Raw genomic sequence first — 144179 nt, 5'->3', positions numbered from 1 at the left:
TACTGATGGCCACTGATGAGGCCGCACTGATATGCTGCACTGATGAGGCTGCACTGATGGGCAGTAATGAGGCTACACTGATGGGCACTTATAGACTGTGGTTGTGGTCTGTGGTTTACAAATGACAGGGCGGGTCATAAACAAGAAGGGGTGTGGCCTTTACAGGAAGAGGTGGGTCATATTTAAATTAGTAAGTGCATAAGTTTAGTCATTCCTAGGACAGCACATAACCTAAATACACCACTGGTCCTCACCCAGCATTCTTCTCTCTCCCCCAGCCAGCTGGAACTTGTAGTCTGCAGTAGTCTGGCTCCAATACAAATCCTGACTCCTCAGGCCACATATCCCATGATCCTTTGCTCTTAGGTGTGGTTTCTGCTTGCTCTGCATTCAGCAGATGATGATACAGTGTCCAGGCTGAGCACTAGAGGGAAAAAGGCTCATTGCAAGTCTATGGGAATGCAAAACTCGCTTGAAGCAGGTGAGAAGGAGGTCAGATTTACCTGGCAATGAATTGTGGAGCATCCCCGAAGCATCTCAAAGTGACGTCAGACTGATGCCATCAGCACACGAGCACAGTCTGTCAACACAGACCCTAGAGCAGTGTTGATACTGGTGCGATACGGGAACCAGCGCGATTCCTGTATGGGTTCCCGCATCACATAGGACTTGCAGGCAGTTCACACTGCTCTCTGCGAACTGCTGCGGGTGTCAATGTAAAGTTATTCAAATAAAATAGCCGCGCTCAAAGAAAAATATAAGTTCCAATTGATCCCCCAGTGAGATGAAATCAAATTGATGTGAAGGTTAAGCCGTCGGTATATCCACCACCAGGAAGGTAGAAAACATGCAGCCTCTTACCAGACGGTCCAGAATAAACAGCATTCAAAGCAAGATGAATCAAGTGAAACGGGCATCAATCACAGATGATCCAATCAGACCAGCAAGCAAGTGCAATCCAACCGGGCACCATGAACATCAATTGCTTTGGTGTAAGAGTCCAATGCAATGGACCCAACAAATAAAATGATCCTCATTGTAAATGAAAAAAACAATAAAAATATCATTGCGCAGACATCCTTTTAAGGCTTTATTAAAACATTTGCAGAAGTCTGCACACAGGGTACTCACATTAATTCCATGGCTAAAAAGCATATAAGTAAAAAGCGGTGTAAGTCTGTTTCCTCCTAAAACATGGCCGACCTCCAGTAGCATGCACAGGAAGGGACCTCCATTTACTTCCTGTGCAGTGCCTATATATATATATATATTCTGATAGGTGCTATGTGGCCATGCCCCCTGATGATGTCAATTGTGACGAAACATGTTGGGAGAAGCCTAACCACATGACACGCATGCTACTGTACTGACTGCCTTTCTCATTTCTTGAGGCCCTAAAATACCAGGACAGTACAAATAACCCCCAAATGATCCCTTTTTGGAAAGCAGGCAGTCCAAGAAGTTTATTAAGAGGCATTGTGAGTTGTAATTTTTTGTAACAATTTTTTGGAAAATGAAGAAATTAAATTAAATTCATTTTTTTTTATTCCATAAAAGCTTTTTTTAAATAAAAAAAAAAAAAGTCACAGGAGTAAAAGGTGAAAGCAAAAGAAAATCATTACGTAGCACGATTATTATCAAGTATATCACAAAAAGAATGAGCAAAGACAGGATTAAAAAAACAGCCAGACTAGTCGAGGTACAATTCTGAGAATGTACATGCAATGGGTAGTTGATCCAGGGAATGTCCGATTGCCTTTTGGGGATCAGGAAGGATTTTTTTACTCCACTGCAGCAGATTGGAGCATGCATTTTTGGGGTTTTTTTTGCCTTCCTTTGGATCAACTCTGGGTATAGGATTGTGTATTTGGAGGATTTCTATTTTTTTAATTTTTTTTTACTAATATTTGAACTAATAGGTTGAACTGTATGGACTGGTATATTTTTTCAACCACACTAACTATGTAACTAGATGGATTTTTGCCTTTTTTCAACCCCACTAAGAAACTATGTAACTAGATGGATTTTTGCCTTTTTCAACCTCACTAACTAAGTAACTATGTAACTAGATGGATTTTTGCCTTTTCTAACCACTCTAACAATGTAACTATACAACACTTTTTGCTTCTGAAAAAGAAGAAGCGGGTGAAGATTGTGTGGTATGTGGATCTGCTTGCCAGGTGCTCACTATAGATATAAATCATAATGTACAGAATGATTATAAAGCGGGTGGAAGGGCTGAGAATCCTATCCTTGCTGCTCTATGATTGATATACACAACATTTGCTATGATAAAGCAGTTTACTACAACATAACCAAAAGCATTTCCTGCAAAAGCAGAAATCTGCCACAAATGGGAAACCTTTACACTTCACAATAGGTCTACTTTAAAAAACAAACAAAAAAAACAATAGGTCTACTTGAAAACTTTACTGGGTTTTTTCTCTCTAATATTACAGTAATTATAACTTGCATACCTTTCTTAAAACCGGGAAAACAAACTTGCTCTATGACCTAGTTTTTTTTTTTTTTTTCAAATTTCTTTATTGAAAACAAAGTACCAAAATTACAGCATCGGCTCAATAGAACATAAGAACAGTAATATATGAGAAAGCGTACAAACAAGAACTGTGCCATCCTGACAGTCAGTGAGTATAGAAACTCCATCGGAAACAAAGGTACTGTAAATGAACAATTAAACTTTTCAGCAAGGTGGGAGCATTCGGCCAACTAGGGGTGCAACAGGAGTAGGAAACAGTGGGCATGCACAGTGCAGCCGAAAGCTCCCAAAGGAGCGTCCTGAAAAGGACGTATCTGATATACAAGGCAATAGGCAGACTGAATAGTCTCAGCATAGAGGCGACCTGAGGGTCAGGTTAGCAGAAAGGAGAACCCGAGCAAGAGGGGGAGAGAAAAAAAGGGGGCGGAGGAGGAGGGAGGGAGAAGAGGAAACAAGGGGAGGCAGAAGAAAAGGTAAATATGGGCAGTAAGGAAGGGCCGGGGCAGGGTCCCCCGGGCAGCCCACCGTGTGGGCACCACTTACTCCCTGACAATGTAGATTAGGCTGCACCTTGCTGGCAAGCATTGGTGCCAGTGAAGTGCAGTCATGGCATCCACTGACTCCATGTCTGCTCTTCCGTATTTCTCAGGGTGGCAGTCAACTCTTCCATCCGGTGGATCTCGTTAATTTTGGAATACCAGAGCTCACGTGATGGCGGCTGGATCTGTCTCCACATAGCTGGGATACAGGCCTTAGCAGCATTGAGCAGCCGGATTGTAAGGGACTTCTTGTACTTACGGATTGGGCTCCTCATGAGGTGGAGTAAGCAGAGCGCAGGATCGTCTCCCACCTCGACCGCAGTAAGTTGTTTAATGACCGAGGCTACATCATTCCAGAAATTTCACAGAGAGGGGCAAGCCCAGAAAATATGGGGCATTGTCCCCCCCTCCGAGCCACATCGCCAACACCTGTCAGGACAGCCAGCATCCATTTTATGCAGCACCACGAGGATTCTATACCACCGGGTGAGAATTTTGTACCCAACCTTTTGGTATTTGCAGTCCATAGAGGATTTATGGGCCAGCGTCAAGATCTTGCCGGATTGCACGGGCGTTAGAGAAATGTCAAGCGTAGGAAGGACAAGTGTTGCCCCTCGGATAAGTCTGAGAGGACAGAGTAAAAAAGAGAGAGGGTGTGCCTGGGGGGATCGCCGTCCTTGCACAAGTTTTCAAATGGGGTTAGGGGGCGCGTGGTGTAGCCCCGCTGCCGGACGGAAAGGAGAAAGTGTCGCAGCTGACAAATACTGAGGGGATCAAGGGAGATTCCGGGCCATGCAGCTATCTCTGTAATGGTAGGCACATCCCCCCGCCGCCAGATGTCTAGAAGGCTGGTTCGGCCCACCTGGGCAAGACTATGAACCCTAGCACTCTTGCAACCCTGAGGAAAGTCCGGGTTGCCTAGTATGGGCGTGAGAGGGGATGGTGCAGGCGCCACCATCGGGTGATGTTGGATTCGCCGGGATTCGCAAAGCGTGGCCCCAATCATGGGGTGAGAGAGGATGGGGTCTGAGGGTTGAAAGGACGACCAAGGAGCAGGAGGCGTAAGCTGTCCTGCTGCATTTACTTCCAAACCGACCCAGCGCTTGGCGGTAGTGTTGCAGTGCCAGTCAAGGACTCTCACGCCCCCCTTTATCTTAGAGAGAGATAGAGTCTGCAGCCAGATCCTAGGGGATCTAGAGGCCCAGATAAAGGATCTGAATAGTGCACGGGTCTGTCGGAAGAAGGAAAGGGTAATAGCGATCGGCAGGGCCTGCAAAACATACAGAAGTCTGGGCAGAACGTTAATTTTGAGCGCGCTGCATCGCTCAAACCAGGTCAGTGTCAAGAATTGCCAGGTACGGAGGTCAGATTTAATAGACCCCAAGAGCGGCAGAAAATTTGTTCAGTACAGGTCAAGTGGGTCAGCCGTAATACATACTCCCAGGTAGGTTAGAGACCCAGCAGCCCAGCGGAACGGAAAGGAGGCCCGTAGAGAACGTTCAACGTGTGTGGGGGAGGAGATGTTAAGTGCCGCCGATTTAGACAAATTGATCTTGTAATTAGAAAGTGCACCATACGTTTGGAGAGCGTGTAGAATGCTGGGGAGAAACATGATCGGGTTCGTGACAAAAAAGATCAGGTCATCCGCGTAGGCAGCCACCTTGTGATGGTCGTCAGCCAACCGTAAGCCCATGATGTCTGGGGACCCGTGAAGCGTACAAAGAAAGGGTTTCAACGTCAAAATAAAGATCAGGGGCGACAACGGACACCCTTGACGGGTATCGTTGGAGATCGGGAAAAAGTCAGACCGCCAGTCGTTAACACGGATGGCTGCCGATTGAGAGGAGTAGAGAGCCAAGATGCATTGCATCATCCGGGGACCCAGGCCAATATGTGACAGGGTGACCCGGATGAAACGCCAGGCCACCTTGTCAAAGGCCTTCTCCGCATCAGTGGACAGTAGCACCATTGGGCAAAGAGATACGCGAGCGGAGTGGACAAAGTCGATGACACGGGTCGTATTGTCCCTGGCCTCCCGAGACGGCACAAAACCAACCTGGTCAAAATGCACCATGTTCGGTATGTGGGATAGGAGTCGGTTCGCGAGGATGTTGGCGAATCATTATGACCTTGTTTACTAGTTGAATATAATTTTTGTATACTGTATATAAATAACGTCATTGCCCTGAAATAAACACATACGGCCAATGCTGTTTGCAGAATCCGCTAACACTTGTGAAATGCCCGTAAGTGTACAGTGCCTTGAAAAAGTATGCATACCCCTTGAAATTGTCCACATTTTGTCATGTTACAACCAAAAATGTAAATGTATTTTATTGGAATTTTATGTGATAGACCAACACAAAGTGGCACATAATTGTGAAGTGGAAGGAAAATGATAAATGGTTTTTACATTTTTTTACAAATAAATATGTGAAAAGTGTGGTATGCATTTGTATTCAGCCCCCCTGAGTCAATACTTTGAAAAACCGCTTTTCGCTGCAATTACAGCTGCAAGTCTTTTTGGGGATGTCTCTACCAGCTTTGCACATCTAGAGAGTGACATTTCTGCCGATTCTTCTTTGTAAAATAGCTCAAGCTCTTTCAGATTGGATGGAGAGCGTCTGTGAACTGCAATTTTCAAGTCTTGCACAGATTCTCAATTGTATTTAGGTCTGGACTTTGGCTGGGCCATTCTAACACATGAATATGCTTTGATCTAAACCATTACATTGTAGCTCTGGCTGTATGTTTAGGATCGTTGTCCTGCTGGAAGGTGATCCTCCGCCCCAGTTATACGTTTTTTGCAGACTCTAACAGGTTTTCATCCAAGATTGCCCCATATTTGGCTCCATCCATCTTCCCATCAAATCTGACCAGCTTCCCTGTCCCTGCTGAAGAAAAGCATCCCCACAGCATGATGCTGACACCACCATGTTTCACGGTGGGGATGGTGTGTTCAGGGTGATGTGCAGTGTTAGCTTTCCACCACACATGGCGTTTTGCTTTTAGTTCAAAAAGTTCAATTTTGGTCTCATCTCACCAGAGCACCTTCTTCCACATAGGTTCCTCCACATAGGTTCTAGCAAACTGCAAACAGGGTTTCTTATGGCTTTCTTTCAACAATGTCTTTCTTCTTGCCACTCTTCCATAAAGACCAGATTTGTGGAGTGCACAACTAATAGTTGTCCTGTGGACAGATTCTCCCACCTGAGCTGTGGATCTCTGCAGCTCCTCCAGAGTTACCATGGGCCTCTTGGCTGCTTCTCTGATTAATGCTCTCCTTGCCCGGCCTGTCAGTTTAGGTGGACGGCCATGTCTTGGTAGGTTTGCAGTTGTGCCATACTCTTTCCTTTTTTGGATTGAACAGTACTTGGTGAGATGTTCAAAGCTTTGGATATTGTTTTATAACCTAACCCTGCTTTTAACTTCTCCTCAACTTTATCCCTGACCTATCTTGTGTGTTCCTTGGCCTTCATGATGCTGTTTGTTCACAAAGGTTCTCTAACAAACCTCTGAAGACTTTACAGAACAGCTGCATTTATACTGAGATTAAATTTCACACAGGTGGACTCTATTTATTAATTAGGTGACTTCTGAAGGAAATTAGTTCCACTAGATGTTAGGTAGGGGTATCAGGTTATAGGGGCTGAATACAAATGCACACCGCACTTTTCAAATATTTATTTGTAAAAAAAAATTGAAAACCATTTTCATTTTCCTTCCACTTCACAATTACAGTATGTGCCACTTTATGTTGGTCTATCACATAAAACCCCAATAAAATACATTTACATTTTTGGTTGTAACATGACAATATGTGGAAAATTTCAAGGGGTGTGAATACTTTTTTAAGGCACTGTAGATGAGGGTTCCATTGTGAGCCATTCTTGATTATCAAAATCCTCCACATTCTTGCCCCTGACACACAAATCCTTTTGTCATGTTTTTAAATGTAGTGAATATACTAGATCACACTCGAAGTGTTAAAGAGGAAGTAAACCCTCCTCTGACACTTTTACCTATAGGTGATCCTATGATAAGGCTTACCTATAGGTACTGTAAATATCTCCTAAACATGTACCGTTTAGGAGATATTTACCTTACATGCAGCCAGTGACGTCACTGGCGCATGCGCTCTGAAGGAACGGCAGCTGGTGCTGATTTTTTCTGCCAGCCGTTCTGCCATTTTTTCTGTTGCCTAGTGTGCATGTACCCTAAAATAAGGATATTCATATTACTTATTTATCTTAAAGAATAACTCCACTTTTGTTGAGAAAAATATATTCCCCTCTGAGTGATCTCTGTACAATACAAGGATTTTAACAAACTTTGTTGCAGATTCCTACCTTTTGTTATTCCGAAGAAATCCCTGTTTGTTCCTCTGTGCTGGGTGGGTCAAATGGGAGTGGTTTCAGAATTATCTATCAGCTGTGGCAGCTGCAGGGCTCTAATGAGGAAATCTGCTGGGCCTGCATCCCTTTAGACGTGTTCCTATTGGGAGTGTCTCACCAAAAATTACATTTTTGTTGCAGGGGATGCCAGAAATCTGACTTGTATCTTAGTGCAGACTGCTGGGAAATCGGTGAGCCAATCACACAAGCAGGAAATTATGTTTCTGGGGGTGTGGTCAGTAGCCATATTGTAAGGTAAAGTGGTTAAATCAGGACAACGGTGTGCAACAAATAATTATTTTTTAGCTCCCTCTTTAGCCGCATACTGTGCAGGTTTCTTAAAAGTAAAGAGAGAAAAAGAGGTCACTTGGCCATTCTTGGTCTTTTTGTCTTGCTCTGCATCGGCCAGTAGGGGGAGTCAGGTGCAGCCAGCACATCACTGCAATAACATTTTTACATAATATAAATTGGTACTAATATTTATAGGTAAAGTTGATCCAGGGAATATCTGATTGCCTCTCGGGGAATCGGGAAGGAATTTTCTCCTGCTGGAGCAAACTGGATCTTGCTTGGCTGGGATTGTTTGCTTTCCTCTGTATTAAATGTGGGTATAAGATTGTGCATATGGGATTGTATGAGTATTTTCTTCCCTTTTATTGGTTAAACTGGATGGACTTGTGTTTTTTTTTCAACCAGACTAACTATTATATACAGTATACAGTGCATCCGGAAAGTATTCAAATCGCTTCACTTTTTTACATTTTGTTACGTTACAGCCTTATTCCAAAATGGATTAACTGCTTGCCAACCGCCTACTGCAGAAATACTGCGGCAGGCTGAATTGGCTGCACGAACCGCCGTACCTGTACGGTAGTACACAGGAATGCTCCCGTGGGGCGCACGCGCGTGCCGCCGGAGGCGCTCTTGCGCCCCCATTAGCCAGCGGGGAAGCTGACTCACGGGGCTGGCGGCCACGATTGCCGCTGGGCACACGCAATCGCTCCCTGTGGAGAGAGAACGACAGTCTGCTGTTGTAAACACGGCAGGCCGTTGTTCTCTCAGGAATCAGCACAGAGTGCCTGCGATCCTCCCATTTTTTATGCATTCCAGATGCTTTCTTCCCTTTTTTTTTTTTGCATTTTTTTAACCACTTCAGCCCCAGAAGGTTTTACCCCCTTAACCACTTCCCGACCACACACCGCCTATTTACTGCGGCAGGATGGCTCTTCTGCGTAAACTGACTTAGGTCTATGTCGGTTGCGCATGGGAAGCTAGCTGGCGGCACGCTCCCGTCCCCACTCGGCAGTGGGGAAGCCGATGCATGGGTCAGGTGGCTCCGATTGCTGCCTGACACCTGGATCGCTCCCCGCTGAGAGAGAAGGACGGTCAGCTGTTGTAAACACAGCTGACCGTTTTTTTCCTGAAATGATCACAGAGTGGCTGTGATCCTTCTATATAGGATCATAGGTCTCTATGGTCATTTCACAAGCCACGCCCCCCCACAGTTAGAATCACTCCCCTAGGCTGACATTTAACCCCTTGTTTACCCATGGGGTTAACCCCGTCACTGCCAGTGTCATTATTACAGTAGCAGTGCATATTTTTAGCACTGATTACTGTAGTAATGTCACTGGTCCCCCAAAAGTGTCAAAAATATCAGTTAGGGGTCCGATCTGTCCGCCGAAATGCCGCAGTCCTGCAAAAAATTGCAGATCGCAACCATTACTAGTAAAAAAAAAAAAACAATAAAAATGACATAAATCTTTTCCGTAGTTAGTAGAAGCGATAACTTTTGCGCAAACCAATCAAAATACACTTATTGTTTTTTTTTTTTTACCAATAATATGTAGCAGAAAACAAATTGACCTAAAATGTTAAAGAAATTGGATTTTTAAATCTTTTTTGGAGAATGTCATATAGCAGAATCTGACAAATATTGTTTTTTTTTTTCAGAATTGTCTGTCTTTTTTTGTTTATAGCGCAAAAAATAAAAATGGCACAGGTGATCAAATACCACCAAAAGAAAGCTCTATTTGTGGGAAAAACGGACATCAATTTTATTTGGGTACAGTGTCGCACGACCGTGCAATTGTCCGTTAAAGTAACGCAGTGCCGAATCACAAAATAGGGCCTGGTCATTAAGGGGGCAAATTCTTCCAGTCTTAAAGTGGTTAATGATCAGGCTATTTTTTGCGATTCGGCACTGTGTTATTTTAACGTAAAATTGTGTGGTCGTGCGATGCTGTACCTAAATAAAATTAATGTCCTTTTTTTCCCCACAAATAGAGCTTTCTTTTGGTGGTATTTGATCACCTCTGCGATTTTTAGATTTTGCACTATAAACAAAAAAATAGAGACAATTTTGAAAAAAAATGCCATATTTTTTACTTTCTGCTATAAAACATTCCCTATAATTTTTTTTTTTAATTAATTTTTTTTTATCAGTTTAGGCCAATTTGTATTCTGCTACCTATTTTTGGTAAAAAAAAATTCCCAAAAAAGCGTATTTTAATTGGTTTGCGCAAAAGTTATGGCATTTACAAACTACGGGATAGATTTTTTTAGACTTTTTATTTATTTATTAGTAATGGCAGCGATCAGCGATTTTTAGCGGGATTGCGACATTGCGGCGGACAGTTCGGACCCTTAACTGACATTTTTGGCACTTTTTGGGGACCAGTGACACTAATACAGTAATCAGTGCTAAATAATATGCACTGTTATTGTATAGATGACACTGGCAGGGAAGGGGTTAATATTGGGGGTGATCAAGGGGGTAAATGTATGCCTTAAGTGCTTACTCACTGTGTGTGTGTGTGTGTGTGTGTGTGTGTGTGTGTGTGTGTGTGTGGGGGGGGGGGGGGGGGTCTGTGACAGGCACAGAGCAATCGCGGTTTCAGCTTAGCTGAAACTGCTGATCTTTCCCTGTCTGTCTGACAGAAGAGCCGCCTGCTTTGTTTACATAAGCATGCGGGTCTTCTCTCGGTTACCCCGATGATCGCGGGAGGGCAGCGGCAATCGCCACCGCTCCTCCCGCGGCCCGCTTCCCGCTGTGTTTAAACACATTGGGAGCACGCACTGGCGGCGCGCATGTGCCGCCGAAACCCCGTGCACAAAGTCACAGCCGAGCCGCCCTGCTGCAGTAAATGTGCTGCGGACGGTCGGCAAGTGGTTAAGCATTTTTGATGCGTTCCTGTGGGTTATTTATGCGTTTTACTGTGTTCCAGTACTGTTCTGTACAGGAAAAATGCAGCATGTTCTACTTTTTTTTTCTGGCACGCACTGAAACTGCAAGCACTGGTCTGAACTATGCCATTGAAAACCATGTAACTTACTTCATATGCGTTTTTGGTTGCAGAAAGAAAGCACAGGATCACATGTGGTGTGAACTAGCCCTAAGATACATATTTGATTTTGGACATCCCCTGCAACAAAAATGTAATTTTGGTGAGATACCCCCAAAGGGAAATCAGATCTAAAGGAATGCAAACCTTGCAACTTGGAGCCCTGCAGGTGCAGAAGCTTATTGATAATTATAAAACCACTCCCTTATACAGTGCATCCGGAAAGTATTCACTTTTTCCACATTTTGTTATGTTACAGTCTTATTCCAAAATGGATTAAATTCCTTATTTTCCTCAAAATTCTACAAACAATACCCCATACTCACAACATGAAAGAAGTTTGTTTGAAATCTTTGAAAATTTAAAAATAGAAAAAAATCACCTGGACATAAGTATTCACATCCTTTGCTCAAACTTAGTTGAAGCTCCTTTGGCACCAATTACAGCCTCAAGTCTTTTTGAGTATAATGCTACAAGCTTGGCACACCTATTTTTTAGCAGTTTCCCCCCTTCTTTTTTCCAGGACCTCTCAAGCTCCATCCATCAGGTTGGATGGGGGGGGGGGGGGGGATCAGTGCACAGATCTCCCCAGAGATGTTCAATTGGGTTCAAGTCTGGGCTCTGGCTGGTCCACTTAAGGACATTCACAGAGTTGTCCCATAGCCAGTCCTTTGTTATCTTTGCTGTGTGCTTAGGGTTGTTGTTCTGTTGAAAGATGAACCTTTGCCCAAGTCTGAGGTCCAAGGCGCTCTGGAGCAGGTTTTCATCATGGATATCTCTGTACATTGCTGCATTTATCTTTCCCTCAATCCTGACTAGTCTCCAAGTTCTTGCCACTGAAAAACATCCCCACAGCATGATGCTGCCACCACCATGATTCACTGTAGGAATGGTATTGGCCAGGTGATGAGCGGTGCCTGGTTTCCTCCAGACATGACACTTGTCATTCAGGCCATAGAGTTCCATCTTTGTTTCATCAGACCAGAGAATTTTGTTTTTCATAGTCTGAGAGACCTTCAGGTGCCTTTTGGCAAACTCCTGGTGGGCTGTCATGTGCCTCTTACTGAGGAGTGGTTTCTGTCTTGCCACTCTACCAAAAAACTCTTTCAAGTGATCCTGACAGAATATTACCACCCGCATGCCCAGAAGCTGTTTAGAAGGGGATGACGCACGCGCCCCGGAACTGACGTCGGGGCCGGTGCAGGCGCAATGATTCCTGGGAGCGATGACGTTCAGCTCCCAGGAATCATTGCAGAGCCAGGAAGTGACGACGGGCCGCGGCCGAGGAAGGAGGAAGAAGGAAGTAAGGTAAGTATATTTTCTTCGCTACGAGGTAAGTAAAAAAAAAAAAAAAATGCGATTAGCCATTTGTTTTTTAGGTGACCCGGAGCGAGAAGATGGAGGTAAGTATAAAATTAGGGTGGAACTCCACTTTAAAAAAAAAAACAATAAAAATTACAGAAATCTTTCCCGTAGTTAGTAAACGCAATAACTTTTGTGCAAAGAAAACAAAATCCGCTTATTGCGATTTTTTTTTTTTACCAAAAATATGTAGCAGAAAACAAATTGGCCTAAAATGTTAAAAAATGATTTTTACATTTTTTTTTGAGAATTTCATATAAAAAAATGTGAAAAATATTGTTTTTCTATTTTTGTTTATAGCGCAAAAAGTAAAAATCGCACAGGTGATCAAATACCACCAAAAGAAAGCTCTGTTTGTGGGAAAAAAAGGACATCAATTTAATTTGGGTACAGCGTCGCACGACCGCGCAATTGTCCGTTAAAGTCACGCATCGCAAAATTGGCCCTGGTCTTTGAGCAGCCAAATCCTCCGGGGCTTAAGTGGTTAAATTGCACACTATCGTGGTGTGAATAGGTCCAAGGCAGACATATCCCCCTGCTGATGTAATCCATAGGTTATAAAAGCTGGTGACTCAGCCAGGCTCCAACTATACCTTTTGGTTGACCTGAACCTCTCAAGAGGAACTGTCTATAGATAACATTATCTTTTTTTTTATTTTTATTTTTTATTTGAGTAATGTAAAAAAAAATTTTTCTATTTATTCTTTTTTAAGCTGGCTGGGTAAAATTTGTTTATCACCATTCTGTTTTTCACACACATATTTCCCCTGCACTTCTTTCTGGTATTGTTGAGGCCCCTCTAACACCAAAACCACAAAGGTTAGCTCTTTCTAGGTCCCTCTACTTTAGGCTTCCCTGGCAACCAATCAGCATCCGCTCTATACAAGTAATCAGCTGGGAGGGACAGTGACGTCCCCAGATTCTGCCTCCTCCTCAACAACATCTGCTTCATTCTCTAACAAACAAGGGACAGCTTTGCAGCAGAAGTGTATGAGTATGGCTATTTAGGTTAGACATTGCCAGTTGCACTTGCACAGTTACTGGCAGCCCTATTTTCTGCTTTTTGTGGTCATACACCAAGCTAATAAGCACCATAGAAAGAGTTTGGGCTGTTTCTTGGATTTCCCCTTTGCTGAAATGCTGACTAATACCTGTAATGTCATACAATAGACATGTGGGTTAAATAACTGTTTTGGGGTATAAACAAACTACAAGTCATAATCATGCTGGCATTACCATAGTGGCTGGAAAAATATATAATGTCCCCAAACTGTTTTCCTTTTACTCCTTATGTTCCTTTATCCAAGACAACTGGTTCTCTTTCGGATTGTTGGAGCTGTATATGGATTATTAGGTAGACATAAATGAGCCATTTATGAAAAAAAAGCTAAGCACACTGGATTGTGCAGGATATCTCTGTAATAAATACACATAAGAAGAGTAAAAATGCACTCTGAAATGTCAATGTGCAATGGGGTGTCAAACTCAATTTTATGGTGGGTTGCACAAGTTTATCGTATAGGGCCGCGGGTATTGCCCTGGGGGACATTTATCAATGCAAAATTCTTTGGGTGCAGTGATTTTAATAAAGCTTGAAGTGAAACAATAAAAATTAAACATTTCTTTAAATATAGTGCCTGGGGGGTCCCCTTAGTCTCCCAGTAAAGTGGCACATCTGTATCATGTGTAGAACCCGCTGCAGCAAAACTGAAATTTATAAAGAAAAAAAAAATGAAATTTAAATTGCCGGCAATACAATACCATTTCTGGCAATACAAAAATGTAAAAAAATGGGTCTGGTATGGATTTTAAGGGGAACCCCATGCCAAATAAAAAAAAATGTCCCCCCCCCCCAAATTAATACCAGACCCTTATCCGAGCACACAACCTGACAGGTCAGGAAAGAGAAGGGGAGGAGTGAGCATCCCCCCTCCTGAATCATACCAGGCCACATGCCCTCAACATGAGGGGGGATGACCCCCCCACCCCAAAGCACCTTTTCTCCATGTTGATGGGGACAAGGGCCTCTTCCCAACAACCCTTGGCTGTGGTTGTGGGGGTCTGCGGGCAGGGGGCTTATCTGAATCTGGAAGCCCTCTTTAATCAGGGGGCCCCCAGATCCCGCCCCCCCCCCTATGTGAATGAGTAGGGGTACAATTTACCCCTACTCATTCACCAAAAAAAGTGTGAAAAATAAATAAAAACAGTACACAGGTTTTTGACAAATATTTTATTAAAAAATTGTAAAAAAACAAAATAAAAAAACAATGTCCTCCGAAGTAGAGCCATTGCCAATCATAATGATGCCACCACCACCGGACCCAATAAAAGAACAAAAAACCTGCTTTGCTGTTAACGAAGGCTAATCGCCTACTGCATTGACCGCTGTTTGACAGTTCTTAAATAGGTAAGGGGCAGGGCCACCTGGTGATGTCACCTGGTAGCCCCACCACTTACCTATATAAGAACTGTCAAACGGTGGAGCCTGCAGTAGGCGGTTAGCCTTCGTTGACCACGAGTGATTTTTTTTTTCTCCAGGTCCAGCAGTGGCGGCATCATGATAGACAATGGATCTACATCGGGGTACATTATTTTTTTATTTTTCTAATTTTTTTTAACCACTTCAGCCCGGAAGGTTTTGCCCCCTTAACGACCATGCCGTTTTTTTTTTTTTTGCGTTTGCGATTCAGGACTGTGTTATGTTAATGGACAATTGCGTGGTCGTGCAATGCTGTACCCAAATAAAATTGATGTCCTTTTTTCCCACAAATAGAGCTTTCTTTTGGTGGTAATTGATCACCTGTGCAATTTTTTTTTTTTTGTACTATAAAGAAAAAAAGAGTGACAATTCTTTAAAAAAAAAAAAAAAAAAAAAAAAAACAATATTTTTCACTTTCTGCTATATAACATTTCCAAATTTTTTTTTAAAAAATCTAATTTTTTCATCATTTTACGCCAATTTGTATTCTGCTACATAATTTTAGTAAAACATTATCCCAATAAGCATATTTTAATTGGTTTGCGCAAAAGTTATCGCATCTACAAACTAGGGGAAAGATTTATGTCATTTTGTTTATTTCTTTATTTTTTTAATTGGAAAGGGTGGCTGTCAGGACTCTGGAGGTGAGCCTGACATGCAGAGGGTAGCCTCTAGCTCACCAAGGGATGGAGCACAGACAAGTCACCCAGGCAGTAGACACAGGCTAACCCGAAGCTGCAGACAAGACAGCAAAGTGTAAATAAACCAGCCACCCTTAACCTTCTTAGCGGTATTCCCGAGTGTGGCTCGGGGTTAAATTTCAGAGCCAAAAGCGGTAACCCAGAGCCACACTCGGGGTACCACTAGAAGCATCGCTGGATCCTGTAAAAGAGGTTACTTACCTTGTCACCGTGATCCAGCGATGTATGCGAGCGGTATGCGGCGGCGGATCTTCCTCCCGATCGTCTCCGTGTCCCGGCTTCCATCTCCTGCGACGTGATGTTCGCAGGGGGGTGGAACCGGCGGCAAATTCAAATGTAAAACACACCAAACACACTGATACCATTCAAGATAAAATAAATTCACATTACATTGCCCCCCAGTGCCCTTTTCTGCAGTTTTACTGTACTTTTTATGTACCGGTGTATATATATATATCTATATATATAGATATATATATATCTATATATATATATATATATATATATATATATATATGTGTGTGTATATATATACATACATACATATATATATATATATATATATATACATACATACATACTTTAGCTTATTTATAGTTTTTTATTATATTAAAATTTATGATTTTGTGTTTCAAACTTTATAATACCCAAGATGTTATAAAGAAGAACGCACAGTAAAAAAAAAAAAAAAGATGTAAATAGTTGGTTTGGGCTGCTCATTCTCAAGAATTACATGCAAAATAATGGTACCGCTTTCAGCACCTAAAATCTGAAAGAATCATACCGCCAGGGAGGTTAAACAGGCCATTTGGGCGCCAAGAGCAAAAAGGTCATTGCCTGCACATGTGCTTGCGCATGCACCTACGTGTCTGGGTCACGTCTGTCGCGCATATGCGTGCGCATTGGAGAACGCCTGTTAGCCATTGAATGCTCAAAGGGGAGGATCGCACCTGCGCACTTCAGTGCGTACAGGGAGCGTTCCTGACAGTGGGATTTGAAATTTATAGCGGTAATGCGACATTGTGGCAGACAGATCGGACCCCTAACTGACATTTTTGACACTTTTGGGGGGACCAGTGACATTACTCCGGTAATTAGTGCTAAAAATATGCTCTGTTTCTGTAATAATGACACTGGCAAACAAGGGGTTAACCCAGGGGTGATCAAAGGGTTAAGTGTGAGCCTAGGGAGTGTTGTATAACTGTATGGGGGAGGGACTGGTGGAATCAACACAGTGACCTGTGATCCTAAATAGGAGGATCACAGGCGCGCTGTTTTCATTCCCGCGAACCGACGTACCTATACACCGGTTCGAGCAGCCGAGCCAGCCTGCCGCAGTATATCTGCGGCAGGCGGTCGGCAATTAGTTAATAAAGAACTTGTCAAAAACCGTCTACTGTTTTTCTTTATTTTTGATACTTTTTTTGGTGAATGAGTAGGGGTACAATGTACCCTTTTCTCATTCACATGGGTGGGGGGCCAGATCTGGGGGTCCCCTTGATAAAGGAGGCTTCCAGATTTTGATAAGCCCCCTGCTGGCAGACCCCCATAACAACCACTCAGGGTTGTCGAAAAGAAGCAAACAGGCGATGTTCGAGCTGGACTTTTTCTCCGCACAAACTGTTCACCCAACTCTAGTTCTTACATAATTCACAGAGAAGATACACTGGCAAAAGACACCAGAGAAACAATAGAAATGACGAACAAGTATTTTACTAGATGTTCTTAAATCCAGACCAGTTCACGCTGGTCTGACATGCGCTCCAACTTCAAAGGCAGAAGTTGAATGACATGTCAAAATCAATGGTTCCCTACGAGAGCCATCCTAACTGGTCTGACTTGTATTGGTTCAACTTTGATAAAGGTTCCTACACTACCTTGGTCTGACTTGGGCATGATTTCAGCCCATTGTTTTGAATATAAGTCACATCCAAGTCGGATCATCATCTTAACTGATCTGACTTGTGGCATGCGACTTGTGCTCTGAGGATCTTAAAGGGCTGGAATGGATTTTGAGGGGAAACCCCACACCATAAAAATTTTTAAAAAACGCCATGGGGTCGCCTCTTAAAATCCATACGTGACCCTTATCCGAGCATGTGTCAGGTCAGGAAAGTGGGGGGATGAGCAAGCACCCCCTCCTGGACCATACCAGACCACATGCCCTCAAAATTGGGGGGGGGGCAGTTCTTTGGAGTAGGGGGGGCTCTCTGCCCCCACCCCAAAGCACCTTGTCCCCATGTTGATGGGGACAAGGGCCTCTTGCAAACAACCCTGAGCGATGGTCATGGGGGGTCTGTGGGCAGGGGGCTTAACTCTTTAACAAGGGGGCCCTCAGATCCCACCCTTCCTATGTAAATGAGTATGGAGTACATTGTACCCCTACCCATTCACCAAAAAAAAAAGAAAAAGTGTAGTGTAGTCCTTTATTAAAAATGAAGAATGTCACTTATTTGAGCTTCAACATGTCTTGTTTCTCCAGATACGCCACCAATGTCTTCTTCCTCTGGTCTTCCCCCTCCGGTAATTTATTTTCCCTCCACCACTATTTGTCTTCTCCCTCTGGTGATGTCTTCTCCCTCCGGTGATGTCTTCTTCTGCTGTCGACCCGCTAAAAATAAAAAAAACGTCCTCCTCCGACGCTGGCTCCCATCGTTGTGTCAGGTCATTTGTCTGTCAGTTCTTATATAGTTATGGGATGTGGCCATCTGGTGAAATCACCCGGAGATCCAGCCCCCTTGTGACATCATAAGTCAGTGACATCAAAAGGGTAGCGTGTCTCCGGGTAACGTCGCCAGATGGTCAAGCCCCAAAGCTTTATAGGAACCAGCAGACAGCGGAGCTGACACAATGGCGGGAGCCAGCATCGGAGGAGGACTGCTTTTAAAAAATTTTAGCAGGTCGGCAGCGGCAGAAGATTTTACTGGAGGGAGATGACTGGAGGAAGAAGACGTTAGCGGAGGGAGAAGACAGAGGAAGAAGACATTGGTGGCAGAACCAGAGAAAGAAGACCCGTTAAAGCTATGACTAGGGACATTCTTCATTTTTATTAAAGGATTTGTCAAAAACTATCTCTTGTTTTTTGTAATACTACACTTCTTTTTTTTTTGGTAAATAGGTAGGGATACCATGTACTTCATACTCATTCACATGGGGGGACGGGATCTAGGGGCCCAATTTTTTAAGGGGGTTCCAGATTCCAATAAGCCCCCTGCCTGTAGACCCTTACAACCACTGCCCAGGGTTGTCAGGAATGTCCCCATCAATATGGGGACATGGTGCTTTGGGGTAGGGCACGAGGGCATGTGGCCTGGTATGGTCCAGGAAAGGGAGCTCGCTCGCCCCCCCTTTCCTGTCCTGCCAGTCTGAATGCTCAGATAAGGGTCTGGTATGGATCTTGAGGGGGACCCCATGACGTTTTTTTTTAAATCATTTTTTGCATTGGGTTTCCCCTCAAAATCCATGGTTAAACAATTGTTTAAAACTTTCTTCCACATTGAATATTCTAAAAGATATCATTTAAAGTGCAAATAAATTTGCAAATTTGTAAACTTCTTCTGTGCAAAAAATGTTGTTCAATATGCAAAGCAAGCAAGTAGCCAGTGAAAGTGCTCTACACTCCAAAGTGCTTGAACTTAGCAGATGGCATGGACCCTATTTCAATACTGCATGTGGGTCTATCAAGCTTATTCTGGTAAGTGAAGAGAGATCACTTCCTGTGGGTCCTTATGAGATCACCACTCACATATAGAAGAGAGAGGATCCAAATAGTGAAATACGTTCCTTTTATTTAAATACGCTTAAAAAAACTAACTTACTGTGCAGTGTTTTCCAGAGATAAATTTGCAATTCCATACAATCTGTGCAATACAAAGAGGGCAATCATTCAGTCCACCTAGTCCTGGAACAAGCGTGGTGTACACACTTCCGCATGTGTTCCACCGCTAACCGGGCATTTTGCCCCTCCCACAGGGCGTTAGCAAAGACCTGGTCTTTGCTAACACTCTGTGGAAGGGGCGAAACGCGTCAACGCAGATTCCGGTTCCTCAGTGACGTCACGTCCGGTTAGTGGTGGGACGCATGCGGAAGTGCGTACACCACGCTTTTTCCTGGACTAGGTGAATTGAACGATTGCCCTCTTTGTATTGCAGATTGTATGGAATTGCGAATTTATCTCTGGAACACTGTAAGTGCATTTTTTAATGCATATTTAACCACTTCTGGACTGGGAGGATTTGCCCTCTTAATGACCAGGCCATTTTTTTGCCATTTGGCACTGCGTTACTTTAACTGACAACTGCGCGGTCGTGCGACGGTGTACCCATATAAAATTACCGTCCTTTTTTCCCACAAACCGGGCTTTCTTTTGGTGGTATTTGATCACCTCTGCGGTTTTTTGATTATGCGTATAAACAAAAAAAGAGCGACAATTTTGAAAAAAAAAAACAAAGTATTTTTCACTTTCTGCTATATAACATTCCCAATAAAGAAAATTAAAAAAAATCAATTTTTTTCATCATTTTTGGCCAATTTGTATTTTGCCACATATTTTTGGTGAAAAGGGGGAAAGATTTATGTAATTTTTATTTATTTTATTTTTTTTACTAGTAATGGTGGCGATTTGTGATTTTTTAGCAGGACTTCGACATTGCGGCGGACAGATCGGACCCTTGACTGACATTTTTGACACTTTTGGGGGGACCAGTGACATTACTACAGTAATCAGTGTTAACAATATGCACTGCTACTTTAATAATAACACTGGCAGGGAAGGGGTTAATACCAGGGGGGATCAAAGGGTTAAATGTGTACCTAGGGGGTGATTCTAACTGTGTGGGGGCCAGACTTGATGGATGGAAACAGGGCTCCTGTGTTCCGAAATAACAGGAGCCCTGTTTCAATCAGTGACAGAGACCCGCTCCCGCGAGCCACCATACAGGTACGGCGGTTTGCGCAGGAGAGCCAGCCTGCCCCAGTATATCTGCGGCCGCTGGTGGTTAAATAAAAATAATGTATTACTCTATTTGGGTCCTTTCTCATCTATATGCGAGTGGTGATCTAAGGACCCACAGGAATGGACCTATCTCAACTTACCAGAATAAACTTGATTGAGCCCTCCTCTGCTAGACAGATATGTGTTTTTTGCCAAACTGTATAGATTTTAGGACTGAATGGAAAGAATTGTGAACATCTTGATGAAAGATTTGTGTTGCCCAGCCTGTGGCTCAGGGGCCGCATGTGGTCCTTTGGCAATTTTTGTGCTGCCCCTACGGACAGTAGTCTGCGTTTTCCTTATGTAGCACTGCCCCCTAGGGAGCTGCTGAGTGTGGATCCCCCTGGGTTACCCATAGCAACAGTCTGTAAAACGTTTCACTTTAAGACTTGGCTCAGATAATAAACAGTCCAGGAGATTTGGTTTTTGTGTTTTATTTTAGAACTGGGATGGGAGAAGGATGAGCGGGATACTCCAACTATTAACTATGCACAATATAGAGGACAACTAGTTGCAGTGTATGCAGCAAGGCCTCTGCTTCACCTTTGCCACAGAAGTGAAGATAGCTGAATATACTCCTATTAAAGTTACTCTTCAGAGTCTCAACTTGGCACCCCTTTTCTCACTTGCTGTGTGTGCTAGCCCCTGTCCACTGACTCTCCTCTGGAGCGGTCCCCTTCCTGGGCAGACCCCTGGCAAGCTTCCCGGTACTCACGGACACTGTTTTTCCCTTGGATACTCTGCCTTCAGCTCCACTGGTCAGCATCCACCGGACTTCCTGGCTCAGCACCACACTCCTAGTCCTCTAGGCCGACTGCCTGTGACCACCTTCCACACTGACAGGAGGAGAGACAGCCGTCACCCTGGGACCTGGCTTCCCGCCCAAAGACGCCCTGTCACATGTGTCCCTGGCTTTTATCACCAATCCCAGGATGCACCAGTCCTGTGCCAACCCTTTATCACCAATCCCAGGATGCACCAGTCCTGTGCAAACCCTGTGTGTCATTGGCTGGGTTTCCTCCACTGTCCAACAGGCTCCCCTATTGGATACAGTGGGGACATTCCCTCAGACCAAATGAATCATACATAGACACATGTCACAGGCAAAACTGATAATCAGGCTCCCCTGCGAAGCAGGCAGAGCAAACAATGCTTTTACCTAGCACCGTCCTAGGAGGGTGCTACACTTACCTAGGTTTTTAGTGTGGCCAGTGAAGGAAAAGTATTCTTTAAACTGGGTTTTAGTAGACAATCTTGCACAGCAATTCTGCAGCCTTTGAGCACCTCTTATAGCATGCCCGTTATCTTTGATTAGCATTTGTTGCATGTCTTCAGTCTCTGACAGCTTTCTATAGCATTAAATTCATTGACTATTATTTGTGATCATTTGCTGATGTTGTTGAGGGCCGTACTTGAGGCCTCTTATTTCAAAAAGGTTTAACACAACTGGTTTAGATTGATGGGCGCTTTCAGAAGAAAGTGTTTAAATACTATTGTCCACCACTTTAAAATATTTTTAAGATAACTCATATTTTTAATTCATATTTTTTACTTAAACAGATATTCAAAGAAATACAAAAAAAGCTGATATATAAAACATGAACACAAGAATATAATCCACACACAGCAATTTAAAACAACTAGCTTTAACAAAGTTAAAAAGTACTTATAAGCACATATAAAGTACAAACATATCAATAAATAACAAAGTTAATAATATAATAATAATAATATAGTAATGATTATGTATTAATAAATACTAAAAATAATAATAAAAAAAATACTTGAACAAGTACCTGCAACTGTAGGTACTGAGTACACAAAAGTTTTGAATAGTTACTTGCTATAAAGACTTAAAATATAGCAATAAATATACAGTTTTTAGGTTTGCTGCATGCAAAAAAATTAAAATAAAAGTATTCCAATAAAATGTTATGCCTTTTGAAAGAAAAGAGGAATTTCTGCAGTCCTTATCCCATCTAGCCATTATACATAATGCAAGTCATTTCTCGCCTTACTGCTAATCGGCCCAAGGTTTAATCCCTACCAAGTATTTTAAAAAATGGTACAAAAGGAACACAAAGTGACCCTTTTCTTTGGGTGAATCTTATATGTCGGTCCTAGGATCCTAAGAACAGTCTGCTTTTTTTTTGTCTGTTAACACCATATGTGTGTGCTTCCTTCTACTGTCCAAAATCTCACTTGACAGCATACAGTATTGAATTAAAGCACTAGACTGTTTGGTGTCTGGGGGTTGATTGGCTGAAGAGTTTTATGGTGCTCACTAAGGGAGAGCAAAATTTAACACTAAGGAAACAAAACTAAACTAAACAGCCCTAAAAACACATCATCTAAAAAAAGGAAAAGAGAGCAGAAATTGTATAGATATTCCATAGAGCACTTCCATCTGCTTTTACAAGGTCTGATCAAGGAGGAATTAATCAGGCAGCTCAGTCAGTATAGTTGTAGTATACAGTAAGTGGTGAAGATAAAAAATAGATTTTCAATTTAGAGCATTAAAATCAAAAAAAAATCTGGAAAGACAGTGACCTGCTCAGCAGATCATCAGTAAAAGGTGTGCAAAGAGCAGAGCAGATGATCAATGGTAGGTGTACAGAGAGCAGGGCAGATGATTAGTAGAAGGTGTACAGAGAGAGGAGCAGATGATCAATGGTAGGTGTACAGAGAGCAGGGCAGATGATTAGTAGAAGGTGTACAGAGAGAGGAGCAGATGATCAATTGAAGGTGTACAGAGAGAGGATCAGATGGTCAATAAAAGGTGTACAGAGAGAGAGGAACAGATAATCAATGGTAGGTGTATGTACAGGGAGCAGAGCAGAAGATCAGTAGTAGGTGTACAGAGAGAGTAGCAGATGATCATTGGTAGGTGTACAGAGAGAGGAGCAGATGATTAATGGTAGAGTACAGATAACAGAACAGATGATCAGTAATAGGTATACAGGGAGTTGAGGAGATGATCAGTAGTAGTAGTAGAAGGAGCAGGGCAGATGATCAGTAATAGGTGTAGAGGGAGTAGGACAGATGATCAGTAATAGGTGTAGAGGGAGTAGGGCAGATGATCAGTAATAGGTGTAGAGGGAGTAGGGCAGATGATCAGTAATAGGTGTAGAGGGAGTAGGGCAGATGATCAGTAATAGGTGTAGAGGGAGTAGGGCAGATGATCAGTAATAGGTGTAGAGGGAGTAGGGCAGATGATCAGTAATAGGTGTAGAGGGAGTAGGGCAGATGACCAATAATAGGTGTACAGGGAGTTTAGGAGATGATCAGTAGTAGGAGTAGAGGGAGCAGGACAGATGATCAGTAACAGGTGTAGAGGGAGTAGGGCAGATGATCAGTAGTGGGTATGCAGAAGATGGAGCAGATGATCAGTAGTAGGTGTACAGTGAGTGGAGTAGATGATCAGTAGTAAGTTTACACGGAGCTGTATACAGTAGTAGGAGTACAGTGAGTGGAGCAGATGATACAGAAGTAGGAGTATAGTGAGTGGAGCAGATGATACAGTAGTAGGAGTACAGTGAGTGGAGAAGAGGATACAGTAGTAGGAGTACAGTGAGTGGAGCAGATGATACAGAAGTAGGAGTATAGTGAGTGGAGTAGATGATACAGTAGTAGGAGTAGAGTGAGTGGAGCAGATGATACAGTAGTAGGAGTATAGTGAGTGGAGTAGATGATACAGAAGTAGGAGTAGAGTAAGTGGAGCAGATGATACAGTAGTAGGAGTATAGTGAGTGGAGCAGATGATACAGAAGTAGGAGTACAGTGAGTGGAGCAGATGATACAGTAGTAGGAGTAGAGTGAGTGGAGCAGATGATACAGAAGTAGGAGTATAGTGAGTGGAGCAGATGATACAGTAGTAGGAGTATAGTGAGTGGAGCAGATGATACAGAAGTAGGAGTACAGTGAGTGGAGCAGATGATACAGTAGTAGGAGTACAGTGAGTGGAGCAGATGATACAGAAGTAGGAGTATAGTGAGTGGAGTAGATGATACAGTAGTAGGAGTAGAGTAAGTGGAGCAGATGATACAGAAGTAGGAGTATAGTGAGTGGAGTAGATGATACAGTAGTAGGAGTAGAGTAAGTGGAGCAGATGATACAGTAGTAGGAGTATAGTGAGTGGAGCAGATGATACAGAAGTAGGAGTACAGTGAGTGGAGCAGATGATACAGTAGTAGGAGTAGAGTAAGTGGAGCAGATGATACAGAAGTAGGAGTATAGTGAGTGGAGTAGATGATACAGTAGTAGGAGTAGAGTAAGTGGAGCAGATGATACAGTAGTAGGAGTATAGTGAGTGGAGTAGATGATACAGTAGTAGGAGTGCAGGGTGTGGAGTAGATGATCAGTAGTAGGTGTACACAGAGCTGTATACAGTAGTAGGAGTACAGTGAGTGGAGCAGATGATCAGTAGTTGGAGTACAGTGAGTGGAGCAGATGATCAGTAGTTGGAGTACAGTGAGTGGAGCAGATGATCAGTAGTAGGAGTACAGTGAGTGGAGTAGATGATCGGTAGTAGGAGTACAGGGAGCAGAGCATATAATCAGTAGTAGGTATATAGGTAATTGACACAGGTACAGCCCACAGTGATTAATTCCTTCTCCAGTGAGTAGGTATAGTCACAGTCTCTCTGCTGTCTGCGTAAAACCATCATCTCTTGCTGGATGGGATAGGAGATCAGATCTGGGACTTCTTTACCTTCTGAGTCTAAACAGGCAAATGTGAGGCAGTCGGCTTCTGATATCACAAATGGGAATCTGTCAGCATCTGTGTTGAGCCTAGATTAAAAAAAAAAAAGATAAGAAAATAAAGGACCACTCCACTCCGTTATATTTTAGTTATAGGTGCTGAACTTCCCTGCAGATTGTCATGAATTTAAGCAACACAGTCTGTAACTGCATAATGAAGTTTCAGCAATATATTGATGGTAATTTCTGTGCTATCTCCTCCTGTAACCATGTTCATGGGTTAGACTGACAGCACTGTGCTAAACAAAAGGGTCCTGGTGCTCCTCCTAAAACCCAGCCTCTCCCTGAGGGAGCAAAGGAAACTTATGTGCTGATAGAAAGTAGAAAATAAAGCACTCCTGAAAGTACAGAAAAATACCTATTGGGCTTCCACAAATGTACTTACAGTAATCCCCCGCTCCATCGCGGTTCAGTTTTTGCGGTCCCGGTAATTTGCGTTTTTTTTTGTAATGTTATTTTACTATATAAATCATTAAAAATGAAATATTTTTGTGTTTTCCATAGCTCTTGCTCTGTCTCTTAGTATCTTTTATGTGTTTAAATGAGTTTCTATTGTTTTAAAAGTGTGTTTAAAGACCTTAAAATGATTCTACACGTACAGTGACAGTAAAATAATCATGCCTACAATGCATTTTAATAGGGTTTTTCTATTTCGCGGAATTTCACTTTTCGCGGCTGGGTCCGGAACGTAACCCCCGCAATGGAGGGGGGTTTACTGTAGATCTAAATTTCCTATTGCAGGCTGACATTACACAGCATTTTTGTGGATTGAGTGGTATCAGCCCTGTCCATTGTCTTTTTCTAAACTTCAGAATCACTCCCACTCTCCACAGCAGATACTAATGGTTCTGCAGTCCAAAATAAGAACTGGGAGGTCGTATTGAGTGTCAGAGTATTTTTTTAATTTCAGTAAAGTCTTGGTTCTGTAGTTTATATTTTTTGTGTTAGGTAGTGTACCCTAACGTATAACGCATCATTTTTCGGGACTGATAGGGCTTTAATTTGATAGCAAATTTGGATTAATCTATTTTTATTTCCTTTATTTATTGGTGATCAATTTTTTGTAATTTATTGCAATAGCCTAAAAATAAATAAAAACATTTTATATATAAAATTGAAGGGATACAAACTGGTAGGGTTTTCAAGGTGCCAAAGGAACAAACAGTACATTTTATGTAAAAACATTCAATCTTATTAATGCAAAGTATTAAAAGAAAGCTTTTACATGTTTTTCATGCAGAAAATCCAGTTTTTACTTGACATGTTTCGCTATAGTTTTTACTTGACATGTTTCGCTATATAAAGATAGCTTCTTCAGGAGATATTTATTTCTGGATGCTGCACATGCAAAATTGGTAGGTCCATAATAAAGACCGTCTTATTTTATTAATAGAGGATATCTCAAGATATTGAATAGATGTGAAATAACAACGGAGATACTCAGGCCTTGTAACAATAGTGCTTTAGGGCAGATATCAGTGTACCACAAGGGCCAATCAAGCTCAGAATTTCAAAACCTATTGCCACCTACAGAAAATCATCAAGCCTTCGGGCTGTGTAGCGTAATTTAGCCTTAGAAGGATGATAGTATCATGAACATTTATTCCACTTGGATAATAAGGGGCCCTAAAGACCTCGACCACCCCTAGAGAGTCTTCAGAGTCTCCTATAAACATGTTTCCTCCTCTTCAGTAGTTTCAACGTTGCAATGGGGTTCTAATGAATGCAGGTTTTGAGTGGAGAAAATTACTTTTTTACATTTTTTCCCAGGTTTTTTTTTTTTAACTCCTGGGTTGTGTTTTGTGTCCAAAGACTTCAAAGAGTCTTGGAAGGAATGAATCCTCCAACCCTAGGCTCAGGTTTTACTGGGGACCAAAAGGCTGTGTAATCAAGGGCCTGACAGTGGTTCAGGGCTCCATTCGGGAGATAGAAGGTCCTCTGCCCAGAGGTTAGTGCTTGGGCCTATGCTGTATGGAGCTGCGAGAGGTATGCAGAGTATGCATGTGAGCAAACTGGTGCTGTGAGGCTGTTTGAAGGAACAGACAGGGGGCTAAGCCTGAAACCAGAGCAGTGGTGCTCCAAGAGTGAGCCAGGATGCTGGAGTAAGCACCTGTATTATTGTATAACATTGGAGGAGAAATGTGGAACACCCCTGTTATGTTAGCCGTTTGATTTACGTTGGAACCTTTGCTTTTCCTTTACATAAAAGTGGGCAATTTATCCCTGAAACAGTATTTCCTGGCTGGGTTGAATTCACTGGAAAGTACTACACCTTGAATGAAACCCACACAAATATCATATAGTGGAGACCAGATCCAGACCCTCATGTAGTGACAGTTGTAATGTCACTATGTTCCTAATGTAAATACAACATGCAAGTGGTTCGTTTACTTTAACTTCTTTAACTGGCTCCTATGGATCAGAAGCTGATTGTTGTGTAGAAGAGGAATTTCACTGCTCATTGTGGTCAGTAAGTATAACAAATTACCGTGTAGTATAGGCCCTTACCCCTGTGAGAGATTAACAAAACAATAGGGATAGAAAAAGATGGGGCTTTGCGGGCCAGTGGGAGTAGAAGGATCAGACAAGGAACCGATTGTAAAACCAAAATTACATTTTATTTGTATAAAGAACAATAAAACCAAGCATGGTCTACCATGCATATGTGATAACAAAAGACTGACATGACATACAGTAATAAAATCAAACAATTAACGTCACTAATAGTAGAGAAACATGTCCCCAAGAGGGATTGTAACCAAAAAGCAGAGCCTGTATAGGGTGGAAAATGGGTCTCAAGCTGGATTCGGTCACGGTAGGTCCCCAGCAAGCCGACGCGTTTCGCTCAAGGCTTCCTCAGGGCCTGAGAGACCATAACAGACCGATGTTTTCCTTCTTGATAGTGACTTGTACTAGGCGACAAAGCTGTAGCGATACTAATGCTGCTTGGAACAATATTACTTCCGTATTTATCGTAACAGACATCAAAAATATATTTCTTGCATAGGATCCAATGTATTCAGTCCCAGATTGTGTCACCAGGGGCAGGGCTTCTATGGCTATCCCCACTGTAGGTTTATGGGGGGTGGGTCCCGACTCACAGGGTGAAGGTCCTCTCCCTGATATATTCGCCCGAATATGACCGAATCCAGCTTGAGACCCATTTTCCACCCTATACAGGCTCTGCTTTTTGGTTACAATCCCTCTTGGGGACATGTTTCTCTACTATTAGTGACGTTAATTGTTTGATTTTATTACTGTATGTCATGTCAGTATTTTGTTATCACATATGCATGGTAGACCATGCTTGGTTTTATTGTTCTTTATACAAATAAAATGTAATTTTGGTTTTACAATCGGTTCCTTGTCTGATCCTTCTACTCCCACTGGCCCGCAAAGCCCCATCTTTTTCTATCCCTATTGTTTTGTGGTCAGTAAGTGCTTCAGGACAACACTATTAGAGACTGCAGGGTATGTGTTCATCTAGAACCCTGGGTCTGCAGCACTCACATATCATGCATAATAATGGCAGAGCAGAGGGGACATCTATGCTGAGAAAGGAGAGCAGTAGACCTCAATGACAGAGAGGTGCATATTTCCTACTGCATGAGACCACTATCTTAAGCCAGTCATACATGGACGGAAATTTGGCTGGTTCAGCACGGACCAACTGAAATTCCATCAATGTATGGGCAGGCTGGTTGTACAGAAGTTGAGTGGTAGATGGACTTCTGTTCAACCAGCCTGTCAATTAGTGCTGCTAGGTATAGCCTGCAGTACTGATCAGTATTCTGACAGAGGGGGGAAGTATCCCTGTGGTCAGAACACAATAGCTCAGGGGAAATGATCCCCCTGTCCTCATAAATTGAATGTGTTAATGGGTGAATCAAGTCCTTTTTTTTGTTTAACTTGGTGGTAAAAAAAAAAAAAAAAAATATTAATGTATGCCTTAGCATGTCTGATGCTTGGCAGCTGACACGTGGGATTGATATGTACTTTTTCTAAGGCCCGATTCACACCATGCCAGCACATGAATCACACAGAAATGCACTGTGAGTTCCTGTGCGATCAGAAGGCATGCAAAATGCATTCCATTTGTGATCTGCAGTGGGTGTCAATAGAAAGGTAATGACACCCCAATCCAGGTTGAAAATGCAGTGCGTTTGCCCGCACTGGATCGCATAGTACTTTTGTACCATGCGATCTGGTTACAGTGCGGTTTAAAAAGTAGTGCATGCACTACTTTTGGTGCAGCGTAGTGCGATTTTAGACCATTCAAGGCCGGTTCTTACTATGCCTACACAGAAATGAGCTGTGCATTCCTGTGCGATTTACATGTGGTTCTATGCAGTGCGATTTTAGCCAATTTGTTTTGAATGGGCTAAAATCATACCACGCTGCACCAAAAGTAGTGCATTCACTACTTTTTAAACTGCACTGTAATCTTTTGTAGCATGCAGTCCAGTGCGGGCAGGTGTGGGAAAATGCAATGCGTTTGCAACCTGCGTTTGGGGTGTCATTAACTTTCTATTGACACCCACTGCAAATCGCAAATTAAGTACATTTTGCATGCAGTCTTAATCGCATAGGAATGCACAGTACATTTCTGTGCGATTCATGTTTGGCATCGTGTGAACCAGCCCTAAAAGAGAAAAAGAAATGTGTCTGGAAATGAATGCAGTTAGCTAAGGTGGGAGGGATGGCAGGGTAATATTAAAAAAAAAAACTTTATTATTTGTATATGTATAGTGTGTATAGGTTTTAAATATGTGTTTTTTTTTTATTGGCTATATTTTAACCCCATAACTCAGTTCTAAGGATTAACTTATGATCCTTTAGTGTGGAGGATGGTGGAGGAATAGTAGTTTTAAAAAAATAATATATGTAAATTAATATTTTAAAATATTAGTCAGGGTGTGTATGTGTTTTACATGTGTTTATTTTTTATTTTTTAACAGCTCTGAGAAACATTCAATATTCCTTTACTGTGGATCATAGGTTTTCACACACAGGATGGCTGCTGTGCAGCTAGTTAAACCTTCCCCACTCTCTAACACGGTGCTAACACGCTGCTAGCTAACACCGCTTATCACGAGCTGGAGTCAACACAACACGGTTTACTAAACAGCCTCACAGCCGGTGTAAAAATTGGCGGTGTTAGATCGTGTTAGGAGAACGGTGCTAATGCAAGAATTAACACCGGTTACTAAACGTACACCTTAATCTCTATTTGTGTTGCTGTCTGTTAAAATATTTTCAACAGGACAGGAAATTAGGGGAATTCTCTATAACGGATAGCATTACAAACCCAACAAGGGTTCTAATTCTTCCCAATCTATACAAAACTAAAGAAATGGTTTGACTGGACACACAATTTAAACCTTTACAGTTTTCTGTGAAATCCTTTACAGGTGTGTTTGCATATTTAAGCAGATATATTGGGTATTAGAATCAGATGTTAATAGAAATGTTTACCTGTATTCCCAGGGTGACAGAGAGCGACTGTTAGTATCCACAACCTCCATCAGACTATCCAGATAATAGCTGTCGATGGCACTGATATCCACAGTAGCGCTGGTTGGGAGACGCCGACTCCTCCTCCCCGCACATCTCTCTCTGGCCTCTGGAGGCAGGATGTCTTCTCTGAGCCCATCTTGAGAATCCATGGGTGACATATACCCCTCTGGGAGGAAGGTTGAAGAGCAGACAGACACCAGGACTGCAACCTATGCAAAAAGATAAAAATTTCCATGACCTAAATAATTCCAGACAAAATGTAAAGCAAAAGAGGGAAAGAATCTAAAAATTTGGCAGACTTATTTTTGAGTGTGTTTGTTGCAAGAACCAAAAAAAAATCACAAAAATGTGACAAAATGACTAAGTAAATATTTATATCACATATGAATAGGAAAAAATGCTAATGCTCAAATAGCTAAAATGATGCATTAAGCTCAACCAACCCCCACAGCAGCCATTCTAAACCAGGTTCTGACATACCCTTCTATTGCTGATTGACCTCCCAAATGATGGTATCTGCATAGATCTATGGCAAACACCCCTTGGTAGAGAAAGTGACATGATACCAATGACCTTATTAGCTGACTGGTAGGGTGGCATTCTGGCCACCACTGTAAAGGGAGCATTCTTCCCACTGACCAGCAATGAAAGGGGCATTCTTCCAATTGGCCATCAATGTAAGGAACCTTCCTTTCACTGACCTCCAATGTAATTCTTCCCACTCACTTCCAAATATGTAAGGGGCATTTTTCTCGCTGATTACCAATTTAAGGGGAGCTTTCTTCCCATTGAATATCAATCACAGGGAATTCATCCCACTAACCACCAATGTAAGGAGCATTCTTACAACTGACTACCAATGTAAGTTGGGAATTTTTCCCAATGACCACCAATGTAGGGGACATTCTTCCCAACGATTACAAAAATTATGAGCATTTTTCCTATTGACCCCCAACAAAATAATTTTAGCAGGGGTTTCCTCACATCTGAACATTTTTTTCAAGGGTTCCTCTTGAGTTAACGGGAAAAGCTACCCTACGCTGTTAAAACAGAACTAAAGTCAGCTCTTAGGAAATAGATTTAGAACATTTTTAGATAGTGGAGACTCTGTATGTAGTACACTCTGTCCTTCTGTCCCTCTACCGTTCGCTCCCCTCACACTTGCTAGCAATTACTGCAGCCGGGTCTTGTGCAAATGTAGCAGCTGCTATTTTTTAAAGAAAATGGGTCAACATCAAAAAGAACATTTTTTTGTTTTGTTACTTTTCTGTTTATGGGTTACATAAAAAAATATTTTTTGCAGAACAATATCACCCAAAGAAAGCCTTGTTGGAGAAAAATCAATAGACTCAGCAGAAATGTAAAAATTGCTCTGGTGAATAGACAGTGCAGAAGTGTGAGAGCCAAACTGGCCAAATGTATTTTTTAAGCCCTTCAATGCCACCCTATTGACTCCAATGCCTATTCTTGAAATGGTGAAAAATTGGCAAAGCAAAGATAAGCACTTTTGCACATACCAATTTGTCCACATGGGCACTGGCCACATTTGCAGAGGTTTTCAGAAAGTAGTAGCACAAACAGACAAAAACATAACTTACTAAGATGAGGACGTAGCCTGTGATCACCATTTTGCTGTTGTTGTAGAGGCTTGTCTATATTTTCAGAGATCTGGAGGTTTTCTTGGTCTTCTCTGCCAGGTATCTTCCCTATATATACCAGATGTACCTCCAGCTGTGATTTCCATCTAATTATAATCAGCGCCCTAAACATTTTGTAAAAGTTCCTGAAGTTTGGCCTCTGAACTGCTCCCATCTTTCTGAACTGTCTAATTGACACTATGTTCTGTTACAAGGTTCTTAGAGATTATCTAACTGCTCTGTGTACTTCCCCAAAGTACCTATATATATTATCTCTTATTTTATCACTCATGAGACTGTGGTGTCTTATCTCTACAATTTACTGATAGTAATGTTTGTTTTTAAAGGAACCCTTTTGTGAGAGACACCAAGAGACTTTTTGTTCTGCAAATGCTGTTCCGCTGCCAAATTAAACTGCGGGCTTCAATATTATGAGTCAATGCCCAGAACAAAACTTTACTAAGCCCCAAATATTAGGAGCCAGATAGCCCCGAGTAAGCTTCGTTCCAGAAACATACATCCCCCTCATTAAAATTCTTCTCCATTATTGGAATGTATCAGTGCAAAAAACCTCTGTGCCTCACTTGTAGTTTCATCCAACATGGACAAAAAGAGTTTTCCGTCAAGGGTAAAATTGACCCAATTAAAGAATTTTACTAATTTTACACTTGTTCTACGGAACATGTGGTTTACTGTCTATCCTGTCCCTGTGGCCTACATTATGTAGACCGCACTATACGGCCGCTAAGACAATGCTTTGGAGAACATTGCCGAGCAATTCAGGCTGGTAAAGACAACCACAGTGTACCTCGACACTTCACAAAACACCACAATAAATCTAGTGCTGGCCTAAAAGTATGGGTCATAGAGTCCATTCCCCCCACCTTTTCTGAAGCAGAGAGGTTCGTGCGTTTATGTCACAGAGAAACCTACTGGATTTATGCCCTTGACGTTTTGTCACCTGGGGGCATAAATGAGGAATTAGAAATAAATACACTATTATAGAATATTATTTTGCACTGGATGTGCGTTTTTTTCCCGAAGAGAGGTTTGTGCGTTTATGTCACAGAGAAAGCTACTGTGGATTTATGCCCTTGATGTTTTGTCACCTGGGGGCATAAATGAGGAACTAGAATTGAATACGCTATTACAGAATATCTTTTTGGGTCTCTTTGAATGTTATTTTGTGCTGGATGTGCGTTTTTTTTTTTATTTTTTTTATTTATTTATTATGTGTATGTATGTGTATGTATATATATGTATGTATATGTATGTGTGTATGTTTTAATATATATATATTTTTATACATTTTTAAAATATTTTTAACATGGTAATGCAGTATTCACATGTGCGATAATTGTGCAATGGTTACCAGCTTTCAGGGTATGCACATGCTGGTATCAATTACCTATCCAATTATCTTCTGCCTGAATGCACCTGTCCCATTTAATAACGATTTCAGTTGCCTATATAAATTTCCTTTTACCTCCAGCCGGTGGAGGTCTGACGAAGGAGCTGAGCTCCGAAACATGTAACCGCCCACCACCCGCTCTATTGGACACCAGCCGCTGCGTCCACACCCTGCCTTCAGGAAATCTCATGCCGACCAGGCTGAGACACAGACGAAAGGACGCATTTACATGAAGCGGATCACCGGATGTCCTCATTGCAACCACTCAGCACAGCGGATAGGAAGACTCCAGACAGATCTTTGCTATGCCCATGTCACATTTACCAAATGTGAGTGCTTTTATACTTTTAACCTAATAAATACTCAGAGCCTACTGCACTTAGAGGCGCCTTGTCTTTTTATCTTTATCACTTTCAGAGCAGCTTCCCCTCTCCAGTGCTGCCGAAGTGCAGTGTCTCACCTAAAGCCTGCTGTATTCCACGGAAGCGCCCATACAACAAACCCTTTTTCTAAAACTTTACTTAGTTTTTTGATCTCACACATGTTTCAGGTCAGTAACTATGGCTGGCCATAAAAGTAAATAAATCTACCAAATTCCTCCACCCATGCTAAAGATCGCAGATGGAAGAATTTCCCACTGCAAAAAGTGTTTTCTGGCAGGCCATTGGATGCGGGTGCTGTCTGAACAACAATTTTCCACCTAAAGTGTTTTCTGGCAGGCCATTGGATGCGGGTGCTGTCTGAACAACAATTTTCCACCTAAAGTGTTTTCTGGCAGGCCATTGGATGCGGGTGCTGTCTGAACAACAATTTTCCACCTAAAGTGTTTTCTGGCAGGCCATTGGATGCGGGTGCTGTCTGAACAACAATTTTCCACCTAAAGTGTTTTCTGGCAGGCCATTGGATGCGGGTGCTGTCTGAACAACAATTTTCTACCTAAAGTGTTTTCTGGCAGGCCATTGGATGCGGGTGCTGTCTGAACAACAATTTTCTACCTAAAGTGTTTTCTGGCAGGCCATTGGATGCGGGTGCTGTTTGAACAACAATGTTCCACCAAAAGTGTTTTCTGGCAGGCCATTGGATGCGGGTGCTGTTTGAACAACAATGTTCCACCAAAAGTGTTTTCTGGCAGGACATTGGATGCGGGTGCTGTTTGGACAACAATTTTCCACCTGGCTCCTTTAACTTTTTTTAGAAGGTTGTCTGGCAGAATGGTGTGGACATGGCCACCCACTGATCACATTTCAGTCAGTTTATCAGGAACTGAATGGAATTGGTTCAGTGTATGACCAGGTTAAAGTTATTAAAACCAACTGGTCCAAAGGGGGTCAAATATGACAGTGCAGCATTTTTCTTAAGCTGGCCATACACTATACAATCTGATGGTACAATCTCTTTTTTAGATCTACCATCACCTTTGCAAAGCAAGGACTTGCTTGAGTTGATACAAATTGAATGGATTGGATAGGTTTCTCCTCATAGTACGTAGTTTTGGCAAATCTAAAGCAGATTCTTGAATACAAATTTGCATGAAATATAGTAAAATGCTATAGTAGCATTCCTAAATTGTGACCAGGGATGACCTTGGGTTTGGTATAAAACAATGTTCGCCTGAACCCACAAGGACGCTGTCAGTGCCAACCCAATCAACTTTGGATGGGACATTCCCTGCATTTACACAATCGGGAAAGGGGGAGGGGGTTATGCTTGTGATTTAATTGACCTTATATGGTCATATTAGGTCAGTGATGCCATGAACATCCCCACCCCTTTGTGTATGTTTGTGCAGCTACGATGTGTGTAATTTCCTGGCCTCAACTGATTATGTCGGCACTGACAAAAAAAAAAAGGTAAATGACAATAACATGGCTGGCTGCTGAATGTCAACAACCGGGCCGCTGATGCTAGTGGGAGTACATCCTAGAGGTGTGCCACTTCACATGCAGGCTGAAGGCAAACCTCAAGCATGTTATTTAAAGGAGTTGTATCTTTTTATTATTGCCCTTCAAGTTTCATTGAAAGACTCGCTCCCCCTGAACAGTATTTTAATTTTTTTTCTTTTGCTTGGTACATGTTTACTTGGCATTGACCAACTATTCATGTCTTTTTCTTTTTTTTTGCCAAAAGCTTGCAAACAAAAAAATGCAAGATTTGGTTGCTATAGACTTTAATGTGGTTAGGGATTTGCAGATTTCATGCCAGGTTCAGCAAATACTCAATGAACCAAACTTTGCTCAGTTTGCTCATCCCTACCACTTCATTTTCATAGTTTTGGAAAATGCAGTTATTCTAATAATTAGAATGGGTTCATTTCTTTAAATCTTTAAATAAAGAATATCACAGGAGTTCCAAAGACTTTTTTGGGCTTTTTAATTATTGGCGGATATTTTTTAGGAGAACTCACTACATACAGCACACCATTTCTGGGCTATCAGGACTTTGCAGATGGAGGAATGTCTTGCAGGTGTTAGACAGTTTGTTGTGTTTAAGAAGGCTCAATATCCATTTCTCTTGTGCCAAGGCATATTTCTTCTGAGCAGAAGGAGCTCTTATTAAAAGTGAGGACTTTGGTCATGAGGGAAGACCAGAAAACGTGCTCCTCAGAGGAAATATGTAAGCAGGCTTAAGCCGTCGGTAGGTGCTGTCCCAGCAGGGAGGGTTGGGGTTAAAGTTCTGCCCGCTCTCCTGATTTTTTGGTGTGTTTTTCTGTCTGGGTCTGGCCGACTTGCCCTGTGTGATATAAATTGGTCCAGTGGTCCAGTTCAGAGACTCTTTTTTTCCCCCAGGGTTCCCCCCAGAGGGGCCCAGGGACTTGACCTTGGTCCCGCATGAAAACTGTGAGAGACCCACATGGGACGAATTCAGTAGAGGAGACATATAGGAGTAGGAGAATGTTGTTTGTTAAGGCCTGAAACAGAGGCTTTAAACTTGGGGTTCATCCTGAAGATTCCAACACTGGGGTATGCCTCCAAAGGACCTGCATGGAAGAGCCTGTAAAGGACTCTGGAAACTGGAATGCAATTCTTTAGGTATGCTGGGGCAGCACGTCAGCCTGTATTTATAGTTAGGAGTAAGGAAGTATCATGTCTTGTCTGTTGGACTGTAAAATGTCTACCTTTGCACCTTTATTAAGTAAAGCATTGAAATTTTGTCCATGGCTGGTTTGAAGTCATTAAAGGAATGTATCGTAAGTAACTGGCACACATACATACAGTTCACAAGTGGGTCTTAAGACATTGGGGTACGAAGATATCAGCATGAAATGGAGTAATGTGAAGACATACAATATCTAACAAAAGTGAGTACACCTCTTACTTTTTTGTAAATATTTTATTATATCTTTTCATGTGACAACACTGAAGAAATGACACTTTGCTACAATGTAAAGTAGTGAGTGTACAGCTTGTATAACATTGTAAATTTGCTGTCTCCTCAAAATTACTCAACGCACAGCCATTAATGTCTAAACCGCTGGCAAAAAAGTGAGTAAACCCCTAAGTGAAAATTTTCCGCCCCAGGTGCCATGTGACTCGTTAGTGTTACAAGGTCTCAGGTGTGAATAGGGAGCAGGTGTGTTAAATTTGGTGTTAACGCTCTGATTCTCTCATACTGGTTGCTGGAAGTTCAAAAACTCTCTGAGGATCTTAAAAAAAGAATGGTTGCTCTACATAAAGATGGCATTGGCTATAAGAAGATTGCCAAGACCCTGAAACCGAGCTGCAGCACGGTGGCTAAGACCATACAGAGGTTTAACAGGACAGATTACACTCAGAACAGACCTTGCCATGGTCGACCAAAGGAGTTGAGTGCACATGCTTAGTGTCATATCAAGAAGTTGTCTTTGGGAAATAGACGTATGAGTGCTGCCAGCATTGCTGCAGAGGTGGAAGGGGTGGGGGGTCTGGCTGTCTGTGCTCAGAGCATATGCCGCACACTGCATCAAATTGGTCTGCATGGCTGTCATCCCAGAAGGAAGCCTCTTCTAAAGCTGATGCACAAGAAAGCCTGCAGTTTGCTGAAGACAAGCAGACTAAGGACATGGATTACTGGAACCATGTCCTGTGGTCTGATAAGGCTAAGACAAACTTATTTGGTTCAGATGGTGTCAAGCGTGTGTGGCAGCAACCAGGTGAGGAGTACAAAGACAAGTCAAGCACGGTGGTGGGAGTGTCACGGTCTGGGGCTGCATGAGTGCTGCCAGCACTAGGGAGCTAAAGTTCATTGAGGGAACCATGAATACCAACATGTACTGTGACATACAGAAGCAGAGCATGATCCCCCCCCTTCAGAGACTGGGCCGCAGGGCAGTATTCCAACATGATAAACGACCCCAAGATGACCACTGCCTTCCTAAAGAAGCTGAGGGTAAAGGTGGTGGACTGGCCAAGCATGTCTCCAGACCTAAACCATATTGAGCATCTGTTGGGCATCCTCAAACCGAAGGTGAAGGAGCGCAAGGTCTCTAACATCAACCACCTCCGTGTGGAAGAGGACTCCAGTTGCAACCTGTGAAGCTCTGGTGAACTCCATGCCCAAGAGGGTTAAGGCAGTGCTGGAAAATAATGGATGGTGGCCACACAAAATATTGACACTTTTGGCCCAATTTGGACAGTTTTACTTAGGGGTGTACTCACTTTTGTTGCCAGCAGTTTAGACATTAATGGCTGTGTGTTGAGTTATTTTGAGGGGGCGGCAAATTTACACTGTTATACAAGCTGTACACTCACTACTTTACATTGTAGCAAAGTGTAATTTCTTTAGTGTTGTCACATGAAAAGATATAATAAAATATTTACAAAAATGTGAGGGGTGTACTTACTTTTGTGGGATACTGTAAGTAGTTGCCAAAAGTAACAGAAGTGTAACTAGCAGCCTGGTGATAGTGTGTACCTGTTATATGTGGCATGACCTTAAGCCGCGAGGGAGATGTTGTCGGCACTCTTTATGCCGTGGTCTGTCTACCATAGCAACGGGAGCGGATTGCACTGCAGAGGTTTCCCATCCTGTACAGAGGTACGAAGCTTCAGGAGCTCAATTGAGTGTTCACTGAGAGGAAAGGTACACCGCTCCAGGTGAGAATAATTCAACTCTCAAACAACCAGGTGCAGGTCCAGTCCGCATCGGGATCCATTCAGTGTAAACGAAAAAGAGGTTTGACCGCACTCCAGTACATGAAGATAAAATAATCCTTAATTGAAATTGTAAGTCGGACAAGACAAGACAATTGAGCCCCAGACAGTTGACATTTTTTATGATTCAAGATCGCTTAATCATAACTGGCCGAGTGCAGTTGAGTGCACATGTGGAGCTGGCGCAGGGTGCATGGCGGGGCCCATTCCGCTACTGGGGTTGTAGTGGGAAACTCTAGACAGGTGGTTGTGGACATTGCTCGGCATGTCCCTTCAAAATGTAAACTGTGGAAGTTGTGCATCGTCACAAGAAACGGAGAGTCCACTGGAGAACATTTCCAGTGCAGTATACATAGTGATCGTTCATCTTAGGTTTCGAGACCTGCCTTAAGGTTGAGTATTCCCTGTCTTGGATCTTAATGTACGCTTGATGCGCAAGTAACTCTGTTGTGCTAATAAGTGCACTTTTGGATATTAATATACTCCAAGCAAAATTAATCCCGTTGTGCTAAAAAGCACAGTTCTCAGCTCCTTTGTATAAAGTAATGGAGCACTGCACTGATATTTTATTAATAGAGCATGCTCAGCAGTACCCAGTAATACAGGCACACAGGCTGTTATCACATTGGATGCTCAATAGAATGTCCTGCCTAAAGCATTGAGCTCAGTTTATTTATGGGACAACTGTAACGCTCCTGCGTTTTTATTATAGGCTGGATTTGCAGCTGCAAAATCTCCACTCAGTAGTCATGTAGAGATGTGTTGAATACCAGATCCAACTCTCCAGGACTCATCACCGTGGGCCTGTCAGCTTCAACATACAGATATATACACACTCAATGAGATGTTCCTGGAGTGATAGGATGTATATGATAGTATGAAGGTGATGTGCTGAAGGGACAGGTGTGAACAGTGACAAGGATGGTAATCACTTGATAGGTTTTGTATAGGAGAGTTCAAGATGGTATTTAGGAATGCAGATAGGTTAGTATCGAGTATGCTAACAGGTGGTGAGGACAGCAGATGACAAATACAGGATAGACTAACCCAGTGCAAGGATAGATAGTAGTAGACAGGAGAGCTAGCAATCTATGCAGCAGTGCAGATGATAGATGGTAGTAGGCTCAAGAGCTAGCAATCTATGTAACAGTGCAGATGATAGGATAGTATGGATAGGTGGTAACAGTCCTTAATGTGCATAGGTAGATAGTGCAATAAGGTTATGGAGTGTTCCCCTGTGGGGTACTTATCACTTGTAATGTTAGTAGTTTAGAGAGGTCCAGTAGATAAGGAATGATCCGGTAGCGAGATACAGGGATCAGTAGCGAGGTTCCGGTCTGCTCCAGGTAAAGGGAATAGCTGGAGGTTCCGATCGAGAGACAGGCTTGAAAGCATGTGGATAACAAGGCAGGTTGAACGAACAATGTGAGTGAGACCGCCGGCGGTTGAAATAGCCGCTTTGCGGCGCTCAGCAGTGACATCATCGTTCTTAAAGGTATATGCGTACCACCTGAAGAGAAAGGTGGGACGCATTACAGAGAAAGTGGTAACAACAAAGGGACAACAGTAGGAAGTGAAGGCCAATCAGTTCCAAATATACAGTCACATGACATAAGTTACATAGAATCAGCCAATGACACACCTTTATGAATTCAAATATACAATAGAGAGGGGGAGTACACGATCATGAACGAGCAGAACAGCGTGCACAGCTATCTGCCATTGGTGTGTGGAAACTCACGTGTAGCGGAATTCACGCCTAACACGACACAATTAAACCAGCGTGTAGAACCGTGAATGCTGCTCTGCTCAAACTCGTGGATGCACTCCCGCCACTACTACTAGCGTGAATCCCACTCAGCAAGACTCAGAGAACAATCCCTAAGAAGATTATACTACTGTTCCCATAGACATGAGGCTATCTGCAGGGAAAGAGCCATGCTTTTTCAATTATGGTGATCAGGCACATTAGAAAGACATGAGCGTGTATCCCTTCATAAAGGCAGATAGATATCAAACAGATGTTGACTTCACAGAGCAAACATATCTCCGCCGAGCGAACATATCAGCACATTATACAGGGGCCCCACGCTGGTGGTCATATCCTTGCTGCTTGATCCTTGAACTCTACACCGCAATACACATAGATCTCTACCGGCAAACAGACCAGCGTATGGCGCATGGAGTGTTTGCCGGCGGAGATGTCTATGTAGAGGGAACGCGTCTACACATCTAAGGGCAGGTTCACTGCCAGTAGTCTTTCCTCAATGCTGGTTCGACCGTACACGCTCTAATGAGCGTATTGCTAGCAAACCAACAACAGGAGCCATAATGACAAGCTAAATAAAACACATCCTGAAAAATATCCACACTAGTCCTAATAAAATTTCCACAACAGTAGTTTACATAGTGATTGTTCATCTTACGTGTAGAGGCTTGCCTTAGGGTTAAGTATTCCCCCATGGAAGCCTCAGCCTTGTCGCAAGGTAACGAGAAAGCAAACAAAGTAAAGTACTCCATGTATGTCTAAAGTGATCTGGTAACAAAGTGCCTAACATACCCCAAAATAACTCACCCCCCGATTATGGGGCCCTTGTTTGGTGCTCATTGAGGAGGGAAACATAGAGGACGTGACTGGCATTCACCCCCTACCCTTACAAGTACTCAGGGTACATGCCTGGACAATCACAGTAGTTATAGGTGAGATAAAGCCTTCTTGCATAGGATTAGAATTTGTCTTTACAGAGGCACCTTACAGGCTTCCAATCACCTCTGTTGGAACGTGCATATAAAGTTCACTTATACTCCAAGAAAGTTATCTCTTAATCCAAAAATAAAAATGCATGTACCCTGAGCTGTATTTACCACAAGGCATTGGTAGGCCTATGTCTGGGGATTTAAGGAAATTACCACCAAGCAACAAAATGTACACACTTGTTCTTGCTATACTTTACTTTTTTTTTTTGGTATGGTCACCTCCGCATATCTGTAGATAAATCCAGCAAAATGAAACTATCATTAACGCCAAACATGCTTTTACCATTGACTAGTTGATCCACTGTGAACCTCAGTTCAGGCAAAATTACAAGCTCATCTGTGAATCTGGGACCTTGAACAAACACGAAGGACAGGAGGTCAGAATATTTTATGACTCACATGTTGTAAAACTATGCGTGTTAGTCCTCACAGGTAAAATACTAGGTCATGTTTGCAAGCATATCAAAAATTTGCACCTGTGTAATTGATATCTGATTTATCACTGTGTGATGTCACTTAATTGCCTGACTCTGATAACACAGATAGTTGCTGTAGTATGTCCAGAAATCTTAACTGCCAAGTTAATTAGTAATGAGGGGATTCCCTAGGAGAAGCCTGTGTATTGAAAAAACAAGTAAGTAGATAAAAGCCCAAAAAAATTGAAAAGCAGGACTTGTGCTATAGAAACTGGATATGAGGTTATGTGTGTTTCTGAATGACCAAGACTAAGTGAGGGATTCTCACTGGGATCAAAAAGTCCCCAACCAGTATCAATGGCTGACAAACTGAATGGGGATAGTAAGAAGATTTGTATGTTTGTGCCTTTGAAAAAGATAAGAGAGCTGTTTGGTAGGTTATAGGACCTAGAGTATTTTTAAAAACATAAATTCAAAATAATGTAATTTTTAATTAAAAAGATAAATCATAACATTTTTCTAAATGTGTTATAAGTGAAAGAAGCCGCGCTATCTAAAATTAAAAAAAATATTGTTGGATAATATTTCTCGAATTGGTTCGCTATGTCTGGCGTTTTAACGTGTGAAATACCCTTGGTATCTTTTATGCAATGGATGGTGTATCTTGCTTGTTTGATTTGGATGCACCTAGCTAAAAATTTCCCGCATTTAACCCCGGATCACATCACTGAAATTTCACAAAAAAGTGTTTCAAAAAGAAAATTCACCAACAGTCACTTGATTTTATTATATGCACGTGGATTTTGCTTGATCATCACTAGTCACTTTATGCTGTTATTTGCACAAGGACTTATTATAATATTTTTTCTACCGATTGAAAAATATCAGAATTTTCACTGTCACGGACTCTAGCAATTATTTGCAATTATTTATTATTAACTCTTCACGCCATTTTATTTATTTGCATTTATATTATATATATGCACTTATAATATTTACAGGATTATATATTCATACCATTGGAAAGATACACTTGTTCATCACATGCGATTATTACTAATATTTAAGAATTTCCTTTCTTTTTATTCTTCTTTTTTATGCTTTAACACAATCTGTGCGATTTTGGATTGGATGTGAATATAGTTTTAAAAAAAAAATTTTATACACCATTTATATATACTAACACAATCTGTGCAATTTTGGATTTGGATTGGATGTGAATACAGTTTTAGGATTTTTTTATATACCATCTTTATCGCATTGTGCGATTATTTGGTTGGATCATATATACTTAGTTTCCTGGATTGGTGATTAACATACAATGTTCGGCGATTTTCGCAAATGTGATCGCATGATGTGATTATTTGGTTGGTTAAATTTCTAGGTAGACTCTAGCAAAAATTGTTTGCATATTGGATTAAAAACTCCCTGATCACCGAGATATCATACCAACCAGACCCTTCCATAGTTTTGCATTTATTCATGCATTTTTTCAGAATTTTAGGCTGCAAAGCACTGTGAGCACTTTAGAAGCTATTTCCCATTAGCGCCGATTCACTCTTTTCTCTCAGTTCATTTGTCAGTATTTGGTGATAATACTAGAATTGGCTGCTGAGGGTTTAGGACCGTGGTCCTCAGTTTTGTGTCTCTTTATATCCATCAGCATGCTTCACATATTTTAGTAATATTTCTTCCCCCTGTCTTTTTTCTCCTGATCTGATACCTTAGTGGCAGCGCATAGATCACCCCCCCCCCTTTTTTTTTAGGTATTATTTTTTATTATTTTGTAAACATTTGGTACAGTGTTATACCATAGTAAAATTGTCCAACCTCTAATCTATTGCATTTGCTATTTTTAAAAATCAGATCTTTAAAAAAAAAAAAAAAAAAAACACCTTGATTTTGCTTTATACGTTGACTCTTTCGCATTTCACTTTTACCAAATTTTGTCCAAATCTCCTTATTATCACCATAAAACATGGAATCTTTCAATTTCGCTCATGCCTACTGGCAAAATGTATAAACAAGCACAATTTGTAATACTAAAGGCTCATTTGCTTCTTTATTGAAAACAGAAGTTTGCATGTTTTAATATTTGTTTTCTAGGCTGGCATGGCCAGTCAGTCTATCCTCAATTTTTGTTCTCTAGTATGTTTCCAAACTGTATTGTCAGTTATGTGCGATATTCTATTAAAGAAATGGAGTCATAATTGAATTAAAATGGACTGGAGTCTATGTACTGCTGTAGAGATGTCTCCTGGCTCAGGGGTACATTTACTATATTGGGCAGTGTCTAGGACAGCTGGTTTAGAAGGAAGGGAGCAATGATAAGCCTCAGAATGAAAGTGATAGAATTATTTATTTCTTTTGTTTCCCTTTTGGCCACTCTTAGACATTCATGGCTATATTCAGCAAGAGAACTATGCGTAAATATATGGGCAAAGGATGTTAAAAGAATTGGAAGATTCACTACAGTTTACGATATGAGGTACAAAAAAGAGGGTTGGCATATATAAAAAAAAAAAAAATTGGTTGATCCACTGTCTAAAACATTCTAGTATATTATCAATAGTTTCCATCCCCATTCTGGGCTACACAAGAGTGTCTGTTTAAATTTAAAACGAAAAATACCTCTGCGCTACCTTTGTAAAAATTGATGCCTACTCTGTGCAAATAAAGTTGATTAATAAATATATGAATAGTTGCTGCAAATACATAATGTGTTCCCACAAATCAATAGATCAAATGTTATAAATGGTGTTGCGCAAGCTCTATTGGTGAAAAAAATGCACCAATACTAATCAAATCTTATCAATCTTAAAAAAAACATCATCATACAAATGAATAAACTCATTAAAGGAGAAAACTATATACTGTATGTGCATAAACTAAGTATAGTCCATAAACAATTATATAAGAAATACACTATCTTACCAAGAGTATTGGGACACCTGCCTTTAAATGCACATGAACCCTAATGACATCCCAGCCTTAGTCTGTAGGGTTCAATACTGAGTTGGCCCACCCTTTGCATCTTTAACAGCTTCAACTCTTCTGGGAAGGCTGTCCACAAGGTTTAGGAGTGTGTCTATTGGAATGTTTGACCATTCTTCCAGCAGCACATTTGTGAGGACAGGCACTGATGTTAGAGAGAAGGCCTGGCTCGCAGTCTGTGCACTAATTCATCCCAAAGGTGTTGAGGTCAGGACTCTGTGCATGCCAGTCAAGTTCCTCCACCCCAAACTTGCTCATCCATGTCTTTATGGACCTTGCTTTGTGCACTTGTGTGCAGTCATGTTGGAACAGGAAAGGGTCATCCCCAAACTGCTCCCACAAAGTTGGGAGCATGAAATTGTCCAAAATGTCTAGGTATGCTGACGCCTCAAGAGTTACCTTCACTGGAACTAAGGGGCCAAGCCCAAACCCTGAAAAACAACCCCATACCATAATCCCCTCTCCACCAAATGATTTGGACCAGTGCATAAAGCAAGGTACATAAAGACATGAATGAGCGAATTTGGGGTGGAGGAACTTGACTGGCCTGCGCAGAGTCCTGACCTCAAACCGATAGAACACCTTTGGGATTAATTAGAGCGCAGACTGTGAGCCAGGCCTTCTCTCCAACATCGGTGCCTGACCTCACAAATGCGCTTCTGGAAGAATGGTCAAACAATCCCATAGACACACTCCTAATCCTTGTGGACAGCCTTCCCAGAAGAGTTGAAGCTGTTATAGCTGCAAAGGGTGGGTCAACTCAGTATTGAACCCTACAGACTAAGACTGGGATGTCTTTAAAGTTCATGTGTGTGTAAAGGCAGGTGTCCCAATACTTTTGGTAATATGGTGTATATAGTGCGTGACTATTCAATCTTCAACAGTGATATATTCAAAAAGTCCACTTTGTTCAAAAGAATAAATCTGTGTGCTATATTTTAAAACCAAATTATGTGCTTTCCCCTCTTTGTGACGCCTCTGTGCTCACAGAACTCTCACCTTAACAGGTAATCAAACAGGCCTTATAATAACAATTTCATTGGTGGTTGGATGTCTCTCAGATCACAGCCTTATCCTGATCTCCCCAGATGTACTTTATCAATCTATGGTGCTGGTCCCTTTAAGGTGCTGACAGTTTTGCCTATTCGCATGTTAGGGTAAAGCAAAGTAACCTCCTATAGTGTAGTAGTTAAAATTCTGACAGTTTATTAAAAGGAATAACTCTTACATCAAGTAAACTTTAAAAATGTGTATCAAATATACTCAGTTTATAGGTCTCCGACGTCACTTACGATCCGGGGCTCCCTATAGATTACGTCACATGACTTCATCAGGGTTAAAATGTAGTATTTGCTAGGCTGTAGTCAGCTTTCTTAGGCTTCTCCTATGGTCTGGTTATTGTTTGTTTCATCCTGCTACTAAGCAAAATCCCTAGCATTAATTTAAGAGGCTGCAATAATCTTCCTGGCCAACCACTAGGAGGTTTTTTTGCCAGGAGTGCAGGCTGGGAGAGGATATAAACATTCAGTAATGACCTTGGGAAGTCATTCTTCCTCTGGCCTCCTAAGTGGCTTGGTTGGATCCTCTCAGGCCTGCTAAACCCTGCTGGGTTCAGGGAATGTTTAGTGAACTGAGCTTTTCTTGGTTCGCCCATCCCTACAACCTCATTCTCCTAGTTCTGGAAAATGCAGGTAATCTTATGAGTAGGAACTGATTAAACCCTAAAAGAAAATAAAAAAAGGATTCTGTTCCTTTAAAGCATGTTATACAGTCCAGTGCTTGTGCTGTGTAATTTGGCCCCCTGTATCACCTGAAATACCTGGCTGATCCTGCCTGGCTATACCCTACCCCCTGTAAACTGACCATATGTCAGGGTCCAGACTGGTAGCAGGAGCGGTGCAGGGAGTGGATCCGCTGTGTCAGTGAGGGATTGGTGTGGACCGTACCGGAGGATCGGTTCTAAGTAGTTACTGGTTTTCACCAGAGCCCGCCGCAAGGCGGGATGGGCTTGCTGCTGCGGTAACTACCAGGTCGTGTCCTCTGGTAGCGGCTCAACCTCAACGACTGCTGATATAGGCGTAGTACAAAAGGGACAGGCAGAGGCGTAGTCAGATGTAGCAAAGGTCAGGGCAGGCAGCACAGGTTCAGAGGCGGTAGTCGTTAGCAAAGGGTTCGGCAACAGGCAAGGGATAACACAAATAACGCTTTCACTAAGGCAACAAGGCAACAAAGATCCGACAAGGGCAGGAAGGGGCAGGTAACTTAAATAAGAAACAGGAAACAGGACACAGGAAACAGGAAGGGAGGTTTGGACCAGGCACCATTACTGGTGCACTGGCCCCTTAAATTTCAAACAGCCAGCGTGTGCGCGCCCTATGGTGCAGGGGCGCGCGCGCCGGGAACCACGTGAGCGGGGAGCGGAGGAGGGAGCCGGAGCGGGCACAGGTGAGTGGATCTGGAACGAACGCCGCGAGCGCTCCGGTCCAGAAGCAGGGACCGGAGCGCTCAGCGTTACAGTACCCCCCCCTTTGGTCTCCCCCTCTTTTTGGTACCCAGAAACCTGAGGATGAGGTTACGGTCCAAGATATTCTCCTCTGGCTCCCAGGATCTCTCTTCAGGACCGCAGCCCTCCCAGTCCACCAAAAAATATCTTCTCCCCCTGACCAATTTAGAGGCCAATATCTCCTGAACGTAGAAGACATCCGAGGTATGGGATACAGGCGTGGGAGGAAGATTCTTGGGGGAAAAGCGATTAAAGACCGCAGGCTTGAGGAGGGAGACATGAAAACAGTTGGGAATTTTAAGGGAGGAAGGGAGATGGAGTTGGTAACACACAGGATTGATCCTCTTCTTGACCTTGTAGGGTCCCAAATAACGAGGACCAAGCTTGTAACTAGGAACCCTGAAGTGGACGTACTTGGAGGAGAGCCAAACTCTGTCCCCAGGTACCAGGACAGGAGGAGAGTCCGCTTGGATTTTCATGCGGGATGAGGCCTGTAAGAGGGACAGGCGCGTCTCACGCCAGATGGCAGAAAAGTCTTGCACCAGGTCATCCACTGCAGGTACACCAGAGGAGGAGGATAACGGCAGAGGAGGCAGAGGATGACGACCGTAAACCACGAAGAAGGGAGACTTGTTGGTGGCAGAAGAGTCTTTGTGGTTATAGGAGAACTCCGCCCATGGGAGGAGGTCGGCCCAATCCTCTTGACGGGAGGAAACAAAGTGGCGAAGGTAGTCGCCCAAGATTTGATTGACCCTCTCTACTTGTCCGTTGGTTTGGGGGTGGTATGAAGAAGAGAAATCCAGCTTGATTTTAGGCCTTCCACAAAGAGCCCTCCAGAACTTGGACACAAACTGGACTCCTCTATCGGAGACAATATGTGAAGGCAGGCCGTGTAACCGGAAAATGTGTCGGAGGAAATGCTTGGGCAACTGAGGTGTGGATGGTAAGGCTGGCAACGGGATGAAGTGCGCCATCTTCGAGAAGCGATCTACGACGACCCAAATTATAGTTTTCCCGTGAGATGGTGGTAGGTCCGTAATGAAGTCCATCGCGATATTGGACCAAGGGGTCTCTGGTATGGGAAGTGGCTGGAGAAAGCCGGAGTTTTGTCTCTGGCACATACAGAGCAGGACTGTACAAATTCAGAGATGTCCTTCTCCAAGGATGGCCACCAATATCTCCTGGAGATAAGTTGTAGAGTCTTTCGGACGCCAGGATGTCCTGCGAGAAGAGAAGAATGTCCCCACTTAAGAACCTTTAGGCGAAGACGGGGAGAAAAATAGGTCTTTCCGGGAGGGAGGTTACGCAAGTCTATAGGTGCCACGGTGACCAGACATTCTGGGGGCACAATGTGCTGTGGCTTGACTTCCTCTCCTGTGACATCAGACGAACGAGAGAGGGCATCGGCCCTGAGGTTCTTGCTCGCTGGACGAAAGTGGATCCGGAAGTTAAATCTGGCAAAAAATAGAGACCAGCGAGCTTGGCGGGGATTTAGTCTCTGAGCAGACTGGAGGTAAGATAAATTTTTATGATCCGTGTAGATGTTCATGGGATGTACCGATCCTTCCAGTAAATGCCGCCACTCCTCCAAGGCCAGCTTGATGGCAAGTAATTCTCTATCCCCAATAGAATAATTTCTTTCAGCGGGAGAGAAAGTCTTAGAGAAAAACCCGCAAGTAACCGACTTGCCTCTCATAGTCTTTTGCATGAGCAAAGCACCAGCAGCAACAGAGGAAGCGTCTACTTCCAGGTAGAACGGCTGAGTAGGATCCGGTCTGGACAGAACTGGGGCGGTGACAAAGCCAGACTTAAGAGCGCTGAAGGCCTTCTCGGCCTGGGGCGGCCAAGATTTCAGGTTAGCCCCCTTCTTGGTTAGGGCTACAATTGGTGCCACAAGGGTGGAGTAATGCGGGATGAACTGTCTATAATAGTTCGCGAATCCGAGGGATCGCTGGATGGCCTTAAGGCCAGAGGGACGAGGCCAGTCCAGGATGGCAGACAGTTTGGCAGGATCCATTTGTAGTCCCTTGGCAGAAATGATGTAGCCCAGGAAGGGAAGACTGGTACGGTCGAACAAGCACTTTTCAAATTTAGCGTAGAGACGGTTCTTCCTGAGACGGGAGAGTACTAAGCGGACATGAGCACGGTGTTGATCCAAGTTAGTAGAGAAGATGAGGATGTCATCCAAATAAACCACGACACAGGTATAGAGCAGGTCTTGGAAAATGTTGTTAACGAACTCCTGGAAGACCGCTGGAGCATTACAGAGTCCGAAAGGCATGACTAAGTACTCAAAATGCCCGTCTCGGGTGTTAAAAGCCGTCTTCCACTCGTCACCCTCTCGGATGCGAACAAGGTTATAGGTCCCTCTGAGATCCAACTTGGTGAAGTACTTGGTGCCTTGTAACCGGTCAAAGAGTTCCGTAATCAGGGGAAGAGGGTAACGGTTCATTACAGTAATGCTGTTGAGACCCCGAAAGTCTATGCAAGGCCTAAGGGTACCGTCCTTCTTCGCAACAAAGAAGAATCCTGCTCCGGCAGGAGAAGAGGATTTCCTGATAAACCCTCTCTGCAGGTTCTCCTGGATATACTCTGACATGGCTAGTCTGTCTCCCCTGTCTCTGGAGGGGAGAGAGGATAGATTCTTCCCCTAGGCGGCGTAGTGCCAGGTTGCAAGTCAATGGGGCAGTCATATGGCCTATGTGGAGGCAACACCTCCGCTTGTTTCTTGCAAAAAACGTCTGGAAAATCCGCATATGGTTCAGGCAGACCGGGAGGAGGAGAAATAACAAGTGCAGACTTGACTCGTACCTACTTGAGACATCTGCCGAAACAAGTCGAACCCCAGCTTCGAACCTCTCCGGAGGTCCAATCCAGAACGGGACAATGGCGCTAGAGCCAGGGCAGACCCAAGAGGAGTTCTGAGGTGCAATGGGGTAACACAAAAAACTCCAATCGCTCAGAATGCAGGACTCCGATGTCCATCTGGAGGGGTTCTGTACGGAACTGCACCATACCGTCGAGTCTCTCTCCATTAACTGTGGAGATGAAGATGGGCTTCAATAAACGAACCACAGGGATGTTGGACTTATTCACCAGCGAGGTGTCGATGAAGTTACCGGCTGAACCGGAATCCAGAAAGGCAGAGGCAGCAAAGGAGATCTTGGCGGACACGGAAATCCGCCCAGGTACCGTAATGCGTGGAGAGGAGGTATTCACACCTAGCAACGCCTCTCCCACTAGGTGACTAGGTGCGAGCGTTTCTCTGACGCGGTGGACGGAGAGGACAGTCCTTTAGAAAGTGCTCAGTACTGGCACAGTACAAACAGAGGTTCTCGTCTCTACGGCGGTTCCTTTCTTGCGTGGTCAGGCGAGACCGATCCACCTGCATGGCTTCCTCGGCGGGAGGCCCAGAAGAGGGTTGCGGTGGATGCTGGAAGATAAGCGCCAGACGAGGAAAGCGTCAGGGACGAGCACTTCCCTTTTCCTGTAGCAGTTCCTCTCGTCGCTCAGCAAAACGCAGGTCAATCCTGGTGGCCAAATGGATGAGGTCACTCAGGTTGGTAGGGATTTCTCGTGCGGCCAGGACGTCCTTTATGGCGCTGGACAAGCCTTTCTTAAAGGTAGCACAGAGCGCCTCGTTATTCCAGGAGAGTTCCGAAGCCAGGGTGCGGAAACGGATAGCATAGTCTCCGACAGAGGAACTCCCCTGGGACAAGTTCAATAATGCAGTCTCTGCTGAGGCAGCCCGGGCTGGCTCCTCAAAAACACTCCGGAATTCCTGAAAGAAACTCTGGACACTGGCAGTGGCAGGATTGTGGCGGTCCCAAAGCGGTGTAGCCCAGGCCAGGGCCTTCCCCGAAAGCAGGGTAACGACAAATGCCACCTTGGCTGGCTTCGAGGGGAACTGGTCAGCCGACATCTCCAGGTGAAGGGAGCATTGGGATAAGAATCCGCGGCACAACTTGGGATCACCGTCGTACTTGGCCGGCATGGACAGTCGGACTCTAGAAGTGGCGGCGGCCACAGGCTGCGGTAGTGAAGCAGATGCAGGCGGTGGAGGCGGCTGCTGCTGTGCTGGAAGAAGCTGCTGCAGCATGGCGGTCAACTGTGCCAGCTGTTGACCTTGCTGAGCGATCTGCTGCGACTGCTGGGCCACAACTGTATTAAGGTCCGCGATACTAGGCAGAGGCACATCAGCAGGATCCATGGCCGGATCTTACTGTCGGGGTCCGGACTGGTAGCAGGAGCGGTGCAGGGAGTGGATCCGCTGTGTCAGTGAGGGATTGGCGTGGACCGTACCGGAGGATCGGTTCTAAGTAGTTACTGGTTTTCACCAGAGCCCGCCGCAAGGCGGGATGGGCTTGCTGCAGCGGTAACTACCAGGTCGTGTCCTCTGGTAGCGGCTCAACCTCACCGACTGCTGATATAGGGGTAGTACAAAAGGGACAGGCAGAGGCGTAGTCAGACGTAGCAAAGGTCAGGGCAGGCAGCACAGGTTCAGAGGCGGTAGTCGTTAGCAAAGGGTTCGGCAACAGGCAAGGGATAACACAAATAACGCTTTCACTAAGGCAACAAGGCAACAAAGATCTGGCAAGGGCAGGAAGGGGCAGGTCACTTAAATAAGAAACAGGAAACAGGACACAGGAAACAGGAAACAGGACACAGGAAACAGGAAACAGGAAGGGAGGTTTGGACCAGGCACCATTACTGGTGCACTGGCCCCTTAAATTTCAAACAGCCGGCGTGCGCGCGCCCTATGGTGCAGGGGCGCGCGCGCCTGGGAACCACGTGAGCGGGGAGCGGAGGAGGGAGCCAGAGCCGGCACAGGTGAGTGGATCTGGAACGAACGCTGCGAGTGCTCCGGTCCAGAAGCAGGGACCGGAGCGCTCAGCGTTACACCATGCTTTATCATGGCTGCTGAGCCCTGACACCCTGGTCAGTTTATGTGCCTCCATCATATGCAGCTCTCCTCTCTGCTCTCCTCTGTCCTCCTTCCCCCTCCTCTACCTGCTTGTCAGCTCTGTCCACTGCACAATCCTCCCCTCCCTGCCTGTCAGCTCCGTCCACTTCACGATCCTCCCCTCCTGCTGCTCTCATATCTATTCTATGATCCTACCATCCCCTCTATTATATAACACTATGTGTCCCTGTGCTATATAAAAAAAAATACAGATTATACCTTATCTCAGAGCGTCTCCCGGTGATCACGTGACTCCTCGGCTCTCTCTCCTCCCTTCTCCCCAGTTGACGTCAGTGCTCGGCTCCGCCCGCTATAGTTGTCGGACAGAGGAAATAGCTGAGGAGTCACATGAGTGCCGGGAGATGCTCTGAGATAAGGTGGATATGGCATTTTTTTAAATATAGCACAGGCACAGGGACACATAGCATTATATAACAGAGGGGATGGCATGATCATAGTATAGTGGGTTAACAACCACTTTAATTTCTTTCAGTCTTCACAGAATGAATGTCCCAGGAGGGCCGAAGACCTTCTCTGCTTTTTAGTGAATGGCGGGTGTTTTTGGGAAGAGACCACTACATCCAGCAAACCATTTTTGGGCTATCTTGACTTTGCAGGTGGAGAAAAGGTTGTAATGGCATTTTCTGCAAGTGTTAGAGGTTTGTTGTGTTGGAGAGGGCTCAATTTCCTTTTCTTTTTTGCCAAGGCTCATTTCTTCTGAGCTGAAGGAGCTCTGATTGAAAGTGTGGGCTCTAGACATAAGGGAAGGCGAGAAAACATGCTCTTCAGAGTACATGCCTGGACAATCACATTAGGAACAAATGAGATAAAGCCTTTTTGCATAGGTGTAGCACTACCCTCACAGGGGCCGCTGGTATGTAGCCCGGGTCTTCCCCACTTTTTGTTCGGCAGCCAGGACAAGGTATTTCCCACAGCCAGGTGCACATAAACTTTCACTCATTACTCCAATGACCAGTCTAGGGGTTTTGTTTTTTGTTGTTTTATTGGAGAACTTGGATAGGATAGAGAATATAGTGAAATTCTTCTAAACTGAACTAGTCACACAGAGGACTTCCTTTCCTAGTGAAACTTGACTGAAGTCCTTGCAAAGGTAGATGTAGACTTCTTTAAAAAAGCAGTAAACTAGATGCAGAACAGAGCAATGTACCTTAGTAAAGTAGTGGACTGTTCTGGACAAAGCTTTAAGAACACTAGCCAGCGTTCTTTTTTGTGTGGACCCTCAGCTAAATTAGAGCACAAGCAGGTAATGATCCTGAGGGTGTCTGTACTGACAAGGCTCCTGTATTACCACCGGCCCCCTTCTCTCTCCTTGAGACCAGACCAGATGCACTGTAGACTCTCCCTCTGTCAGCTATGGTAGGAACAAGGTAAGCCACACAGACTTCAGGCCCTTGGGTCACCCACCAGAGGCCACATGGCAGCAAAGGCCATGCCTCTCCCCCAGCCTAGTTCAATCCTCTCCAGAAATGACCAAGAGCCCATGTGCTCTTTGATCATAAACACCAGCTCAAAGCTTGCCTAGAAGCACCTCCCCTTACAATTGACCAGGGCTGTATGCATATTCATGCTACTCATCTGCCTAATCTCCACCTATAGCCCAGAACCTTCCTAGGTTGCTAAGCACAGGGACACTCAGACAGCATAAGCAGCATGACTGAGCAGCCTACACTAACCAATCATAGCTCTCTGTTAAGCAGACAGCACATACATTTACCTAGCTGTCTCTCTGATAAGGAGAGAAACCAAAAACGATAATACACTGATCCTAGCACCTACCTAGAAGGGTGCTACACAGGATTGAAATACATTTGTCTTTACAGAGACATCTACACTTCAGGGCCTGGATCTAAACCTGGGACCGTTGCTGTGTCTGACAGTTACTCTTTTTTTCTGAGCCACCTGAGATGCTGGACAGCTCACTGTCTGATTGTTTTGACTTTCTTGCCTTGTCTCTTGTTTTATGGTGAACCTTGAACTCTTTGCTCATCCCAAGAATTTCCTGATTTAAGCCATGGCTTTGCACTTCCTGTTTGCAAGAATATTGTGCTCTTTCAGCCAAATTCTATTCTAGTCAGTCTTGCTGCTGTCTGTGTCTTCGCTACCACTTTGTTCCTCAACTATGCCTTTACTAGATCCCAAATTGCAACCCATCATTACAGTTTGTGTACTTACTACGCTGCTGCTTATTCCTACCTGCTATATCTGCTTTTGGACTCCGGCTTGCTCACCTCCTGGCGGGGGGGATCCTGAGGACCGCCTCCTTGTACTAAAATGCAGCAAAACCCATCTCCACCATCAGGAGCTCTGGTGAACACTGGTTAGAACTTAGACTCCACACCTGCGTCATCTGCAAGGGTGACCAACTTGTATACCAGTCCTGCTGCTTGGTGAATGCCTCACTTCTGCTATAGCTACTGGCCTCTTAGCCTGACTCCAGATCTTGACAGAATAATCCAGCCCAAAGCATGGAGGCCGTTGTAGCAGCTGCTGTGGCTCCTCTCGTGGCACAAATCACTGAGTTGCAAGGGTTTGGTGTTAGCTTCCAGGAAAAGTATTCTGAAATACAAATTGAAGTCAAAGGGCTACAAGAGGACATCCTTGATCTGCATAGACAATTGCGGGACTTACAGTATGTGCCTGAGATACTGCTGCTGTAGATACTAACACATGTATGCCTCTACCACTCAAGTTCAATGGAGATCCTCACCATTACAGAGATTTCCGCAATCAATGCCATATATACTTTCAGATGCAACCTGCTGCATTTACCTCTGATAGGAAAAGGGTGCTGTTTATTATTAACCGCCTAACTGGGAAAGCCTTACCCTTGGCCTCTCCATATGTTGAGCAAAATAAAGCCACCCTGGATAATTTCAACTCTTTTGTGACTGCTGTGAATCAAGTCCTAACTGCTGCACTATTGCTAAGGCAAAGTTGCACAATATATGGTGGTTAGATGCACTCAGCTGAATCTAGACATGGATCTCAGATACCATCTAGAACCCAGCAGAGAAAAAGAATCAGTTCCACCAAGGGCTGTCTGAACAGGTAAAACAGGGCCCAAAAGTCCAGAGCTACTAGCCAGGTCTTAAGAGTTACTCTCCAACAGTTGCCCAACCAAATGCCTACCCTGCCCCACCCCTAATTCCACCCCCAAACACGCCTTTCTATATTATCTGTTAAATGTTTTATGCAGAATAAGGCAGAATAAGGTGACAAAAATAAATATTAACAACAACAAAATTAACATAAAGCATATCAGTACCCATGGGTGAAGCCTCATCAGTGCTCATCAGTGCAGCCCCACCAGTGCCCATCAGTGCAGCCCCATCAGTGCCTACAGGGGCAGACTGGCAACTTTCAACCCAGGGGGCAGGTACAAGCTAGAGGCCCATGGTGCAGTCAGCCCCCCTCCCACTCACCCTCTTTCTGTCCTCCCCTTGACCCCCATTCCAGGCTGAAGCATGTCTGTGGCAGACGCAGTGCAGCCTTTTTAAGGGGCATCAGAGTGGCCAAGGGGGCAATTGCCCCCCTGCTCCCTGGCCCAGTCCTCCCCTGACCGCCTCTGCCAGAAACAATCAGCCAAGAAACTGTGAGCCCAGTCCGCCCCTGCTCCACACTCGCCAAATGTGAGCAGACGGGTGGAAATTTTGAGGGCTGAGGTAAAAGATGAGCTCACCAGGGTAGAGACTCCTGATGATCCTGAGGCATTCATCCAATTATATATTCAAATTGATCAGAGACTTACAGAAAGGAGGGAGAGACTGGGAATGTTTGGAAGTAATGGTTGCAAGCAGACTTGAGTATGCCTTCGAGTTTTGGGCACCAGTCCTCAAGAAGGATGTGCAAGAATTGGAGAAAGTCCAGAGAAGGGCAACAAAGCTAATAAAGGGACTAGAGGACCTCACCTATGATGATAAAAGACTACAAGCATTAAACCTATTCTCTCCGGAGAAGAGACGCTTGAGAGGAGATATGATAGCAATGTACAAATACCAAACTGGTGAGGTGACCCTAGCATAGGGAAACAAACTCTTCCAGTAACAGGGAGTTGAAAAAGACACGCGGCCATTCATTTTAACTGGAAGAGAAGAGGTTTAACCTTAAAGTGAGATTTCACTCTCCCAATCAACAATGATTATTTTTAATCCTCATGCTGCTAGCATTAGTAGTTAGATAGGAAAGTATATCATATTTACTTGTTTCAAACTTTTTTTTTTTTTTACATTTCTTCAGTTACTTCCTGGTTTCCTGCCTAGGCAAATGATGTCATACATCCCAGGAGTCTTCTGGAGGGGAGGAGAGGAGGAGGGGTTTTCTTAGCTAAGCACACACCTGCTACATTAATTATTTGCCCTTACTCAAGATGACCACAGCCAGAAATGCTAGGGGGGATGTTTTTAAAGTGATTTCTCACCAAAATAAATCATAGAGACATGGATGGATAGGGGAGTTTGCTTTGAATAAAAAAAATGAATTAAATAGCCTTTTTGGTTTGTGGTGTTCAAGTACAGTGAAGATTCGCTTTAAACTGCGTAGAGGGTTCTTTACTGTCAGAGTGGTAAGGATGTGGACCTACCTCCCTTCCACAAGCTTGGTATCAGCAGGGAGTGTCAATAGTTTAAAAAAACGAATAGATTGGCATCTTAAAAATTGCAGCATACAGAGATATTGTATTTATTATTGTCACACATACCACAGGTTGAACTGGATGGAATGGTGTCTTTATTCAACCTTATCAACTATGTAGCTATGTGTTTCTGTGCTAGTCAGTTTGTTCAGAAGGTTCCAAAAATGTCTCTGGATACTAACGCTCCTGTAATCTATGCAGGTTGATGCTATTAAGAAATCCATTTCTCCTCAGGAGAAAGAGAGAAGATGCTCAGGGAACTTATGTCTGTATTGTGGGGACTGTAGGCATTACGCAGTTAAAGTGATATTAAAGGCTTTTTTGCTTTTTTTTAAATAACAAACATGTTCTACTTACCTGTTCTGTGCAATGGTTTTGCACAGAGCAGCCCCAGTCTGCCTCTTCTTGGGTCCCCTGCCTGCTCTCCTGGTTCCTCCCTCCTGCCAAGTGCCCCCACAGCAAGCAGCTTGCTATTGAGGCACCTGAGCCAAGCCCGTGCTCTGTCCATTCAGACACAGAGCCACGTATTGACCCCGTCCTCTCTCTCTCCTCATTGGCTCATGGACTTTGACAGCAATGGGAGCCAATGATGCCCACTGCAGTCTCAGCCAATGAGGGAGAGTCCCCGACAGCTGGTCCACCTATTCTTGGGTCCCCTGCTGCTCTCCTGGCTCCTCCTTCCTGCCAAGTGCCCCCACAGAAAACTGCTTGTTATGGGGGGAGAGTCCCCAGGCAGCTGATCTGCTTCTTCTTGGGTCCCATGCCTGCTCTCCTGGCTCCTCCCTCCTGCCAAGTGCCCCCACAGCAAGCAGCTTGCTATGGAGGCACCTGAGCCAAGCCCCTGCTCTGTGTGTCCATTTAGACACAAAGCCATGGATTGACCCTACCCCTTCTCTCTCCTCATTGGCTCACTGACATTGACAGCGGCGGGAGCCAATGGTGCTCACTGCTGTCTCAGCCAATGAGAAAGAGTCCCCAGGCAGCTGGTCTTCCTCTTCTTGGGTCCCCTGCTCATCTCCTGGCTTCTCCCTCCTGCCAAGTGCCCCCACAGAAAACAGCTTGCTATGGGGGGAGAGTCCTTAGACAGCTGATCAGCTTCTTCTTGGGTCCCCTGCCTGCTCTCCTGGCTTTTCCCTCCTGTCAGGTGTCCCCACAACAAGCAGCATGCTATGGGGGCACCCGAGCAGGCTCGCTACCGAGTCTCTGCTCCGTGTGTCCATTTACACATGGAGCGCGGTTTAGCCTGCCCCCGATCTCTTATCATTGGCTCACTGGCTGTGATTGAGAGTAGTGGGAGCCAATGGCTATCGCTGCTGCCTCACCCAATAAGGAGGGAGAGACCTGGGAGATCTTGTGCACATCGCTGAATTGGGATGGAGCTCAGGTAAGTTCTATGGGAGGCTGGGGTGTGCTGCTGCTGAACACAGAAGGTTTTTAACTTTCATGCATATAATGCATAAGTAAAAACCTTGAGCCTTTACAACCACTTTAATTGTCCCAACAAAGTAAAAAGAACAATTGCTGCAAATGATGTTATAGTGCCTGAACAAATTAATTTTATTACTTAGTCTATCTCCATATTCATCCCCGAAGAAAATAATGTTAATTCTCTAGAAGGTAAAATATGCCTACGCGCTGACCATCAACCAGATGTAATAAGAAATGAGAGATATTAGGATAGAGATGAGGAAGGGGGAGCAAAAGGGTTAGCAGCCAATTCTTAGCAGTGTCTCCACATACATATATCAAGATAAATAGGGTAAAATGAATCGGCGCTTAATCACCCCCCATATGGAAAATAACAAGAATAAATAATAAATACTAAAAACTTTAAAACCAAGCACAGCAACTGCAAAAATATGATGGTAATATTCAAAGATATAGGTAATATTGTGCAAATAATGCAAAGGATAAAACGTATAGAATATCATAAAGTGATATAGTGCATAGTGAGAGGTAAATAAATACACAGATAAAACATGCAAAGAACAAGTTCATCAATCCATAAATATCAAAAGTTCATAGCGAAAGTGCTGGTGAGGAAATAATTCCAGAAGTGCGGAAAACTCCTTAAAAGTGCGGGAAACCAAATTAATTTTATTACTTAGTCTATCTCCATATTGATCCCCGAAGAAAATAATGTTAATTCTCTACTGTCTCATTTTATCATCCCTATCCAACTTATCACTGAAGGTTGCAAAATTCCTTGCTCTGCTATGCTAGGCACCAGGGCTGGGGGAAACCATATGGAGATAGAGTTTTCCCAATGCAATATTATTTAAACAAGAAATAGATCTGCTCCTACTGAGATGGAGATGGTTGATGGTTCACCTTTATCATCAGGACCTGTTACCCATGAAACTGTTCTTCTGATACTCCAGGGTGAGGCTGACCATCAAGAGATTATCAGCCCTGTTGAACACCAGTTAGCACTTACACTCGGAGTCGTCACCTTCGGTGGGCATGCGTCATTCGCTATGGTGACCTGCTTGTATACCTGTCCTGCTGGTTGGTGGGTGCCAAACTACTGCTATACCTTCGAGCTTGACTCCATATCATGACACTACAGGTTCCCAATCACCTGTGTATTATTGAAGGGTATACATTTTGAAGGTACATAAAAAAGTCTACCTGTACTCCAAAAACGTTATCTTAACCAAAGAATAAAATACAGATACCTTGAGCTGCCAACAAGGCATATGTAATCCTATGTCCTGGGTATCAGGAGACACCACCAAACAACAAAATGTACAAACTTGTGCTTTCTATATTCTTTACTTTTTGTATGGTCACTTTCACCTATTTGTAGGTAAATCCAGCAAAATATCTGTATTGGAAAACAACTGTGATTCATGTCAAACATGCTTTTACCATGGATTAACTGATCGAGTGTAAATCTCAGTTCAGACAAAATAATAAGCTTGGAAAAATACATTTTTGTACGGCGAACGACTGACTGAATATCTAATCGTTAGTATGGTGCTTTCGACAGCCGATTCCGACTTTTTGGACAACAAAAACTAAAGGTGCAGGCTAGAAAATATTTTTATTGTACGTGAACACAACGTTCGATTCTCATTTAATTAATACAGTTTTTGTCTGAAAAAAATCAGAAGAGCAAGACTGTGCATGCTCGGAAACGAAATAATAAAAAAGAATACACGACATCACTTCTGAAGTTGTATTCTGTCGTATGAGAATTTTCGGAAGTGGAGTAAGCTCTTCATTATGATATGAGACTAGCATGCAAAAAAAAAAAACAGACAATCAATTTGTATGATATTATCCTCGTGTGTACCAGGCTTTAGGCCAGCCATGTATAGATTGAAATTCAGCCAGTTCAACAGGGATCGGCTGAATTTCATCCAATGTATAGGCAGGCTGGTTGTACACTAGCTTCAGCTTGTGTACAACCAGCCTGTTGGGGTTTTCCCAGATGATCAGTACTGATCCATCCCTCTAGGAGACGGCGTTCAGCGCCATTGCAGCATATAGAGGATTGTTCGAGGCACAGGCAGACACTTTTTGCCTGGTGTATATTGCCAGTCATCACAATGGCCCTTTGCTATAAATATCTTATAGCCAAAATGTCGATCAAATATCTTCCTGTCCCTATGTAACAGTTCTGAACAGGACTTCTTGGGCCTTTGGACCTCAGTTGATGCTGCATATGATTATTATTTTGGTCTCCCTTTTTATATGAGATATGAGAGTTCCCATATAGAACTTTCTAACAAGGTTAATTAAGGCATATCCTGTGCATAACGTGCTCCATACCCCTGAAGAAGCGGACCTTTTGTGCCCGCGAAACATGTCGGGATTTGTCTGATGTTCTTCATTGGACCTGAATTAATTCTATATTATTGCCTTATGCCTATATGTCTCGTATATATTTACTTCCTTACATGTGTCATTTGTAATATGATGACCTTTTCTTTGTATATCTACCCTGTTTTTAACGTGTATTAATAAATATTTATGTTTTATACATTTTGGTTATTTACCTTCCAACATGGTACCTAAAAAATCCCACTAGCCCTTAACATTTTCTCTGACTGTTCATTCTACTTTTTTGTTTATTTCCTTCTTTCTCCCCGTCTCCCCTTTCTTTTTCTTCTGCTTCCCATCCCTCTTCTCCTGTTCCTTCCCCTTTTTCGACCCTTTTTTTTTCCCCCTTTCTTCCCCCCCTTCCCCCCCCCCTTCCCTATCCTTCCTTGCTTCATTTTCCCTTCTACTTATTCTCTTCCCCCCTTTCCTTTTTTCTTGTTTCTTTCCCTTCTCCCTTTCTTTTTTTCCTACTTTTTCTTTCTTTGCTCCTATTTCTTCTTCATCCAGGGCGGAGCCTTCACACCTTAGGCGCCGCTGTGGACGTACTTTGGGATCATTCCTGATTTCATAATATATACATCCCCAGGGATGCGGTACCCTTTTCTAAAGTTTAATACAAACATAACTCTTTTTTTTTAGTACTGATCCATGTATTCTGATGGCAGGGAGGCCTCCCCGCTGTAAGAATACAAAGGCACATTCCGAGGATTTCCCCATCCACAAGAAGTGTGCGGATGGGGGAAATAAGTCGTTATTTTGTGTTCAACTCGTTGGTTGAATGAAAATAAATGAATTATGTATGGTCAGCCTAAGTCCTCACAGGTACAATACTACTTCGTGTTTGTAAGAATTTCAAAAATTTGCACCTGTTTAAGGGATTTCTGATTTGTCATTGTGTATTATTGTATTATTGCCTGACTCTGGTAACACAGATAGTTGCTGTAGTGTGTCCAGCAATCTTAACTTCCAAGTTAATTAGTAATGAGGGGATCCCCTAGCTAGCAGATTGCAGAAGCCTGTGTATAGCGAACCAGTAAGTGGATGAAGGTCAAAAAAAAAAAAAGAAAAGCAGCATTAGTTCTATAGAAACTGGATAAAAGATTATGTGTGTTTCTAGATGACCAAGACTGAGCAAAGGGATCAAAAATCCCCAAAGTGAATGAGGATAGTGAGAAGATTTGTATGTTTGTGCCTTCCAACAAGAAAACAGAGTTATGGTAGGTTGGGAGACCTAGAATATTATTAAAAAGATAAAATCAAAACTATGTCATTTTTCATGTGAAATATTGATCATGGCGTTTTTCCCTTCACACAGCTTCCAATTGTCCTTCTTATTCCTTCGTTGTCCCCCAATGTCATCTTAAATGAAGACATCTTTTAAAAATATACTGTAACTAGTAACCTCTAAAATGTTTGCATTCAAAATCGTTTTGAAAAACTAAAATGTAGGAAAAGCAGTGGTGAAAAAAATATTTATGTGTTTAACCATTTTTGTGTAATTACTTCTTTGTGGTCCATGTAAATAGGTTTGTGGCAGGGGGTGTACCCTTTGCCTGCATACTTTGTACTAAAAGGAGTCTCTCTTTCCCATATCAAGTGGTACATTCTTTACATTTTTGTGTAGGAAGGCTGCCTACATGGATGCTGCTTTTGGCTAGTGGCTGGTCAAGGCTGGGGGGAAAGAGTTAATGTGTGTGCTGCAGTTCCCGGTCTTTTGAGATCCAACCTACCCACCAGTGGTATACATTTGGGGGAAGGCTGGGTTCTGTGAGAGGCAGGGGTAAAGCAAATCGAGCAGGAGATGATGTGACTGCTGTGGAGTAGGATTGCTGCACCTTGCAGTCTGTCAGAGGCACTGGAGGTCCAGAGATCTACCAGCACGCACCTGGAGAACGCCAATATGAACTACTACCAGGGCCAATGCTACCACTAGGCAATCTAGGCAGTGGTCTAGGGCGCACTGCCACCTAGAGCAAAGCTATGGCCTGCCACCTCTTCATCCCCAGTAAATGTCGCCTCTGGAGTGGCTATCCCTACTCTGCACACACCGGTGCACCTGCACACAGCTGAAATGAGCTCCCGGAGTACAGCAAGATCAGTATCCCCTGAAAGAAAGTATCCCCTGCTGGGACTGCAGGTCCGGTTTCAGGCTAAACATGCCGAGCACTGAAATGCTTCAGTCTGATCAGGCAGCTTACTGATGTAGCACTGCCCCCTTGAGGACTGCTGGATATTACACTTTCAGGTCCCCCTGGGTTACCGTTAGCAACTGCGGCATGCACAATTTAACTCTCTACTCTCTGGCTCAGTCAATGAACAGTCTAGGGGATGTAGTTGTTTTTGTGGTTTTATTTAAATTAGGGATGGGAGAAGGGAAGAGTGGGATACTCTAACTTGAACTATTCACAATAGACGAGGACTCTTGTCTGAAGATGCAGCCAGGCTGCTGATTCACCTTCCCACTTAGATGAATTTAGGATTATATATCTTTGGGATACACTCCTAGTACCCGCTTTCACTCCACCTGCTGACACCCATCCTCTGACTATCCTACACCTGGGTGGCCCCCCTTAGGTCAGGTCCCTAGACACGACCCCCTGTATTCACTATACTGTTTTTCAAATGTCTCCAGTGTCTCAACCCTTCCAGTCAGCTCTCATGAGCCTCTGGGTTCAGCTCCTTCCTTCCTGGTCCTCAGGCAGACTGCCTGTGACTGCATACCACTGCTACAGAGAAGGAGACAGCCGTTACCCTCCCTCAGGGTCTCTGCTCACCAGCCAAAGACCCCAAGCACATGTGCTCCTGGCTTTTATACCACACCCCACAATGCACCGAGGCAAGCAGTTTGTGCCTATCACTGTGTAACGCTCATGCGTTTTTGTTAGTGGATGGATTTGCAGCTGCAGAATTGTCACACTCAGTAGTCGTGTAGAGATTCTGTTGAACAAACATATCCAACTCTCAGGACTTCATCACTGTGCACAGCCTGTTTATGCAATATACATACACTCAATCTGATGTTAATGGAGGGATAGAATATGTGAGAGTATATAGGTGAGAGACAGGCTATCGTATGGTGAGCACCTAGGAGTAGTATTAGGAGAGTGTTTAGGTGATGGTAGTAAGCAGATAGGTTCTAATGTCAATTATAGTGCAGATGGTAGGGGACAGCAGATGGAATATACAAGACAGAGTAACCTAGTGCAAGGATAGTTGATGGTAGTCCCAAGAGCTAACAGTCTATGCAGATGATAGGAAATAGCTTAGATAGAGATAGTCCTGGTATATGCAGTAGATGACAGTAGAAGTGCAGGTTAGTAAGGAATCCCCTGTGGGGTACTTATCACTAGATAGGTAGTAGTAACAAAGTTCAGTAGTGAGAGGTGATCCAGTAGCGAGATACGGATCGGCAGCGAGGTTCCGGTTCAGTTCAGGCAAAGGGAATAGCCAGCAGCTCCAGCTTCACAAGAGAAGGTGCGGTGAACATGCGGTTTGAACGAGCAATGAGTGAGAGAAAGCCGGCGATTGAAATAGCCGCTCATAGTGGCGCTCGGCGATGATGTCATTGCCCTTAAAGGTGTATGCGTCCCATTTAGATAGCAAGATGGGACGCAATATTAAGAGAGAAATGTGGAAATAAGGGTACCAGAAGTACCAGAACATTACAGTACCCCCCCCTTAAGGCCGGCTCCGGAAGGCCTCTAGAACTGTTTTTTCCGGGTATTTCGAGTGGAAATTGCGAATCAGTCTAGGGGCATGTATATCGGAGGTATCCAGCCAGGTGTCATCTTTGGGCCCATAGTTCTTCCATCGTACTAGATATTGGAGTCTTCTTCTATGGATACGGGAATCCAGAATCTCCTTTATCTCAAATTCTTCTCCACCTTCAACTTGTACAGGAGGTGGAGGTGATATGGTAGGCCTTATTCCTTGGTTAGGAACATGGGGCTTTAGTAGCGACACATGGAAGATGGGATGTATCTTGAGGTCTGTTGGTAATGTGAGTTGTACTGCAGCTTTTCCAATAAGCTTCTTTATTGGGAAAGGTCCCAAGAATAGAGGTCCAAGTTTTTTACTAGGGATCTTTAATCTCAGATTTTTTGTAGAAAGCCAGACAAGATCCCCAATGGCATATTGGGGAGAGGTTTTCCTACGGAGGTCGTAGTACCTCTTTTGTTGGCTATGAGCATGTGAGATGGTATTGTTGAGTAATCCCAGGGAATCCTTTATCTGGGCAAGATAATCAGATGCCACTGGATTACTTGATGGCAAAATACGTGGTGGAAGGAGTGTGGGATGAAACCCATAATTTAAGTAGAATGGACTTTGTTTAGTAGTGCTGTGGGTCGCGTTGTTATAGGCGAATTCCGCCAGCGGGAGGAGATCCACCCAATCGTCCTGTAGATATGAAGTATAGCAACGTAGATATTGCTCAATGCACTGGTTAACTCTCTCTGTCTGTCCGTTGGTCTGAGGGTGGTAAGGAGAAGTAAGTTTACGCTCTATTCGTAGTATCTGACATAGAGCTAGCCAAAACTTTGAGATGAATTGTGAACCACGGTCAGACAGCAGTGTTTTTGGAATACCATGTAACTTAAAGACATGTTTCACAAGTAATTCCGCTGTTTGTTTGGATGAAGGTAGTCTTCGGATAGGAGTGAAATGTGCCATCTTGGTCAGATGGTCCACTAACACTAAGATGGTGTTGAATCCTTTGGAAGGTGGTAGTTCCACTATGAAGTCTAAGGATACCACTTCCCACGGAACCTGGGGTATTGGTAAACTACAAAGTAGACCCGATGGTTTCGTATTGTCAATTTTAGACCTTGCACAGATATTGCAAGATGAAACGAACTTTTTTACGGTTGTCTTCATGTCTGGCCACCAAAACTGCCTAGTAAGTAGATTAAAAGTTTTAGTCATACCCAAATGTCCTGCCATAGGTACATCATGCGACAATTCCAAGATCTTGGTTCGCATAGTAGGGGGTATGTATAATTTATCGTTGTAGTAAAGGAAGCCTTCTGCTTCAGCATTTAGTTGTGGTGGAGGTGAATCCAGTCCTATGCTGTGCAAAATCTCCTCCTTCAGGGAACGAACGACGCCGACAATACGTTCATGTGGTATTATAGGAACTGAGTAAAACCTCGGTGCAATCATTCTCGGCTAATCGTGAAAGCGCATCCGCTTTTTTATTTTTGTCTACAGGTGTGTAGGTTACTAAAAAATTAAATCTCAAAAAGAATAACGACCACCGTACCTGCCGGTGGGAAAGAGTTCTATTAGTCTGAAGGTATTGAAGGTTTTTGTGATCAGTATATATAAGGATTGGCAATTGAGTACCCTCAAGTAGATGTCGCCAATTCTCTAGTGCCAGTTTTATGGCTAGCAACTCTTTCTCACCTACTGGGTAATTCACCTCGGGGCTGCTTAATGACTTTGAGAAGAAAGCAACTGGGTGAAGAGGTGAGGTGTTTGTTGGTCGTTGTGAGAGAACTGCTCCTACTGCCATATTTGACGCATCTACCTCCAAGATGTATTGAAGGGTTGGGTCTGGATGGCGTAGTATGGGAGCAGAAGTAAAGCTTGATTTCAACAGACAGAAAGCTCCATTTGCTTCTTCTGACCATTTGAATGATTTTTTTGTGCTTGTGAGTAGTGTTGAGCGAACACGGACTGTATTATTGGTGTTCGTACCGAATAATTGGATTTTTGTTACCCGAACACGAACACGGACACTTTACTGTATATTCGGGTAAAAATCCGTGTTCGGTCGTTTTATTTCCGGGTTTTGCATGCTTTGGCGCTCTTTTCATGGCGGGCTTTCAACAGCCAATCAACAATCGTTTAACTGGTGTGCCTTAAGCCATCCCAGCCATGCCTGCAAATGTCTCAGTAGCTGTGATTGGCCGCCTGAAGCATGTGACCAAGTCTTTATAAGTTCGAGGCAGCCGCAGCGGCGTCATTATGCTGCTTAGATCAGGGACAGATCACACATCAACGTGCTGGCTGCTGATTAGGGAAAGATAGGCAGGAAAAAAACATTTGTGTCCGGATAGAATTGAGGGACAGGTCGGAGTGTTTAGGCAGGGCGAGTTGTAGGCATTTTAGGGATAGAGTCTGCTGAATTATAGGGTCAGTGTCTTCTGCAAACTACAATCGATATTGCTGTGTGGGGGGTGGGGTCTGCACTCAATCCTGATCTACGATTTCTTCTCAATCCTGTTAGGGAGAGGCTGCTGCTGAATTTTAGGGTCAGAGTGTTCTACAAACTACAATCGATATTGCTGTGTGGGGTGGGGTCTGCACTTAGTTCTCCTGATCTACGATCTCTTCTCAATCCTGTTAGGGACAGAGTCTGCTGAATTTTAGGGAAACTGTGTTCTACAAACTACAATCGATATTGCTGTGTGGTGTGGGATAGGAGATAGGCAGGTGTCAGTGATCCACATCCATTTTTCTGTGTGTGGGCTGCAGTGAACACAATCTTTTTGGGGTGCAGTGAACACAATCTTTGTGGGGTGCAGAGAAGACAATCCTTGTGGGGTGCAGTGAACAAAATCTTTGGGGGGGTACAGTGAACACAATCTTTGTGGGGTGCAGTGAACAAAACCTTTGTGGGGTGCAGTGAACACAATCTTTGTGGGGTGCAGTGAAGACAATCCTTGTGGGGTGCAGTGAAGACAATCCTTGTGGGGTGCAGTGAACAAAATCTTTGGGGGGTACAGTGAACACAATCTTTGTGGGGTGTAGTGAACAAAACCTTTGTGGGGTACAGTGAACACAATCTTTGTGGGGTGCAGTGAACAAAACCTTTGTGGGGTACAGTGAACACAATCTTTGTGGGGTGCAGTGAACACAATCTTTGTGGGGTGCAGTGAACAAAACCTTTGTGGGGTGCAGTGAACACAACCTTTGTGGGGTACAGTGAACACAATCTTTGTGGGGTGCAGTGAACAAAACCTTTGTGGGGTACAGTGAACACAATCTTTGTGGGTACAGTGAACACAATCTTTGTGGGGTGCAGTGAACAAAACCTTTGTGGGGTACAGTGAACACAATCTTTGTGGGGTGCAGTGAACACAATCTTTGTGGGGTGCAGTGAACAAAACCTTTGTGGGGTGCAGTGAACACAACCTTTGTGGGGTACAGTGAACACAATCTTTGTGGGGTGCAGTGAACAAAACCTTTGTGGGGTGCAGTGAACACAACCTTTGTGGGGTACAGTGAACACAATCTTTGTGGGGTGCAGTGAACAAAACCTTTGTGGGGTACAGTGAACACAATCTTTGTGGGGTACAGTGAACACAATCTTTGTGGGGTGCAGTGAACAAAACCTTTGTGGGGTACAGTGAACACAATCTTTGTGGGGTGCAGTGAACACAATCTTTGTGGGGTGCAGTGAACAAAACCTTTGTGGGGTGCAGTGAACACAACCTTTGTGGGGTACAGTGAACACAATCTTTGTGGGGTGCAGTGAACAAAACCTTTGTGGGGTACAGTGAACACAATCTTTGTGGGGTACAGTGAACACAATCTTTGTGGGGTGCAGTGAACAAAACCTTTGTGGGGTACAGTGTACACAATCTTTGTGGGGTGCAGTGAACAAAACCTTTGTGGGGTACAGTGAACACAATCTTTGTGGGGTGCAGTGAACAAAACCTTTGTGGGGTACAGTGAACACAATCTTTGTGGGGTGCAGTGAAGACAATCCTTTTGGAGTGCAGTGAACAAAATCTTTGTGGGGTACAGTGAACACAATCTTTGTGGGGTGCAGTGAACAAAATCTTTGTGGGGTACAGTGAACACAATCTTTGTGGGGTGCAGTGAAAACAATCCTTGTGGGGTGCAGTGAAGACAATCCTTGTGGGGTGCAGTGAACAAAACATTTGTGGGGTACAGTGAACACAATCTTTGTGGGGTGCAGTGAACACAATATTTGTGGGGTGCAGTGAACAAAACCTTTGTGGGGTGCAGTGAACACAACCTTTGTGGGGTACAGTGAACACAATCTTTGTGGGGTGCAGTGAACAAAACCTTTGTGGGCTACAGTGAACACAATCTTTGTGGGGTACAGTGAACACAATCTTTGTGGGGTGCAGTGAACAAAACCTTTGTGTGGTGTAGTGAACACAACCTTTGTGGGGTACAGTGAACACAATCTTTGTGGGGTGCAGTGAACAAAACCTTTGTGGGGTACAGTGAACACAATCTTTGTGGGGTACAGTGAACACAATCTTTGTGGGGTGCAGTGAACAAAACCTTTGTGGGGTACAGTGAACACAATCTTTGTGGGGTGCAGTGAACGAAACCTTTGTGGGGTACAGTGAACACAATCTTTGTGGGGTGCAGTGAAGACAATCCTTTTGGAGTGCAGTGAACAAAATCTTTGTGGGGTACAGTGAACACAATCTTTGTGGGGTGCAGTGAACAAAATCTTTGTGGGGTACAGTGAACACAATCTTTGTGGGGTGCAGTGAAGACAATCCTTGTGGGGTGCAGTGAAGACAATCCTTGTGGGGTGCAGTGAACAAAACCTTTGTGGGGTACAGTGAACACAATCTTTGTGGGGTACAGTGAACACAATCTTTGTGGGGTGCAGTGAACAAAACCTTTGTGGGGTACAGTGAACACAATCTTTGTGGGGTGCAGTGAACAAAACCTTTATGGGGTACAGTGAAGACAATCTTTGTGGGGTGCAGTGAAGACAATCCTTTTGGAGTGCAGTGAACAAAATCTTTTTGGGGTACAGTGAACACAATCTTTGTGGGGTGCAGTGAACAAAATCTTTGTGGGGTACAGTGAACACAATCTTTGTGGGGTGCAGTGAAGACAATCCTTGTGGGGTGCAGTGAACAAAATCTTTGGGGGGTACAGTGAACACAATCTTTGTGGGGTGCAGTGAACAAAACCTTTGTGGGGTGCAGTGAACACAACCTTTGTGGGGTACAGTGAACACAATCTTTGTGGGGTGCAGTGAACAAAACCTTTGTGGGGTACAGTGAACACAATCTTTGTGGGGTACAGTGAACACAATCTTTGTGGGGTGCAGTGAACAAAACCTTTGTGGGGTACAGTGAACACAATCTTTGTGGGGTGCAGTGAACAAAACCTTTGTGGGGTACAGTGAACACAATCTTTGTGGGGTGCAGTGAAGACAATCCTTGTGGGGTGCAGTGAAGACAATCCTTGTGGGGTGCAGTGAACAAAATCTTTGGGGGGTACAGTGAACACAATCTTTGTGGGGTGCAGTGAACAAAACCTTTGTGGGGTACAGTGAACACAATCTTTGTGGGTGCAGTGAAGACAATCCTTTTGGAGTGCAGTGAACACAATCTTTGTGGGGTGCAGTGAACAAAACCTTTGTGGGGTACAGTGAACACAATCTTTGTGGGGTACAGTGAACACAATCTTTGTGGGGTACAGTGAACACAATCTCATACTTCTGAAGCTTTGAGGGTGCTGCCTGTTCTATACTCCTCCTCCTCCTCATCCATCCTTTTAGGTGTACAAACAATAGTAATTGGGGCCTAGTGTGCTTCTGTACGTGTGAAAAACATACACTTTTTTTTGATCATATTTCCTATTCCGCTATTCAATAAAAACCTTTGGGGCTCAATTAAATTGCGGAATAGTCTGTGTCGGTACGTGTGAGATCCACCTTTCCAAGTTTTTGGGGTTCATCTCATACTTCTGAAGCTTTGAGGGTGCTGCCTGTTCTATACTCCTCCTCCTCCTCTTCCTCATCCATCCTTTTAGGTGTACAAACAATAGTAATTGGGGCCTAGTGTGCTTCTGTACGTGTGAAAAACATACACTTTTTTTAGATCATATTTCCTATTCCGCTATTCAATAAAAACCTTTGGGGCTCAATTAAATTGCGGAATAGTCTGTGTCGGTACGTGTGAGATCCACCTTTCCAAGTTTTTGGGGTTCATCTCATACTTCTGAAGATTTGAGGGTGCTGCCTGTTCCATACTCCTCCTCCTCCTCCTCCATCCTTTTAGGTGTACAAACAATAGTAATTGGGGCCTAGTGTGCTTCTGTACGTGTGAAAAACATACACTTTTTTTTGATCATATTTCCTATTCCGCTATTCAATAAAAACCTTTGGGGCTCAATTAAATTGCGGAATAGTCTGTGTCGGTACGTGTGAGATCCACCTTTCCAAGTTTTTGGGGTTCATCTCATACTTCTGAAGCTTTGAGGGTGCTGCCTGTTCTATACTCCTCCTCCTCCTCTTCCTCATCCATCCTTTTAGGTGTACAAACAATAGTAATTGGGGCCTAGTGTGCTTCTGTACGTGTGAAAAACATACACTTTTTTTTGATCATATTTCCTATTCCGCTATTCAATAAAAACCTTTGGGGCTCAATTAAATTGCGGAATAGTCTGTGTCGGTACGTGTGAGATTCACCTTTCCAAGTTTTTGGGGTTCATCTCATACTTCTGAAGATTTGAGGGTGCTGCCTGTTCCATACTCCTCCTCCTCCTCCATCCTTTTAGGTGTACAAACAATAGTAATTGGGGCCTAGTGTGCTTCTGTACGTGTGAAAAACATACACTTTTTTTTGATCATATTTCCTATTCCGCTATTCAATAAAAACCTTTGGGGCTCAATTATATTGCGGAATAGTCTGTGTCGGTACGTGTGAGATCCACCTTTCCAAGTTTTTGGGGTTCATCTCATACTTCTGAAGCTTTGAGGGTGCTGCCTGTTCTATACTCCTCCTCCTCCTCTTCCTCATCCATCCTTTTAGGTGTACAAACAATAGTAATTGGGGCCTAGTGTGCTTCTGTACGTGTGAAAAACATACACTTTTTTTTTATCATATTTCCTATTCCGCTATTCAATAAAAACCTTTGGGGCTCAATTAAATTGCGGAATAGTCTGTGTCAGTACGTGTGAGATCCACCTTTCCAAGTTTTTGGGGTTCATCTCATACTTCTAAAGATTTGAGGGTGCTGCCTGTTCCATACTCCTCTTCCTCATCCTCCCTTTAGGGTAGGAAAAAATTTAATCGGGCCTAGTCTGTGTTTGTACGTGTGAGATACACAGTTTTTTATCCTATTCCGCTATTCAATACACACCCTTTTGGTGTAAAAAACATTAAATTGCGGCATAGTTTTCATATTTGACTGTGAGATACACCCGTGCGATACTGTTGTTCTTTTGTTCCGCTATTCAATAAAGACCTTTCTAGGGCAAGATCTTAAATTTCAGAAATATGAGGAGAGCGTCAAATAGGGGCCGTGGCCTGGGTCCTGGTGGTGCTGCTGCTAGAGCTCCTGTTGCAAGGAGAGGACGTGGTCGATCTGTGCCAGCTACACGCACAAGTGAAACACCTTCCTCAAGTGTGAGTAGGCGACAGAACCTGCATTAGTATTTGGTAGGGCATCATACGCCCCTAGAAGTGATGAGGCCAGAACAAGTGGAGGCGATAGTAGATTGGTTTGCTGCTGACAGTGCCTCCAGTTCCTTCACATTGTCTCCCACCCAGTCTACTGCAGAAAGGTCACAGTTGGCACCTGCAGCCGATGTCCAACCGTCTTTCACCTCACCCCCTTGCAAATCAGGCAAGCAGTCTGAGCCCCAAGCCATACAGCAGTCTCTTCTTCTTTTTGATGACTCTGTCAGCAGGGTTTCCCAGGGCCATCCACCTAGCCCTGCCCCAGAAGTGGAAGAGATTGAGTGCAGCGATGCCCAACCACTTATTTCTCAAGATGAGTACATGCAAGGATCATCGCAGCACGTCTCCGATGATGACGAAACGCAGGTGCCAACTGCTGCGGCGTTCAGCATTGTGGAGACCGACAAGGAGGGCAGGGGTGAAGACTGGGTGGAAGATGATGTGGAGGACGATGAGGTCCTCGACCCCACATGGAATGAACGTCATGCAGGTGACCTGAGTAGTTTGGAGGAAGAGGCGGTGGTCGCACAGAGCCACCAGCACAGCAGAAGAGGGAGCAGGGTGCAGAAGCGGAGCGGCCGTGCCCTAGACACTACGCCCGCTACTGCCCAACGCAGCAAGGGAACGAGCGCACCAAAGTCAGCTCAAAGGAGTTCTCTAGCGTGGAAGTTCTTTAGAAAATGTGCTGATGACAGGACACGAGTGGTTTGCACCCTGTGCAATCAGAGCTTGAAGCGAGGCATAAACCTTCTCAACCTGAGCACAACCTGCATGATCAGGCATCTAAGTGCAAAGCACGAGCTGCAGTGGAGTACACACCTTCAAAACCAAGAAACGTCTCTGGCTCATCCTGCTTCCTCTTCTGCTGCAGTCTCGGCCGCTCCAGCCACATCTGTAGTGATACCGGCACCTGCCACCCCGCAAACAGACGATCTGTCAGCAACACCACCACCTGGGTCACCAACAACCATCTCCACAATGTCCCGTGGAAGCGTTCAGATTTCCATCTCCCAAACACTTGAGAGGAAGAGGAAGTACCCCCCTACCCACCCGCGATCCCTGGCCCTGAATGCCAGCATTTCAAAATTATTGGCCTTTGAAATGCTGTCATTCCGTCTGGTGGAGACGCACAGTTTTAAAAACCTTATGTCGGTGGCTGTCCCACAGTGCGTCGTGCCCAGCCGCCACTACTTTTCCAGGCAAGCCATCCCTTCCCTACACAACCAAGTGGGGGAAAAAATCAGGTGTGCACTGCGCAACGCCATCTATGCCAAGGTCCACCTAACTACCGATACGTGGACCAGTAAGCACGGTCAGGGGCGTTATATCTCCCTAACGGCACACTGGGTAAATGCAGTGGCGGATGGGCCTGAGGCGGATAGCAATTTGGCGCATGTCCTTCCACCACCGAGGATTGCAGGGCGCTTCAGTTTGCCTCCTGTTCCTAACGCCTCCTACTCCGCTTCCTCATCCTCTACCGCCTCCTCATCCGGACAGCGTAACACCTTCACCACCAACTTCAGCACGGCCAGGGGTAAACGACAGCAGGCAGTTTTACAACTTGCCTGTTTGGGGGACAAACCACACACCGTGCAGGAGTTGTGGAGGAGCATGGAACAGCAAACAAATGAGTGGTTTCTGCCAGCGAGCCTCAAGCCCGGCCTGGTGGTGTGCGATAACGGGAGAAATCTCATAGCAGCTCTGGGCCTAGCCGGTTTGACGCACATCCCTTGCCTGGCGCATGTGCTGAATTTGGTGGTGCAGAGGTTCCTTAAAAACTACCCCGATATGTCAGAGCTGCTGCAGAAAGTGCGGGCCGTTTGTGCGCACTTTCGGCGTTCTCACCCTGCTGCTGCTCGCCTGGCAGCGCTGCAGCGTAACTTCGGCCTTCCCGCTCACCGCCTCATATGTGACGTGCCCACAAGGTGGAACTCCACCTTGCACATGCTGGAAAGACTGTGCGAGCAGCAGCAGGCCATAGTGGCGTTTCAGCTGCAGCACGCACGCGTGAGTCGCTCTGCGGAACAGCACCACTTCACCACCAATAACTGGGCCTCCATGCGAGACCTGTGTGCCTTGTTGCGCTGTTTTGAGTACTCCACCAACATGGCCAGTGGCAATGACGCCGTTCTCAGCTTAACTATCCCACTTCTATGCCTCCTTGAAAAAACAATTCGGGCGATGATGGAAGAGGATGTGGCACAGGATGAGGAGGAGGAGGAGGAGGATGAAGAGGTAACATTTCAAAGGCTTTCAGGGCAGTCATTCGCAAGGGGCTCCGAGGGTGGGTTCCTGCACACACAAACGCCAGGGACACAATTGTCCAGCAGGGGCACAGTTCTGGAGGATGAGGAGGATGAGGAGGAGGAGGAGCTGGAGGAGGAGATGGAACCATGTTCACAGCAGGGTGGCACCCAGGCCAGCTCATGGCCATCACTGGTGCGTGGCTGGGGGGATACAGAGGACACGGACGATACACCTCCCACAGAGGACAGCCTTTCGTCGCCTCTGGGCAACCTGGCACACATGAGCGATTACATGCTGCAGTGTCTCCACAACGACCGCCGAGTTGTCCACATTCTAACTTGTGCTGATTACTGGGTGGCCACGCTGCTGGATCCCCGTTACAAGGACAACGTACCGTCCTTAATTCACTCACTGGAGCGCGATCGCAAGATGCGCGAGTACAAGCGCACGCTGGTAGACGCGATGCTGCTGGCATTCCCATCTGACAGCGGGGCCACAGTGGAAGCACAAGGCAGAGGAGGAGGAGGAGGAGGTCGCCAACTCAACCAGGGCACCGCCAGCACCTCAGAAGGCAGGGTTAGCATGGCCGAAATGTGGAAAAGCTTTGTCAGCACGCCACAACAAACAGCAGCACCAGCAGCTCAGATGGAACGTCTTAGCAGGAGGCAGCATTTTACCAACATGGTGGAGCAGTATGTGTGCACACGCCTACATGTAGTGAATGAGGGGTCTGCCCCCTTCAACTTCTGGGTCTCCAAATTGGGCACATGGCCTGAGCTTTCCCTTTACGCCTTGGAGGTGCTGGCGTGCCCTGCAGCCAGTGTATTATCTGAACGGGTATTTAGCACGGCTGGGGGTGTTATAACAGACAAGCGCAGCCGCCTGTCCAGAGACAATGTGGACAAGCTCACGTTCATTAAAATGAACCAGGCATGGATCCCACGGGACTTTTCCGTACCTTGTGCAGAATAGCAATGGATACCGACCTTACCCAGCCATTGTTCCATTTTTGCTCTTTCTCACTCTTTTGGGGTGTACCCTCATTTAAAATTTGTGAAAAGAAGCAGTGTTGGCTACCTCGTCCTCCTCCTCAGGGCCAGATTAACGTAGGGGCTATTGGAGCTGCAGCTCCAGGCCCCTACCTTTTATATAGGCCCCGGGTTGGCCATATTCACTGTGACCGCTCTTCTGTCACTTGTAAATACAGAAGTCTGGCTTCTATGCTCGCTTCCCCAGGCAGCACCCTCAGAACCTCCCCACACAGCGCGAAGGCCTGACAAGGAGGGACAGTTGCCGATGCATGGATGTGTTTATGGGCTTCAGAGACAGCATCCCATGTTGAATTAGGCATGCATGGCTGCACCCTTCCTCCTCTGGGTGCATGCCAAGGCACGACCCTTAAGGCCCTTCAAAATCCTCAGCACCAAGACCATGATGCTCTTAATCCGGCCCTGGTCCTCCTCCACCGCCGCTTCCACCTACACCGCCCATAGGTGTGCGCAGCCTATTGCATTAGGGTGTGCACCCCAAAGTTGAAATACACATGCATGTGTTTGCCTACATGTACATGGCCCCGATACATTACTCTCCCTGCTGGCAAAGAGAAATAGAGCAGAGCAGGTGCGAGGGAGATCTTTCCCATCTCCTCACTGGCAAACAGAGCGATAATGCTATGTGCCCTAGGTGATTAGGGTGTGCCCAGGTACACCAGGCACACCCTGTGCGCACGCCTATGACACCGCCACATCCACCACCACCTCAACCTCCCTCCTACTCCTTATGGGCCTCGTCCTTCAGAGATGAAGAACATTGTTTTATTTTTCTGTTTTTTTTTTTGTTGTTTTAAGTTATTTCCCTATCCACATTTGTTTGTAGAGCACTTGCCATGCTCTTAACTACGTTTTGCTGCCATTTGCAGCACTCTAGCCCTTTCCATTGGTGTTTTAGAGCCATTTTAGTGCCTTAAAGTTCGGGTCCCCATTGACTTCAATGGGGTTCGGTGTCCGGGAAAAGTTCGGTAAAAGTCCGGGACACGGACCCGGACTTTTTTTTAAAGTTCGGCCGAACCCGTCGAACATGGACATCTAGGTGTCCGCTCAACCCTACTTGTGAGTTGTGTGAGAGGTTTCACAATCGCAGAGAAGTTCTTAATGAACTTCCTATAGTAGTTAGAGAATCCGAGGAACCTTTGTAATGCTTTGCGAGTGGTTGGCACAGGCCAATCCAGAATGCAGGATATTTTGCTCATGTCCATTTTGATTCCATTTTTAGATATAATGTATCCTAAGAATAGTACTTCCTCTTTATGGAATAAACATTTTTTTGATTTAACATATAAGTTATGTGCAAGTAGTCTTGACAACACAAGTCTTACATGTTTTATGTTCTCAGGTAAGGAATGAGAATAAATAAGTATATCGTCCAAATATACTACAACACAAACATCAAGCAAGTCTCTGAATATCTCATTTATAAAACGTTGGAAGGCTGCGGGAGCATTACACAACCCAAATGGCATCACGAAGTACTCAAACAGTCCGTATCTGGTTCTGAATGCTGTCTTCCATTCATCCCCCTCACGGATTCAAATTAAATTGTATGCCCCTTTTAAGTCCAATTTTGAAAAGTAGGAAGCTCCACGCACCTGTTCGATAAGTTCAGGAATAAGAGGTAAAGGATAACGATCCTTTATTGTAATGGTATTTAATTGTCTGAAATCAATGATAGGCCTAAGACTAGAATCCTTATTGCGGACAAAGAAGAGTCCAGCAGCAGTGGAGAAAGTAGAAGGTCGGATGAATCCTTTTGCCAAGTTTTCATCCAGATATTCCTTGAGATGAGAGAGTTCATCTTGTGAAAGAGGATAGACGTGACCGAAAGGCAACTTACTATTAGGGAGTAGATCGATACAACAATCATAGTCCCTATGGGGAGGCAACACTTGAGCGTTTTTCTCAAGGAAAACCTCCGATAAATCCTGATAACATTTTGGTATAATGTCATCCGACACCACAGACAGGATCCTACCATATGGGGGGAGATTACACGTAGTTTCGCAATAGTGAGAAGAGAAGGCTAGCGTTCTTGTTTTCCAATCGATGATTGGTTGATGTATGTGTAACCAGGGAAGTCCCAAAATAATGGGAAAATGTGGTGAGGTTAATACATCAAAGGTGGTGGTCTCCACATGAGACTTGTCAGCAGTTACAAGGAGTGCCTGTGTCTGATTGGTGATGGGACCGGAGGATAAAGGGGTACCGTTAATAAAACTAACAGAGACAGGTTTGGGTTTTGGAACAATAGGTATTTTATTTAAGGAGACAAAACAAGTATCAATGTAGTTTCCACAAGATCCAGTGTCGATCATAGCCTTGGTGGTGATCCTAGTTTGGTCCCACTGCAATGTCAATTGAACAAAAAGATAAGGATTAGAAAAGGAAGTTGTTAGTCCCCCTAGCAAGACATTTGAACACTCACCCTCTTTTTTGCGGACAAGGGGACAGCCGCTTATCAAATGATCCGAGGATGCGCAGTACATGCAGAGATGTTCGGTTTTCCTCCTGGCACGTTCGGAAAGGGTCAAAGGTGGGCGTATCATTCCTACCTCCATAGGAGTAGGGTCAGCAGGCGACATCCGAGAAGGACTGGAAAATGGTAAGCCCATCTTCTCAGCCTTTCTTTCTCGCAGTCGTCTGTCAATATTGATACTGGTCTGCATCAGGCCATCCAAAGTGCCAGGTAAATCCGCTCGGGCGAGCTCGTCTTTAACGGCCTCTGATAGGCCGAGTCTGAACTGCGTTCGCAAAGATGTGTCGTTCCACCCTGAATCAGGGGACCATCTTTTGAAATTTGCCACGAAATCTTCAACAGGTCTCCTTCCTTGTTTTAAAGCCCTCAATTGGGTATCAGCAGTACTCTGCCTATTGGGGTCTTCATATAAACTAGCGAGTTGCGCTAGGAATAAAGGATAGGAGTTAAGGAGTGGGTCATCTTTTTCAAAGAGAGCGTCTGCCCAGGCCCGGGGTTCACCCGTCAGATAGGAGATAATGGTACAGACTTTAATTTGGTCAGTGGTGTAGGTCAGAGGTTTTAACAAGAAAAGCAATCGACATGCGTTTCTAAATTCACGAAATTTACTCCGATCACCAGTAAACACTAGAGGAGGGTTTATCTTAGGCTCACGGGGCTGAGCAACAGAAAGCTGCGTGAGACGGCCAACCTGCTGTCTTAAAGCCTGATTTTCGTTTTTTACCTCTGTAAGAGCAAGGATCAATGCATCTACTTGCTGTTTTAATTGTAGTACCTGAGTGGGTAATTCTGCTGAATCCATAATTTTTTTAAGGCTCGTTCAATCTGTAACGCTCATGCGTTTTTGTTAGTGGATGGATTTGCAGCTGCAGAATTGTCACACTCAGTAGTCGTGTAGAGATTCTGTTGAACAAACATATCCAACTCTCAGGACTTCATCACTGTGCACAGCCTGTTTATGCAATATACATACACTCAATCTGATGTTAATGGAGGGATAGAATATGTGAGAGTATATAGGTGAGAGACAGGCTATCGTATGGTGAGTACCTAGGAGTAGTATTAGGAGAGTGTTTAGGTGATGGTAGTAAGCAGATAGGTTCTAATGTCAAGTATAGTGCAGATGGTAGGGGACAGCAGATGGAGTATACAAGACAGAGTAACCTAGTGCAAGGATAGTTGATGGTAGTCCCAAGAGCTAACAGTCTATGCAGATGATAGGAAATAGCTTAGATAGAGATAGTCCTGGTATATGCAGTAGATGACAGTAGAAGTGCAGGTTAGTAAGGAATCCCCTGTGGGGTACTTATCACTAGATAGGTAGTAGTAACAAAGTTCAGTAGTGAGAGGTGATCCAGTAGCGAGATACGGATCGGCAGCGAGGTTCCGGTTCAGTTCAGGCAAAGGGAATAGCCAGCAGCTCCAGCTTCACAAGAGAAGGTGCGGTGAACATGCGGTTTGAACGAGCAATGAGTGAGAGAAAGCCGGCGATTGAAATAGCCGCTCATAGCGGCGCTCGGCGATGATGTCATTGCCCTTAAAGGTGTATGCGTCCCATTTGGATAGCAAGATGGGACGCAATATTAAGAGAGAAATGTGGAAATAAGGGTACCAGAGGTACCAGAACATTACACACTGGGGCTGTATCAAAGCCTGTGTACCAATTGGTCAGGTTTCCTCCACTGTCCAATATGCCTCCCTATTGGACCAGTTTGAAACACTCCCCTCGGCCAGATGAATCACACACTGAGCACCATTAGCAGACCTAACTCACAGATCCTGCTCTCTGTTAAGCAGAAAGCAATATAGAATTTGCCTGCTGCTCCTCTGATAGGCTGAGCGAGCCAAAACAATACTCACTCTCTAGCACCTACCTAGGAATGTGCTACACTCACCCCCGCCAAACTGAACCATGTCCTCACTGGCTTTGGGGCAGGCGCCCCTACAACAATTATTTTTTTTAATTTTTACAGAGTATTCCACAAACCTGCAAAGGGGGAAAAGGGAATTTACAAATGTACAAGGCCATGGGGCATACCCCATATGTGACTGGTAGATATAATAAATGATGTGAAAAAAAATATATATCTGCTGTACAAATATCCACAAGGCTATATAGACACAGAAAGTGCTTTTAAATCAATGCACCCCCCCCGCCAAACAAAAATCTGCTTAAGCAGGTAATAGACATTATCCTGTCTAGCTAACTAGATACAATATATACTGTACATTGCATTAGATGATGGAGGTCCTAGCCAGACCCGGAAATCCAAAGCAAGCCTGCAAAGGAAATTTAAGTTAGACATATATCAACACAGGGCTATCTACACCAGTGAGACTGTCCTCTCCTTAGAGGTGACTTTCTCACCACATCAACATCAATTGTACATTCACATAGAGATCCTCTGCCCCCTTGTCATACTTGACTCGGCGTCTCACTGTTACTTCTGAAACAGGTAACAATTAAACCCTGCCAAGCTAACTAACTAGCTAATCTCTGTGAACCACTTTTGGTGACTAAATGATAGGCACAGTCCCTTCTCAGCACTGGGCACTGGCTCTCCTCCCATCACAGTAAGTTTCACAAGTTCAGAGTGAAGACATGCGGAGTCCACCTGACTGGTTGTAATGTTCTGGTACCTTTGGTACCCTAATTCCACTTTTCCTAAGTGTATGCGCCCCACCCTTCTCTTTTGGTAAGGTGCGCATACACCTTTAAGACCGATGCTGTCATCACTGAGCGCCGCTGGAGCGGCTATTTCAACCTCCGGCGGTCTCACTCACATGTTCGTTCAACGCCGCATAATCTGCCTTGAAGCTCTCATGCTTGCAAGCATACCTCGCTATCGGAAACCACGCTGTTGATCCCTGTATCCCGCTACCGGATCATCCGCTCTTGCCGAACCTCTCCTCTACTACATTGCTACTAGTGATAAGTACCCCACAGGGGAAACCTCTATAACCTTCATACTAAAGCTTACACTATCTAGCTCTGCATACTAAGGACTATTACTACATCTGCATTAGCTAAGATTGCTAGCTCTTGAGCCTAATACCATCTGCTCTTGCACTGGGTTGGTCTATCCTGTATGTTCACCTGCTACTCTATCATCTGCTACCATACATGATTGCTTAACCTATCTGCATCCCATCTGCTACTATCTTACTTTCAAGAACATTCCTTTCAAGTGTCTGTCATCTACCATCTCTACCCAACCTGTCTCTTCAGCCTATCATCACTATATTACTATACATATAAGTCACTCTAGGAACATCTTATTGAGTGTGTGTATCTACTTGCTGAATTGAGACTATCCACACATGATGAGTCTTGGGAGTTGGGATTTGTGTCTCAGCGTTTCTCTACATGACTACTGAAGTGGAATATTTCTGCAGCTGTAAATCCACATTTTACATAAAACGCAGGAGCGTTACAGATTGAACGAACCTCAAATGGATTCAGCAGAAATAACCACTCAGGTGACACAATTAAAACAGCAAGTAACTGCGTTAATACACGCACTTGCTGAATTAAGAGAAGAAAATCAGGCTCTGACGCAGCAGGTAACCAGACTGAAACAACTTACCACTGCTCAGTCCCCTGAACCCAAAATAAATCCTCCTTTGGTATTTACAGGCGATCGCAAAAAAATTAGCGAATTTAAAAACGCATGTGAGTTACTTTTCTTGCCAAAAACCCTGGATGCATTGATACAACTCAGTATCACCATAGATAGAAGACTACGAGAAAGAAAGGCTGAAAAAATGGGAATGCCATTATCCAGTTCTTCTCGGATTTCGGCCGATGACCCCACTCCTATGGTGGTAGGAACCATACGCCCACCTCTATCAACTATGGAAAGAGCCAGAAGACGATCTGGTAATCTCTGCTTGTACTGTGCATCCCCGGATCACAAGATAAACGTCTGTTCCCTAGTCTACAAAAAGAAGGGTGAGTGTTCACATGTCCTCCTAGGGGGATTGACAACTTCAATTACTAACCCTTACCTTTTTGTTTGCTTAACATTACAGTGGGACCAGAACAGGATTACTACTAAGGCCATGATTGACACAGGATCTTGTGGAAATTATATTGACATACGTTTTGCTGCTTTAAATAAAGTCCTTATTATTTCTAAACCTAAACCTGTCTCAGTGGGTCTTATTAACGGTGTTCCTTTATCCTCTGGTCCGATCACTGATCAGACACAGGCACTCCTAGTCACTACTAACGGGTCTCATATGGAGACCACTACCTTCGATCTAATACCTTCACCCCACTTTCCCATTGTTTTGGGACTTCCCTGGTTACACACACATCAACCAACCATAGATTGGAAGGAACGGACCCTGGCCTTCCTCTCTTGCTATTGCGAGGGTACGTGTAACCTCCCGTCTTCCGGGAAGATCCTGTCTGTGGTGACAGATGAGATTGCACCACTATGTTATCAGGATCTCTCTGAGGTTTTTCTTGAGAAAAATGCTCAAGCACTACCTCCCCATCGAGACTATGATTGTAGTATTGATCTACTCCCAAATAGCAAATTGCCGTTCGGTCATGTTTATCCTCTTTCACAGGATGAACTTTCCCATCTCAAAGAATATTTGGATGAGAATTTGAAAAAAGGTTTTATTAGACCTTCCACTTCTTCCACAGCAGCAGGACTCTTTTTTGTCCGCAATAAGGACTCAAGTCTCAGGCCTATCATCGACTATAGGCAATTGAATGCTATTACAATAAAAGATCGCTATCCTCTACCGCTTATCCCTGAACTCATTGAGCAGGTGCGTGGAGCTACCTATTTTTCAAAATTGGACCTGAAAGGGGCATACAATCTCATTCGAATCCGTGATGGACACGAGTGGAAGACTGCATTCAGAACCAGATACGGATTGTTCGAATATCTTGTAATGCCATTCGGGCTATGCAACGCCCCTGCAGCATTTCAACGATTTATAAACAATATTTTCAGAGACTTACTAGATGTCTGTGTTGTGGTATATCTGGACGATATACTTATATATTCACGATCCTTGTCTGAACACATAAGACATGTAAGACTAGTATTATCGAGATTGCTTGCACACAACCTGTACGTGAAACTGAAAAAATGCTTGTTTCATAAAGAAGAGGTACTGTTTCTAGGCTACATCATATCCAAAACAGGAATCAAGATGGACATGAGTAAGATATCCTGCATTCAGGATTGGCCTACACCAACCACCCGCAAGGCGCTACAGCGATTCCTTGGATTTTCTAATTTCTACAGGAAATTCATCAGGAACTTCTCTGCCATTGTGAGACCCCTCACACAGCTCACTAGCATTAAGAGACCATTCAAATGGTCAGATGAAGCAAATAAAGCTTTTCACCTGTTAAAGACAAGGTTTACTTCTGCTCCCATACTACGCCATCCAGACCCATCCCTCCAATACATTCTGGAAGTAGATGCGTCAAACATGGCAGTAGGAGCAATACTCTCCCAACGACCAACTAACACTTCACCACTCCATCCAGTCGCCTTCTTTTCTAAATCCTTAAGCAGTCCAGAGGTAAATTACCCCGTGGGTGAAAAGGAACTGCTTGCTATAAAATTGGCTCTGGAGAATTGGCGACATCTACTCGAAGGCACCCGATTACCAATACTTATATACACGGACCATAAAAATCTTCAATATCTTCAGACTAACAAAACTCTCTCTCACCGACAGGTACGATGGTCACTATTCTTTCTAAGGTTTAACTTCCTAGTGACCTACACACCTGCAGATAAGAACAAAAAGGCGGATGCACTATCACGACTAACTGAAGAAAACTACTTCGAAATCCCTTCCGTTCCTATAATACCTCACAAGCGTATTATTGGAGTTGTCCGTTCTTTGAAGGAAGAGGTTTTGCATGGTATAAGTTTGGATTCACCCCCACCACAACTAAATACCGATGCAGAAGGCTTCCTCTACTACAACGACAAACTTTACATACCACCTACCATGCGCACCAAGATCTTGGAATTATCGCATGATGTGCCTATGGCAGGACATATGGGTATGACAAAGACTCTTAATCTGATTACCAGACAATTCTGGTGGCCTGACATGAAAACATCTATACAAAAATTCATCTCTTCATGCAATGTCTGTGCCAGGTCCAAAATTGACACTACGAGACCATCCAGTCTACTATGCAGTCTACCAATACCCCAAACTCCATGGGAAGTTGTGTCCTTGGACTTTATAGTAGAACTACCTCCTTCCAAAGGATTTAATACCATCTTGGTGTCAGTGGACCATCTGACAAAGATGGCACATTTCATTGCTATTCGCAGACTACCTTCGTCCAAACAAACGGCAGAACTCCTGATGAAACATGTCTTTAAGTTACATGGTATCCCAAAAACTCTTCTGTCTGACCGTGGATCACAATTTATTTCCAAGTTCTGGCAAGAACTATGTCACATACTACGAATTGAGCGGAAGCTCACTTCTCCTTACCATCCGCAGACCAACGGACAGACTGAAAGAGTCAACCAATGCATCGAGCAATATTTACGTTGTTACACTTCTTACCAACAGGATGATTGGGTGGATCTTCTCCCTCTGGCAGAATTTGCCTACAACAACGCAACCCACAGTACGACCAAGCAGAGTCCGTTCTACTTGAACTATGGGTTTCATCCCTCTATTCTTCCACCACGCATCCTTCCTTCAAATAACCCAGTAGCCTCAGACTATCTTACCCAAATAAAGGACTCTCTGGGTTTGCTTAATACTACCATTGCACACGCTCATAGTCAACAAAAGAAGTACTATGATCTTCGCAGAAGACCTTCTCCTCAGTATGCTATTGGGGACCTCGTTTGGCTCTCAACAAAAAATTTAAGACTGAAAATCCCTAGCAAAAAGCTTGGACCTCTCTTCTTGTTACCTTTCCCAATCAAGAAACTTATTGGAAAAGCTGCAGTACAGCTTACATTGCCAATAGACCTCAAAATACATCCCATTTTCCATGTGTCGCTACTGAAGCCCCATGTTCCTGACCAAGGAATAAGGCCTACTATCCCACTTCCTCCTCCTGTACAAGTTGAAGGTGGAGAAGAATATGAGATAAAAGAGATTCTGGATTCTCGTATCCACAGAAGAAAACTTCAATACTTAGTTCGATGGAAGAACTATGGGCCCCAAGACGACACCTGGCTAAACACCTCTGACATACATGCCCCTAGATTAATCCGCAACTTTCATGCGAAGTACCCAGACAAACCAGCTCCAGAGGCCTTCAGGAGCAGGCCTTAAGGGGGGGTACTGTAATGTTCTGGTACCTTTGGTACCCTAATTCCACTTTTCCTAAGTGTATGCGCCCCACCATTCTCTTTTGGTAAGGTGCGCATACACCTTTAAGACCGATGCTGTCATCACTTAGCTCCGCTGGAGCGGCTATTTCAACCTCCGGCGGTCTCACTCACATGTTCGTTCAACGCCGCATAATCTGACTTGAAGCTCTCATGCTTGCAAGCATACCTCGCTATCGGAACCACGCTGCTGATCCCTGTATCCCGCTACCGGATCATCCGCTCTTGCCGAACCTCTCCTCTACTACATTGCTACTAGTGATAAGTACCCCACAGGGGTAACTATAACCTTCATACTAAAGCTTACACTATCTAGCTCTGCATACTAAGGACTATTACTACATCTGCATTAACTAAGATTGCTAGCTCTTGAGCCTAATACCATCTGCTCTTGCACTGGGTTGGTCTATCCTGTATGTTCACCTGCTACTCTATCATCTGCTACCATACATGATTGCTTAACCTATCTGCATCCCATCTGCTACTATCTTACTTTCAAGAACATTCCTTTCAAGTGTCTGTCATCTACCATCTCTACCCAACCTGTCTCTTCAGCCTATCATCACTATATTACTATACATATAAGTCACTCTAGGAACATCTTATTGAGTGTGTGTATCTACTTGCTGAATTGAGACTATCCACACATGATGAGTCTTGGGAGTTGGGATTGGTGTCTCAGCGTTTCTCTACATGACTACTGAAGTGGAATATTTCTGCAGCTGTAAATCCACATTATACATAAAACGCAGGAGCGTTACACTGGTGCCCACAGTGTCCTCTCCTTCTGCAGAAGGCAACACGTCTTCTTCTGTGACAGGCTATTTGTTGGAGCCTGAGCAGCCCTGTCCAAAGTATGAGTGTTCTAATTCTCTTCAAAGGGAACCCTGTCTCAGGTCAACCCCTTCTATGAAGAGACACCAAGTCACCACCTGCTCTCCTGCGGTAGCAACTTGCAGAAAGTTTCTTCAACTGGCCCGCTGGCCCAACAGGATCTTCGCAAAGTGTCCTTTGAACAAACTATCTTTGTGAAGAAATCCTCTTCTTCTGCTACTCTTTTCCATTGGCCCAATGGCCCAAGTTTCCTTGTAGAATGTCCCCTTTAACTTTGAGGTAAATAATGGCCCTGGCCCATTAGTCTGAAGGATCTCAAAAGAAAGTTCAATGAGAACAACTTCTGATAGCCACTGAGGCATAGAACTGAGCAACTACTGAATTTTTTTGAATAAAGAGTCTCTTTTGTAGTTAGAGGGTCGGCCCTCCTTGATGATACTACCCAGTGGTAGCAGTTTTGCTGATTTCCTGATCCTTATTGCAAGGATAGAAGGGAAAGGGGTATTGGGAATAGGGCTTTGGCACTATCAATAACAACTTGAGCTTATACTTAAACTTGTACTTAAAATTGTACTTGAACTTTAGGCTCTCCAGCCCCCTCTTCTTCTTCAAAGGATACTCAGGCTAGCCAGCCTTAACATAGAAACATAGAAACATAGAATGTGTCGGCAGATAAGAACCATTTGGCCCATCTAGTCTGCCCAATATATCTGAATCCTATGAATAGTCCCTGGCCCTATCTTATATGAAGGATAGCCTTATGCCTATCCCATGCATGCTTAAACTCCTTCACTGTATTTGCAGCTACCACTTCCGCAGGAAGGTTATTCCATGCATCCACTACTCTCTCAGTAAAGTAATACTTCCTCATATTACTTTTAAACCTTTGCCCCTCTAGTTTAAAACGGTGTCCTCTTGTGGTAGTTTTTCTTCTTTTAAATATGCTCTCCTCCTTTACCGAGTTGATTCCCTTTATGTATTTAAAAGTTTCTATCATATCCCCTCTGTCTCTTCTTTCTTCCAAGCTATACATGTTAAGGTCCTTTAACCTTTCCTGGTAAGTTTTTTCCTGCAATCCATGTAATAGTTTAGTAGCTTTTCTCTGAACTCTCTCTAGAGTATCTATATCCTTCTGGAGATATGGCCTCCAGTACTGCGCACAATACTCCAAGTGAGGTCTCACCAATGTTCTGTACAGCGGCATAAGCACTTCTCTCTTTCTACTGCTTATACCTCTCCCTATACATCCAAGCATTCTGCTGGCATTTCGTGCTGCTCTATTACATTGTCCTCCCACCTTTAAGTCTTCTGAAATAATTACTCCTAAATCCCTTTCCTCAGATACTGAGGTCAGGACTGTGTCAAATATTCTATATTCTGCCCTTGGGTTTTTACGCCCCAGGTGCATTATCTTGCACTTATCCACATTAAATTTCAGTTGCCAGAGTTCTGACCATTCTTCTAGTTTTCCTAAATCCTTTTCCATTTGGCGTTTCCCTCCAGGAACATCAACCCTGTTACATATTTTTGTGTCATCAGCAAAAAGACAAACCTTACCATCGAGGCCTTTTGCAATATCACTTATGAAGATATTAAACAAAATTGGTCCCAGTACAGATCCCTGAGGTACCCCACTGGTAACATGACCTTGTTCTGAATGTTCTCCATTGACTACAACCCTTATTTGTCTTCACTTTAGACAGCAATCTTAGAACGTCTTCCTCTGTAAAGACACATGCATCAAACGATTCATTAGTCATCCTTTCAAGTGGAGGTCCTTTTCCTTCTTTTTCTTCTGTAAAAACTGAACAGAAGTATTCATTAAGGCAGTCGGCTAGCCCTTTATTCTCTTCTACATACCTTCCGTCCTTTGTTTTTAATTTAGTTATTCCTTGTTTTAATTTCCTTTTTTCATTTATATATCTGAAGAATGTCTTATCCCCCTTTTTCATAGACTGAGCTAGTTTTTCTTCTGCCTGCGCTTTAGAAGTTCTTATAACTTGCTTGGCCTCTTTCTGCCTAATCTTGTAGATTTCCTTATCTTCATTGCTCTGGGTTTTTTTATAATTACAAAATGCTAGCTTTTTATTTTTAATGATTTGGGCCACTTCTGCTGAGTACCACAGTGGTCTCTTCCTTTTTTTGCTTTTACTGACAAGTCTAATGCAATTTTCTGTTGCCTTCAATAATGCACCTTTTAAGTAGTCCCATTTCTCCTGGACTCCATGTAATCCGTTCCAGTCTGATAAGGACTCATTTATGACTAATTTCATTTTTGAAAAGTCTGTTTTTCTAAAATCTAAAACTTTTGTTTTTGTGTGGTGTGACTCTTTCACAGTTCTTATATTAAACCACACTGACTGGTGATCACTAGATCCCAAGGTTTCGCCTACAATGACATCATATACCGAATCCCCATTTGTGAATACCAAATCCAAAATGGCCTCCCTCCAGGTTGGCTCCTCAACCACTTGTTGCAGAGACAACCCCAGTGGGGAATTTAGAATATCTGTACTCCTGGTAGAACTTGCTATTTTGGTTTTCCAGTTTATATCTGGAAGATTGAAATCTCCCATAATGATAACTTCTCCTTTCATTGTCATTTTAGCTATTTCTTCAACTAGTAGATCATCTAGTTCTTTAACTTGACCCGGTGGTCTATATATCACACCTACACGAGTTACTGCATGATTAGCAAACTGCAACGTAACCCAAACTGACTCTATGTTGTCCTCACCAACTTGTATTAGGTTAGATTTAATGCTATCTTTCACATACAGGGCCACTCCTCCTCCTTTCTTGCCTTCTCTGTCTCTTCTGTATAAAGAGTATCCTGGTATGGTTATGTCCCAGTCATTTCTTTCATTAAACCATGTCTCCGTAACAGCCACTAAATCTACATTCTCAGATGCCATTATTGACCCAAGTTCATTGATTTTTTTACCTAAACTGCGAGCATTTGTAGACAGGACTCTGAGCTTATCATTTCTTAACCTCTGTGCTTCTGACCTGTTCTGGCATTGTTTCGGGGGGGCAATTGGACTCTTGTATTTTCACTCTTTTGCCCCCCCTTCCTAGTTTAAATACTCTTTCGCAAATTCTTGGAGTTGTTCACTAAGTACATTTGTTCCTACATTTTACAGTTAACACTGTAATTGTACTCCTACAGGGGTGGGATTCCACATCCTTAGTTGTAGTGATCAGAGTGAGGGATCCGAACGGACTACCCTTGGGATCTCGAACACGGACAGACCAAGACTGGCCAGATCCGTTTGGGCGGCGGACCTCCACTCGATCCAGATAGATGGCCCCTCCCAAGTTCCAATTTGCCTTTATTGAACAGAAGGTGTCCCATATCTCAGGCCTTTCTTTGTGCCAATATGGCTTGGGGATGTAGAGGAACTCCAAAATCGCATTGTTGCATCACTCCTCTCTTCTCGCCCCAATTTCCAGCATAATCTCCCGGGGAGCATAGGGGTAATTATACCCATACTCCAAGGCCACCTTCCTCTGGATAAGGCGTTCACATCTGGAGAACCTGGGGAGGATCTGTCTGTTTCCTCTCCCAGGTGGGGAATATAGGGTCTCTTCTCTTTTGATGAGTTTAGCGTAGGCCTCATTTCGATCCCAAGCCCGGGTGTAGCTACGAGGTGGGGACTCCAGGCATGCAACCGCAAGGATACATTCAGACATCGGAAACGTACCAGGCCAAAACGCTCCTTGTCCTTCTCGCTGCACAACGCCAAATCTCCCTTGGGCACCATCCGCACTTCGGTGTTCCACAGGCCCGACTCCGATGATTCTACTGATTTCTCAGTCACTCGCCAACATGTGTGATAGCCCCTGCACTCCGGCTCACTCCGGCACTTGCCATCTTGCTCCTCCACACACTATCTCCATCTCAGCTACTCCCGAAGGTGGAAGTAGTGTCTCGGCTCCCTTCCCCCTTTCAGATAGGCAGTCTGTTGGTGGTGACTCTCCGGCGGTGGCTCCTCCTGTTAGGCAGATCTCTTCAGCGCACGTTTTTCGCACGGGGTACAGTAACCTCTTCACTGCTGCTCCAACTCTGCTCAGCCAGCATGAAGATCACTGTAGAGCAGATTGTGTTCCCCAATCCACACGCATCCACCATTGCGGTCTGTACCTGGGCCTCAGTTGCACTTCCATCCTGCCGAGCCAACTGACCTCCCTTGCTGTTTGTGAAAATTGTCCCGCTGTCAGACATTGCACTGTCAACATTTTTCTTCATAATGCATGTACAAATATGACCCCCAACACACCCCCCGACACACCAATCCCTATGTCCCGGGTCGCTACTTTCTTCCTCCACACTTGCACTGATTACTGTAAAGCAGACACAGTCTTTATTGTACAATACAGTGCGCTTCCTCTTCATCAACTCTTCTGCACTTCACTTGTATGGACACACTGTTTTTCTGACAAAAGTCCATCCGTTGCCACTGGCAACCATCGTTGCAAACTTGACTCTTCATCCAAATCTCCCTAGTCTCTTTAGAGCAGACATCACTCTCTTTGCTGACACTCCAGTACATTTCTTGAAAAAGTATGATGTTACTTTGCAAGATCTTCCAGCCGTTGCCATTGGCAACCGTTGCGGTAACCCAGGGCTGTATCCCGGAGCACTGCCCCCTTGAGGACTGCTGGATATTACACTTTCAGATCCCTTTGGGTTACTGTTAGCAACTGGAGGGTGTTAGTTGGTGGGGTGGGGGGTCTGTCAGTGGGGAGTGGGGGGGCAGTAGTTGGGGGAAGTGGGGGGTCTAGTAGTGGGGGAGATATTAGTTGGTGGAGTGGCACCAGACAAGGTCATTCACTGGACAATGGTGATCGCTGCTCGCTGCAGCTGAATCAGCCCAAAGCCCTGATAGCTGCCTGTCATCGCCCATCAGCAAGGTGCCGGGGGTGGAGATGTCAGTGTGGTCGGTCTGCAGGAATGTACCAGAGGGGGAGAGTGAATGTACGCCATGGGGGACCATCATGGGGCTGCAAGCCAAGATTGAGGAGTTCAGATGCAGGGTGGAGAGGCGGCCATAAGGAATGTTGCACCTGGGGGGGCCCACTTCCAGTCCATCAGCGACCTGAAATGAGAGAACCTGAGGCTGTGGAAGCAGGTGGATAAACTCAGCTGCAAGATGTAACTGTAGAAGTACTGAGATGGGTGGTAGGACTGAACAGGAATGGACAGACCAGGTACTCCAGCCAAGTGCTCATCACTTTGTCCAGCAACGCGGCTCAGGTCAGTTCAATGATGGGGCAACACACATCACATATAGACAGGGCTGGTGCTACACTATTTTGCATCCTTTCTATACCATAAAGAAGTATATAAAGTATATTTTAGAGGTATAGAAAAAAGTTAAAGCTATATACGGTAAATTCTGGTACCTTTTGACCTCGGATCAAAGGATCCAGAAATACATCAAACCATACCCAGAAGAGACCTAAAGACGTTCCAGGTCACCTAGGGACAGTCTAGTAACAAGTCATCACTCAATTGATGCCCCGAGTTCGTTCCCGTGTAGGAGATATAATTACTGTTCCCTCATCCTGAGAGGCAAAGATGTCCTGCTCCCTAATACCATGACATGGGCACCAAAATATAGGACTACTTGTCAAACAATGTGTGGTGTACATCATGAAATGCAAGTGTAATGCGTTCTATATAGGCAAAACCAAGCGTAGTTTTTCAAAAGAATCAGGGACCATGTGTCCTTGATCAATAACAAAAAGATGGAGACACCCATCAGTAGGCATGTGGGACTTTACCACCATTTCAATATTAGATCTATTTACTTTTTTGAATTGGAACATGTCCCTGCACATGAGCAGGGAGGCGATATAAATAGGAAATTGTTACAAATCGAGACCCAATGGATATATTCCCTACAGGCTACTAAATATCCTGGACTAAATGAAGTAATTTGTTTTAAATCTTTCCTGTTAGCTTCGACCCCCATGCTCTATTTTCAAATATTATCACCTCTCTCCCCTATCTTTTGGAGTATATATTGTACAATATGCGCTAGGTATCCCTGCTAAATTTTGTTTATTTATGAAATGTGTTTTTTTTATATATCCTTTGTTGAATGATTGACTTATGTTGTACAATACACATATATGTATTTCACCTGGTTCATGGAATATTTGAATGCCTTATTTACATTTTGATGTATGTTTTCATAGGTATGGTCAAACTACGCAAATTCCCCATGTAAGGTTCCAGCAACAACTAGTACACTACTTCAATAGCCATCCTTTGCTTTAATTATAATTAGGGTTGAGCGGACACCTAGATGTCCGTGTTCGACGGGTTCGGCCGAACTTTAAAAAAAAGTCCGGGTCCGTGTCCCGGACTTTTACCGAACTTTTCCCGGACACCGAACCCCATTGAAGTCAATGGGGACCCGAACTTTAAGGCACTAAAATGGCTCTAAAACACCAAAGGAAAGGGCTAGAGTGCTGCAAATGGCAGCAAAACGTAATTAAGAGCATGGCAAGTGCTCTGCAAACAAATGTGGATAGGGAAATAACTTAAAACAACAAAAAAAAACAGAAAAATAAAACAATGTTCTTCTTCATCTCTGAAGGACGAGGCCCATATGGAGTAGGAGGGAGGTTGAGGTGGTGGTGGATGTGGCGGTGACATAGGCGTGCGCACAGGGTGTGCTGGGTGTGCCTGGGCACACCCTAATCACCTAGGGCACATAGCATTGCCAGTGAGGAGATGGGAAAGATCTCCCTGGGACCTGCTCTGCTCTATTTCTCCTTGCCTACAGGTACATGGCCCCGATACATTACTCTCCCTGCTGGCAAACACATGCATGTGTATTTCAACTTTGGGGTGCACACCTTAATGCAATAGGCTGCGCACACCTATGGGCGGTGTAGGTGGAAGCGGCGGTGGAGGAGGACCAGGGCCGGATTAACAGCATCATGGGCTTGGTGCTGAGGATTTTGAAGGGCCTTAAGGGCCGTGCCTTGCCATGCACCCAGAGGAGAAAGGGTGCAGCCATGCATGCCTAATTCAACATGGGATGCTGTCTCTGAAGCCCATAAACACATCCATGCATCGCCAACTGTCCCTCCTTGTCCGGCCTTCACGCTGTGTGGGGAGGTTCTGAGGGTGCTGCCTGGGGAAGCGAGCATAGAAGCCAGACTTCTGTGTTTACAAGTGACAGAAGAGCGGTAACAGTGAATATGGCCAACCCGGGGCCTATATAAAAGGTAGGGGCCTGGAGCTGCAGCTCCAATAGCCCCTACATTAATCTGGCCCTGAGGAGGAGGACGAGGTAGCCAACACTGCTTCTTTTCAAAAATTTTAAATGAGGGTACACCCCAAAAGAGTGAGAAAGAGCAAAAATGGAACAATGGGTGGGTAAGGTCGGTATCCATTGCTATTCTGCATAAGGTACGGAAAAGTCCCGTGGGATCCATGCCTGGTTCATTTTAATGAACGTGAGCTTGTCCACATTGTCTCTGGACAGGCGGCTGCGCTTGTCTGTTATAACGCCCCCAGCCGTGCTAAATACCCGTTCAGATAATACACTGGCTGCAGGGCACGCCAGCACCTCCAAGGCGTAAAGGGCAAGCTCAGGCCATGTGCCCAATTTGGAGACCCAGAAGTTGAAGGGGGCAGACCTGTCATTCACTACATGTAGGCGTGTGCACACATACTGCTCCACCATGTTGGTAAAATGCTGCCTCCTGCTAAGACGTTCCATCTGAGCTGCTGGTGCTGCTGTTTGTTGTGGCGTGCTGACAAAGCTTTTCCACATTTCGGCCATGCTAACCCTGCCTTCTGAGGTGCTGGCGGTGCCCTGGTTGCGTTGGCGACCTCCTCCTCCTCCTCCTCTGCCTTGTGCTTCCACTGTGGCCCCGCTGTCAGATGGGAATGCCAGCAGCATGGCGTCTACCAGCGTGCGCTTGTACTCGCGCATCTTGCGATCGCGCTCCAGTGAGTGAATTAAGGACGGTACGTTGTCCTTGTAACGGGGATCCAGCAGCGTGGCCACCCAGTAATCAGCACAAGTTAGAATGTGGGCAACTCGGCGGTCGTTGTGGAGACACTGCAGCATGTAATCGCTCATGTGTGCCAGGCTGCCCAGAGGCAACGAAAGGCTGTCCTCTGTGGGAGGTGTATCGTCCGTGTCCTCTGTATCCCCCCAGCCACGCACCAGTGATGGCCATGAGCTGGCCTGGGTGCCACCCTGCTGTGAACATGGTTCCATCTCCTCCTCCAGCTCCTCCTCCTCCTCATCCTCCTCATCCTCCAGAACTGTGCCCCTGCTGGACAATTGCGTCCCTGGCGTTTGCGTGTGCAGGAACCCACCCTCGGAGCCCCTTGCGAATGACTGCCCTGAAAGCCTTGGAAATGTTACCTCTTCATCCTCCTCCTCCTCCTCATCCTGTGCCACATCCTCTTCCATCATCGCCCGAATTGTTTTTTCAAGGAGGCATAGAAGTGGGATAGTTAAGCTGAGAACGGCGTCATTGCCACTGGCCATGTTGGTGGAGTACTCAAAACAGCGCAACAAGGCACACAGGTCTCGCATGGAGGCCCAGTTATTGGTGGTGAAGTGGTGCTGTTCCGCAGAGCGACTCACGCGTGCGTGCTGCAGCTGAAACTCCACTATGGCCTGCTGCTGCTCGCACAGTCTTTCCAGCATGTGCAAGGTGGAGTTCCACCTTGTGGGCACGTCACATATGAGGCGGTGAGCGGGAAGGCCGAAGTTACGCTGCAGCGCTGCCAGGCGAGCAGCAGCAGGGTGAGAACGCCGAAAGTGCGCACAAACGGCCCGCACTTTCTGCAGCAGCTCTGACATATCGGGGTAGTTTTTAAGGAACCTCTGCACCACCAAATTCAGCACATGCGCCAGGCAAGGGATGTGCGTCAAACCGGCTAGGCCCAGAGCTGCTATGAGATTTCGCCCGTTATCTCACACCACCAGGCCGGGCTTGAGGCTCGCTGGCAGCAACCACTCATTTGTCTGCTGTTCCATGCTCCTCCACAACTCCTGCGCGGTGTGTGGTTTGTCCCCCAAACAGGCAAGTTGTAAAACTGCCTGCTGTCGTTTACCCCTGGCCGTGCTGAAGTTGGTGGTGAAGGTGTTACGCTGTCCGGATGAGGAGGCGGTAGAGGATGAGGAAGCGGAGTAGGAGGAGTTAGGAACAGGAGGCAAACTGAAGCGCCCTGCAATCCTCGGTGGTGGAAGGACATGCGCCAAATTGCTATCCGCCTCAGGCCCATCCGCCACTGCATTTACCCAGTGTGCCGTTAGGGAGATATAACGCCCCTGACCGTGCTTACTGGTCCACGTATCCGTAGTTAGGTGGACCTTGGCACAGATGGCGTTGCGCAGTGCACACCTGATATTTTCCCCCACTTGGTTGTGCAGGGAAGGGATGGCTTGCCTGGAAAAGTAGTGGCGGCTGGGCACGACGTACTGTGGGACAGCCACCGACATAAGGTTTTTAAAACTGTGCGTCTCCACCAGACGGAATGACAGCATTTCAAAGGCCAATAATTTTGAAATGCTGGCATTCAGGGCCAGGGATCGCGGGTGGGTAGGGGGGTACTTCCTCTTCCTCTCAAGTGTTTGGGAGATGGAAAGCTGAACGCTTCCACGGGACATTGTGGAGATGGTTGTTGGTGACCCAGGTGGTGGTGTTGCTGACAGATCGTCTGTTTGCGGGGTGGCAGGTGCCGGTATCACTACAGATGTGGCTGGAGCGGCCGAGACTGCAGCAGAAGAGGAAGCAGGATGAGCCAGAGACGTTTCTTGGTTTTGAAGGTGTGTACTCCACTGCAGCTCGTGCTTTGCACTTAGATGCCTGATCATGCAGGTTGTGCTCAGGTTGAGAAGGTTTATGCCTCGCTTCAAGCTCTGATTGCACAGGGTGCAAACCACTCGTGTCCTGTCATCAGCACATTTTCTAAAGAACTTCCACGCTAGAGAACTCCTTTGAGCTGACTTTGGTGCGCTCGTTCCCTTGCTGCGTTGGGCAGTAGCGGGCGTAGTGTCTAGGGCACGGCCGCTCCGCTTCTGCACCCTGCTCCCTCTTCTGCTGTGCTGGTGGCTCTGTGCGACCACCGCCTCTTCCTCCAAACTACTCAGGTCACCTGCATGACGTTCATTCCATGTGGGGTCGAGGACCTCATCGTCCTCCACATCATCTTCCACCCAGTCTTCACCCCTGCCCTCCTTGTCGGTCTCCACAATGCTGAACGCCGCAGCAGTTGGCACCTGCGTTTCGTCATCATCGGAGACGTGCTGCGATGATCCTTGCATGTACTCATCTTGAGAAATAAGTGGTTGGGCATCGCTGCACTCAATCTCTTCCACTTCTGGGGCAGGGCTAGGTGGATGGCCCTGGGAAACCCTGCTGACAGAGTCCTCAAAAAGAATAAGAGACTGCTGTATGGCTTGGGGCTCAGACTGCTGGCCTGATTTGCAAGGGGGTGAGGTGAAAGACGGTTGGACATTGGCTGCAGGTGCCAACTCTGACCTTTCTGCAGTAGACTGGGTGGGAGACAATGTGAAGGAACTGGAGGCACTGTCAGCAGCAAACCAATCTACTATCGCCTCAACTTGTTCTGGCCTCATCACTTCTAGGGGCGTTTGATGCCCTACCAAATACTGATGCAGGTTCTGTCGCCTACTCACACTTGAGGAAGGTGTTTCACTTGTGCGTGTAGCTGGCACAGATCGACCACGTCCTCTCCTTGCAACAGGAGCTCTACCAGCAGCACCACGACATAGGCCACGGCCCTTATTTGACGGTCTCCTCATATTTCTGTAATTTAAGATCTTGCCCTAGAAAGGTTTTTATTGAATAGCGGAATAGGAAATATGATCCAAAAAAGTGTATGTATCTCGCACGTACAAAACCACACTAGGCCCCAATTACTATTGTTTCTACCCCTAAAAGGATGAATGAGGAGTAGGAGGAGTATGGAACAGACAGCACCCTCAAATCTTCAGAAGTATGAGATGAACCCCAAAAACTTGGAAAGGTGGATCTCACACGTACCGACACAGACTATCCCGCAATTCAATTGATCCTCAAAGGTTTTTATTGAATAGCGGAATAGGAAATATGATCAAAAAAAGTGTATGTATCTCGCACGTACACAACCACACTAGGCCCCAATTACTATTGTTTGTACCCCTAAAAGGATGGATGAGGAGTAGGAGGAGTATGGAACAGGCAGCACCCTCAAATCTTCAGAAGTATGAGATGAACCCCAAAAACTTGGAAAGGTGGATCTCACACGTACCGACACAGACTATCCCGCAATTCAATTGATCCTCAAAGGTTTTTATTGAATAGCGGAATAGGAAATATGATCAAAAAAAGTGTATGTATCTCGCACGTACAAAACCACACTAGGCCCCAATTACTATTGTTTCTACCCCTAAAAGGATGGATGAGGAGTAGGAGGAGTATGGAACAGACAGCACCCTCAAATCTTCAGAAGTATGAGATGAACCCCAAAAACTTGGAAAGGTGGATCTCACACGTACCGACACAGACTATCCCGCAATTCAATTGATCCTCAAAGGTTTTTATTGAATAGCGGAATAGGAAATATGATCAAAAAAAGTGTATGTATATCACACGTACACAACCACACTAGGCCCCAATTACTATTGTTTGTACCCCTAAAAGGCTAGGAGTAGGGGGAGTATGGAACAGGCAGCACCCTCAAACCTTCAGAAGTATGAGATGAACCCCAACAACTTGGAAAGGTGGATCTCTCTCACACGTACCAACACAGACTATCCCCCAATTTAACTGATCCCCAAAGGTTTTTGATTAAATAGCGGAATAGAAAATATGATCCAAAAAAAGTGTATGTATATCACACGTACACAACCACACTAGGCCCCAATTACTATTGTTTGTACCCCTAAAAGGCTAGGAGTAGGGGGAGTATGGAACAGGCAGCACCCTCAAACCTTCAGAAGTATGAGATGAACCCCAACAACTTGGAAAGGTGGATCTCTCTCACACGTACCAACACAGACTATCCCCCAATTTAACTGATCCCCAAAGGTTTTTGATTAAATAGCGGAATAGAAAATATGATCCAAAAAAAGTGTATGTATATCACACGTACACAACCACACTGGGCCCCAATTACTATTGTTTGTACCCCTAAAAGGCTAGATGAGGAGTAGGGGGAGTATGGAACAGGCAGCACCCTCAAACCTTCAGAAGTATGAGATGAACCCCAACAACTTGGAAAGGTGGATCTCTCTCACACGTACCAACACAGACTATCCCCCAATTTAACTGATCCCCAAAGGTTTTTGATTAAATAGCGGAATAGAAAATATGATCCAAAAAAAGTGTATGTATATCACACGTACACAACCACACTAGGCCCCAATTACTATTGTTTGTACCCCTAAAAGGCTAGGAGTAGGGGGAGTATGGAACAGGCAGCACCCTCAAACCTTCAGAAGTATGAGATGAACCCCAACAACTTGGAAAGGTGGATCTCTCTCACACGTACCAACACAGACTATCCCCCAATTTAACTGATCCCCAAAGGTTTTTGATTAAATAGCGGAATAGAAAATATGATCCAAAAAAAGTGTATGTATATCACACGTACACAACCACACTAGGCCCCAATTACTATTGTTTGTACCCCTAAAAGGCTAGGAGTAGGGGGAGTATGGAACAGGCAGCACCCTCAAACCTTCAGAAGTATGAGATGAACCCCAACAACTTGGAAAGGTGGATCTCTCTCACACGTACCAACACAGACTATCCCCCAATTTAACTGATCCCCAAAGGTTTTTGATTAAATAGCGGAATAGAAAATATGATCCAAAAAAAGTGTATGTATATCACACGTACACAACCACACTAGGCCCCAATTACTATTGTTTGTACCCCTAAAAGGCTAGATGAGGAGTAGGGGGGGTATGGAACAGGCAGCACCCTCAAACCTTCAGAAGTATGAGATGAACCCCAACAACTTGGAAAGGTGGATCTCTCTCACACGTACCAACACAGACTATCCCCCAATTTAACTGATCCCCAAAGGTTTTTGATTAAATAGCGGAATAGAAAATATGATCCAAAAAAAGTGTATGTATATCACACGTACACAACCACACTAGGCCCCAATTACTATTGTTTGTACCCCTAAAAGGCTAGGAGTAGGGGGAGTATGGAACAGGCAGCACCCTCAAACCTTCAGAAGTATGAGATGAACCCCAACAACTTGGAAAGGTGGATCTCTCTCACACGTACCAACACAGACTATCCCCCAATTTAACTGATCCCCAAAGGTTTTTGATTAAATAGCGGAATAGAAAATATGATCCAAAAAAAGTGTATGTATATCACACGTACACAACCACACTAGGCCCCAATTACTATTGTTTGTACCCCTAAAAGGCTAGATGAGGAGTAGGGGGAGTATGGAACAGGCAGCACCCTCAAATCTTCAGAAGTATGAGATTGTGTTCACTGTACCCCACAATGATTGTGTTCACTGCACCCCACAAAGATTGTGTTCACTGCACCTCACAAAGATTGTGTTCACTGTACCCCCCAAAGATTGTGTTCACTGCACCCCACAAAGATTCTGTTCACTGTACCCCACAAAGATTGTGTTCACTGCACCCTAAAAGGATGTTGTTCACTGCACCCCACAAAGATTGTGTTCACTGCACCCTAAAAGGATGTTGTTCACTGCACCCCAAAAAGATTGTGTTCACTGTACCCCCCCCAAAGATTGTGTTCACTGCACCCCACAAAGATTGTGTTCACTGCACCCCAAAAAGATTGTGTTCACTGTACCCCCCAAAGATTGTGTTCACTGCACCCCAAAAAGATTGTGTTCACTGTACCCCCCAAAGATTGTGTTCACTGCACCCCACAAAGATTCTGTTCACTGTACCCCACAAAGATTGTGTTCACTGCACCCCAAAAAGATTGTGTTCACTGTACCCCCCCCAAAGATTGTGTTCACTGCACCCCACAAAGATTCTGTTCACTGCACCCCACAAAGGATTTTGTTCACTGCACCCCAAAAAGATTGTGTTCACTGCACCCCAAAAAGGATTTTGATCACTGCACCCCAAAAAGGATGTTGTTCACTGCACCCCAAAAATGATTTTGTTCACTCCACCCCAAAAAGATTGTGTTCACTGCACCCCACAAAGATTGTGTTCACTGCACCCCACAAAGATTGTGTTCACTGTACCCCCCAAAGATTGTGTTCACTGCACCCCACAAAGATTCTGTTCACTGTACCCCACAAAGATTGTGTTCACTGCACCCCAAAAAGATTGTGTTCACTGCACCCCAAAAAGGATGTTGTTCACTCCACCCCAAAAAGATTGTGTTCACTGCACCCCACAAAGATTGTGTTCACTGCACCCCAAAAAGATTGTGTTCACTGCACCCCAAAAATGATTTTGTTCACTGCACCCCAAAAAGGATTTTGTTCACTGCACCCCAAAAAGGATGTTGTTCACTCCACCCCAAAAAGATTGTGTTCACTGCACCCCAAAAAGATTGTGTTCACTGCACCCCACAAAGGATTTTGTTCACTGCACCCCACAAAGATTGTGTTCACTGCACACCAAAAAGGATTGTGTTCACTGCACCCCAAAAAGATTTTGTTCACTGCACCCCAAAAAGATTGTGTTCACTGCAGCCCAAAAAGATTGTGTTCACTGCAGCCCAAAAAGATTGTGTTCACTGCAGCCCAAAAAGATTGTGTTCACTGCAGCCCAAAAAGATTGTGTTCACTGCAGCTCACACACAGAAAAATGGATGTGGATCACTGACACCTGCCTATCTCCAATCCCACACCACACAGCAATATCGATTGTAGTTTGTAGAACACAGTTTCCCTAAAATTCAGCAGACTCTGTCCCTAACAGGATTGAGAAGAGATCGTAGATCAGGATTGAGTGCAGATTCACCCCACCCCCCACACAGCAATATCGATTGTAGTTTGTAGAAGACACTGACCCTATAATTCAGCAGACTCTATCCCTAAAATGCCTACAACTCGCCCTGCCTAAACACTCCGACCTGTCCCTCAATTCTATCCGGACACAAATGGTTTTTTCCTGCCTATCTTTCCCTAATCAGCAGCCAGCACATTGATGTGTGCTCTGTCCCTTAGCTAAGCAGCAGAATGACGCTGCTGCGGCGGCTGCCTCGAACTTATAAAGACTTGGTCACATGCTTCAGACGGCCAATCACAGCTACTAAGACATTTGCAGGCATGGCTGGGATGGCTTAAGGCACACCAGTTAAACGATTGTTGATTGGCTGTTGAAAGCCCGCCATGAAAAGAGCGCCAAAGCATGCAAAACCCGGAAATAAAACGACCGGGTAAAAAAAATCCAATTATTCGGTACGAACACGAATAATACAGTCCGTGTTCGCTCAACACTAAAATTTATAATAGTTTTTTTTTTGGTGAGAATCTGTCACAGGGACTAGGCGCGTGGTGCCGCAGACTGCCTGCGTCACCATGGGCTCCTGTATGGATGCTTGTGGAAGTCACCTGGTTGGGGTGTTACACGTTCTTGCTGGTCTCCAGGCCTGAACATGACCTGTGTGTGCCTCGGTGGTGGCGACTTGTGCGCCATTGTCTTGGGGGGGGGGGGGTGTGACATATGTGGGAGGCATGACCTTTTCGGCTTCCCGAGTGCTTGCACGCACCGAGTGTGCATTCCACCCTGATGGAAATATTTCCCCTTCAACCTGCCCATTTGCCACCCAGGGGATGGGCGGTGCTGTGATCATTTGTGACAGACGGGTCCCGCACTGCAAATGCGCAATCCTCATCTGGCGGCCGCATCCCGTGTTAACTGAGCAGGTACATTCCAGCTCACTATATGATGCATTTAATTTGCTATCAGACCCAATATAAGCCTTTCAATATCTATTTCTAATTGTTTTGAACATTCTGTTGATTGGATATTCCAAATATATTGTTGCAGCTAATAAAGTGCCATCGTTGCAGCTAATAAAGTGCCATCTAGTGGAGGTTGTATACTCCCTTTGTCTTCATCTGTTTTCGGATAAGCAAGTAATCAATAGAAGTTTACCTTTGTAACATATGAGTCGTTAGTCAAAGCCATTAAAATTTCTTTAGGATTTATTTGATGCGTCTCTGTTAACGCAGGTTCAATTTAGAGACTGATGGTCTATTATCCCCTTTGGCGGGAAATCCACTTGTGGACGGATCCCCTAGCCCACAGATGTGCGCAGCCCTGGGTGACAGATTCCCTTCTACCATTATTCTGTACTTTTTTGCCTCAGCACCCTGTACAAATCAACTGATATGGAGCCATCACATGAACCCTTGCATGGTTGATTAGTGTAGTTTTGTTTGCATTAAATTTGATTTTCATTGTATTTTTATCTATCAAATAGTAAAACTCTTCAAGCGTTTCCCTGAAGAAGCCGAAACAGCAAAATTTGTTGGAAACAAAAGCCCAGTGGATATCACTTTTTTGAGGAGTGGTCAATACATGGGTGTATAAATATTTTTAGATTAACTATACATATACCTTTTTGGTTTATGTAAAATATTTATATTTTTATTAAAATAATTTGTGTTATTACTTGGTCAAGCATCTTGAAAGTCCCATACCCCATATCATATCAAATTGTATACTGTATATTGTAACAGATGAAGAGTGAGAGAACTATTACTCTGTATAAATCAGCAATTAGAAAGCCTATATAATTATAGTGCTGTGCATACACAAATGTGACTGATGGGTTAATATCACCGTTATTCACCCATCAGTCACTTTTGTGTATGCGCAGCACTATAATTATATAATATTGTTTGTATGTGTATAGAGAAAGCACAGAGTGGTTGCAGCATATATACCAACACATTATAGCAGCTCACAGGACACACTTAATTGTTAAGCAATTAGAAAGCATCAGGCTAAAATAACTCACAATTGACAAGAAATACCACAACATTACATCAAATAAAGAATAACGGTAGTAATAAGCAGCATCAGATGATTATCAGACACTAGCTTGGCAATTGGACTCCCTGACAGCAAAAAGTAAAAAATCCAAATGTGTTCTTCTGTACTTTTGCAGTGGGTGTCCCAAACAAGTGGAAAGGGCCTGTAAGTGATCACTGTGACAGCAGTCAGTAAGTGACAGACTCCTTTCTCTCTACTTTTTGCCGGCTTTTTTTTAGAGGTCCAAAACGACTGTATTTTTGAGGATTCTGCATGCAATGGTCAGGGCCGGACTGGGAATAAAATTCAGCCCTGGAAAAAATGTCATACCAGCCCCATAGCATTATTATACCGTCCCAACAGCATAACGCCACTATTGCCTTGTTCATAAAAGGGAAAACCATGCATTTTAAAGCAAATTTGAAGAGTGTATTATATACAGATAAGATAGATATGAAACATATAGGGCTTTATATATAAAAGAGCAAATTCTAGTTAAAAGTGGTAAAAGTGCGGACATGGTAAAGGAGATGTCATAGGCTGAGCGGACATGGTACAGGAGATGTCATAGGCTGTGCAGAGATGGTACAGGAGATGTCATAGGCTGTGCGGACATGGTACAGGAGAGGTCAGAGGCTGTGCGGACATGGTACAGGAGAGGTCAGAGGCTGTGTGGACATGGTACAGGACATGACAGGGGCTGTGTGGACATGGTACAGGACATATCAGGGGCTGTGCGGACATGGTACAGGAGATGTCAGAGGCTGTGCGGACATGGTACAGGATATGTCAGGGGCTGTGTGGACATGGTACAGGAGAGGTCATAGGCTGTGTGGACATGGTACAGGAGAGGTCATAGGCTGTGCGGACATGGTACAGGACATGTCAGGGGCTGTGTGGACATGGTACAGGAGAGGTCATAGGCTGTGTGGACATGGTACAGGAGAGGTCATAGGCTGTGCGGACATGGTACAGGACATGTCAGGGGCTGTGTGGACATGGTACAGGAGATGTCATAGGCTGTGCGGACATGGTACAGGAGATGTCAGGGGCTGTGCGGACATGGTACAGGAGAGGTCATAGGCTGTGCGGACATGGTACAGGAGATGTCATAGGCTGTGCGGACATGTTACAGGAGATGTCATAGGCTGTGCGGACATGGTACAGGAGATGTCAGAGGCTGTGCGGACATGGTACAGGACATGTCAGGGGCTGTGGGGACATGGTACAGGAGATGTCATAGGCTGTGCGGACATGTTACAGGAGATGTCATAGGCTGTGCGGACATGGTACAGGAGATGTCAGGGGCTGTGCGGACATGGTACAGGACATGTCAGGGGCTGTGTGGACATGGTACAGGAGATGTCATAGGCTGTGCGGACATGTTACAGGAGATGTCATAGGCTGTGCGGACATGGTATAGGAGATGTCAGGGGCTGTGCGGACATGGTACAGGACATGTCAGGGGCTGTGTGGACATGGTACAGGAGATGTCAGGGGCTGTGCGGACATGGTACAGGAGATGTCAGGGGCTGTGTGGACATGGTACAGGACATGTCAGGGGCTGTGCGGACATGGTACAGGACATGTCAGGGGCTGTGTGGACATGGTATAGGAGATGTCATAGGCTGTGTGGACATGTTACAGGAGATGTCTGGGGCTGTGTGGACATGGTATAGGAGATGTCATAGGCTGTGCGGACATGTTACAGGAGATGTCAGGGGCTGTGTGGACATGGTACAGGAGAGGTCAGAGGCTGTGCGAACATGGTACAGGAGATGTCAGGGGCCGTGTGGACATGGTACAGGAGAGGTCAGAGGCTGTGCAGATATGGTACAGGAGAGGTCAGAGGCTGTGCGGACATGGTACAGGAGATGTCAGGGGCTGTGCGGACATGGTACAGGAGATGTCAGGGGCTGTGCGGACATGGTACAGGAGAGGTCAGAGGCTGTGCGGACATGGTACAGGAGAGGTCAGAGGCTGTGTGGACATGGTACAGGACATGTCAGGGGCTGTGTGGACATGGTACAGGAGATGTCAGAGGCTGTGCGGACATGATACAGGACATGTCAGAGGCTGTGCGGACATGGTACAGGAGATGTCAGAGGCTGTGTAGACATGGTACAGGAGATGTCAGAGGCTGTGTGGACATGGTACAGGAGATGTCAGAGGCTGTGCGGACATGGTACAGGAGATGTCAGAGGCTGTGTGGACATGGTACAGGAGAGGTCAGAAACTGTGTGGACATGGTACAGGAGATGTCAGGCGCTGTGCGGACATGGTACAGGTGATGTCATAGGCTGTGCGGACATGGTACAGGAGATGTCAGAGGTTGCAGACATGATGAGGGGGTGGGATGAGTGGCAGCAGGGGTGGTGGTGAGGAGGGTGGAATCAGTGGAAGCGGTGGTGATGGTGAGGAGGGTGGGATAAGTGGCAGCAGGGGTGGTGGGATCGGTGGCAGCGGTGGTGGTGAGGGGGGTGGGATCAGTGGCAGCGGTGATGGTGAGGGGGTGGGATCAGTGGCATCAGGGGTGGTGGTGAGGGGGTTGGGGTCGGTGGCAGCAGGGGTGGTGATGAGGGGGGTGGGATCGGTGGCAGCGGTGGTGGTGATGAGGGGGGTGGGATCGGTGGCAGCGGTGGTGGTGATGAGGGGGGTGGGGTCGGTGGCGGTGATGAGGGGGGTGGAGTCGGTGGCAGCGGTGGTGTTGATAAGGGGGGTGGGATCAGTGCCAGCGGTGGTGGTGAGGGGGTGGGATCGGTGGTGGTGATGAGGGGGGCGGGATCGGTGGCAGCGGTGGTGGTGAGGGGGTGGGATCGGTGGTGGGCTGCTGGGCTGGCGTCTGTGTAGTGGGACTCTCGGCGCCATCACCGTGACCGTCCGTCTTGCTGACAGTCACATGATCCACCGCCGGCCGGCGCCGCGCAGCCGTTCCCGCCAGATCTGACGTCATGCCGCTCATAGCGGCTGACGTAGGAAAGACTTCACCAGGGCTGCAGCGGCCGCGGCACGGTCCCAATAGCAGCTGCGACTTAAAGCGGCCACAATCTTAAAGCGGCCACAATCTTAAATCTACCCCAGGGCCGGCGGCCCACCGGGAAATTTCCCGGTATCCCGGTAGGCCAGTCCGGCCCTGGCAATGGTACAGTGCTCCTAAATGACAGTCAGGGGCGTAACTACAGGGATTGCAGGGGTTGCAATTGCAACCAGGCCCTATGCTCCAGGGGGCCTGTGAGGCTCCCCTGTACACCTGGATAGGAGGGGCGGTGGGGGCAGCATGTAGAGAAATCACTGTCCTCCTTTTTCCTCCTGTAGCTGCAGGAGGAACATGGAGGAGATTGGTTCCTCTGTATGCTGCCCCCGCCACTCCTCCTATCCAGATCACTTGTGTTCTGCTGTCTCTGGGCCCCTGTGTCCTCCCTTGCCCCCCCCCCCCCACTGTGCTCCCCCCCTCTCCTGCCAGCTGCTGCAGGAGATGTGTCACAATAGAGAACCATGAAGGGGTCGGTAAATATTAAATTTACCAGCTCCTTCCTTTTCTGAATGGACAGAGTCATAGTCAGTGACGTTGTAAAAAAATAAAATAAAATGATAAAAAAATAATACAATTAAATTGTCAAAAAATAAAAACTACTGACACCAGTGGGTGAACTTCCTGGATTGCAAAGGTCACACTTGCGAGCGGGCCCTGACATTCCACCACCGTGGGGAGGCCCCAAGATGGCAGGAATGGGGCCCACTGCAGAACTTGTGAAAGGGTCCCACTGCGAGATCGTAATAAAGGGCCCCGCAATGAGAGTAAAGGGTCCCAGGATCAATGGGAAGAGCCCCAGGCTTGAAGGGAAGGGCTCTAACCAGGGGTCCGGGGGGCCCTTCATGGTTTCTTGCATCAGGGCCCTGAAGGTTCTAGTTACGCCTCTGACAGTCAGGCTCACTCTGCTAGCAGCTGTACTGTGACATCATCAGCCAGTGGTTGCTCACCAGTCCTGTGTGCACAGCAACCTCTTGTTCAGATGCTTTGCAACCAGTGGATTCCTGTGACATCAAAAATATTTGTAATTTTAATTAAAAAAAAATAAAAAACATTCCAATAAATAATTCAACTTTCTTTGTACCAGAAACAAAATTTTAGTACATTTATTGAAAAAACAAATTGCACGTCCAACGAACAATGCCTGTCATTACTGCACCTTATGAACAACAAAATTAATTGTGCTTAAAAAGTTGATAAATTGATATACAATTGATAACGATGCAATATAATAAAATGAATCAATTGCGCTAAGTCATAAGTCCATTCGGCATGTATAGATGGTGGAGAGTCCACTAAAGGGTGAAGATCCCAAGATGTGAAAAGCAATGGAAATAAAACAGTCACCCGTGCGGATAGGCAAGATGGCAGCTTACCGCAATGAGTGGGCCTCCAAATTAATGGATGGGCCACTAAGAGCATAAAGTAATAACTCCTATGGACTGGGTTCTCTCCTCTGCATGAACGGACCAAGTATCACTAGACTGCATCAAACCCTCACTCGCTCATAGATCCAGACACGACTCCGATATGTATGGCAATATGTAGAGGATAAAAGCATTCATAGCGTAATCCCGTTTGGCGGTATAAAAACAGCTTTATTCAAAGTTCTACTTACATGGCAGTAGATCAACACAAGCGAATAACATGTAAAAAGCGGCGTCCCGCTATAGTCAGTACAAAGCCGGAGTCTTGGGGGCGTGGCAAGCGCGATGTCCGGAACCTCCCAAGACGCCGGCTTTGTACTGACTATAGCGGGACGCCGCTTTTTACATGTTATTCGCTTGTGTTGATCTACTGCCATGTAAGTAGAACTTTGAATAAAGCTGTTTTTATACCGCCAACAGTGCGTTGTGTAGAGTGCAGGGTTTAGGGGTGCGCTATGCACAGTATGCAACTCCAACCCCCCCAGAGCTTCCTGTTCGCTCTCTCAGATTCTAGAGATCTGGCCCCTCTGTTAGATCCAGGAACTGCTGAGAGCAAAGCTGCTCCGTGTAAACATGGAAGGCTTCTGTGTTTAAAAGTGTAGGCGGAGGATGAGAACCTGAGGTGGCGAAATAGAGTTCCAACTCATTCCAGTTGCAAAATTGAGTGTGAGGGCCACATGACAAGGCCCTTCTGGGCCGCATTCTGCCCCCGGGCCTTGTGTTTGACAAATGTGCTTTAGGGGCACTTGTGTTGGCTCGATCCCAACCCCACGCTGTACGTTTCTATTGACACATAAAGGCTCAGCCCCCTGCAGAGAATGCATTAAGGTAAAAAAAACTTTAGCCTCTACAACCACTTTCAATGAAATTGCATCTCCACTTACAGTTGTACAAAGGTGTATCAAATGTGGGAACAACAAAATTCATAATAAAGGTATACTGGACAGTCACTGAAATATCTAGTGAATATTTAAACTGAACAGACATGGGGTTTAGGTCAGGCGAGTTTGTTGGCCAATCAAGCACAGTGATACCATGATCATTAAACCATGTATTGGTACTTTTAACAGTATGGGCAGGGCCAAGTCCTGCTGGAAAATGAAATCAGCATCTCCATAAAGCTGGTCAGCAGAGGGAAGCATGAGGTGCTGTAGAATTTCCTGGTAGAGGGCTGTGCTGACTTTTGACTTGATACAACACTGTGGACCAACACCAGCAGACAGAGGCATAACTAGAACCTTCAGGGCCCCGGTGCAAGAAACCATGAAGGGCCCCCCCAGACCCCCTCCCCTTCCGTTCGATCTCTGGGCTTCCAGTTCTGGGAGGGAACCCATGGACATCCCCCCAGAATTCTGCCTCCCACATGCCCCCTGGGGCGTGCATCAAGCATGCTCTGTGACTGCTGTGTTCTTCTGACAATCACAGTGGCCCTTTACAATGTGATCAGCTGATCACATGTAAACAGACTTGTCGGTTATCGGCACTCCTTTCTTCCCACGTTGTGTCTGTGTGAGGAAAGGAGAGCCGTTATCCAGCAAGACTGTCAGTACATTGTTAACACTGATAATCAGGGTTCTGATCACCAGTGTCCTGATTATCAGTGCAGCCCCATCAGTGCTGCCTATCAGTGCTACCTATCAGTGCTAATGAATGCCGCCTATCGGTGCCCATTAGTGCTGCCTATCAGTGCCACCTATCAGTGCTCATAAATGCCTCCTATCAGTGCTCACTAGTGCCGCTTATCAGTGCCACCAATTAGTGCTCATCAATACCGCTTATCAGTGCCCCCTATCAGTGCTCATCAATCCCCATCAGTGCTGCCTATTAGTGACCATCAATGCTGCCTATCAGTGCCCATCAGAGCTGCCTATCAGTGCCACCTATTAGTGCTAATCAATGCTGCCTATCAGTGCTTGTCAATGCCACCTATCAGTGTTCATCAATGCTGTCTATCAGTTCTCATCAGTATTGCCTATCAGTGCCACTTTTCAGTGCTCATTAATGCCACCTATTAGTGTCACTTATCAGTACTCATCAATGCTGCCTATCAGTGCCACTTATCAGTGCTCATCAATGCCACCTATCAGTGCCCATCAGTGCTGCCTATTATTGCCACCTATCAATGCTCATCAATGCTGCCTATCAGTGCCCATCAGCAGTACTCTGAGCTGAGAGTGTCTCTCTCATACAGCTCAGACTCAGAACCTGGGTTGACAGTCCCTCTTACCTCGCACAAATAGGAGACAGCCGATCTGCTCCTCTCGCCCCTCTCCTGTCTGCACAGCAGGAAGAGTTAAGCTCAGCAGCTGAATGTGATCATTCACACTTCCCATGGTGCACACAGGAGAGGGGCGGGAGGAGAAGATCGGCTGTCTCCTATCCGTGCGAGGTAGGTGGGACAGTCAGTACAGGCTCGGAACTCGGAACCACTGACAGAACGGGCGGGCAGGGGCAGGCCCCCTCCTATCGCAGTGACCACCCCATCTTCTCGCAGTGACGGAACGGGCGAGCCCCCTCCTCTCGCAGTGACCCCCCCACAGCGGCAAAACGGCAGGCCCCCCCCCACAGTGGCAGTGCTCCAGGGCTCAGTCGCAAGTGTTACTGCTGCGACCCTGGTAGTTCTGGCAGTGGCAGAATGACATGGCTTCCCAAATCACACTGGACCTCATACAACTCAGATTCTGTGCCTCTCCACTCTTCCTTCAGACTCTGGATCCTTGATTTCCAAACTAAATGCAAAATTGTCCACAGTCCATAATGATTGGGGGAGCCATGTCATCTGCTGGTTTTGGTCCACTGTGTTTTATCAAGTCCAAAGTCAGTGCAGCCCTCTACCAGGAAATTCTAGAGCACTTCATGCTTCCCTCTGCTGACCAGCTTTATGGAGATGCTGATTTCATTTTCCAGCAGGACTTGGCACCTGCCCTCACTGCCAAAAGTACCAATACCTGGTTTACTGACCATGGTATTACTGTGTTCAATTGGCCTGCCAACTCTCCTGACCTGAACCCCATAGAGAATCTGTGGGATGTTGTGAAGAGAAGGTTGAGAGACGCAAGACCCAACACCTTGGATAAGCTCAAGGCCGCAATCAAAGCATCCTGGGCTTCCATAACACCTCAGCAGTGCCACAGGCTGATTGCCTCCATGCCATGCCACATCGATGCAGTAATTCATGCAAAAGGAGCCCAGACCAAGTATTGAGAGCATACTATACTGTATATGGACATACTTTTCAGTAAGACAACATTTCTGTATTAAAAATCCTTTTTTTATTGGTGTTATGTAATATTCTATTTTTTTGAGATACTGAATTTTGGATTTTTACTAGCTGTAAGCCATAATCATCAAAATAAAGGAAAGAATAGCTTGAAATATATCACTCTGTGTGTAACGCATCTATTGAATTGAATAACTAAAATAAATTAACTTTTTGATGATATTCTTATTTTATGAGATGCACCTCTATATACTGTATACAGTATGCACTGCTCAAAGAAAAAAAAAAAAAGGAACACTTTTTAATCAGAGTATAGCATCATGTCAATGAAACTTCTGGGATATTGAGCTGATCAGTTAAGTAGCAGAGGGGGTTGTTAATCAGTTTCAACTGCTTTGGTGTTTATGATATTAACAACAGGTGTACTAGATAGGCAACAATGAGACTACCTCCAAAACAGGAATGGTTTTACAGGTGGAGGCCACTGACATACTGGTCTTTTCTGACTTTTTTTCACTAGTTTTGAATTTGGCTAGGGTCAGCGTCACTACTGGTAACATGAGGCAAAACCTGGACCCTATAGAGGTTGCACAGGCAGTCCAACTCCTCCAGGATAGCACATTAATATGTGCCATTGCCAGAAGGTTTGCTGTATCTCCCAGCACAGTCTCAAGAGCATGGAGGAGATTCCAGGAGATAGGCAGTTACTCTAGGAGAGCTGGGCAGGGCCATAGAAGGTCCTTAACCCATCAGCAGGACCGGTATCTGCTCTTTTGTGCAAGGAGGAACAGGATGAGCCCTACAAAATAACCTCCAGCAGGCCACTGGTATGAATGTCTCTGACCAAACAATCAGAAACAGATTTCATGAGGGTAACCTGAGAGCCTGAAGTCCTCTAGTGGTCCCTGTGCTCAATTCCCAGCACTGTGGAGCTCGATTGGCATTTGCCATTGAAACCAGAATTGGCAGGTCCGCCACTGGTGCCCTGTGCTTTTCACAAATGAGAGCAGGTCTGGAAAAGCCGTGGAGAATGTTATGCTGCCTGTACCATCATTCAGCATGACCGGTTTGGTGATGGGTAAGTGTTGGTCTGGGGAGGCTTATTCATGAAGGGACACACAGACCTCTACAGGCTAGACAATGGCACCCTGACTGTCATTAGGTATGAGGCTTAAATCCTTGGACCCAATGTCAGACCCTACACTGGTGCAGTGGGCCCTGAGTTCCTGCTGGTGCTCGACAATGCCCGGCCTCATGTGGTGAGAGTATGCAGCCAGTTCCTGGAGGATGAAGGAATTTATACCATTGAATGGCCCCCATGTTCGCCTGACCTAAATCCAATAGAATACCTCTGGGACATTATGTTTCGGTCCATCTGACACCGCCAGGTTGCACCTCAGTCTGTTCAGGAGCTTAGTGACGTCCTGGTCAAGATCTGGAAGCAAATACCACAGGACACCATCCACCGTCTCATTTGGAGCATGCCCCAATGTTGTGTCAGACATGCATACAAGCACGTCGGGGCAATGCAAACTACTGACAACTATTTTGAGTTGCTGCAATAAAATTTTCAGCAAAATGGACTAGCCTGCTGCATCATTTTTTCACTTTGATTTTCAAGGTGTCTTTGAATTCAGCCCTCTGTAGGTTGATCATTTTAATTTCCATCAAATGATGTGGCATCCTTTCATTCCTAACACATTACCCAGTCCATATCAGTATAGATATCCAGCATGATATCTTTTCCCATTGAGATCTGATGTGTTTTCAATGTGTTCCTTTCATTTTTTTGAGCAGTATAAATATATATATATACATACATATATACAGTATATATATATATATATATATATATATATATATATATAGTATATACATACATACAGTATCTGTGTGTGTGTGTATGTATGTATCACAGTACACCCCTCACATTTTTGTAAATATTTTATTATATATTTTCATGTGACAACACTGAAGAAATGACACTTTGCTACAATGTAAAGTAGTGAGTGTACAGCTTGTATAACAGTGTAAATTTTCTGTCCCCGCAAAATAACTCAACACACAGCCAATAATGTCTAAACTGCTGGCAACAAAAGTGAGTACACCCCTAAGTTAAAATATCCAAATTGGGCCCAAAAGTGTCAATATTTTGTGTGGCCACCATTATTTTGCAGCATTTCCTTAACCCTCTTGGGCATGGAGTTCACCAGAGCTTCGCAGCTTGACACTAGAGTCCTCTTCCATTCCTCCATGATGACATCATGGAGCTGGTGGATGTTAGAGACCTTGCGCTCCTCAACCTTCCGTTTGAAGATGTCCCACAGATGCGCAATAGGGTTTAAGTTTGGAGACATGCTTGGCCAGTCCATCCCCTTTACCCCCAGCTTCTTTAGCAAGGCAGTGGTCCTCTTGGAGGTGTGTTTGGGGTCATTGTCATGTTGAAATACTGCCCTGAGGCCCAGTCTCCGAAGGGAGGGGATCATGCTCTGCTTCAGTATGTCACAGTACATGTTGGTATTCATGGTTTCCTCAATGAACTGTAGTTCTCCAGTGATGGCAGCACTCATGCAGCCCCAGACCATGACACTTCCACCACCATGCTTGACTATAGGCAAGATACACTTATCTTTGTACTCCTCACCTGGTTGCTGCCACACACGCTTGACACCATCTGAATCAAATAAGTTTATCTTGGTCTCATCAGACCACAGGAGGACATAGTTCCAGTAATCCATGTCCTTAGTCTGCTTGTCTTCAGCAAACTGTTTGCGGGCTTTCTTGTGCATCATCTTTAGAAGAGGCTTTCTTCTGGGATGACAGCAGATGAATTTGATGCAGTGTGCGGCGTATGTTCTGAGCACTGACAGGCTGACCCCCCCACCCCTTTAACCTCTGCAGCAATGCTGGCAATACTCAAATGTCTATTTCCCAAAGACAACCTCTGGTCAACTTCTTTGGTCAACCATGGCGAGGCCTGTTCTGAGTGGAACCTGTCCTGTTAAACTGCTGTATGGTCTCATGCCATCATGCTGCAGCTCTGTTTCAGTGTCTTGAAAATCTTCTTATAGCCTAGGCCATCTTTATGTAGAGCAACAATTCTTTTTTTCAGATTCTCAGAGAGTTCTTTGCCATGAGGTGCCATGTTGAACATCCATTGACCAGTATTATAGAGTGAGAGCGATAACACCAAATTTTACACACCTGCTCCCCATTCACACCTGAGACCTTGTAACACTAACTAGTCACATGACACTGGGGAGTTATTTTGAAGGGACAGCAAATTTACACTGTTATACAAGCTGTACACTCACTACTTTACATTGTAGCGGGGTGTCATTTCTTCAGTGTTGTCACATGAAAAGATATAACAAAATATTTACAAAAATGTGAGGGTTGTACTCACTTTTGTGAGATACTGTATATATATATATATATATATATATATATATATATATATATTATACAGTATACAGTCTTTAGGGACTGCATGAGGTATTTTCTGCTAAGGGTGAACTAAACCTTTAAATCTTCTTGGTTATCAAGAGTCATGTCGCATTTAATAAATGTGTGTGAAGTCAGAGAAAATGATACAAAGTATAATATACTCTAAAGTTATTTATTTTAAAATACAATGTCACATTTTAAATATAAATTTTATAAATAATAAAATAAAAAAATTAAAAATTATAAATAATATTTAGTATAAATATAAATGCATAAATAATCATATAGTATATATAATATTTTTAGCATATTATAATATTATTGATAATTTCAATGTTACAACACTATTAATTTGCACTTTGTAAACTGCACTGTACTATATGAATTAAAGTGCGAGTATACCCAAATTCTTTTTTTTTTCATTTTATAGGGCAGGGGTTGGTAACCTTTTCCACATTAAGTGCCAATTTGCATTAGAAAGCTGCCATGCCAGTGAACAATATGAAATCATTATGTAGACTTGTGACATTTGATTTTCCAGGTGCCACTGAAAAAGGCACGGCATCTTAGGTTGCTGACCGCGGAATAGGTGATGGTTAAAAACCCTGCCACAGGCTACCAGTTTCTTTATTTGTTCTTGTCTATGTTCTATTGGATACAACAGGATGGAAGAGTGGTGTTATGATTGGTGGGTAAAAAGTAATGCCTTGTGAACATTGTCTTTTATCACATATGTCCAACAGATTGTTGATTAGTAGTCGGTGTACAGGGAGCAGAGCAGATGATTAGCAGTAGTGTGTCTACAGGGAGCAGAGCAGATGATGAGTAGTAGATGTACAGGGAGCAGAGCAGATGATGAGTAGTAGATGTACAGGGAGCAGAGCAGATGATGAGTAATAGATGTACAGGGAGCAGAGCAGATGATGATGAGTAGTAGATGTACAGGGAGCGGAGCAGATGATGAGTAGTACATGTACAGAGAGCGGAGCAGATGATGAGTAGTACATGTACAGGGAGCGAAGCAGATGAGGAGTAGTAGATGTACAGGGAGTGGAGCTGATGATTAGCAGTAGATGTATAGGGAGTAGAGCAGATGATGAGTAGTAGATGTACAGAGAGCAGAGCAGATGATGAGTAGTAGATGTACAGGGAGCAGAGCAGATGATGAGTAGTAGATGTACGGGGAGCAGAGAAGATGATGAGTAGTACATGTACAGAGAGCGAAGCAGATGATGAGTAGTACATGTACAGGGAGCGGAGCAGATGATGATGAGTAGTAGGAGTACAGTGAGTGGAGCAGATGATGATTAGTAGATGTACAGGGAGCCAAGCAGATGATGAGTAGTAGATGTACAGGGAGCGGAGCAGATGATTAGCAGTAGATGTACAGGGAGCGGAGCAGATGATGAGTAGTAGATGTACAGGGAGCCGAGCAGATGATGAGTAGTAGATGTATAGGGAGCGGAGCAGATAATCAGTAGTAGATGTACAGGGAGCAGAGCAGATGATGAGTAGTAGATGTACAGGGAGTAGAGCAGATGATGAGTAGTAGATGTACAGGGAGCAGAGCAGATGATGAGTAGTAGATATACAGGGAGCAGAGCAGATGATTAGCAGTAGATGTACAGGGAGTAGAGCAGATGATGAGTAGTAGATGTACAGGGAGCGGAGCAGATGATGAGTAGTAGAAGTACAGGGAGCAGAGCAGATGATGAGTAGTAGATGTACAGGGAGCAGAGCAGATGATTAGCAGTAGATGTACAGGGAGTAGAGCAGATGATGAGTAGTAGATGTACAGGGAGTAGAGCAGATGATGAGTAGTAGATGTACAGGGAGCGGAGCAGATGATGAGTAGTAGATGTACAGGGAGCAGAGCAGATGATGAGTAGTAGATGTACAGGGAGCAGAGCAGATGATGAGTAGTAGATGTACAAGGAGCGGAGCAGATGATGAGTAGTAGATGTACAGGGAGCAGAGCAGATGATGAGTAGTAGATGTACAGGGAGCGGAGCAGATGATGAGTAGTAGATGTACAGGGAGCAGAGCAGATGATGAGTAGTAGATGTACAGGGAGTAGAGCAGATGATTAGTAGTAGATGTACAGGGAGCGGAGCAGATGATGAGTAGTAGATGTACAGGGAGCGGAGCAGATGATTAGTGGTAGATGTACAGGGAGCGGAGCAGATGATGAGTAGTAGATGTACAGTGAGCGGAGCAGATGATGAGTATTAGATGTACTGGGAGCGGAGCAGATGATGAGTATTAGATGTACTGGGAGCGGAGCAGATGATGAGTAGTAGATGTACAGGGAGCAGAGCAGATGATGAGTAGTAGATGTACAGGGAGCAGAGCAGATGATGAGTAGTAGATGTACAAGAAGCGGAGCAGATGATGAGTAGTAGATGTACAGGGAGCAGAGCAGATGATGAGTAGTAGATGTACAGGGAGCGGAGCAGATGATGAGTAGTAGATGTACAGGGAGCAGAGCAGATGATGAGTAGTAGATGTACAGGGAGTAGAGCAGATGATTAGTAGTAGATGTACAGGGAGCGGAGCAGATGATGAGTAGTAGATGTACAGGGAGCGGAGCAGATGATTAGTAGTAGATGTACAGGGAGCGGAGCAGATGATGAGTAGTAGATGTACAGTGAGCGGAGCAGATGATGAGTATTAGATGTACTGGGAGCAGAGCAGATGATGAGTAGTAGATGTACAGGGAGCGGAGCAGATGATGAGTAGTAGATGTACTGGGAGCGGAGCAGATGATGAGTAGTAGATGTACAGGGAGCGGAGCAGATGATGAGTAGTAGATGTAAAGTGAGTGGAGCAGATGATGAGTAGTAGATGTACAGGGAGTAGAGCAGATGATTAGCAGTAGATGTACAGGGAGTAGAGCAGATGATTAGCAGTAGATGTACAGGGAGTAGAGCAGAGCAGGTGCTTAGTACTAGATGTAAAGGAAGAGGAGCAAATGAATAGTAGTAAAGATACAGGGAGGAGCAGATGATTAGTTGTAGATGTACATAGGATTGGAAGAGTTGATGAGTAGCAGATGTAAAGGAAGATGAGCAGATGATTAGTAGTAGATGTACATGGAGCGGACACAAGTACAGCCCATTGTGATAAGTTCTGTCTCCAGTGAGTAGGTATAGTCACAGTCTCTCTGCTGCCGACGAAGAACTATAATTTCCTGCTGGATGGGATAGGAGATCAGATCCGGGTCTTCATTACCTTCTGAGTCTATACAGGTAAAGGTTAAGCAGTCCGCTTCTGAGATCTCAGATGGGAATCTGTCAGCATCTGTGTTGAGTCTGAAAAAATGTGAAAATTCAGGTTAGTGTGTCTATTGGTTCAACTACTTACCTCACTTTGAGCCTTACTCTCAAAGCTAGGAGCATAAGGGGGAGGTTGCCTGGCATATAATTATGTGATGGGAAGTTGCAATGCAACTCAGAAGCAAATATGGGAAGGCTTGATGAATCGTGCTGCAATGGAGTATATATATATATATATATATATATATATATATATATATATATATATATATAAAGTAACTCAGATTATGGTATAATAGGCTTGATAAGGGCCATAGGAATGAAGTAGACAAAAGCAAAACATGTTGGGTCAGCACATTAAGCACACACGCTTAGATTTACATGGGCCTTAAAGCACGGTCTTTTCTTGGATCTTGGAAGAATCAGTCTATGGGGCATATATCAGAGTTGTGGTGACCAGTGTGGGCCTAGAGCCTATGATCATTCTCTAGAAGAAATGTTACCTAAATGCCCAGGGTGACAGAGAGCGGCTGTTAATATCTGTAACTTCAAACACACTGTCCATGTAATCGGTGTCGATTATGCTGGTATCCAGGGTCATACTGGTTCGCAGATGCCAATTCTTCCTCCCAGCACACCTCTTTGTGGGCTCCAGTGGGAAGTGGTCATCTCTGGGCTCTTCGTGAATGCTGACATGTGACAGGTAACCCTCTGGTAGGAAGGCTGAATAGCAGACTGAAGCCAAGACCACCACCTGTGCAATATGATCAAAGGGACACTTAATCAAATATGACATTAACCGTTTTTTCTTTTAAATAGTAATAACATTTATGCAAAAACAGCCATTTCCCAGAATGCAACTTCTCAAGCGTCTCTAAGGCTATATATGAGCACTGGCTGCTAAAATACTTACCTGAAAATTCCAAGTTCTGACATACAATCTAAGGATTTGAATCAGGTCTGCAGCATTTGCCAATACAAATTTTGAAGCTGAGCATAATTCTATGGGAAGTTGTCTGTTAAAAAGAAAGTTGGGGTTGGCACCTGTATTTTAACAACTTAGGGACCAATCCTATTTCTGATACATGTTGTTTACAAGTTAAAATCAGTATTTTTTGCTAATAAATTACTTAGAACTCCCAAACATTTATATATATATATATATATATATATATATATATATATATATATATATGTATATATGTATATATATATATATATATATATATATATAAAAATATATTTATATTTATATATTTCTTTTTTTAGAAAAGGCTCTGGAGAATAAAATGGCTGTTGCAATATTTTTTGTCACGCGGTATTTGTGCAGCTGTCTTTCAAATGCAATTTTTTGGTAAAAAAATACACTTCACTGAATTAAAAAAAACTAAACAGTAAAGTTAACTAAATTTTTTTGTATATTGTGAAAGATGTCACATCGAGTAAATAGATACCTAACATGTTACGGTTTAAAATTGCGCACATTCGTGGAATGGCAAAAAAGCGACAGTACTTAAAATCTCCATAGGCGATGTTTTAAAAATTTTTAATGGTTACCGAGGAGGTCTTTTGCTAGAATTTTTTCTCTCGCTCTTATGATCACAGTGATACCTCACATGTGTGATTTGAACACCGTTTTCATTCGTGGGCGTGACTTAGGTATGCGTTTTCTTTCGTACGCGAGCTCACTGGGCGCTTTAAAAAGAAATTCCTATTTATTTTATTTTATTTTTTGTTTTTAACACTGTTTTTAAAATAAAAAAAAATGGATCACTTTTATTGCTATCGCAAGGAATGTAAACATCCCTTGTGACAGTAATAGGCAGTGACAGGTATTCTTTATGGAGGGATCCGGGGTCTAAAAGACCCCAGACCCCTCCACTGCACTTCAAAGTATTCAAAATGCCGAAAACTGCATTTTTGAATACTGGCAATTTTTTTTAAATCAGCGCCATTGGCAACCGAGTAAACCGAAAGTGACGTTGTGACGTCGTTTCCGGGTTACATGATTGGAGACCCGATCGAACCAATTACGGCTTTGTTCGGGACTCCAACCAGCCGGCGGATGAGGGGGGGGGACACCCCTGCTCGTTGGGATAACGGCCGAGCGGATGCTGAGCCGCATTGGCTGTTATCTCCTGAAAGCCGACCGCCGTCTCTAAAAAATGGTACCGGGGGGGATGCCTGCAGCTGCCTACAGGATTTTAAAGTGGGACCACAAAATGATTTTAATCTTTACAAATACACTAAAAAAGAAAAAAGAAACTAAACACTATACTAGATTTACCCAACCACTGGCATATAGAATATGAATATAAATGAAGAAGTATCATAATTCTATGCCCTAATTGAACATAAGGATCTCTGATGATAATGTTATTTTACCAGGCTTGAAAATACATCAAAGTAGTCTTTTATTTTTTGTAAAGCATGCATTTACAATTTACACAAATCCCCACTTCCTGTTAATTGTTAAATTCCTATCCTGTTATCCTTGCTACAAGCTAGGATAATAATTTTAACAAGGCATAGAAATTATTTGGAGGCTACAAAATGCGTGGCATTCCATTAGTCCATGGGGAGACGTCAGTCTTACAGTGAACACCCATGAATAAAGTTCATGCATCCTGTTCATTCTGTGTCTGCTTTTCTTAGTGCTCGCTTCAATGAATTGCAGTCTGTTAAAGTGGGCATTTATGCAGACCATACACTTGCACAATACCAAAGACCTTCCTATTGGCTCTATTTAACAGCAGTTGAGGCTTGGCAATTGGAGGTTCAGGCACAGAACAGCGCAATGTAGGTGGAAGGGGAAAGAAAACATGTTAATACACAGCATTTTAGGTTGGGGGCCTTCCAGCAGGCCATCAAGATGACAAAGGAGCTAGCCAAAGGTTTCTACATTGCAACAGATGGTACCTGCTAGTTAGTAAACGTGTTACTTTGCTTTGAATAGGAAAAGTTCAGGCCTCCTATAACGTGAACCAGTTATGAAAAAATTGTGGGGGATGCAATTGCTGAGCTCTCCTTTAAGAATGCTAGTTCCCTGGTTGTCATGCAGATGCTTTGGCTTTAATGCTTTTGAGTCCCTGACCTGGAACACGTGTATGCTTATTTCAGATCTGAGACTCAAACACAGAATTTTCATAGAAAGCCCATCAGTGGTAGCTAGCATATTTTTCTCATGACAGAGTCACTTTAAGTTTAATTAGAGAAGATACATTTTTAGAGAAAAGCAGAAGAGCAGTCTAGTATAAACTCTAAAATTAAACTCTTAAAAAAGGCTATATTTTTAGTTACTGCATAGACATAAGAAGAGCGAGATAACTTACACAAATGAGGGCAGAGTCTGCGATCGCCATTCTGCTGTCTCTGTAGAGCGTTGTCTCTGTTACTAGAGATCTGGAGGGTTTCTTGGTCTTCTCCACCAGGTATCTGCCCTATATATACCAGCTGTACCTCCAGTGGTGGTTTCCATCTCATTATAATCCCTGAACTCTCCCGTCATTCCAGACTGTCCGAGCAATATACTTGTTTTGTCCCATCAACGTACTAATATTCAAGTAAGCATCCTTTGTACTTCCCCAAAATTATCTCTAGGGTGTTATCTTCACAAACAACGTCCGGTGATGTTCTTATCTTTGACATTTATTATAGTATCCTCTGATAATTTTCTTTTCTAATCCAGTCCTATGTGGGACTTTCCATTTTGTGCAAAATGTGCACCCCAAGTTGGTCTATAATGTTCTCTGCTTAACACAGCACTGTTCCCTCCTGGGAACGATGTTGTTTCATAGGTAGATAACAAATGAGTCATCTCGTTCTTTCATCAGAGGAAAGCTGTGCAAAATTTTAATAAAGGCATTTTGGTAACAGGCTGATGTCACCAGAAAAAAATTAGTGGAACTGGAAGTTTTCACCTGTTGGGCCTCATGCACACAGACATTTACCAGTTTCTGTGTGCTGAGGTCTAAAATCCCTGGCACTTTCTGGCATCCGGGGAGCTGCATGTGCCGTGTACAGCTGCTAAAACAAATACATAGCCATATTTGGGTAAACAATGAAGTCTTCTATGCCACTTTTGTGTTTTTGGAAAAGTGCCTCACAAGCAAACGCTAAAGCAGAAGCCATTGGCATTTACGGCACGGCCACGCACAGCTATTCACTTGTATTGGTGGCTGTACAAGGCATGTAATATAAGGAATCAGCACTAAAACAATAATAAACGGTAATTCAAGCCTGAACCAAAATTTGAAAATATAAAAGCAAATACAAATTATATGTGTTTAAAGTGACACTAGACTTTTTATGTGACAAATATAAAGTCACACTAAGCTAATATGTGACAAAAAAGTTAGTCCATAGGAGCCCATAAACAAGGGCATTAAGAAACAAAAGTTCAAAGAAAGATGATCAATCTGCAATACAATAATCAAATACACTATATTACAAAAAGTATTGGGACGCATGCCTTTACACCCACATTAACTTTTTTTTTTTTTGTAAGAAACTTTATTGAAACAAGAGCTACGATACATAGGAAAGCCGGGATAATGATGAACAACACATTTTACATTTTATAGGGTCAGAAGCCGAGCAACAACATAGAGACTCGTGACTGACCTAAGTGATATAACAGCCAGACAAAATTACCCAAGGTCAAAACATAAAAACACTAGAACCCTAGTTGGATGGATCTTTTGGCACGCAAGAGACTCTTAGCTCTGAGGAAGAGGCACGGCCTCGAAACGCGTCAGCCCTCTGCTTTCATGAGATATCGGACTCCTGTAATGAGGCTGCTTTATGGAATTGATGTGCTTGATTTTCACGCATGTTTGTGAGTAGCTGATTTTTATCTTTTTATTATCAATAAACTCGCTGAGGATAATGCGCTAGGCTGGTGCGCCCTTTCTTTGTTTTGTATCTATAGTGTCTGGTCGACCGCCCCGGTCGTAAGGGGCAGCAAAGCCTAGCCAAAACGGATGCCAAGTATGAGTTTATAGGCCCGGGATTGAGGCAGCCTGAGGACCAGGTTCTGAGCGCAGGAGTGGGGTGCTGAATAGCACTTATATTTTTTATTTTGAAAGAGACTCTTAGAACATGGGATGAGTATCCGAAAGAGAAAAGAGAGGGGACGAAACAGGGGAAGGAGAAGAGGGGGGGAGGGGAGGGGGGGTGAGTGAATTAGGTCGAGAACATCCCAACCACAGCTTAGTTATCCTACCGAGGAACAGTATACAAGAAAGTATCGGAGGACAAGGTGTCAACCACATCCTTAGGTAGCGAGTCCAGAAAGTCCTGCCAGTTATCCGAAAATCGGTTTGCGGAGGAAGGAAGGTTGAAGTCCGTATTGAGCCGATCTTTGATCATGAGACTTAAGAGGTCGTGGTGAACTTGCGCTACAGAGGGGCCCACCGTGGATATCCATTTGGTGAGTATAACTCTCTGGGCTATCAACAAGCATTTGAGTATCCACCTACGTGGGTGCGGTGGTGGACGGTTAGTCCATACCTGGAGCTGTTTGTCCCAGTGTCCAAAAATGAGAAGGAGGGGGTCTTTCGGTAGTTGCAAAAGCGTAACCCGTTTGATGAGCGAGAGCACTTGATCCCAGAATGTCTCAATGAAAGAGCAAGACCAGAACCTGTGCTGAAGGTTTGGTCGGTTGGTTTTACAGTGAGGGCAGAGGCTCGGGAGAGGATCATTTTTGTTAGATGTAAACGGGATATACGCCCTATGGAGGATTTTCAATTGTGTTTCTCTCCAAGTCTCGTTTGGAGTCAAGCTAAGTGTTCGGTTGTACCCCTGGAACAACTTAGTGACAATATTCTCCAGAGGGAAGTCCTTGGCCCAGTTTGCCGCTGAAGAACTAGCGAAAAGATAGGAGGTTAGTTTTTGAAAAGGCTTGTAAATGTCGGAGATGCTGTAAGTCCCTGAGTCAATTAGAGGGTCCAATAAGGGATCCGTAAGTCCATTGGTGGTAGAGGCACCTGGGGAGCGGAGAAAGCTTTGGCATTGCAGTATTGGAAAAACATGAGAGGCTGGCAGACTATAGGTGTCCAAAACGTCTTGTATAGCCCGAGGCTTGCCCGTAACGGGGTCACAAAGATCCGAAAATTTCAGCAGGCCTGACCTTTGCCACACATTGAAGTAGTCCGAGTGTAGTCCCGGTATAAAGGCTGGGTTGTCCTTAATAGGTAAGTATTTAGACATGGACGAGGGTAATTTTAAGCGTTTCTGGATTCTCTCCAGGCGATCACAGTGTCTCTCAAAAGGATGTTGTGTTGAAGCTTTGGGGGCATAGTTTTCCATTTAACATGCAACAGAGCGACCAGTGAAAAGGGAGCAGACATGTGCGTTTCCAAGACATAGTTGGAGTAGTGAGAGGAACTGGAGAGCCAGTCAAGTGAAATCCGGAGAAGGCAAGACAGATTATATAACCTAATATCGGGAAGGCCAATACCCCCTTCGCTCCTGGGGAGGCATAGTTTTTTTAAAGAAATGCAAGGTCGTTTACCGCGCCATATAAAACTAGAAATAGCGCGATTCAGCAGTTTAATATCGTTATGTTTGAGCAGCAGAGGGAGCGTGTTAGGAACACTCCCTGTGTACACTGAAGTGCTGTCATGAATCTGCCAGTTAAGAGTTAACTTAGTGCAGACTAATTGCACTAATTGGCAAAAGGCTGGCCTATTTAAACACCACAGCAGCACTGAGCCATTGCTGTCTTGTCTGCAGCTTTACCTGTACTTCCTGATCCTGAACCTGCTGTTTCCTGTTGACTTCCTGATCGACCTCCCGGCTTGTCCACTACTTCGTCTGCTTGCTGCCCGCCCTGACCTTGGCTCGTTCCTGTGACCACTCTCCTGCCTTATCCTTGTCGGCTTATCTGCTTCTGATTCTGGAAGTGTTCACCTCCTGGTGGGGCAACCCTGGGGACCGCGACCTGGTGTTAGCTTGCAGCGCAGTCTATCCCCACCACCAGGGGCTCTAGTGAAAACCAGCTAGCACTTAGACTCCGCACCTCAGACTAGCCCGTGTCTACCACCAGTGTGACCCGTCCGTGTTCCTGTTGTACCAGATCCCACGAGGCTACCTCTGCACGTCAGGCTCAGCCACCAGCACCATTACAGTACAAGACAGCCATGTCGGAGCCTGCAAGAGGGGCCTCTCCTCTGGACGAGATCTGCCAACACTTGGCAGCATTGTCGCAAACAGTCAAGTCGCTCCAGGACAGCTATGTGCACTTGGAGGAACGCATGCACTCTGTGACTAACCCGGGGATCCCTCCTGTTTCTTTGGTACCCCCAACTTCCACGACACCAACAGGTTCGGTCTCAGCACCCACAGTGGTGATGCTACCACCTGAACCCAGGGTTCCTACACCAGAGCGATTTTCAGGAGATCGGGACAAATTTAGGGCGTTCCGTAACGCATGCGAACTTTATTTCTCACTGCAGCCCCGGACTTTCTCCTTGGAAGCCACCAAGGTTGGATTTGTCATCTCCCTACTCTTGGATGAACCCCAGTCCTGGGCACACCGACTTCTTGAAAAGTGCAGCCCACACCTAGACTCCTTGTCTTCCTTTTTTGGTGCCATGGCTCAATTATACGATGATCCACAGCGCACTTCCACAGCGGAAGCTGCTCTTCATGCACTCCAGCAAGGCCGCAGAGCAGTAGAGGAGTACGTCTCGGATTTTAGACGGTGGAGTACTGATACCGAGTGGAACGACGCAGCGCTACGTCACCAGTTCCGCTCAGGCCTATCTGAGGGTCTGAAGGACGAGCTAGCCCGAGTTGGCATTCCAGACTCCCTAGAGGCATTGATTTCATTGGCTATCCAGATAGATCGCCGGCTTCGTGAGCGCCGTGCGGAAAGGTCTGCCCAGCACCCACGCCCGTTCTGGATGACGCCGCGGTTCGCAACTCCGGCTCATGTCACCTCCACCAGGCCCATTCCGGCCAACCTGGCTCCTGCTAACTTCACACCAGATGCCCCAGAACCCATGCAGGTTGGCGATATGCGGTCTACCCTAACCGCTGAAGAACGACACCGCCGGCAAAAGAATAACCTCTGCCTATACTGTGGTGAAGCCGGCCATTACGTACGTTCTTGCCCAGCAAAGTTACGTAATTTTCTCTCCATCTCTCCTTCAAGTTATCCAGCATCCGATGCCAGTGCTACTCACTTAGCGCTCCCTGTTTCGTTTCAACTCCCGGGAGGTACAATACCAGTCACCGCAATTATTGATTCTGGAGCGTGCAGCTGTTTCATTGATCTCACGTTCGCCATCCAACAACACATCCCTCTTCAAACCAAGACTCAAGGACTTTCCATTTTTCTTGCAGATGGGTCTCATATTAAGTCTGGACCTGTGACTCAGGAGACCCCTCCACTTCCTATGGTCACTTCTTCAGGTCACAAAGAGCTACTCAGCCTGGATGCTATTGCTTCCCCTTTATTTCCGGTTATCCTGGGATTGCCGTGGCTGCAGGCCCACAACCCGCAAATCGATTGGATGACAAGAACGATCAAATTTCAGTCTGATTACTGCATAAACTCCTGTTTACCGGTCTCTCTCAGCCCTGCCAGTACCCTGCTCTGTTTGGACTCCGACACAGATCTGCTTTCTGCTGTGCCTAAGCCTTATCATGGCTACCTGGACGTTTTTAGTAAACGGGGGGCCGAGACCCTTCCTCCTCATCGCACATACGACTGCCCGATCGAGTTACTTCCTGGGGCCGGGATTCCATTCGGTCGTATCTTCCCTTTGTCAGAACGGGAATTGGAGGCTCTGAAAGAATACGTGGATGAAAATCTAAAGAAGGGGTTCATTCGTCCATCGACATCCCCAGCAGGGGCAGGAATCTTCTTCGTGGAAAAAAAGGACCACTCTCTCCGCCCCTGTGTGGACTATCGGGAACTAAATAAGATCACGGTCAAGAACCGTTACCCTCTTCCCCTGGTACCAGAACTTTTCCAAAGACTGAGGTCAGCCTCCATTTTCACTAAGTTAGACTTACGTGGGGCCTATAATTTGGTCCGAATTCGTGAGGGGGATGAGTGGAAAACAGCGTTTCGCACTAGGTTTGGGCATTTTGAATATCTGGTGATGCCCTTCGGCCTGTGCAACGCCCCAGCAACCTTTCAACATTTTGTAAATGATATTTTCAGAGACTGGTTAGATATCTTTGTTATTGTCTACCTGGACGATATCTTGATTTTCTCTGCATCCCTGGATCAACATCGGGGACATGTCAAAAATGTCCTCGGCAGACTCCGCCAACACGGATTATATGCCAAGCCGGAGAAGTGCGAATTTGAACGCCAGAGTATTCAGTTCCTAGGTCTCATAATTTCCACTGAAGGAATTAAGATGGATCCCCAAAAGGTCTCAGCCATCTTGGACTGGCCACCCCCGTCAGACAAGAAGGGGGTCCAGCGCTTCGTAGGTTTTGCCAACTTTTACAGGAGATTTATTAAGGGATTCTCTGACATCATTTCCCCCATTACACAGCTCACGAAGCAGAATACCCGGTTCAATTGGCCTCCTGAAGCCCAGACTGCCTTTCGAACCTTGAAAAGGCTCTTTACAACTGCTCCCATCCTGAGTTACCCGAATCCTGCCCTTCCTTACCTTCTTGAAGTAGATGCATCAGAAGTGGCCGTGGGGGCAGTTATTTCGCAAAGGCAGGGTACTAAAGATCTCATACATCCTATAGCCTTCTTCTCTCGTAAACTTTCCCCAGCAGAAAGGAACTATGACGTTGGCGATCGAGAACTTCTGGCCATTAAGGCTGCCCTTGAGGAGTGGAGGTACTTGTTGGAAGGGGCAACGCATCCTATCCTCATCTTCACAGATCACAAGAATCTTGAGTATTTAAGAGCTGCTAAACGGCTGAGGCCACGTCAGGCACGTTGGGCATTGTTTTTCTCAAGATTTTCCTTCCATATTACCTACCGGCCGGGATCTAAAAATGTCAAGCCAGATGCGCTCTCCCGCATGTTTGATGATCCAAAGGAAGTGCCAGTACCCGACACCATCCTGTCCGCAGGTAATTTTTTGTTATTACAGACCAACCTGATGGCCCAAATAAAGCAAGCTTCTGCAAAGAATCTCTGTCTCCCTGAGGTGTCCCTGGTACCCAGAGATGGGTTATTATGGCTTGAAGACAAGATCTTTGTCCCTGAAGAGGTCCGAGTGACGGTTTTAGGGTTATGCCATGACCACCCTCTGGCGGGCCATTTTGGTACTCATAAGACCCTGGATCTATTACAACGAACATTTTGGTGGCCAGATCTGGAACAGAGTTGCAGGGAGTACGTGAAGTCTTGTACCGTCTGTACCCGGAGCAAGTCTGTAAGAAACAAGGCGTGGGGCCTGCTCAGGCCACTACCAGTCCCTGACAGGCCTTGGAAGATGGTCGCCATGGACTTCATAGTGGAGCTTCCCCCCTCAGAGGGCTGTTCCGCCATTTTTGTGGTCGTTGATCGCCTATCTAAGATGACCCATTTCTTGCCACTCAGGAATACGCCCACGGCCAAGGAGACTGCAGAAGTTTTTATTAAAGAGATCGTTAGGCTTCATGGGGTTCCTGCAAATATTGTTTCAGATAGAGGGGTCCAGTTTACCTCCCGCTTCTGGAAAGCCTTGTGCGACGCGTTGAAGATTGAGCTGTCCTTGTCTTCCGCCTACCATCCTCAGACTAATGGACAAACCGAAAGGACAAACCAGACGTTGGAACAGTATATCCGTTGTTTCACCACATTTGTCCAGGATGACTGGGTGGCCCTACTACCATTGGCAGAGTTTGCATACAACAATGCTAAACATTCTGCTACAGGGCAAGCTCCATTCTTCGCAAACTACGGTTTCCATCCGTCCTTCTTACCGGACGTTCCCGCTGAACCCACAGTTCCAGCAGTACAGGATATCATTAGCTTCCTCAACCGCAATTGTAAACTGCTGCAGGATGCTATAATAAGGGCACAAGCAGCCTCTAAAAAGATTTTTGACAGGAAGAGGAGAGGGGAACTAATCCTTCAACCAGGTGACCAGGTATGGCTATCTACATGCAACCTCCGCCTAGCCTGTCCCTCAAAGAAATTGGCACCCAAGTTTATTGGACCCTTCCCGGTCAAGAGGAAACTCAACGAGGTCTCATATGAATTACACTTACCTGATTCTCTTAGAATTCATCCGGTGTTTCATGTCTCCTTGTTAAAACCTACAGTCCCTAACTCCTTCCCGGGCAGAAGCTCGGAACCACCCGAACCTGTGATTGTCGATGGGGAGGAAGAATATGAGGTGGAAGCTATTTTGGATTGCAGGAGGAGGAGAGGTCAATTACAGTTTCTCATAAAGTGGAAAGGTTACGGCCTGGAAGAAAATTCCTGGGAACCGGAACGGAATATCCATGCTAAAGAACTGATCTATGCTTTCTTTCGCAGTCACCCACAAAAGAAAAACCTATTGGGCACCCGGAGGTTGCCCTTAAGGGGGGGGCAATGTTAGGAACACTCCCTGTGTACACTGAAGTGCTGTCATGAATCTGCCAGTTAAGAGGCAACCCTGGGGACCGCGACCTGGTGTTAGCTTGCAGCGCAGTCTATCCCCACCACCAGGGGCTCTAGTGAAAACCAGCTAGCACTTAGACTCCGCACCTCAGACTAGCCCGTGTCTACCACCAGTGTGACCCGTCCGTGTTCCTGTTGTACCAGATCCCACGAGGCTACCTCTGCACGTCAGGCTCAGCCACCAGCACCATTACAGAGCGTTTGCAGAGGGTACAGCAACAGTGCAAAGCTGACCATTTTGACCAGATGACATCTCCCCAAGAGTGAAAGCGGCAGATCCATCCAACCATCCAACCCACGAGAGATCTTCTGAAAAAGTGGGGGATAGTCTCAAGTATAGATGGAAGACGGGAGCTTGCCTATCTTGACTCCTAAATATGTGATGTGTGCGGTGGCTATAGTGAAGGGAGAGGAGGCTGACCAAGTGGGTTTGGATGTGGTACCCAAGGGGAGTATTTCACTTTTAGCATAATTTATCCGTAAACCGGAACAGAGTTTAAATTTGTCGAAGATAGAGATAATGGTATGCATGTCAGCTGAGGGGTTTCTGGTAAATATCAAAACGTCATCGGCAAAGAGTGATATGCGTAATTCCTGTGAACCGATTTGAATACCCTGGAGTGGCGCTTTTTCCAATAAGAATCTGGATAATGGCTCTAGAGCTAGATTGAAGAGCAGCGGAGACAGGGGGCAGCCCTGTCTCGTGCCCTTGTATAGGTGGAACTCGTCAGTGAGGGACCCGGCCACCCACAGCCTGGCCGCGGGAGAGGCATACATAGCTCTGACAACATGTGTAATAGGTCCCAAGAAGCCAAAGGAGGCCAGAACCATAGAGAGCCAATCGAAATTCACATTGTCAAAGGCCTTCTCCGCGTCCAGGGTGACGATAGCCAGATCCGCCCCGAGGAAATCCTGGCCTGGTCCAAAGCCAAAAGAACCTTACGTAGGTTAGATGCCGCCGATCTCCCCTTGGTAAAGCTGGACTGGGCCGGATGAATCAAGGATGGCATAATCAGGGCAAGTCGGGATGCTAAAATTTTAGATAAGATCTTTACATCCAAATTCAATAAGGAAATAGGTCTGTAGGAACCGGGGTCCAGGGGGTCTTTCCCTTTCTTAGCCAGCAATTTAATTATGGCTTGATTGCCCGTGGGGGGATATGGGCCACCTGACCAAATGGCCGAGTATACCTCTAGCAAGGTAGGTCCTATTGCCTCCAGGGCGGTCTTGTAAAATTCACCCGTAAGGCCATCTGGACCCGGGGCTTTGTTGGGAGCGAGCTGTTTTATAGTGTCCCGGATCTCCTCAAGGGATACCGGTGCGTTCAAAGTGTCCAGTTGAGCAGGGGAAAGGTTAGGGAGGGTGACTTTGTCTAGGAAGAAACGCGCCTGTTGAACGTCAAAAGGGTCTGGGGAATATAGGGATGCATAGAAGTCTCTCATAGTCCTTTTCAATTCAGGGGGGTTAGAGACAGTCTTGCCCGACGGGGCACGGAGTGAGGCAATGTGTGTAGGAGTGTAAGGTGCCCCACACAGCCTCGCCAGTAATTTACCTGCCTTGTTCCCAAATTTATGTAGCGTGGCAGAGAAGCGTGCCCTCTTAATATTTTCCAACTTATCCGCTCAAGTGTCAAAGGCCTGCTTGGCTAGGGTCCATTCCTGTCGGTTTGCGGGAGAGTCTGCGGACAATAACAATCTTTGAGCCAGGTGGAGACGCTCACTGGCCTGGTAGTAGCTTTTAGATGCATTTTTTCTATAAGCCGAGGCGTATGATATAATTTTGCCACGCAGAAAAGCTTTGCCTGCCTCCCAGAACAAATTGGGCTGTGAAGCATGCAAGACATTCACCTCTGAGTACTCTGCCCATGCCCTAGCCAAATAGGCCTGAAAGTCCGAATTGTTGTGTAAGTACCCCGGGAATCTCCACAGACTAGAATCCGCTCGTTTGTCGGGGGGATCTAAGGTTAGGGAGACAGGGGCATGGTCGGAAATGACAATCTCATGGATCTCTGGGTCCTCGATTCTACTTAAGACATTGGCCGAGGCAAAGAAATAATCTATCCTAGTGAACACATTATGTGGGTGAGAATAAAAAGTAAATTCCCTGTCGGTGGGGTGATGTAGTCGCCATACGTCTGTCAGGTGAAGGGAGTCTACTACCTGAGCTAGAGGACTAGACGTGGGCATACTGGGTTTATTATGAGTAGGTTTTGACCGAGACTTATCCAGGAGAGGGGGGTCCATAAGGGAGTTGAAATCACCGCCTATGATGTGTGGAATGTGAGGATATTTAAGCAGATGAGAGGACAGGTCTCTATAGAAGGACTGATCAGGGGCGTTGGGAGCATATACATTTGTCAGTAGTATTTCGCTATCGTTAATCTTCATGTGCGCCGAGACAAAGCGACCATTAGTGTAGGTGGAGAGGGAGAGGATATTGCAGGAAAGTCTCTTGTGAATCAAGATCAGAACTCCAGCCTTGCGGCCTGAAGCTGCCGATCCCACCACCGTGCCCACCCACAACTTCTTCATCTGGAAGAAGTCATCAGATGACAAATGGGATTCCTGTAGCAGAGCTATGTCCGTTTTAAGCCTCTTAAGATATCTCAATACCTTCATCCGTTTAATTGGGGACCGCAAGCCCCTGACATTCCATGACAGAATCTTCATGGAGGGTCTGTCAGATGAAGGTATGGAGCCTGATAAAGCAGCTGATATCAAATGTGGACTGCAGGAATGAGTGCATGTATTGTCATATGTGCTGTGGACAGGTGTCTGCAACTTGGTGAACAGTGATACCACAAGGAAGCCGATTCCAACCGTGGAATCAAAGAAGAGGGAGGGGGGGGAGGGGGTACCAGACATGTAAGGAGAGGGAAAAGAGAAACAGAAAGGCATTTGGAAAAAAATACATTGAGGACCTCACTTTTTTCCGAATGCTGTAACTGTGGTAGGCGACAAGTCCCTTGATACGGACGCCAGGAGGCTTGTAAACAATACCAACCCAAATCACCTCTAGAGATAAAATCGAGGGGGGCAAGGAACCCTGAACCCCGACCCACAATAGGGGAGGGATTTGCCTGGGTCCTCCACAGTAACAGCAGAAACAGCATGAAAATTTATCAACCATAACAGGAAACTATGAGATCTAAATCCATCGTGCATAACACCGACTAACATAGCATAACAGTGCAATCAAAAGTGGGTCAGAGGTAACAATCTCAAACGACAAATGTATTCAGGTGGCAACCTGAGATACGCAGAAGTAATGCAGTGGAAGAATACTTTACGTGTCCACAGGGTCTCCTAGGAGGAGGGAGGAAGTAACAGATGGCGGTCCATGGCATGTCAGCGATGCGGAAGAAAATGACTTCCGCTGACTACCTCAGAGTATTTTTGCCTTTTAGGAGATTCTTTACGCGGGCTCCTTGGGATCAGGGGGTGTTGGGCCGAGGCCGGCCTAGTGGACATGGGGTCAGACCCATCCGTACGGAGTGAGTGTATGAAACCTTCCACCTCCGAGGGGTCTTGGAAGGATAGTTGTTCACCTGAAGGTGCCCGCAGCCGAAGGATTGCTGGGTATGCCAAAGTAAATTTGATCTGGGCTTGATGCAGTTGTGAGCATACAGCCTGGAATGCCTTTCTTTTCTTGGCCACTTCAACAGAGTAATCCGCAAAAATCAGGACTTTTGCACCATCTATCTGGAAAGATTTGGACTGCCTGAATTTTCGGAGAATCGTGATTTATCGGCGTAGTTCAAGTATTTGGCTATAATCGGACGCGGCGAAGAGCGTTCAGAGGAGTGAATCCCCATACGGTGGGCCCGTTCAACCACGCAGATTCCTTGCAGTCCCAAGGCCTCCGGGATCCGTTTGGAGCACAGTTCGGGGATCGCAGATGGTGGCACAGTTTCCGGTATCCCAATAAAGCGGAGATTGCTCCTGCGCGCCCTATTTTCTAAGTCCTCCACTTTTTGGAGTAAGAATTGATTCGTTTTTTCTTGAGCCTGCTCAAAACCGTGGGAGCTGTAGATTTCCTCCTGCACGTTAGCCACGCGGTTTTCCACCTCTTGCAGCCTGTGGGAATGTTCAGTGAGCTGCTTTTTAATATCCTGCATGCCTGCTGCCACTGCCGTTTGCACAGCTGCCGTTATGGTGGGGGATAATAGTGCCACCACAGTCTGTGCAATGCGATCCGACTGGGGGTCACCCAGAGAGGGCATTGCAGGATCCATTGCTGTATCCATGCGGGAGGCGTCTGCCTCATCCGTGGTGAGGGCCGAGACCGGGGCCTCGATTTGCGGCTGGCCCGGCGGGATGCGCAGGCCGCCTTTTTCCAGGAATTTGTCCATAGCGGCAGATGGATGTCACCAGGGGGTCGCCCGAGGGTGGATGAGCCAGCAGAGGACCCGAGAGAGGTGAGTTGGCAGGCTTTTTAGGCAGATATGTGGTCCGATCGCGGGAGCCAATAGTGAAGGTGACTACCGCATTCGGCGCCGGAACCGGAAGTCCACATGAACTTTAATGGCATCCCAGTCTTAGTCCGTAGGGTTCAATACTGAATTAGCCCACCCTTTGCAGCTATAACAGCTTCAAAAAGGTTTAGGAGTGTGTCTATGGGAATGTTTGAGCATTTTTCCAGAAGCTCATTTGTGAGGTCAGGCACTGATGTTAGAGAGAAGGTCTGGCTCGCAGTCTCTGCTCTAATTTATCCCAAAGGTGTTCTACCGGGGTTAGGTCAGAGCTCTGTGCAGGCCAGTCATAATAATCACAATAAAATGTGAGGGTGCTTGAGCACTCCCAAGCTTCTATTTGTCGCATCCCCTGAATCCGGGGACAAAACCGGGGACAAACTTGGTCCGGGGACAGTGTCTTCAGTCCAGGGCTGTCCCCGGAAACTGGGGACTGTCCCTGGAAACCGAGGATGTCTGGTCACCCCATCTTAATGCCCTTGTTTAATTCTATAGACTAACCTTTTTTTGTCACATAGCATTTGTATAGCTCCCAACTGTCCCAGATTTTGAGGAATGTCCCTCTTTCCCCTTTATTTGCCCTTATTTTTGGTCTGATCTATAAAGTTGTATATAAAATGCACTATTTGTCAATCCAAAGGTGTTTCCCTTGCTAAAAAGTGCAAAAAGTTCTAAACTGCTGCATTTGTAAATTTTAAACGCCAGTATAAAGGAATAGTAATGGTAAAAAAAAGCACTTGTGGGATTAACCAATCATTTTTTTATATAATTCTCCTTTAAGAGGGCGTGGCAAGGGTTGTGTCCTATGCCTACATAGTTTTGACAATAGGTGTCTATCACGTACCTGGTGCTGGAGGCCAATGGAGAGAGAGGGCTTCCCTTGCGGCTAAGTTCCAGACCCCCCTGAGGATGAGAACAGGAGAGGTCTGGCCCAAAGTAGCATGGGTCGCCTGCTGGACTGTGTGCAGAAGGATCCAGAGTACAGCTGGAGTTCTGGAATGGAATCAGCAGACAGGTGGCGCCCGTGAGGTGTTTGCAGGACTTGGATAATGCTGAAACTGGAACGTGGTCAGGTGGATAGCCAAGATCAGGAGCCAGGTGGATGTCAGAGCAAGCATAGTCAGGTGGATAGCCGAGGTCAAACACAGGAAGCAATCAGGAGACAGGTCAAGGACAAGCCGGGTTGGTAACAGGAAACAGGAACTGGAATATCACAAGGATAGCACACTGGAGGAGCCGAAGATCAACCAGCAACTAAAATCACTGGCAGGCTTCCTTATATAGGCCCAGGTAAATTGCTGGTAGTGCTGCCTGGTCCTAAAGTCCTTCTCCTGCTAAGTTGCTGATAGCGCTGCTGGGTCCTAGAGCCCTTCTCCTGGTGTTTGTGCCCTGACAGTGTCCCTTGTTCCCATCTCAAAAAGTTGGGAGGTATGCAGCTGCACCATGGGAAGGTCACATCCGTAGCATGTAGGCAGGTGTTGGTTGATCTCCCTACACAGGTGGTGCTGCCGCAAGCACCTGGCAGGTAGAGTGGAGGGCAGGAGGAATGTATATTCCTCTTAGGCCTCCATAAGTGTCATTAGGTGACTAAGGTGACTGTCTGGACGCTGCTGCCCCGGATGACCCCTTTGGCCATCTTTAGTGAAGATAGTGCCATAAAAGGCACTTGGCTCGCATTTTGTGTGTGGCTAGATCAGGGACAGGAACCCACTGGACAGGGAGAATGTGCCTAGAGTGAGGAAGAGATTCCAGAAGAGGAGGGCCAGCATAGGGACTAATCAATAGTGCTGCTGTTGGGAATCTCTTTCCGCTACTAGCCCTTCGCTACGACTGCCTACCAGCAGTCTCCAGTTGGTCTCCTCGCATGTACTGTATAATCATCTGTGACTGCTGCCTCCAATGCTAAGTCTCTGCACAGACTCTGTTACTGTGTGATGGAACGTTCTTGATCAGAGCTTTTCTTCAATGGGAATGTGGGGAAATGCAGTTCTGGCACCTCCAGCACTGAATGTATGCAATGGCAAGGAGTGCTGGGATGTGATGGAGGGTCTATTGATGCTGGCTGCTGGAGATTCTATTAATGTTGGCTGCTGGGAGATCTGTTGTTTCTGCTGGGGGTCTATTGTTGCTGGGGGGGGGGTTTATTGCTGCTGGCTGTGGGGATCTATTTTATTGCTTTTCTTGTTATCATTACCAAATTCTATACAAACTATTTAGCATTACAAAATGATATTTGGCTCTATATTCTCTAAAAGGGAGAACTGGGTAGGGGGTGGAACCAAGGGTCAGTGCTTAGAGCTTGGTAGAGGGTGGAACCACAGGTTGGTGCTTAGAGCTCGGTAGGGGTGGAACCAAGGGTCGGTGCTTAGAGCTCAATAGAGGGTGAAACCACGGGTCAGTGCTTAGAGCTCGGTAGGGGGTGGAACCAAGGGTCAGTGCTTAGAGCTTGGTAGGGGGTGGAACCAAGGATCAGTGCTTAGATCTCAGTAAGGGTGGAACCAAGGGTCGATACTTAGAGCTCAGTAGGGGGTGGAACCAAGGATCGGTCATTAGAGCTCAGTATAGGGTGGAACCAAGGGTTAGTGCTTAGCGCTCGGTAAGGGGTGGAACCAAGGGTCAGTGCCTAGAGCTCGGTAGAGGATGGAACCACAGGTCAGTGCTTAGTGCTTGGTAGGGGGTGGAACCAAGGATTGGTGCTTAGATCTCAGTAGGGGTGGAATCAAGGGTCAGTGCTCAGAGGTGGGTAGAGGGCGGAGACACAAAGGAAGGGGGAGTTCCTGCAACTATTCTCTTAGAAAAATAGCCCTGTTCCTGACAATAGAAATCCTGCAACCACTGTGTATGTAATTCCTTCCTTCGTGGGTGCCTACCACCTGGCCTCCCTCCCGCCTACAAGTGCCTTCCAGGAAGGTCCTGTGCATGCGCTGTACGTGATCTATCTCAATTTGCTATTTTCAATATGTTCTCTTCAATGCCAAATGTTTTTTATTTAAATTAAAATAGACCACCAGCAGCTGTTAAAAAAAGAACTCCAGGCTGTAATACTCACCTTTAACCACTTCCCACAAAATCAAGTACCTGTACATCATTTTGCTAAAGTGGTTGTACCGGAGTGATTCCTGCAGCAGCCTGGAGCTGACGGTCGGCTTTCTAGTAATAACAACTGATGCGACTAATCAGCCGCTCGGCTGTTTTTACAAGGAGCGAGAGGGGATATCCCCCCCCCCTTCCTGCCGCCTTCCACCTCTCCTCCCAGGTCTCCCATCCCACCAGGAGATCCGAGCTGGCACTGGTGTAAAACCTGGAAGCGACGTCACAAGGCCACTTCCGGTTTACTCGGCAGCCAACGGCGCTAGTTTTAAAAAATGAAAAAATGACAGTATTCAAAAATGCCGATCTTGGCATTTTGAATAAGTTTAAAATCAGAGGAGGAGTTTGGGGTCTTTTAGACCCCAGATTCTTCAAAGAATACCTGTCATTGCCTATTACTGTCACAAGGGATTTTTAGATTCCTTGTGACAGCAACAAAAGTGATCAGATTTTTTTTTTTTTTTTTTTAAAGGGACAGTGAAAAAAAAAAAGATAAAACAAACTGAATAAGAAAAAAAAAAATTAAAGCGCGCCATCCCATTGTGCTCGTCGCGCCTGCAAATATAAACAGTGTTCAAATCACGCATCATTAGAACAAGAGCAGTAATTCTCGCACAAGACCTCCTCTGTAACTCCAAACAGGTCCGTTAAAATTTTTTAAAGCGTCGCCTATGGAGATTTATAGGTACGAAAGTTTGTTGCCATTCCACGACTGTGAGCAATTTTAAAGCGTGACATGTTAGGTATCTATTTACTCAGTGTAACATCATCTTTCACATTATACAAAAAATTTGACTAATTATACTGTTTGTTTTTTTAAAATAATTAAAGTGTATTTTTTCCATAAAAATCGCGTTTGAAAGACCGCTGAGCAAATACAGTGTGACATAAAATATTGCAACGACCGCCATTTTATTCTCTAGAGTCCTTGCTAATATATATATAATGTTTGGGGGTTCTAAGTAATTTTCTAGCAAAAAAATACTGATTTTAACTTGTAAACAACAAATGTCAGAAAGTTAGGATAGAGCTGTGCGAGAATGGGAAAGACTTTCTTTATGTCTCTGGCTGTCGTGGTTATGTTTTGATATGCTTTTATCCTTTGGACTTAATAAACCTGGATTTTATACTCTATAACTCCAACCAGAAGTGCGGCTCCTTGTTTGTTCTCTACTATCATTTCCTGGACTGCGGATCCTTGCCTGCACCTGTGTTGGAGTTTTTGTGGGATTGTCTCCTCACCAGAGCGGTTCTTGCTCTCTTCGATTAATTGTCACTGTCTCCGTTTGGATACCAGCTCGGTGAGTCCCGTTTATACATTTTTGCTTCAAACAGATCCATTTCTGTCTATACACCCACACAGCCAGAGACAATGGATGAGACTTCTAATGGCCGGTCTCTGAGAAAACACGATGCAAACCCCCTTAGAGCAGGAGCACAAGCTCTTCTCAGACAGGATTCGGAAGATTCCTCTGCTCCTATGGATGCATCGTTTAGGAAACTTGAAAAACTCATGATTAAGGAAATTAAAGCTTACTGGGAGAAAGTGACACTCACGGAATATGTGGATGTCCAACGCATTCCCCGGGGTTTGAGAATTAAAAAATTCCCTACATTTGATTTATTTAATCAAGATTTAAAGAAACTCTGGACGGATACCCTTTCCAACTGTTCATATGAGCTCATGAGGATTATTATTTCATCTAGAACTCTAGAATTGAAAAAGCTACAGGAAGAAATATCGATTTTACAGCAGGAACTATCTGCCTCTAAGGATCTTTCCTCTTTTTCGGAACTTGACCAGAATCTGAGTGTCAGGATTGATAAATTTGAAAAAGAAATCATCAGTGGCAAAAAGGAAAAACTTCAACGTGACAAGATTGACTACGAGATGGATAACGTCTATACATGGAAGAAATCGCACCGATGGAATCGACACCAATACAAAAAAAGAGTGAGTTTTTCAGATCCAGAATCTAGCATTTTGGAGAGTTCAAATGGAACTATTGGCTCAGATAGCTCTCCAGATTACCCACAAACCTCCAGATCGGGCAATACTTTCAATAGCACCCCTTTTTCAAAAAACGGCCAGAAAAAAGAGAAGAAATTCCAAAAAAAGAAAAAATCGCAAAAACAACAAGGAGGGGAGGAAAGAAACACCGGAAACCAACGAGATCATCACTACTCTTTACGTACGCAGAGGAAATAGAAAAGGATGAAAGTGATAACAACAATGTTATTAACCTATCACGGAGGACACTCACCTTGGGAGAAATAAGCCTTCTATCGAAAGGATTAAACTTTTGCCCCCACTCACATTTCAATCCTTTTTCTACGGTGATGGATATTAACAGGTTTGTCCGTAACTTGACTCTACGTAAACATTTTTTGGTTGAAAGTACCGATTTGGATGCATCACGCGATACAAATGCAGGATTGGATATGATTGGGACCGAAGATATGGACATCGTTCTGGGATCGCCTAGATCTTTTCGCGAACACTGTGCTGTTACCGACTTGGAAGATCTAGTGGTAGAAAACGAAGGCACTATACACACCAGAGATGAACATGTTAATAATGTTAATAGAGTTCCAGTCAAGGTACCTTCTTTCTTTTATCCAGTTCAATCGCGGGCTCCTCAGATGGATATTTTCCAGAAGTTAATTGAAGATGACATTTTTGAACTCAAACAATCGGTTCCTTATAAAGTACAGGCTAAGAGTGACAATCTAAATACTGAGGAAAGGAGAGCTTTAGAATGCCTCATGAAGGATGAGTCCATAGTTATCAGGAATGCAGATAAGGGGGGTGCGGTGGTCATACTCGATAAGGATGAATATAGAACGGAAGCACTCAGACAACTATCAGATACATGTACCTACACAATGTTGAACTGTGATCCATTGAGAAAATTTAGATCTTCCCTGTGTACACTTATTCACAAAGGGGCGGCTCTTGGTATTTTAACACCTAGGGAATCGGAAAAACTAATACCTGATTTTCCAATTACTCCTATCTTTCACCACCTCCCAAAGGTGCACAAGGGGTTGCGCCCAGTTCAGGGGAGACCCATTGTCTCTGGCATTGGGTCTCTCAATGAACGTTTGGGTGAATGGCTGGATGGCCAGCTCCAACCTATTGTGCACAATTTACCTAGTTTTCTAAAAGATACTACTCACCTTTTAAGTGTAGTCAATGAGGTTGTCTGGCAACCTGATTTTCACTGGATTACATGTGATGTTACCAGCTTATACTCTTCGATCCCCCATAATTTAGCTTTAGAAGCTGTACACTTCTCATTGACTCACTATACCAATCTTACTGAAGTAGTTATATCTTACATTTTGGAAGTTTTGGAATATCTTCTTAAACATAATTATTTTATGTTTGATGGGGTTTTCTATCTCCAGAGGTGTGGGGCAGCCATTAGGGCTATTTTTTCACCCTCCCTGGCCAACCTCTACATGGGTTGGTGGGAGAGGGTCCACATCTTTGGAGATAGGAACCCCTTCAGAAACCATATTGTTTTGTTTTTTCGCTACATAGATGATCTGATTTTTGTCGGCAGACGAAGTCTGTCTCTTGATCCATTCTTGGCATATCTCAATGATAACGAACAAAATTTGGTATTTACAGGCCAGTCTGATGCCGATAAAATTGATTTTCTAGATGTGACTTTGAAACATCAGGACAATCGGGTGGTCACTAGCCTCTTTAGGAAACCGTCAGCTGGTAACAGTCTGTTACATGCTGATTCTAGCCATCCTTTCCATACACTAAAAGGCATTCCAGTAGGTCAATTTCTTCGTATAAGAAGAATTTGTAGTGACCTTTCTACATTTAAAAGAGAGTCAGTACGATTGTATAAACGATTTCTGGCCAGGGGCTATCCGAGATGGACCCTGGATAGGGCCTATTCCATTGCTCTGAATAAAAACAGAAATAGCCTCCTCGCAACACAAAAGCCTCCTAGAAAATGTAAGGTTGATACCAAAAAAGGCCCCATAAATCTCACTATCCCATATAGTTTAGAGTTTAATAAAATCAAACAAATAATATATAAACACATTCCTATTCTATATGGGGACAAGGATTGTGCCAAGATCCTGGAGGGGGGTATTAATATCGTAGCCAAGAGGGCAAAAACACTGGGAAACCAACTATCTCCCAGTCTTTTCTCCAGCAAAATCAAGAAAAAATCCGACACATGGCTGCACCTTAAAGGCAATTTTAAATGTGGTGCCAGGGATTGTATCACATGCCCCCATGTCTTAAGAGGCGATATTTTTCGTTCCTCTTTGGATACAAGGACATACAAGATAGATAAATTTTTTAATTGTAACACCACATTTTTAATTTATCTGATTACCTGCTGTGCATGCCATGTCCAATATGTGGGTCGCACCACACGTAAACTCAAGGATAGGTTTAGGGAACACTTGAGCGATGTTAGACTACGAAAATCCACCAATGTCGCTAGACATTTTAATTTAGAACATGATGTTGATTTATCTCTAATATCGGTACAAGTGATTGAACAGGTAACTTCTCCATTGAGAGGAGGAGATGTGTTCCGCCTTTTATGCAAAAGGGAAGTATTCTGGATTCATAGACTCCAGACCCGATTGCCAGGCGGTTTAAATTTTGAATGGGATGTCACCCATTTCTACACATAATATAGCACCCTTACCTTTCATGTACCCTTGAGTCCCACATCTAAATTTAGACACATATGGGATACATATCTTTGCACTAATACACCCTTATGTGCTTTTTCTTACACCTATATATACATATTGTATTTATATATATTTTTTGTAGCATTGATATTTTTGATATATATATTTTTTGATACATACTATGTGTTTCTATGAGATCTATACACTATCCTTGGTAATATATGTATGCATTTTTGAGATATGTACCCATATATCCTTTTTGGATATGATTTATCTGTCCTCTGGGATATACATCTTTAAACCAACATGTCTCTATGTATCTTCGTATACATTGGGGATAGTTTGTGTTTGATTAGGACATATGCGCTGTCATAAGTATGATCACAGGGGTTTTTTCACAGTATATTTTTCCACAATATATATATTTTATATACTTTTTTATTATTATTTTTCCCCCCCTGCGGTCATGCAACATTATCCTCTGGGTTCCGTATTGTCCTCTTGGTTCTGTGTGTACATGGCCACTTGCAGGCTATGTTTTTTGTCTTCTGTTCTTCTTTTTTCTTTTCTTTCTTTATTCGTTTCCACCTGTTTTTTCTACATATTTCTCTATGGGTCCCTTCCTATGACAGCGGATTTTTCACATGCAGCGGCCGGGTGAGAGTTTCCTATGTTCTCCCCCAAAAAAGTTTTTGTATCAATATTTTTGTATCAATATATTTACATATAGTGTTCCTGCTAGTTGTTTGGTATATATGGGTATTGCCACTAGAATATGTCAATGGGTTATTCTGCCCCTTGTTTTTGGATTGAATATTCTTACCCTTGTAGTTTGTTTTGTATTTCTAAACTGTAGTGTTGTCTTAATCGGTCTTAGCCGACCTTTTGGTCTTTGTGTTGTTGCAAATTTATTCACTGTTGGGTCGGCACACACAGGGCCTGATTCATAGTACGGCGAATTGGCGTTTCGGCGTGATTTTGCGAAGCGGCGATTATTTAAGTCTGAAATTGGCATTCAAAGAACGGCGGGCGGAAAATAGCGCCTAGTGTGAGATTCATTAAGATGCAATATGGTCAGAGCGCGACTTAAAACCACGCCAGCTAAAAGCTCGACTAAAGTTTAGCCAAATTTTCCCCTGTACCCCCAAAAATCCCAAATCACTGTGGAAGGTGTGGAAGTCAATTTGGAGATGACTTGCGTTTAAAAAATCTCAAAAACTGACTTAGAAAGAGAGATATCTGCGAAAGTGTGGAAAGGTTAAACAGCTCCTCCAGCCGCGAGCTGCGAACTCGCGAATGTGCGCATGCGCAACGTCAAATTGGCTCAAAAAATTTCGCCAGCGCGATTTTGGGTCAATTTTTTTTTGAATACCGCTTGCAAATCCGCTGTCTCGCCCATAGAAAATGGCAAAAACCGGCGGAATTGGAAAAACATGCACACTTCCAACAAGGGATCCTTTAGTAAACACCATCACATTCCATACACCTTTCCTGCTAACTCCGAAATCATAGCAGTCAAATCTACAGTGTTTATATAGAACCTCCACATTCTCTGAAAAAACCCACAAAATATTACATTGGGGAATTGGTCGTCAGATAGAAAAAAAATAGATGTAAAACATATTTCAAAGAAAGATTATTAGCATTTCACACATATCAAGGAAATGTCACAATTTTGACAATATTTTATGTGTTTCCAAAGAATGTTTTTAGAAATATATTGCAAATACTACCTTTTCTTCCATATGGGTATGGCCAAGTGTTACCATTTTACTACACATTTAACTGAAGGTATATATATATATATCCCTTATACTTGGCTAATTAGCAAAGTATGCCCAACAAACAAATAGAGCTTTAGCTCACAATATTGCTACATATTGACTTTATGGGGCATCTTTTGTATTTTGTTCATGTCTTTGGATTAAAAGTTTGCTGATACACATGCCTTTTTCAAACATGAACAAAATTAATGATGTCAACATTTGGAGGATTGGAGATATCCAAGTGTTGCCCATACAGAGGGCACCTTCCGGATTCGAACTTACAAACCTACAGCAGGAAGGCAGACTCCCTAATCATTGTGCTATTTCTCAGTGAGCGTTGGGTGTTTTCCTCATGCCGTCAAAATGCTCACATGGGAACAGGGGCCATTGAACTGAATAGGATTGGATTTTTTGCCAGTTTTGGGAGCTGATCCTTGAGCTGGACAAATCCCCCTCAAACGCCCCCAAACGGGCTACGTTCACATGTACGTGTTTGTGGTCTGTTTTTGGGGCTTTTGTAGGTGATTTCATATAACAATGCCTGCCCAAAAAATGCATGTCAAAACGCCTGGGAAAACGCCAGCCAAAATGCACATAAGAACGCCTGATATAATTGCCACGCCAAATTTAGGGATGTTCATGAGTGATGAGTCAGATTGTTGGCTTACATATCTGGTCAATCGTCACAATCTCACTTCTCAAATCCCAAAAGGTGTGTTTCAATTGTTTCCCTAAATATATATTTCTCTCTCTCTCACGTAATTGTATATATATGTATGTATTCCTGTATCTAAACATTCTAAATAATGACTAGCAAACTTCAAGAGAGAATTTTTTCAATTCACATATACTATACACACCTACATACATTTCTATTCCTCATTTCTATTTCCCTTGTTTTGGCAACTGAGCATGCTCCAAAACACACAGGATACACACAGTTAATTTTT

This window comes from Pelophylax lessonae (assembly GCF_965119305.1).
Source record: "Pelophylax lessonae genome assembly, chromosome: 3".
NCBI lineage: Eukaryota > Metazoa > Chordata > Amphibia > Anura > Ranidae > Pelophylax > Pelophylax lessonae.
This window is presented reverse-complemented; position numbering follows the sequence as displayed.